The sequence below is a fragment of the Dasypus novemcinctus genome, chromosome 15 (assembly GCF_030445035.2).
Source record: "Dasypus novemcinctus isolate mDasNov1 chromosome 15, mDasNov1.1.hap2, whole genome shotgun sequence".
NCBI classification, from domain to species: Eukaryota; Metazoa; Chordata; class Mammalia; order Cingulata; family Dasypodidae; genus Dasypus; species Dasypus novemcinctus.
The window spans coordinates 57,388,644-57,532,822 of record NC_080687.1 but is presented as its reverse complement, the minus strand read 5'-3'; the positions used below and the strand labels follow the sequence as shown (position 1 = coordinate 57,532,822).

Sequence of the window (144,179 nt, the reverse complement as noted above, 5' to 3'; positions counted from 1 at the left end):
ACATCTGTATGACTTTATATGTCAGAATTTTCCAAAACCAGGCATTTTGAATTTTTAAAAGCTATGTATAGATGGGTGTGTCTGTGTCAAGTCAGGGCTCAGGGAGGAGAGAGAACAATTCAGATGAATGGTTGAGTGGACCCAACCAGGAGAAGGAGTGTGGAAACTATAATCTTCCTCAATATTAATTCTCCTCTTCCTTCCCCTCACCCCTGACAAGTTTCTCCATCTGTCCAGCTGAGCATTGGTCCCATCTTGGGGTCCCAACATCTGCTGCCACCTCAGGGCAAACTCCAACCCCTCCACTGCCTATGGAGAACCAAGTCTTATTCCTACTGTCACTTGCCTACAATTCTTGAATCATAGCCATGTGGACCTTTGGGCAGAAGAGAAACAACCAATATAGCTCTTTTTAGAAACACAGTTTTTGAGAGCTGAAGATGCAATTCATTGTGGAAATGCACACTATTACTGCCTGTTTGAGTCACTGATGTTTAAAATGTTTCCTTCCAGCAATTGCCAAGCTATGGGAAAAATGTGTTTCCATACAGTAGTGTGTGAAGGATGAGCAGTCACAGATTAAAACTCAAACAATCTCAGAGTGTAGTCATGGATTAAAACCGAAAGTCAGAGATACAATCTCATTATGACAAATATATGCTTATAAGTTATATCTGTTCATTTTTTTTCCCCAATGGTTAGTTGTCCCATATGTATTTTTTCCATATTCAGTTTTAACCACATGTTTTCTAGAGAGCAAAGTTCAAGTTATTCATTGTAGAAAGTCTTCTGTGTGGACAGAATCTTGCCATTTAAGAAATTATTTCTGGTGATTGTGATTATATTCAAACTTTTAGCTTATAGAAATACAGAAGCAAAATGCTTTAGGTCGTATTGACATAATGTCTTTTAAAATAATATATGACTATTTTAAATAATATTGATAAAAATTATGTACTGCAGGCATGGAACATGGATTTAAGTGTAATAAAAGTGTTTTTTACACACAGTAACTTAAAACTCTTAAGCTACACTCATTTACAAATCCCCATTACCTTATATACGAAAACTTACACTGAGTGGCCTGAAATAAGGTCATTATACCCTGATGCTTTCAAAACCTTCTCCTTTTCTCTATAACAAGTGCTCACTATTATGGGAAGAATGCCTGCCTTTTCTTTGCAGCTTTGCAGAGCTTTAAGGAAACAGGGTTTTTAATCACACCCTTCTTTTCTTACTTGCACTTTTAACTTCTCTAAGTTGGCAACAGAATTTTGAGTTCATCTCAGAGATAGCATTGCTCTTTAACCTTGGACAGTTTAAAAGTCTCTACCAGGGTGTTTCTGGCATTTTATTGCTTCATTCCTTTATTCTCGTGTCAAGGACAAGTGGACATGAGCCAAAAAAACTAAATTAGAGCAGGGTCCTTACTCTATTTCCAGATCAGCTAAACCAATTAATACAATTTAATTAAAACTTATTTTCTTTCCTTTCTGCATTCAGTGCTTGGAGTGCAGCTGTTGTCCCAGTACGTGGTTCCAGCTTCATACTGGGACATTTTCAAGTGAGATATGAGGCATGTGGCGCTACTAATTGACCTCACCTTATATTTTCCATGTGATACTCTGGCAAATTGCCTCTTTAAATTTTCTTCATCTGGAAATGGGGAAAGTTGATTTCATTCATACTTGTTTTTCTTGGGATTTACTGCTTCAGTAGTACCTGTGCCTACAATGAACTATTCATATTTGGCAGGTCTCAACCAATTCATTTGAACAAATGGAAAGTACACCTGCTACAGTGAGAAATGTCTTCAAATCATATCACAGCATGTATTTTTACCTTGAACTGGACTAGAAATTCATAATGTTAATGGTCCCCATTTTCCCCCTGTTATGTTTAGATTGAGCATTTCTGTAGATTATGCACATGGTATTGGCAAAGTAATCTCTGACTCATTTGGGTGGAAGAGAAATCCAGCATAAGCATCCCTCTTCTCTTGGATCTTCACATATATCTTGGGTTTCTTGAGTTCCTTCCTGGAATTCAGCCTCTTGTGGGGATAAAATTCAGTTTCCTTTTTCAAATGTATACAGTTGTAACTTACTTTATTGCTTTCCTTTTCATCTCCTCTTCCCCTAGCCTAATTCATCAAATTGTTACTGAATTAGAGCACTAATAGTTACTCTTTGTATCAGTTAGAACTGAGTTTGGCTATAAGTAACAGAAACTGGCAAATAATCCTTTAAACCAGTAAGTGGTTTATTTTGCTCTTGTTGAAATCAGAGGTGGGTAGACTAGTGTGGCAGTTTGAAATTATTTTATGAATCCCCAAAAGAGAAAGATCATGTTTGTGTGTTAATCCATTCCTATGGGTGTGAGATCCTTTCAATTGGACTATGTCATTGAGGTGTGACTCTGGCTGAGTCTCTGCCCTTTTGGCGGAGACTGGTAAAAATGGAGACACAGAGAAAGAAACACAACACAGTCAGACGCAGAAAAAGGAAGCCACCATATTTGATCCTGCCATGTGAGAGGGAAAAAAAAAAAAAATCCAGCTTTGCCCACAAATGAGCTACAAGGATAGATGCCCTCGAGGAGTTGAGACCCAGGCAGCTATCAGACATGTGTCCAATAGCTTGCAGCTGAACTTGGGAAGAAAGTGGAGCAGCCAAGACTCACAGTGGAGGCCCAGGAAAAGACAACCCCTATGCCTGGTTGCCCTCAACTGAGCTCAAAACTTGGCAGAGATCAGCGGCCATCTTGCTACATGTGGCAGCTGGCTTTGGTGAGAAAGCACCTCTGATGGTGCTTTAATTTGGGTATTTGTGGCCTCAGAACTGTGTTTACTCCAAAATAAATCCCATTTATAAAAGCCAACCCATTTCTGTTACATTGCATCAGCAACCCTTTGGCAAACTAAAACAACAAAGCTGCCACAGCAGCCAAGAACTCCATAGGGACCCAGACACTCCTTTTTTCTGTTCTGCCAAGCTTTCCAGATATCCTTCAACCTCATGGACACAGTGTAGCTCTAGGAACTCACCACACTGCATCCATATCTAGGCTGGATGAAGGGGGAAAGGAAAAGGAAAAGGACAAAAGCATTTTGCCAGCAGTCTTTTCCATTGTTTAAAGCTTTCCTGGAAATTCCATTTAATGAATTCTGCGTAGTTTTTTCAGGATTCAGGTAGGTGCAGGAAAATTTGAGAAAGTGAGTATTTTATCTTGACAGTGGTTTACCAAACAAATGTGGAGTTCTATAGTAAGAAAGAAGAGAGAATTGTAATTGGGTAGAAAAATAGTTCTATCTGCCACAGTCCACTCCTTAGGTCCCCCAACATTTATTTGCACAATTCATTCCTATATTCTACTCCTTAGCAGACATTGTAAAATGTGTGGAAATATTTTTAGTTGTCACAATGACTACCAGCATTCAGTGTCTAGGGGCCAGTGGTGTTAATGATTCTGAAACATGTAGAACAAAAAAATTACCCCACCTAAAATCCCAATGCAGTGGTACCTTGACATTCATTGTTAGTTGGTTCTGGGAAGTGTGACAAGTACAAAAAGACAAGTACCAGACATTCCACAAAGAATAATGTAAGTAAATTTAATATATTCCCAAACCAAAAAATGCACATTTTTAAGGTAATACATAAAAAGATAGGGTTATATGCCATTACTTTACATGAGAAATAAATCTAAAAATTAATAAATACCTAGAATAAATAAAACAAAAACTTCCCTTTACCTGTACTAAGAAGAGTCCATGGCCTAATGGGATGGTGGGAAGAGAGTGGTGAGGAGGGAGGTTACATGGAGTATTGCTTGGAAGGAGAGATCCTCTCCAATAGAACATTGGGCACTTGTACTTGAGGCGTTCTTTCTCTTTACAACCTTTTTCAACTGGTACCACAAGCTCTGACACACTCTTTGTCCCCTTCACTTATCCAATGAGGGCTGCTTCTGTCTTCTTTTCAGAATTCCTCAAAAGTGTGAAATTGTTCAGTCATTCAATAAATTCACATTTCTGCTTGTCAGAGCTTTGTCTGGATGGTACTTCTCCACAAAGCTTTTAACTTCTGCCCAGTTTGCCACATTTTTTTCTTTTATGTTCTCCTCACCTGAAGAAATTTTTTCAGTCACATCTTGATGCTACTTTTTCTATAGTTCCTGCAGCTCCTCAGTGCTGAGCTCTTCATGATGTTCTTCCACTAACTCCTTAACATCAGCAGCATCAACCTCCAGACCCAAGGATTGATCCAAAAAACAACATGCTGCTCAACTGTACCCTCCATACCTGCAGGCTTGGGATCAGCTTCAAACCATTCCAAGTCTCTCTGAATCACAGCTTCTGGCCACAAATTCTTCCATGCTGAATTCATTGTCCTAAAAGAGACTTCATTTTCAGGTCTTATCAATAAGGTTAAGGCAGTGCAGGATATTGAAATGTGCCTTCCAGAATTATGTGAGGGTCAGCTGGGTATCAGAGATGATCTCAAAGCAGCTCTGGAAAAGTGCCTTGGTGTATAACTTTTTGAAGTTTGAAATGACCTGCTGGTTCATGGGCTGGATGAGAGGAATTGTCTTGGGGGGCAGGAAACTTACAGTGATGAAGCCGAACACCTCTGTTAAGTCATCCTCCAAGTCTGGAGGGTAGACAGGTGCAATGTCCAAAAGTAGGAGAGCTTCTAGAGGCAAATCTTCCTCCAGCAAATATTTTTTCACTGAAGAACCAAAGAATTCATTTATCTACTCAATGAAAAATTGCTTCATGACCCAAGCTTTGCTGCTTTCCCTCCACATCACATGGAGTTTGTTTTTTATGACATTCTACTTTTTGAAAACTCATGGGTTTTCACTATGATAGACTAGTAGAAGTTTGTGTTTAAGTCCCTGTTAGCATTCCCACACAATAGAGTGAGCTGTTCTTCGTTGCTTTGTGGCCTGGTAATGCCTTCTCCTCCTTCGTGATGTAGGTTCTACTCAGCATTTTTTCCCAAAAACTACGGCCTCATCACAGTTAAAAACTTGGTGAAGAATAAAACCCTCATCCTCTACGTAGTCTTGAAATTCACTGACAAATTTATCAGCCTATTTTATTAGCACTCGCTGCCTTGCCATGCCTCAGGACACTATGGATGCTGGTCTTCTTTTTAAAATGATCAAAACAGCTGTGGCTGGCCTTAAAAATGTCAAAACTTCCATCACTGAGTTCTGGTTTGTTTTTCAAAAGATCATCTTTTTCACATATCATGGCTTCTCATGCAGTTTGCCTACTCACTGCTTCTTCTTTACCCAAATTAATAACAGCTTTTCAACTTCCTCGAGTATCTGGGAATGCTGCTTTGTTATTGCTTTAACTCCTTTTGCAACATCAGCCTTTTTTTATCCCTTCTTTCTTCTTAATGATGGTGGAGACCGTTGGGATACCATATTCCTTAGCAATATCAGTAATGCTCTCATATTTACTGATTATTTCTTTCTTTTTTTCCTCAGTGGTGGTGTGAAGTAATTTTCTTTGCTGCATAGCACTATTACTGCTCATTTTCTTAGGACCCATGATGAGAAAAAAACACAAAAATACATAAAATGACCACAGAAGCTAAGACTGCAATGGGATGTGCACAGGGCAAGAAGTACCGAGTGACTGTGTGACCATTTGTTTCAGCTGGAAAGTGTAGTGAGTCACAAAGAAACTGGTATCAACAAGTTCTGGCTTGTACATCGAGCATCAATGTACAAGGATAAAATTTTTGCATCTACCACTTCTTAGGTGAGCACTGGGATAAGAGCATATCTTCAGAGCTGTATTTGCTAGTGGTACCAGTTCAGAGCCCAAGGATTGCTTTTGCCTTGGGGGTTGAATAGTCATAACTTGATGATGTTCCTGTCGTGGGATTGTGTGTGTGTATATGACAGTATAGGCGCCTCAAAATTTAGACATTTTCCAGGCTGTTTTCCTCAGTCAATACCCCGAGTAACCAGAGCCAAAGATCCTCTGTAGACATAGTTTTATGCCTAAAGTCTTTTTATCTACTGCCTTCTGTGAGCTGCCAATTTTTCTAAACTCATAATGGTCAGTGTACTGGGGCAATCAGAAGCAACTCTGGATGGAGATATTTTTTTCCTGTTATTGATCCCTGTTTGGGGCAGATAATTTTATAGAAGCAGTTTGGGAAAGGTCCAATGTACCAATCTAAAGATGTTCCTTCCGGGCCGTCCTCTGTTCGGGATATTAAAGAACATTGCTTGTTCAACCCTCCAAAGCTCAAACCATGAGAATTTGAGTCAATTTGCTTTCCTAGGTCATATACAGGGAATGTGCCTCTCGACTAAGTTATTTTCCTAATCCATCTCTACTTGCAGACAGTTTAATTCTAGTCTAAGCTAATTTGTTTTTTGTAGGACTTAAAGAAGAAAGAAGAAGGAGCAGATCCCATTATTTTGAGTTAGTCACCCCATTTTTCCTAAGACAACAGTTGGTAGCCCATGTGGTGACAGTTTAACCAAATGTTTGTCATTGAAAAATAAGTATCACCAGCTGCATGTAACTGAAACCCTGCTATTACAGTTTTACAGTTTAACCAGAGTTTCTTTTTCTCATAGAAAAATTGTGGAGGCTGGTAGCCCAGTGGCTCCATAAAAATGGATCCAGCTTCCTTCTTTCTTTTGCTCCACTAAAATTTGAATGTAGTGTTTGTCCTCAAGTTTGTTGCCTAGTGGATACGAAATGGCTGTTCTACCAACTCCATTACTTATTGTATGAACTAGAGTATGCTATCAATTTCCTCAGGTTTACTTTCTTTAAATTTTAAATGGGAATAATAATATACATACTAAGTGCCACCCTTCTGGATGTCCTTAACAAACTCCATCCTGCAATGGTTCCAGCCCTTTAAGATTCAAATAAAGCTGACTTGACCTCTTCTCATAGATGATTGGAAATCTAGTCTACCTTAAAACTTACCTAATGTATCTGTGGATTCTTGAATGCTTTATGCTTCTGCAAGATACTCTAAATCTGGGTTCTTTCTTCCTATGAATTCTCAATCCCCATCTGCATCTGAAATTTCCATGGTCTTGATTGGGGCTCAACCAAAAAAACACTTTTTGATTTAATGTTCAATATTTCTCTTTCCTAAAGCCCTTCTATACCAGAAACTCACCCTGAGTTACCCATTCTTGCTGGGCCTCAGGTTACAATTTCATTGTTTGTATCTTTTCTCTCTCTGCCTTTTTTTTCTTTTTTCTTTTTCTTTTTCACAAATTCTCTATTTCTACTTATCTGTGAATATTCACCCTCATTTTTGAAAGACAATCTTGCTATAAGATTCTTGGCTGGAAGCTTTTCTCTTGCAGTATATTAAATATATCACACCACTGTCTTCTTGCCTCCATAGTTTCTGATGAGAAATCAGCCCTTAATTTTACTGGGTATCCCTTACATGTTATGCATTGCTTTTCTCTTGTCTCAGAATTCTCATTGTCTTTGGCATTTGACATTCTGATTAGTATGTGCCTTGGAGTTGGCCTATGTGGAATTATTCAGATGGGAGTACTTAGTGCTTCTTGGACATGGATATCTATGCCCTTCAATAGGGTTGGGAAATTTTCTACCATTATTTCTTCAAACATTCCCTCTGTGACATCCATGAATGTATGTTTGCATGTCTCTTGGCTGTCATTTAGTTCCCTGAGACCTTGTTCAATTTTTTTCATTCTTTTCTTCATCTGTTTTTTTGTATGTTCACTTTCAGAGTCCATTTCTTCAAGCTCACCAATCTTTTCTTCTGCCTCCTCATATCTGCTATTTTATGATTCCAATGGTTTTTAATTTCACTGTTGCACCTTTCATTCCCATAAGTTCTGCTATTTTTCTATGTGTGCTTTCAAATTCTTCTTTTACTCATCCAATTCCTTCTTAATATCCTTAATTTCTTCACCCATCTCATTGTATTTATTAAGGAGATTTATTTGAACATCTATGATTAGTTATCTCAACTCCTTTATGTCATCTGGAGGCTTATCTTTTTCCTCTAACTGGGCTATATCTTCCTTTTTCTTGATGTGGATTGTAATTTTTTGTTGGTGTCTTGGCATCTGGTTTATTAAAGTATTTATTCTGGGTGCAGTTTTTCTCATTAGTTCATAGGGCTTCCTGCCTTTTCTCTCTTGCTGGTCATATAATAGGAGCCAAGGATAGTTGGTGCTACAAGCTGTGGAGGGTCAAGCTGCCCTCATTTCCCTAGAGACCAGCGAAGCTTCCCCCAATTTTCTCCTTTGCCAGGGGTAGGGTCAGAGCCACAGCTGTGTATAATAATCCAAGTGGTACAGGCCTAGACCATAGTTGCCCAGAAAGACTGAAGAAGCTTCATGACACTTTCTCCCCTACCTGGGGCAGGAATGGAGCTGCAGGTGTGGGCAGCAATCTGTGTTGTGCTGGTCCAAAATGACCACAGTTGCGCCAGTAGATTTCTGACTACTCAGTCTGTGCCAGCCAAATTTTCCTGTAATTATGCAGATGGCTGGTGCAGGGCTTACCAGCTTCCTCCCTGCTAGAGGTGGGACTAAGCCTAGGCTAGGGCTGCAGTCTCATCTGGGTGAAAGACTCTGGTCTCTATCATTACTGTGGTTTTCAGTCAGCCTGGTTTCCTCTCATGCTGATGTGGAGTCAAAATGGCATCTACCAGCCTCTTTCAGATTTGGACAGGTTAAAATTTTATCTGTTCTTACGGTTATACTTTAACTAGCCAAATTTACTAATCAGTAGCTGAAGTTGGTACTCAGCCATTTCTTCCTCCCCTGGTTTTGGGAAGTGGTGCTTCCAATTCCAGCTGCAGAATAGCTCCTGAGGCAACTTGTGCCACCAGTGGAGGATGGGTACTGGCCTCCAGGGCGTGGAGTGCTCTACTTACAAACCTTCTCTGCAGATAAGCAGTCTCCTCCTTCCATTCTTTCAAGGATGTTGCAGGATGTTCTTCTGGTCTCCTGGAGCGCCCTAACAGGTGCTTTAGATAGCTCTGGGTGATTACTAACTGCCCTGTAGGATGAGCTGACTCTAGGAGCTCCATACTCTGCAGCCATCTTGCTGGTTGTTCCCTCTTTCTGCCTTTTACATCTATTACTTTTGAGCTGCCAGTGCCCAAACCCCAATTACTGTTTTGTTTTTATTTTCTTATGCAGAGGGATTTGGATTTTCATTCATTTTACTTCAAATCACCCTGATCATGTGCGGAGGCCTTCACCTTTTATAACCATGGAGGTTATAAATATAATTTTCTAAGCAAGAGTGTTCCTTCCCTGAATAATTCCACTTAGAGTTTTTAAACTGCCCCTACCCTTTGTAAATCCTCCCATACAAATACTTATTTCACAAAATTATGGTAAGGATTACTTGATACAACAGATTTTAAAGTATTGTAGGCATTTAATGAATGTTCAACTCCTCATCTTGTAAATTAAGCATATTTTAAGCTGCATCAATATTTTTGGAGTTCTCTGTGAAAGACTAAAATATTATCTAATAACTACAGTAACATTTTTAAGTAATCAGCTTGAAACTGATGGTTTAGAAAATACATATTTAAACTTCAGAACTGAAAATGCTTTCTAAAATTTGTTATTCTATTTTCTGCTTTCTTGTGTAGAGCAATCTAAAGATAAACAAGTCTTTAAAATATTTTTAAATGAGTTATTAAACTGAACTTCATTCATGTGTATGTACATGAATTTGGTTGATCCCAGAAATGAATACTCTACCTTCCAACTAGGTCAAATTCATTTGCCATAAGCTTCTCATAGAATTGTTCTTTGTTTTCAGAGCACTTATTTCAATTTGCAATTGTATATTCATTAATGTGATTTATTTGTTTTTTGCTAATGATGTCTCTCCCACTAGACTAGACTTTAAGCCTGATGGAAACAAGGCTTTTCCTATTTTTACCTACCTTTGTGTCCCCAGCACCTAGCACAGTGTAGGGCACATGCTGGAGTCTAACTATTGGTTCAGTGAATCACAAGTGCAGACTACCCTCCTGAGAATCATACTTCCCAATGAATAGGGGCAAGTCTGACCATGTTCCTCAACAGCTGAATTATTCAACAGTGCACCATTAAAGGTTAAACCTATTCAGAATCCCAGCAAAGCACTTAAGGCCCACATAGTTTGGCTTGTGCTCATACTTCAAACCTAGCCTCTCACTACTCCTCGACATTAATCCTAGGCTCCCAAATTATCCAACAGGCAGCTAAACAGCCAGTCTCTTTCCAAAATGGTATCCCTGACAAGACTCAGTAAAACTCTCTTCTCTCTTTTATTAAGCCTCTTTTTGACCTACCCCTAGGAAGAGTTGGAGGTTTCTCTGCACACATCTCTATTAAAACACTTCTCACATAGCTAAAAAGAGGGATCTCTGTTCTCTTAAATTTTATAGAACAATGACTGTTACATAGTAGGTTTTCAATAAATATTTGTGGAATGAATGAATGAGTAAGTGAATGATGAAAACAATTGGAATGAATTGATACTGCTATATATATTTGATTCCAACCTACAGATTTCACAATAAAGAAAAGGCTTTTTAGGGGAGGGTATTATTTATTTTGTTTGTTTGTTTATTTTTCCTTAGGATGGTCAAGCCTCAACTTTTACTTAACTCTTGTGCTCCATTAGCTGTACAGGAAGTTCTTTCTCATTACTTATTATCACAGTAGTTTATAAATCAGTTAATAATCAGTAAGTAAAACTGATCTGAAAGCTATACCCCATGATTTCTCTACAATCATTCTGCTTGTGGCAGTATAAATAAAGTATGAGTAAATGACTTGCACCTTTCTGTCTCTTACAAAATAACCTTTATTTGATCATAACCAAATTTTATTTTGTAATTTTTGCAAATTATCTTTCAAATTTTTATTTTCTTTATTGTAGACATAAGAAATAAGAAAGAACAAACTGTTAAAAAAAAACACAACAACTTCTGTCTTAGTAATACACAGAAGCAATCAGGAAAACGCAAAGCTTATCGAACTAATTGAATCTCAAGGCAAAGAAAGCTCTGTTACACCTAGTGAAGGCTAAGCTTTGGGGGAAGTTAATACTTCTTCAGCAGTTGTACTAAGAACATTAAAAATACTTTTTCCAAGGAAAGGTATCAACATTTTAATCTCCCTTACATTGATAAAAAGAAAAACACATAGCAGGGAGGAGGCAGGGGAAGGTTTTCAAGGAGCCACAGAAGGTAGAAACAAAATGTCCTTTGTTTGGAGAATGTTGCACCTGCATTAAATTTACTGCTGACATCTCTTCGCAGAAATTGGTTTTTCTCTCATTCCCCTACCTTTTATTGTTTTCGACACTAAGGAATGTGAGGCATGCCAGTTGTCCTCCTTGTCACTGCACAGTTTCTGTCTTCGTCTGTGAAAAAGAATAGGGCTTGCTCGCCTTCTTTGCCATCAGCATGTCACTTGGGCAATGCACCTGCACTGTAACACTACACTGTACCTCGCAGAGCCTCATACTTCTGTGACAGACGCCACAGATCAATTTCCTGCTGATCGGGGCCTCAGAGGCAGGGCCCTGTTCTGACAAGGAAGGTCTCTTTCAAATACCCCTAACTTTGGAGGAACTGTGATATCAATATCAGAAAGGGAGAAACTATAGCCATAGGCGCAATGGCCATGGACTGTTTTTTTTTCTTTGCAGAGGGGTATCCAAAATCTCAATATCAACATAACATCTGACATTTTATGTATGTCCTCTGAATATTCCAAGTAGTTGCCAAAAAAAAAAGAGTGGATGAATAGCACATAAAATTAATTTTGTTAAGAAATTATTTTACCCATGAAAATGTTAGTTATTAAGTTATTATAATAGATTAGTTTAGTCTTGTTATTTATAGTTAGGCCCTTGATGCTTTCTCTGAGCCGTTGTAAAGGCAGAGTTTATACCACCACTGCATCTTGTGCCCACCTCTACTACTGCATCAGTAATTCGGATGGGCAATTATTTATTTAGCTACCATCTCCTCTAATAGGCTGTGCATTCCCTAAAACAGAGCTGGGCTATATTCCCTGTATTTCCAGGGCTCCCAGTGCCAAATACCACATCTCAACAAATCCCTTACTAAATGCTGGGTTTTTAATGAATTAATGGATTGTCTATTAAATTAGTCACGTCCCAGGGACTCCTTGAGGTACAATAACTCTTCTTGCTGAAACTGTGCCAGTGTGACCCCGACCTAGAGCTAAAATAATTTATCTTCAGTGACTTGGAAAAGAAAAAAAGAAAAAAAAAAAAGGAGAAAGAAGAGAGGAAGGTACAGACCAAGATTGAGTGTTTTAAGCAGAAGACCTGGGTTCCAAACAGGGCTCTAATACAAACAAGTTGTGTGACTTTCAGCATCTTATTTAATATGTGAACATCATAAAATGGGGTAACAATACAATGTAGGAGATTAAATAAGAAAATGTATATAAAATGCTTATAGTGCTTGCTCTAGAGAACAAAGTCAAGAAATAATAACAGTTAATACAAGGAGAGTAAGACAAAATTTTGCCTTCAGTTTATCAAAGTTATTATCTTCGCATCATATTTTAAAAGAAAGTTCCAGAAAGGCAGAGGCACAGTTTGGAGGCCTTTAATTAAAAGTTGTGCCTTAGGCCATTGGCTTTTCTCCTCCATTCAGGAATCATTAGGAAATGCCTGGCTTCTCCACTGTAATTTGCTTTATGAATCCCATAAACCTCTCTCTGTAACTGCAAATGTGCATATATTGATTTACTTTAGGCAGAAGGCAGAATTAGAGTGGAAGTCTTTTAGATGTACTTTCTCAGATTAAGACTATACCACTCAGTTTTTCTGAGATTTGTCCACTGGGAAGGCAACTTTTCATGTGAAGCAGAACTATATACTTTTGGATCCACATTGTCATAAATCTAATCATTCCAGAATAAAGTTATAACATTACATTTGCAGAAACAAAAGACCCATGCAAATTTTTTTTTCTAAAATAAAGTAGAAATTTGCACCCCAAAGTAAATGTAATAATCCACCTCTATAGAAACAAACAAAACAAAAACACTTCAACTTTAAAATTACTTTTCCCTATTTCTAGCCACATATATATTTTCCAGCATTTTGGGGGGCTAGACTAAGCCAAAATACTTGTACAACCATATAACCAGATATTGTATGAAGATGATTTTATAATTCTAGAATAGAGCTATTAAATTGGTGGTGTGTTTTTTTGTTGCTGTTGTTTTGTTTTGTTTTGTTTATTTTGTCTCTATACGCCCAAGATAGCAAGGCCCTTTCCATTCTTTGCCTCAGGGATATTTAAAGAGTGGAAGCGAAAATCTTTGGTAAAAGCCTAACCTCAGTGATTATTTCAAGTGTCTGAACGTACAAAGAGAGAGACAAACATTTCCCTTGGCTGGGAAAAACAGAAAAGGGAGAGAGAGGTTCCCTAGGGATATTGGTGGGTCCCCAGATCTTGGGAATCTTCACATCACCTCCAAAGCAGCCCCAGAGAAATGAAAGTCCTCAGAGAGGATAACCGCTCCCAGACATAGAAGCTCCCCACCTTCCTAGAGATGCCCAAAGCTGAAAGGAAATATTAGGTTGAGAGAGCAATAACTTTAGAGGCAATCAGTATAGACCAGTGATAGGGATAACTGTCCCCTTGCTTGGGAGCTTTTGGCACCCTGGGATCTTCGCAGATTTACATAGATTTAAAGGAAAAAAAGAATTGGGAATTTTTTTCCTACATCTGAGATTATGAGCTAAGGGTATTTGTAGAATTGCCGTTTCACAGTTAAAGAAACCAAGGCCCAGAATAAGACTCACTCCCATGAATTATAATTTATCACAGACAGGAAGGAGATGACAGAGCAGGGATTGGCATGCGGGGCAGCTTAACCTGAAACTCGCTCCCTTTTAGCCAAACCTCTCTGGCTTTCAGGTTGATCAAAAGGTGAAGAAGGTAGGCACTTTACAGTGCAGAAATCTGGTAGACACCAACTTTACCAAGTGATCAAGGTAAACGTCACTGCATATCAGCATTATGAACCTATTGATATGAAGCTCTGAAAAGGACACAACATAATTTTTAAAATATTGTTGCCAAAAATGCATAGGCTCTGTCCAGACATGAGAAAACATTAAACAAATCCAACTCTAGGAACATTCTACAAAATAAATCCTTCCAAAAGAGTGACATTCACGTAAGATAAGGAAAGATGGAGGAAATACCGCAGGCAGGAGGAGGCTAAGAAAAAATAAAGGCAATGTGGGATTCTGGGTTGAATCCTCAAACAGAAAAAGGACATTAGTGAAAATTGGTGAAATTCAAATAAGATGTGTAGTTTAGTTAATAATATTGTACTGATATTGATATCTTGTTCTAGGCAATTAAACTATAATCATGCAAGGATGTAAATGAGGGATAGAAGGGAACTCTTGTGCTACATTTGCAATTCTTGTACTATGTCTAAAATTAGTTCAAAAGAAAAAGTTAAGAAACAAACTAAGAAACAATCTGCATCAAATCATCAAGGCAGTTTCAGCAGACACTTTATAAATGGTTCTTAAATCACTTCCTACAAAAATCTGGGGACATCTGGGCTTATTCTAAGAACTCATGAGGACAGTATCTTGTGTGCATGTAAAATTGTAGGACATTTACCAAATCCTCAAGATATACTTTTTTCCTTGTGAGAAAGGTGATTATGATGCCAGAAATTAGGAGTGAAACAATGCTATTCGTCATGAAGAGCAAAACAAATGAACAAACAGCACTCAAACACTTTTGATAGAAGACCTCTGCTATAAATTGTGGAAGACAATTTGAAATGGATATTTAATTGTAAGGATATGGTTAAGATTCTCACACAAATAGATCAGGGTAAATTTTTCCTCAAATATGTACTATTTAACAAATGGAGTGCTTCACACTTTATAATTTTCAGTGAGTAAGCCTACAAGGCAAAGGAGCAGTTATTTGTGATGTTAAACAATTCAAAGATATAATTTATATCTGATAAATATTTATTCATGAAGAAATTATACACTGAGCATGAATGTGGGACTGTGAATCTCTAATTCTAGAATATGAAGAGATCAACCCTGTGGAAACATTGCTTATGTGACAATAGAGTTATGGGATTAGAATAGGAGGGGAGACAGAAGACAGAATTATGAGTTTACTACAGAGTGTGAATAAGATGCGATAAGAGCCTCACCTAAATCAGTTTAAGGACTGATAAAGAAGATGACAAATGACATTAGTGATAAGATCACTAGCAAGAGAACAAAGATATATGAGGGCTTGCCTCAAATATTTTGTGAAATAGGGTAACAAAGAAAGGAGGAAAGGGGAGCAGGCTAAGCTGAGGAGTTGAGTGTCTGCTCCTCACATACAAGGTCCTGGGTTCAATCCCTAGTGCCTCACCCCTACCTCCCCCCAAAAAGGAGGCACAATAGAATGGGAAAGGAGAAGAGTGAATGTAGTGCAGAGGTAGAGAAAGGAATGAGGTAGGAAGAAAGGACAAGCTGATGGGAGAGAAAGGTGATTAACTTTTAAGGAAAAATTTAAACAAAGGCTTACCAAGAATCTTGTTCATAGCTTTTGTCTTAACTTCTCTGAAAGACCACTGCAGTACCCAGAGAGGCACCACCATGATTTGGGCAATACCAGTCTCAGGTATTAACATACTATCTAATACTCTTCAGTCTGTACAGAACTGTATTGCTCTTACTCTGAGAAAGTTATCAGAAGCAGTAAGGTATCAGGAAACTGTGCCTTTCCTTAAAGGATATTTTTAGGACCTCAGATATTCCCAGGCACCAATAAATAAACAAAAGGGGCTGAGTTACACTGATATGGGTTAAACTAACCTTACATCGTCTTTGTGACCCTGGTGAGTGGTCACGAAGCCAGTTACTGACAATGATGAATCTGGGTGGATTCCATCTGTGCCCCCACTAAGGATGCAGGAAACAGAAAGATGCATTTATTACCCTATTTAGGAAATAATATAAAGCCCTACTATGCATCATGCAGTATTCTAGATTCTAATGATATAGTGGTGAATTTTAAAAAAAGACAAAATCTCTTCTCAGAAAAACAGAAAAGATCATTTGCATCATGGTAAATATTGCACAGAAAACAAAACAGGTGACCTAGAACTTGACCTGTCAGGGTGAGAATGGAGGTGTAGGGGAAGAAGTGTTACTTGACTTAGATGATCAGTATCAGTGAATAATTCTCCAAGGAACTAACATTTGAGCAGAGATCTGACTGAGGAGAAAAGGCAGCTGTGAGAAACTCTGCAGGGGGTAGGGTGAGAGGGTGTGCTGGGTAGAGGCAGTCCTGGTGGTTACAGGTACAAAATCTGAAGTCAGACCCTCTGAGTTTGAATGATGTCTCTTCTACTACCATATATACAGCATAATATTTCCCATTTTAACCACTTTCAAGTATACAATTCAGTGGTGTTTATTATATTCACGATGTTGTGCACATCAACACCATCCATTACCAAAATTTTCCCATTAAACAGAAACTCAATACCCATTAAGCATTAACTCTTCATTCCCAACTCCTGGTACACTGTAATCTACTTTCTGTCTCTATGAATTTGCATATTTTACTTATTTCATGTGAGAGAACATACACTATTTGCCCTTTTGCATCTGGCTTATTTCATTCAGTTTGATGTCTTCAAGTTTCATCCATGTTGTTACATGTATCAAAACTTCATTGCTTTATATGGCTGAAGAATATTCCATTGTATGTATATACTACATTTTGTTCATTCATTCATTGATGGACACTTGGGTTGCTTCCATCTTTTGTCTGTTGTGGATAATGCTGCTCTGAATACTAGTATACAAATTTGTTTGAGTCCATGTTTGCAATTCTATTGGGTATATATCTAGATGTGGGAGTGCCAGATAATATGGTAATTCTATACTTCATTTTCTGAGGAACAGCCAAACTTTTCCATAGTGGCTATTTTATATTCCTACCAACAATGCAAGAGTGTTCCTGTTTCTCCACATCCTCGTCAACAGTTGCTTTTTAAAAATTGCCTTCCTAGTGGGTATAAAGTTATTTCTCACTGTCATTTTGATTTGCATTTCTCTAATGGCTAATGATGTTGAACATCTTCTCATGTGCTTATTGGCTATTAGTATGTCTTCTTTGAAGAAAAGTCTATTAAAGTCCTTTTCCCATTTGTTAATTGAGTTGTTTGTCTTAAGAAAGTAAAAATACAACATACAAAATGGGATGAAATATTAACATATACCTGATAAGGGTTTAATATCCAGAATATATATAGCTGTTTGGTCCTGGCCATGTTACTTAACCTTTCTGTGCCTCAGTTTCTTCATCTGTAAAATTGACATAGTAAGAGGACTAAATGTGTAGAATACTTAGAATAAAGTGCTATCTGCATTTGTTTAGCTGATTAATTAATTAATGCAGCCTGGAGTTGCACTAAGAAATAATTGTGGGGAAGCAGACATTGGCTCTACTGATTAGAGCATCTGCCTACCATACAAGGGTTCGATACCCAGGACCTCCTGACCCATGTGGTGAGCTGGCCCACGTGTAGAGCTGCCGTGCACAGGAAGTGTCATGTCATGCAGGGGTGCCCCCGTGTGGGGGTGCCCCATGCACAAGGAGTGCACCCTGCAAGGAGAGCCGCCCCACGTGAGAAAAGCGCAGCCCACCCAGGAATGGTATAGCACACATGGAGAGCTGACACAGCAAGATGACACAACAAAAAGAAACACAGTTTCCCAGTGCCATCAAGGGTGCAAGTGGACACAGAACACACAGTGAGTGGACACAGAAAGCAGACAACCGAGTTGGGGGGAGTGGGGAAGGGGAGTGAAATAAATAAAATAAATCTTTTTTTTAAAAAAAGAAGTAATTGTAAAGGAAAATCTTTTGGGTGTAATGGTTATACCATGACCTGAAGTTGGGAGCAGGCATTCTCTAAGCAAAGGGAGGAGTAGATGTGAAAGCTGTTTACAGTTTCAAGGAATTTGGAAAAGATGCAGAGCACAGGAATGTTCAGGGGAATTTGGTTATTTATTGCTCTGTGAAAAACTACCCCCAAAATAAGTGGCTTAAAACAATAATTTATTGTTACAGATCACAATTCTGGTTATTAATGGGCTCAGCTGAGTCATTCGTCCTTGGAGTCTCTTGAAATTGCAGTGACATGGTAGCTGGGTTTGGATTCATCTAAAGAGTTCTTTACTCACTCTGGTTCCTGGGCTAAGATGCAGAAACAGCTGGAGGCTTTCCAAGCAACTTTCTCCATGGCCTCTCCACTTGGCCTCTCTATATGGCTAGCTCACACAATGCTGGTCTCAGGGTATTCAGACTTTTTACATGGCAGCTGGTTTCTCCTAGAGTGAGAGTTCTAAGAGAAAGGAGGTGAAAATTGCTGGTCTCGTAAAACTTGGACTTGAAAACTGGCAACAGGGAGACTTCCACTGTACCCTGTGGCTTGAGGGACCCACAAACCAGCCCGGTTTCAGGGGAGGGGACATAGACTAGCTTTAATCTGAGAATAGCCAAAGAATTTGTGGTCCTTTTTGATCTATTTCAAAGGGTAATAGTAGGTCATGCTCTAAAGGCGGGGGAACCATTTACATTCTCTGAGAGCCTTGTATGATATTCAGTCATGTTTGAACTTTATTGGGTAGGTCATGATGGACCATTTTATGTTTTAAGCAATGGAAATACCAAATTTCCATGTTATAACTGAATGCAAAATTAAATGGTTTCCTTTCTTCTAAAGTTATGATAATAAAACCATGAGAACTGTATGGGAAGTAGATGCAGGGGAATTACATATTACTCATCAGTTCTGAAAGATCATAATTTTCTTCCAGTCCTGCTTCTCTGGAGAAAAATTCTCTAACAGCCACAGAAAGAACCTAAGGAACTGAGAGAGACAATTGTGACTAGGACATATTATGGAGAAGAGGTAGGTTTGGAGTAGGCCCTTTGCCTAGTCCTCAGAATTTCTCATTTAGTTTTATTGCTTTGATGAACACAGATACCATTTGGAAGTGAGAGAGTTAACCAGTCTTGGGGTGGGGTGACGGGTTGCCTTTTTACACAGCTGCAAAAGTAGCTCACTATAGAAGAGCTAATCTGATTCTGTGGTGATTTCTTAGTAGCTAGTTATATGTAGCTAGTCCATTTTCCACACACATTTACATAAGCATTAGCATTTTCTTCCCCTCAGTCTCTGTTCTTTAAAATTAGGGCCTAAGTTGCTTACAGAAGGAGCATTTATACAGTTATGAAATTTAAAACAATCTGACTTTCATCAGTGAAATCTCATCTGGGAATACCGCATGTGGGATTCCTGGGTTAAATGGAAGAATTCTTATTTTTTGTGTAGGTTTCCGGCAATAATGGAATGAATACCTATTATGGATAACATTACTTTTTCCACCATCAAAATGAACCATGTACCTCAAACTAGTTCTCTAATCATTTTCCCAAGCCAGCAGACTTATTTGTTTAACAAACACTTGTTTCCTGCTTATAATATGCTAGGCACTATTTTAAGTTGTTTATAAATAATAACTTATTTCCTCACCACAGCTGCCCTGGGAAGTGAGTGCTGATATGATAATCCCGGGTTTGTGGATGAGGCAAGAGAGCTAATCCTAGCACAGCAAGTACGTGACAGAGCTGAGATTTTTACCCAGAGTCAACATTTTTAAATACTGTGCTTGGCTGCCTTTCTTTTGCCTTTAATATTTCTTTTACCATCTATGTAACTGTTACAGCACTTATAAACCCCATGAGAGCAGAATTGCTGACTTACTCATCTGTGTACCTATGGTGTCTAGCAATGTGCTTAGCAAGTAGTAGGTATTTGATAAATGTTTATGCCTAAATGAATGAAGCTAGGTTAATAATAGGACATATAAATGATTCTTAAACCTTCTGACCTGGCATACCATAAGGCTGTATTATCCAACAATTATGATGCCTACATATGCTTATCACTTTTTATCACATTGGGATTCATATTTTTATCTCTTTTCATGTACACCTAAGCACCCACATTTTATTGCTCTCCAGGAAGATTCATAGTGAAGTCTTATGACTGAAATTTGATCCAAGGCAAAGGTTAATTGGCAAAGATTGCACAAGCACTAAATATTGTACATGAATCAGAAAGTAAAATGGCAATTCTGAACCAGAATAGCTCTTATCATAATGAAATTTTAAGAAAAATGACATCTTATACACTGATTAATTGTTTTTAACCCTATTTAAACATCATTTCTTTAACACTAGTACATTAATTATAATTGATGCCTGTGAACCATAAAATGCTAAGTAATACAATCTAATTAAGCACTTTGTTGACAAAATACCTGTAACATAGAGGGTCGCCAAACATACATCACTTGCCAATGTATCATGGATATTGGGAACTGTCTAGGAATCAGCAAATATTGCCCAATGCATTCATTTTCTTGTTTGCTTTTTATGGTAACTTGATAAGTTTTATCTGATAGAAAAAGCTATACTTAGTCATTGAGCTACATGCACTCAATGTTTTTAAAAGTCTCTTAAAAAAAGGAAAAATTTAATAAAATCTTTAAATAAAAGACCAAGCTTGTGAAAGTCACAATTATAATTCCAGTTTCCTAAATTTATTGATTTGAATTCTTCATTAGAAGAATTGAGCCAATTTTCCCTCTGAACAATACCTACATAAAATACACACACACATCTGTAATGCTTCCAATATTTGAAAAATATTTCCTCTGAAAATTCTTAGTTATAAGTGTTCTGTTTTAAATCTTTGCTGAAAATGAATTTTTAAAAAATGTGAATCATTTTATACCACAGAATTTGTATACATATTTCTTGTTTTATTCTGAAAATCAATACAAAACTATTTTTACTAAAACCAAACAAATTCAGAGACTGAAAAAATAAACATATGAAAAGATAAGAAAGACAATTCCAATATTGTTTTAATAAAAACATGCCTTTTTAAATTAAAGTTTTGGGATGGATTTAAGTTGCATAAAACATAAACCATGGATATTATAACTGGAACAGCACACAATTTGGGGAGCTAGTAAAATTGCAAACCTTGAGCCTTTATCTCCCATTACAGTGTTATCTAAATTCCAAAGTGTAGCTATGAGTCATGCTTGTCAGCTGTCAGCATTGGACCAAAAAAAAAAAAAAAAAAAGACCATCTTTACCTCTCTCATTTTTTAAATCTATGCAGGAGGGTAGGGACAACACAGAATATAATTTGCTGCATGAAATGATATGCTGTAACAAAATAATTATTATTTTTGGCTCTCTTCTTCAATTAGGAAATAATCTTAGCCATTTTGGAGGTTCTCATGGCAACAGAAGCAAATCAGATAGTGCTGAGTGAGGTTGGGTAGTTAGTCACTAAAAGCAGCAATGAGATGCACTTAAAAGGCTAGAGATTTTAGGACATACTGAGACGTTAGCAACAATATTCTTGACAACGAAAATCCTCTACTATAGAGATGACTTCTCACATAGTAATTGATCCATGAAAATCTACTTAAGGAAAAATCAGATATACAATACCTTGTTTTCACAGGATCTGATTCTGAAATTTCCTTTTTTCTAGATTTAAAACTAACTCATGCCATGTCAAAGAGACAGCTTATCTCCTAATCATCTTTTGTTTGCTTTCATTGATTTTTCCAAAGACATCTGACTGGGGATAGGAATCATTTATGGAATAACAGACTGGAAGATATCTTAGAGATCATCAACTCCTTCTCTGCCCCACCCCACCGTTTTTCAGGTGAGAAAAATGGATTCCTGGGGGAGTTGAGTCCACTAATGTCACACAGTTGGATAAGATCTAGTTAGTTTCAAAGTCAGAAGGAAGTCCCAAAATCCCAGTGTAATTTTTTTTTCGAGGTACTGGGACCAGAGATTGAACCCAGAACCTCAAATTTGGGAAGCCTGCACTCCATCACTGAGCCACATCAGCAACCCTGAGTTGTCTTTCTTTTTCTTCTTAGTTTGTTTGCTGTTTTTTGTTTGTTTGTTTTTAGAAGGCATCAAACCAAACCCAGAGCTTCCCATGTGGGAAGCAGGTGCTCAACTGCTTGAACCACAGTCACTCCCCTGTAATCTTTTAATTAACATGTATATGGTAAAATGATTGTTATAAAATTGTCACAAGGGCAAGAAAAGCATTATTCATGTATGAAAAATTGAGGAAATAACTTCAGCTGAAATCCCCTCCTGCATTTTAACATGCTATATTTTTTCAGTTTTAGGCATAGGAATCCAGTCACTGTTTCTGTTTTTAAATCATGAGGTGTCACATAGCAGACACCAGGTAACTAAATCCTCATCCAGGGTTTTAATCTCACAACAACATGCTTTGTTCAGAGAATTCCTCTTATACCTTTTAAACCTAGGATGGTGGACCTGAAGTCATGCAAGAGAAGAAGGATGGAGTGTGAAATTGTAAAGCACAGAACCTGGAAAGTAAGCATCTTCTTCTCTGTTCTACTAGCTGCTAGAGCTTCAGAAGTTTAGGAGAGGACAGACTTATAGTAGTCCTTCCAGAGCTGAGGGTTTACCACTGTTTATAAAGCATTATTTAGGACACTGCCTATTGCCAGGATGCTTTGCCAAAGAGCCAGGTTGTAACACTGCACGAAGCCCGAAGGTCGTTTTGGAAGTCCCTTGTGCTTGTTGAATTTCATGAGATGAGACAATCTATGTTAGGAGAATAAAACAAAATGGGTTTTTATCAAAGATAAAAATTTAAGAGCTTGTTTATTCAAATATCTTTTTTAAGCAGGAATCCATAGACTCATTTTTCTTCCTTTAAAGCAAGTACACCCACAAAAACACATTGTAAGCCTCTTTTAACCTAGTGCCAAAAATTGACATGAGGTGGAAGGCTGAATGCAATCACTGCAGCAGGCTATGGAGGAGCCTCACAGACAAGCACAACTACTCCTTGCACATGCTACCTTTGCTGGTTGTACACACTGGTGAATGCAAATGAATTGGCTGCAGAAAGTCCATGTCGCTGGATCAGATGATTTCAGCCCTCCAAGAGCTGAAATAACACATGACAAGTCACACTAATCCGTTACAGTTTTAGGGTCTTTAGACTGTGGACATGAAGTGAAGAATCATGAACCCCAATTGTTTGCGGCATTCTGACTGAAGCTGGTGCTATAATACATCCTACCACCACTGACACTGGCGTGCTCTGTTCCTGCCTGAGGCATTAGATGTCTAATTTGATCAAATTCAGACCCTATACTTCGAATTCAAGCCAAACCACAATCAAATCATAATATTTCCAAAGCTTCCACCATCTTGGATATGTCAAATTAGCATTTTGTGGGGTGGAGGGGAGCAAGAAATGACTACACAGGGAATACACCAAGCCCATTTTAATGAATTTTGCATCTGGTCCTTATGTGAGGCCATCAATCCATAAGCTGTAAATTAAACATCTTGATTAACATTTCGTTACCATATGTGACTGTTGGAAACAAAATTGCATCTCCAAGCACCAGGCATACCAAAATATCCTAAACGCCTTCGAGTTTTAAGGTGCTAAATATAGTGCTCTCCAGCCACTTAGAGGTCTCTAAAGTCTGCTTGAAATTAAGCATAAAAATAAACCTGAGAAAAAGGGATGTTTTTATATGCTCAGATATTAGAACCTGCTAGAAGCATGGACCGCCTTGGCAGTCACTGTCGGACCTCCCCGGTGTCTGAGGAGTTGTATGCTCATTCCAAATCCTTTCGGAAATTGCCAGTTTGATAGAATAACATTGCAGGAAACCACTCACATTGAACATATTTCTTGTTTTATGTTCTGCCAGGCAAATGTCAGAACAATGCCAGGAGACTGGAGTGGGTCAGAATTGGAAGGAGGAGGAAGGGAAATGAAGGGAAGGAAACTGCAGCAAAAGAGACAATAAAAATGGACTGAAAAGTTATTTTAATGAAGAATTTTTAAAGCACCAACTCTTGCTTTTGGGAATTCAAAGCAAAATCGATTGTGTCTTCTTAATCTTGTAGTCAACAGCATGACGTTCAATCTGACAATTTCGTTATAGAATTTAATTTTTGTGGTTAACAATTTTCTGGTAAATCCTTTTCCACCAGCCAATAACGTTGCCAGCAATAAAGACTAGACAGCTCACTTAGAATACTCACTAATGGAGCTGTATTTTTAAACTTTCATTCCATTATTCTTGAATGTGAATCCATTTTACTACCAGAACATTTTCTTCACTTCCCATTTTTCAGTAACACTGCATGCCATATAACTTATTTTAATTAATTAGGAATGACAATGCACCCTAATCATTTCTTCAGTCTCATGTTTGAAATCCCAGCGATAGATTTTTTTTTTCTAGGTGTGACAGTATAATGAAACTTACTGGTAGTCATTACAAATAGTCCTGGAGTAATTTATCTTTCCAGAAAGATCGGCATGGGGAAATGCTGCTGGTGAATGACTGTGTTAGCACTGCCTTTTTTTTTCCTCCAGTGGCTGACTCATAAATTAGTAACTTGATTCTCTCTCCCTGGCTTTGGATGGTTTCCTAATTAGTAGAAGGGACACTTTATTTATTTACTGACGTTGCAGATTCAAAGCCTTGATAACACTTAACACTTTAGTGACTGCAGTTATACATGTATTACAAGCACACAGTGTTGAATTCATTACCAGGAAAAAATTTTGCCCCATCTCCACTGAAGTATTGAACTCAGGGCCAAACACATGCTGCTCTCTGTTTTTGCTAGATTATCACCACATTTCAGCAGATTGAACAAATTTGATACTGGTTAAAATTGAATGCAATTGATCTATTTTATTTCCCACATCAGTTAAAAAACAAAACAAAACTGTAGCTTCTTTTCTAAAATATCTAAATTACATGTGTTTTGGCAGCAGCCGATCATGAAAACTATATCTTATTTTCAAACGTGCAACAATATACCTAGTAATGTTTTTAAAATCAGAATTTGGATTCATCAGTCATTTCTTTGGGAAATACTAATGTTTGCTCTTTGATATGTATTCACCTTCTAGTTGCTCTAAAATTGAGCATTTCCTTTTGATGTCCATGCCAAAGTATTTTGTGTGCTATTGGAATAACTATGATATTATTTTCACTTAGCAGATACAAATGGAGATGCAAAGGAAATGAAGTGCCTTTTCCAATGTCACAAAAAATTACACCAATGTAGCTTAAGAACAACTAGAACTTGTGGTCAAAGCATTGCTGAATAAGCACATACTTGTGATCTCATTTTTCCTGCACTGATATGGACTGCTTTGCCAAAGGAGAAAGAGAATAAGGGAATGCTTTACTGCTTTCACAGGCCTTCGGGCTAGTGGAGTAAACTTTTGCAGAGCCTATATAAAGAGCTGGCCATTCCTCCTGGTAAGCAAGAGTAGGTGGTCACATATGCTGTGTGATTTGAGAAATACAGAGCATTCTCCCCATTATTTATATCCTGAGCTGCTTTTGTTAAGGCTAGATGGCTTCAACAAAGTGTGAACTATCCTCATGCAAATTTTTCTATTCCTCCTCCGTGAACATCAATCAAGAGCATGCTCCAATGCCTACTAAAGTGTCTGGCAAATAACAGGTGCCCAATAAATACCCTTTAAATGAATGCATGAACTAAAGGGTTTATCAGGTAACTCAGCAGTCAGCAGATCCTTGGGAGGGTGAGAATGGGAAAGAAGTTTGTCTGGGAAGAACAGAATGTGGAACAAGGCATGCTTGGATGGCCCATAAGTGACAAGGGCCTGGGAAGCCAGGGAGCTCACAAGGGGGCCATGGGCAACAGGCAGTGCATAAAGGCTAGAAGAAAGAAAGCAAAGGAAGGGTGATATGAGAAGGAAGTAGAAAACTGAATTCCTCATTCACAGCTTTTACCCAAGATTTATTAATTGTAACTGCCAACTCCCCTTGGCTCCTTCTTTTTGCTGTCCCATTCCACTAGAGTATATATATATGGCACATGTTAGACATATAGACACATGAAGTCTAACTGACTTGGGGGATGGCAGTCCAAAGCATTGCTCCTGCAGGACCTTTAGCCTTGCTGTTTCTGTGACCCAGAGTTCTCTTTCCCTTCCTTATCCTTATGGGAAACCCTCCATTTCAAGATTCTACTCTGTGTCCATTCTCTGTGAAATCGTGTTTGAATTCCTCAAGGAAAATCAGTTCCTCTCTCCCCTAGTTACTATGCCATGCTATAAAATTATTTGTTTGTTCCCCTTTTTACCTGCCTTTTGCTATCTTTGTTGGACGATATCACATAAATGTAAGCTATTCCAGGGGTGAGCTAAGAGAGGAACTCAAACCAGAGACAGTCTGGTAGCAGATAATGAGCAAAGCATAGGGTCAGGGGTCTCAGGGACTCAAGGATGCAATAAGTCATTTACCCTTTTGTAATGATTGAGTGGGCCAAAGTTATATCCAATGGGGGACTCATTCATCATCAACATATGGTTAATATTAAAATTTGACAAGGATTTCAATGTGTAAACTTCCATTCAGTTCTCTACATTGGGTTTGACTTAATTGATCAAGTTAAAACAGAGGGTCATGATAATTGAAAGCACTGGCTTGAGTCAGAGAAATGTTCTGAGACTCAGATTTTCCTACTAGAGGGATGATAATACTTTCATAGGGTATTATTGTGAGTTCACAAGTTTGCTTTAGGCAGAGAAAAGATGTCCATCCTTTCACCTAATATTGAGCACTTTGTGTGTGTGTGCACACATGCATGTGTACCTTTTGTCTGTGTGTGTATATATGTCTGCATAGACATACATCTGTGCAAACAGATATACTCTGAGGACATCTGGCTTCAATAGGACAGTGTGAAGAGTAGGAAAAACCAGGATGGACTCTGCCAGTTAATACGTAAAAAACTTTGCTTCATTGCTATGAAACGATTGCTTCTGGTCCCATTAGCCTCCACTTTGGAATATAAATAAAATGTATCAGGAAACGGACATGGCTCAACTGATAGAGCATCTGCCTAACATATGGAGGTTCCAGGGTTCGATACCCAGGGCCTCCTGACCCATGTGTTGAACTGGCCCGTGCACAGTGCTGCCACAAACAAGGAGCGCTGTGCCACGCAGGGGCGCCTCTGCATAAGGGTGCCCCACATGCAAGGAGTGTGCCCCACAAGGAGAGCTGCCCAGCATGAAAAAAGCACAGCCTGACCAGGAGTGGTGCCACACACCTGAAGAGCTGATGCAGCAAGATGATGCAACAAAAAAGAGACACAGTTTCCCAGTGCCGCCTGAAAATGCAAGCGGACGCAGAAGAACACATAGCAAATGGACACACTTACTACATGTAAACTAGGGAAATCTGACACTGGAAAATTAATCATTCCTTCAACAAAACCTTTCCCCTTTTCTAATATGTGTAGTAAGATCATTGGAAAAGCAACTTTCAATTTAATGAAATAGTAATCATTCAATCAAACACCTGTAATGTGTCAGATGCTTTGCTAGCTTCTGGGATTACAAAGATGAATGAGATATATTCTTTGTCTTCAGGACCTCATTTTGATCTATCTTTACATAATGACCTTTGACTTTTCCTAGTGATGCTCACATGGGAAATTTATTTGTGATTCCACTGAGATTTCTTTTTTAAAATGTTCCTGATCAGTAATGATAAAAAATCAATTTATAAGCATATATATACACAATATTGGGAATATTTGACTGTATGGGACTGATTTGTATTTAAACTTGTTGTTATGGATTGAAGTAAAACTTCATTATGAAATGTATTCATGAAGTCATTGATGTTTTCCATCTACTTTTGCTTGTAACTATAAACTGAGTTATTGAGTCCACCTGTGCCAAGCTCAATCCTGACCTGCCTTTGCTTGTTGAGTCAAAGTAAAGGCAGGAAGCTTTACACTGAAAAAGGCATCCTCATCAATAGAGTTATAGGACTGAGTTTTCTAAATTGCTTTATCCAACACCAGGATCTATAGAAGATTTTTCAGTGTGCTAACATCAAGGAATTCTAAATGAATGATCATCCAGTTCCTTATTCTTGAATCTTCTGAATTTAGTTATTGTGGAAAACATTTTAAACTGGGCATCCTCTTTGAAATCCATGATTAATTCCAATTCCCCTTTCTTTGCCTTCTTAGCTCAGTGAAAGGAAACAGGTTTATCATTTACCATGTTGCTGCTGCTTCTCACAAGTGCCTCTGAGAGGTTTAGTTACAAATTCCAGCATCTTTGAGTATATGCACACCATCTGGGTACTGCTTCTCTTCCTATCAGCCTGAGAACCTGCTTAGAGAGGGCTAAAAAGGCAGCAGGTGTAAGTTTTTATTCTACCTCTTGTTTGTGGACCCAGATGTCATTCAGGGCTTCTCTTCCCTCAGAGAGACAAGCAAAGTTAGTGAACATCTCACTCTTTCTTCCAAGCTTCAGCTTTTTCCATCTTGCTGTTTCCCTCTTTCTGCTCTTTCACCTCCCACCTCAATCCCCACTCTCTACACACTTTCCTGTGAACGCTAAATTCATTTCCTCAAAACGTTCAGCTCTCCCGTTTCTATTTCCAAATATGCATGATCTAAACATCAAAATACTCAAGAGACAAAAGGGCTTTCCATTTAACATGATATATTCTCTTTCTTAAGTTATAAATAGCAATATTTTTCTGTTATACTTGTACCAATATACAGTATTTCACATTAGCTATTCCCTATGAAAAATGATCACGATCTCTGTAGATGAACATATACATATATAGATATACAAATGAAACGCAGTATAGATTCATATTTCAGAGTCGGGTCCCTAACATACTGTCCAGAAATATTGATTTCATGGTATTTTAATGGCCTAATTATCTAAGTAACTTTCATTATAATGAAAATTCTGTAAGTAATTTGTTTTAGTGAATAACTTTACTATTTTCCCAAAATATATTTCTACAATCTGTATTCAGAGTGGTTTTTTTTTAAAGAAACAGAATATGATCACTGCTATTAAAACATTTCAGTATCTTATGTTGCACTCATACAAAGCTGTGCGCATCCTTAACTTGGCCTTAAGTCTCATTATGCTCTAACTCCTCTCTAACTTCCTCACGATGATCTCGTGATTCTTGCCATAATAAAGTTTCATTGCAACATGCCCTTTGTTTACATATGGCTGCCTTCATGGTACACAACAGAGTTATATCTCTATGAGGCATGTAAAGTCTAAACTATTTACTATCTGGTCCTTTATGATAAACCTTATGGATAAAGTTTGCCAAATCATGTTCTAGACTCTTTAATAAGAGTAAATTCTTATTCAGTTGATATCTCTGGCACCTAAGAGAATATTGGGGAATGCTATAAATGCTCAATAATTTGATGTGAAATATATTAACCCTTCCTAGAATGTCTTTTACAAATGATTTTTTTTACAAATGATTTTTAAATGATAGGATTCATACTGCATTATTACTTTCTTTTTCAACCTGCTAAAAATGATGATATAATTTATTATTTCATATCATTATCATTGATAATATCATATCTTTATTGTTTATCCACATGTTGAAAATTATTTTGTAAGTAAATCTGCTCCTGGTTTAAAAACAGAAAATTAATAAGAAGGCAGGCAGTGATTAAGCAAGAACTATCACCTATGAGTGGATCTATTTCCTATCACTAATGAAGTAAAACAGGGTTAATATAAGGTCTAGGACCTTTTTTTTTTTTTCCATTTATTCCAAGTCCTCTAATTTGAGGACTGAAAGCTGAACTCAAATTTAGGCTTATAGTTTATTTCTAGCTATCTAGGGAAGTCTTCTAATAAATAGTATATATTTTAAGAAATTGGTTCCTGCAATTTTGGGGCTGGCAAGTCTGAAAGTTTGTAGGGCAGGCCAGCATGCTGGAAACTCAGGCAGAATTTTTATGCTGCAGTCTTGAAACAGAATTAATAGTCATGGACTATTTTCTAGACTCATGACATTGTTACTAAAACACACATGAAAAAATATGTATATTGTCTGTAACTAATTTGTAGAGATGGTTAAGTGGTCAGAGATTGAGAAACCTAAAGGTAGCCTAGATAATAACCAAAATGTTCAAGAAAATCTCTATAAACAGATTTTTCATGGCCCAAAGAAGAACACTAAATAAACCATGTCCAGCTTCTACCACTTGGTATAGCAACCTTTACAATGATGAGGAAATAAATCTTAGTCCATGACATGAAATGCAAATCACTCTGTTTACTACCTTGAGTTTACAGTTTTTGTTCATGTTTATCCTTCTTACTCAAGGCATTGATTTTCTGTTAAGGGGCATCCTAAGTGAATGTAATGGTAATTTAACACATGAATAATCTCATGTCACTTCTAAAAACTGTGTCTAACCAACTTTAGTCCCTGAATGAGCTGTCAGTTCAGTTCATTTGTTATTTATTCACCATAACATATTTTGATGAGATAGACATCTGAGGTCTCTTAAGGCAGTCATAGAGAAGGATTTCCTGAATAACTACCTACCTTTTACACCTGCTGACATTGGCCTTTTGCAGCATAGATATTTTACCTAGAAGGTGGCTTCTGTCCTTTTTCCTCTGTTCTTTACTCCACTACTGTTCAAATAGACCAGTGACCCTGGGACTTGGGCCTGGATTGGACTGAATAATACTGTAGTATAAACTCAGAACGTTCTGAACAACTTGGACTTACTAATATTGCCTTTTGTGGTGCCATAGGGTTTTCATCAATATCTAAAAATGAACCTTCCAGTTTGCATAGTTTACAATTATTTTAAGGAATAGAATAGCTTAACTAAGTATCAAACCAGTATCTAAATATTTTGGCCTTTGAAAGCATGGACAGTTTAAAAATTTCTTCTGTCCATCTCCTTCCTCGAAAATAAAAACTAAAAATCAATATTTCTTCTCTCTCTCTCTCTTAATTTGGAGGTCCTTAAAGAGTTCATAAAGAGATAAAATCTAAAGTGTAGACATTTTAGCCGACATCCAAGATGGAAAGATTTTTAATCAGATCCAGAAACCACTCATCAGTATTGTGGTATTACAACTTAGTTTTCTTTCTACCTCATTCCTGTTTCTTGTGTTTCATTCTTCTTTTAGGCAAGTTAAATAAACAAAAAAAGTATGTTTCTTATTTCAGATCATTGTTATTTCATTTACTGATTTTAATATGCAATTAAAATATATAAAGGGAAAAATAAAAACTCTTACATGAAGTTAGGATAGAAACCATGTAAGAGTACTGGAAATTAATGGGATGAAGAGTTAGGAGTGGGGCTTGAACTCAGTAATATTTTATATTTTTAAAAAGAGAATAATCTGACTTAAACATGGCAAAATATGGATATCACATTAATCTATGTGCCTGTTATACTCTGTACTTTTCTCTATATTTGAGATCTTCAGAGTAGGAGAGTTAAACTGTCTTCTCCATTCTCTCTCCTTGCCTCTGGACCATCTCCAAATCCTCTCAACCTGTGTTGCTGAGGGGCTGAATGAGTGATCAGTCTGTTTGGGCTTTTCTGTGAGTTGTACTCTTTTTTTTCTTTTGGTCATCAATAATTCTGCCAATGACAACATGTTATCTTTTAAATAGAGCGGGAAGAATTTACTGGGAAGGACAGGGCGGAGACGTTCAGACCAGATGAGGCGATTATTTCTCATAGAGTTGGTCTTGGCCACCAACAGTTATCTTCAGTTCTAAGGGTGAATCATGAAGGTTTTCTAATATTGACTCAAGAATAATCCCACTTTGTTACACAATATTTGAGGTGGAAACTGTGAGCATGAAGTTCGTTCCACAACAAATATTTCTCCCTCCAGTACCTACAGAAGCCCTTCCTTTGTGGCCTTACATGGAAACTTCCTTGCACACTTTGGTTCTTTCCCCCAGTTCTTTGGTGTGCCATGCTCAACAGCCCTCTATGTCCTTCCTCCTTCCCTAACTTCTATGATTGTTCTTACCATAATATATGGCTGCAATTTGTTATTAATTCATGCCCAATAGAACTAAAAGTCTGTGATGTTAATAGCTAAACAAGGAGAAGGTATGGAAACATTTTAAAATTTTTAATTAATCAGGCATCTACTTCTTTGGCAGATGAATTGAAAAATTCTCCAGACTTTACAAATTGGGCTTAGAGGATAGAGCTCTAACTGGCTGATATTCTTAGTTATATTATAAATATTTTATTTTATTTTTTTAAATTCTCACAGATAGCAGGAATTAATTAACTTTCAGTCAACTGATAGATTCAGTTCACCAATATTTCTTTAATTTGCTTACTAAAATGGTATGGAACACAAATGTTATCTCAGTACATTTGTGTGTTTTAGTTACAAAATTTAATTAAAAATTTCTTCTATGTCCAAAATTTCTCATAAGATTAAAACAGTACTATTATAAAAAAAAAATTCTGAAACTAGAATTTAAAATATCACTGATAAATAATTTTAAGTTCACATATGGGAATCCCTTATGTTTTTATGTAACATTTATGTAATCTAAAGCTGCTGTTAAAAAATTAATTTAAAATATTAAAAAATAATAGTTTTAATTTGTACAAATGCCTCGTTAAATGTTAAAATCAATTTATGATCAAAATAGTACAATTTATTTACCTGGAAACTTTCCATTATTATTCATACACTAATTCTAGAAGAAATTTTTATTTCTATTGGCCAGTCAAATGTTGAAGCATGAAGAAAACATGAACTTTTAAAATAGTTCTTTTTGAGAAAGCATAAAATAAAAAACTAACTCAGACAGATTTCATGATTACATTTTAGTATATTGACCCTATAGAGTTAAATCTTATTTTCTCTGAATTAGTCCCCTTAATACTCCGACATTAAAAATTGCAAAGGTTTTAAAATTGTTTCCTTATTATGGATTGGAACATGGAAAAGTGAAATAAAACTTTTCTTCAAAAGCCCTGATGCTTGAAGCTATAATAGAATTCAGTCTTACTTGCTGAATTCTTCCAGTGCTGATTCATAGGAGAGTATACTCATTCAACTTATGATTTTAGTGAGCTTGAGTTTGTTCAAGAACTTTTCAAAATCCCTGTCCATTTTAATAGAAAATTTGTCACATGACTGATCTTTCATTTGCGGGCTTTGTTCGTGTGCTTTATAGTATGAGTAACCAGCATCATGCTCTTCAGTTTAAGAGATTAAGAGATTTGGCTCCTCCAATCACTCTTGAGTTAGTTCAGATCTTCATATATTATGTTTCTAAAATCTACTACTCTGTGAACCAAAGTAAGTTCACCTTTATTTTGCTTTTACTATGGCATTTTAAAATTATGAAATATAAGGTAAGAATTATATTTTTATTTCCTAAATGCTGTACTATAAAGATCAAATTTTTTAAGTGTGTTTGTGCAGCTCAAAAATAAAGATATATTAAGAAAAGAAAAAAAAAACCACCACCAATCTAAACATAACACATTTAAAACAAGTTTTACTTTTTGCTATATTTTCTTTGTATATTATAAACATTTATTTAACTTGTTGCAGTTTGAAGCAAAAACATTCCCAAAATGTATGCGTAACTATAATCATTAAAAGGTTTGTAGCATAAAATAAATTAATTAATTAAAAAAATAAAATGAAATATAAGGAAAGAATTATAGGAATCAATATAACAAATACTTGTAGACCCACCATATAGTGTTATGGACTGAATCATGTCCCCACAAAAACATGTTCAAGTCCTAATCCCAGGTCCTGTGGAACCCATGTGCAAATAGGATCTTTGGAGAGCCTATTAAGATGACGTCAAACTGAATCAGAGTGGACCTTAATTCACTATGACTAGAGCCCTTATAAAATAAAGGAAATTTGGACATGGTAAGAGGAGGAGGAGGAGAAGATAGGTGACAGTTGGCCATGTGACAGCGACAGAAACTGAATCATGGACTGCTGACAAACCACCACCAGATGGCTATGGACTTTGGAGGAAGCCTGGCCTGCCAACACCTTGATTTTGGACAGAAACAGAACAATGAGACAATAAGTACCTACTGTTGAAGCCAACCAGTCTGTAGTCTTTGTTACAGCAGCCCTGGCAAACAAAAACAGCTTAATGTTAACAAATCTTAACATTTTAAAATATTTGCTTCAGACCAATATTCACAATTCTAATGTATGTTTTTGTTTTCTACTATGTACATCTATTACTAAAATCTACATGTGCAATTTTTCAAGTTTTCAAGCTTTATATAAATAGATTCACACTATATATATTCTACTGTGACCTGATTTCTTTTTAAAAATCTGATAAATATAACCTTAATTCATTCATTGCCGCATTGATAATATGGCATTGTATAAATTATTTAAACATTCTACTGACAGTTATTTAGGTAATTTATAATTTTTCTGTGATTAAGGCAGTGTCATTACAAAAATTATTTATGCATGTCTGTTTCGTTCCTGTCAGAGAATTTGGGGAGAGATAGGGGTTCTTTTCCTGGGAGTGGAATTTGAGGATTCTTTGCTAAATATTGTCAACTATTGTAACTGTAATAACAACTTTCATTCCAAGCAGCAACTTTTGAAAACTATCATTTCCAAATGTTCTTGCCAACATTTGAGATGGAGATTTTAAAGTAGCATTATATTATAAAGATCTTAAAGTATCTTTATACTATTTTTATTTGCACTGATCTGATTACTTGAGACTTTGAGAATCATATTGTACATATTTTAGGCATCTGAGTTTTCATTCATATGAATACATGTATTCAAAGCATTGTCCGTTTTATGGTCATTTGCGTGCAGATGTTTTTTTTGTTTGTTTGTTTGTTTCCTTGTTTTTTTTTATTGATTTTGTAAAAATATTACATTAAAAAAAAAATGAGGTCCCATTCAACCCCACCACCCCCATCCCACCACTCCCTCCCCAGCAACCCTCACTCCCATCATCATGACACATCCATTGCATTTGGTATGCATGCAGATGTTTTGTGTGTTCTTTATCTAGTCAACACATGAATCTTTTGTCTTATTAGTCAAGATTCTCCAGAGAAACAAAACCTATAGTACATATGTATGTGTATAAATACATATAAATAGTAAGAGATTTATTATAGGAATTAGCTCATATAACCCTGGGAATTGGAAAATCCAAATTCCACTGGGCAAGCAGGTAACAAGCCAGGAAAAGGTGATTCTGAAAAAGATGATTTGGAAAGCTGGTGTGTCTGACCTCTGTAGTTCAGGCTGCAAGCTGGAAACTCCAGTCAAGTTTAAACTGAACTCCCCAGAAGAAGGTGACTGTTTGAAGAAGAGGCAGGAATTCTTCTTTCTGAATTCTGGAATCCTCAGTTCTCACTTTAAGACCGCCAACAGATTGGATGAGGAGATGCCCCTCATTGCAGAGGGCAAGCTCCTTTTTTAATTGTAGATGTAATCAGCTGTACAGGCAATCAACTAACTAATCATATAACTCCATCTATGAAATACCCTCGCAGTAACAATCAGGCCAGTGCTTGCTTGATCAAACAACTGGATGCCATAGCTACCCAAGTTGATGCATGGGCTTAACCATCACAAAAAGTATGAAAGTTATCAATATTGTCCCTTAATCTTTGTGTTTTTGTGAATTTTCTAAGCAACCTTTCCCTAACTCAATATCCTATTAATACTATCCAAACTTTCTTCTAAAAGATTTAAATTTTAGCTTTTCACAATCATATTTTTAAATCATTTAGAATTGATTTTTTATATTGGTGAAGTAGTGTTTTAATTTATGTTTTTCCATTTATAAAAATCTTGTCCCAGGATCATTTATTTAAAAGTTCCCGGGAAGTGGACTTGGACCAGTGGATAGGGCGTCTGTCTCCCACATGGGAGGTTCGTGGTTCAAACCCCGGGCCTCCTTGACCCGTGTGGAGCTGGCCCATGTGCAGTACTGATGCGCTCAAGGAGTGCCATGCCACGCAAGGGTGTCCCCCATGTAGGGGAGCCCACATGCAAGGAGTGTGCCCCGTAAGGAGAACCACCCAGGGCAAAAGAAAGTGCTGCCTGCCCAGGAATGGCGCCGTCCACACAGAGAGCTGACACAACGAGATGACGCAACAAAAAGAAACACAGATTCCCATGTCGCTGACAACAACAGAAGCAGGCAAAAAGAACAACACACAACAAATGAACACAGAGAACAGACAACTGAGGCAGGGGGAGGGGGGTAAGGGGAGAGAAATAAATGAAAATAAATCTTAAAAAAAAAGGTTCCCAATGATCATTAATGCCAGGTCTGCCATATTTCAAATTACATAGACGTATCTATGTCTGGATCTGTTTCTGAGTGTTTAAAGGGTAGCTACTGTCAACTGAGGTCCTGGGTAGGCCTGAAAGGTCATAATTTATTTTCAGATAGTTGGTTTTGTGGCAGCATTGCTTCGTGTATTTCTGTATCCCTGCTTGCTCTGTCTCTGGCCCATTTTGTCCATCTTATTTGGAACTCTAGTAAGCCTACTTAATATTTTCCTTTTATATTTTTATTCATTAATGTGAGTCAGAAAGCTTGTATTTACTATTAATACCCAAATCAGGATAATTCGAAGTTGATCCCCATGTCATGTATTTACCTGAGGTCCCTTTGCAAGAACATCAAAAAAATGCTCAGGAATGCCACTATGTCTTTCTGTCCATCCTTTCTGTCATACTTCTACACTGCTGCCTTTGTTCTGCATTCCCCTTGTGACATCAGTGCTTTGCTAGACGTTCTTTTCTGCTGTTGACTGCCACAGCCACCACCACTCTCCTCCTGGGGGCAGGGACAAATAATACTGCTTTCTCTTTACCAAGCATACTTAATTTCTCACCAAATAGCAAAGACTAATGTGACATGATTAATGACCCTCTCCTAAAGTTTCTGAGATAAGAAAAGGGACCTTCACAAGCTGGTAACCATGTCTTGGGGTCTCTTGTCAGGCCATTTCCCTGCCTCCTTCTGGAACTGCACTATGAGACAAGAGCTGGTTCATTCTTTACCACGGAGAATACTGTGATTGTCTCCATGCCATTGAGGGCAGGACAAGAGCTCTAACCTGCATGGAGAGGAGAAATCTGCCACCTCAGGCTTGCTCCCTGTGTCCTCTTTTTTTGCCCTACAAATGATTCTTTTCCAGGATGATTGATCTTGGGTACATCCCAGTTGAGACTGTATTCATTTCCTATTGCTGTTGTAACAAGTTACCACAGGCTTAGGGGCTGAAAACAACACGAATTTATTATCTTACAGTTTTGGAGGTCATAAATCCAAAATGGGACTCACTGGGCTAAAATAATCAAGAGGTTGGCAGGTCTGTATTCCCTCTGGAAGCTCTAGCAGAGCACCTTTTTCTTTGCTCGCATTGCTTGGCTCAAGGCACTTTTCATCTTCAAAGTCAGCGACGGCCTGCCGAGTCTTTCCCACATTGCAGCACTGCTTCCCTTGTCACATCTCTTTCTCTGACTCTTCTGCCTCCCTCTTCCAGATTTAAAGGATCCTCGTAATCATATTAGGCCTTCCGAGGTAATACAGAATAATCTTTTTATTTTAGGGTCAGCTGACTAGCAACCTTAATTTCATCTGTAATCGCAACAAATTTACAAGCTCCAGGGATAAGGATGTGGCTGTGTTTGGGGAACCATTATTCTGTCAGCCAGAGAGACAAACCTTGGCCTGCGCCTAGAGTTGTTAATGCTCTCAGAAGGCATCAGAATACAATAGTTAGTGCCAGTATCCTCTTTTGTCTCAAATATCTCTCTCTGTAGACCATCCCTAGCTCTCTCCAGGGCGGCTGCATAAATCTCTCTTCCTTCTATAGCATGTGGCTGTCTGATGAAGGGAACATTAAGTCATTACGTATTTCTTTCAGATTTCAGGGTCCCTTTGCCCATCATCTGTAGGCAGCTGCTTTGGCAAGAGAACATGTCCATCCCTCCTAAGAGCAGGACACAATTTACAGGCAAATAGCCTTTCACTTAAGAGAAGAATGTGGAGCCTCACTAAACAACACGCCAAACTTACAATGCTAAACTGAATCCCCAGAGTCATTCTGTCTGAAATATTTTTGTCTGGTTTAGCTACTTGCATCTAGCTCTTCCCTAAGAATTTGTGTAGTTCCTTATTATCTCTCTTTTTCTCTCTCCTTCTCCCTCTTTCCCTCCTTGCTTCTATTCTTTCTCTCTCCTTCCCTCTGTCTCTGTCTATATATGAAATCTAAAATGTCAACTTCCAAAACAATGGGAAAATATGTTCCAAAGTTAAATTTAAGTCTCCATTTTAGAATGCAGGAAAGTGTCTACTTTTATCCTTAAAAATATTTCTAACAAAAAATTCTTAAAAGAACTTCATCCCCTCCAAACCTCCTCAGTCTAACCTCTTCTGAATATATGTTTCTTATACATCCTAAGTTTTTTCCTGTTTCTTGACACTATCAAGCAAATCCTTTTTATTCATTTAAAGCATTATTTTTGTCCTTTATCATGACAAAACCAATATTGGAGTCCCTCCCTGTTGAGACCAAGTATATTTGATCTACCTGCCTTTTCTTTTTTAACTACTACGTATTTTAACTATTAAAAAGTTTATCTTAATTGCTTAAAAATATAAACCCCATGGGATTTTTGTTTATATTTTGATTGTATCTGTTTCGTATTTCTTAACCTTCAACCTATTGCATATTGAAAATGAAGTGCTCAATTAGGAAATGAATCAAGGCACCACCATTTCTTCCCTAAATGTCGCATATTTTTATCAAGCTAAAAATATTTTTCTGTGGTTTTGGCGTTCGACATGTGACATGGCATCTGCTTTGAAAGTGACAATGGAATTAAAACAGACCTCTCAACTGCTATTTTGAGTAAACTATGTCGTCATCATAAAATCTTTTGTTAAAATGTGAGAGTCTATAATTATTCTTTTCTTAACACCATTGTGAATAAAAAAGCAGTGCACTTACAATAGAAAAATTATCATTGAACTGTCTAATAAAGTTACTGTGGAGTCATTTTAGTAATGTATCAGTCCTCTTGGGACCAAATTATATTGTTCTGCCCCACCTTACTTCTATCTTAATAACTTAAACATTACTATTTTTACCATAGTCTGTCCTTCAGGCTTTTCTTTTTAGGGAGACAAATAGACAATCATTTTCTTCCCCGTTTAAATAGAAACCTGTGAATGCCATTATATCTGAATAATAGATTACCTATGCAGCACACCAAGAAGCTTGGTACAATAAAATCAACCTAAGCAGAGGCAGTGACATTTACCCAGAGAATTTACTAAATTATAACTCAGAGTACCACCAACCCAACCCCGCCCCCAGATATATTTTTAGTTTCTAGGTTGCAGATGATCAAATTAAATAAAAATTAAACAGTTAAATATTATCAACTTCATTTGTCTATGGTGGAAAAAAAAAAAAAGCCTGGATTACTATACCTCCTATATAATTAATTACTTGGTTGATTAATTAGTTGGTTATTTACCAAAACTTTAGAAACAAAATACAAATGATTTCTGATTTCTGATTACAGAGATAAGAAAAGTAAAGAGAAAATGAAGTAATTTACCATGCAGTTATGCACATAAAAAAACCTAACTGAAAAGAAATCAGGCTTGTACCCGAATCTTAATGATGCGTCAGTATCAGTTTAGTTGGCTATACAAGTTCTTAGTTTTTAGTTTATAAAATTTTTTCATACTTTATTTAGTTTTTCTCTTTCTGAGTAGCATGATTAAAAAGTGAGGATTGGGAGTAGATGTAGTTCAAGTGGTTGAGCACTTGCTTCCCACGTACAAGGTCCCAGGTTTGATCTCCAGTATCTCCTAAAAACAAAAAACAAACAAACTAAAAAACTAGCACTCATTGGGGAGTGTCTGCTTCTCATGTCCAAGGTCCTGGGTTCACTCCCTGGTACCTCATAAAGAAAAAAGAAAGAAAAGTAAGGATCAACAATTTGGTACATGTCAAAACATAAAACCTTATCTTTGATTTATGTAGACTTTGTCTCTCCACAGCATCACTTACACAAGAATCTTTATTTGTTTTGTAATCTAGTCTAGGTTTATGCCATCTTTAAAACCCATGCAAATATTTCACTCTACTGCTTAAATGTCTGTATTTGTGTTTCAATGAAAATATGCGTTTTCCCTCAAATTTTGCATGAAATTGACCCCATGCTTAGGCTATGTCTTTGCCCTCCTCTTTCACACAGCCTGGAGCCAAGACAGCTTCAGGAGGCTCTTCCTCAGCAAAGCCCTCTAAAAGGAGTCTATTTTCTCACCCTCTGGGGGCAGAAAACCAGTGGATCAGCCAAAGTTTGACTTCCTTTAGAAAATGGAGTCACCACAGATGAGAAAGATATAATTGGTTTTCTACTTAAAGGTTTGCTGCTTTCTTTTTGGATATTTAACATATGTTTTTAAAGTATCATTTATAAACAAAACTAATTCTTGATTTAGCCATCCTTCTAAAAATAATTTCCTCTCCTAGATTTCTATACCTGATTCAATGGAACTATTATCTATCCATTTACTTAAGCCTTATGGTTTTTTTTCTTTCCTTGATGCACCCCCTGCCCCAACATCCAACCCATCTTCAGATACTATCATCACTATATCCTATACCCATCCCTTTGTCTCCATCTCTACTGTTTTTATTTGTTTGTTTGTTTGTTTAGGAGGTACTGGGGATTGAACCCAGGACCTCGTACTTATGAAGCAGACACTCAACCACTGAACTTCACCAGCTCCACACAATTCTGCACAATCCTAGCGTTCTGAAATTCTTTTCCTCTCTCACTTTACTCAGATCCCTTCATAAATATATCTGTCTCAGAGATGCCTTCATCTACTTGAAATTCTATGAATTTATATTTAAATCTGGTACAGATACAGATGCAACAAAACAGAATTTGGAAATGGAATGATTATGCTGTTGGGTTTTTTGTTTGTTTATTTGTTTTAATGATTTAGCATACGATATATGCCCACAAAGACATTTTGGCCTTGCAAAGGCCATTGGTGTCTTACAACTGCTGTCCTGGCAGAATATTCTGGAGTCAAATGAAAAGTAGTAACCTTGGAAAGCTTCCTGAATGACTTTGAAATACTTCTTGCTTAGGAATGTTTAAAATCCTTTCAGAATGTTTTAAATAAGCTTGATGGACATAATTATACACCATTAAATATACTTGACTCTGCTGATAGCAATGGGGTATGCACCCTAGAATTCCACTTCACTCCCTGGTAAGAGGTGTACACAGGAGCAGGTGTAGCTCAGTGGTTGCATGCCTGCTTCCCAAGGGCAAGGTCCTCGGTTCAATCCCCAGTATCTCCTAAAAAAAAAAAAAAGTGTACAAAAATATACTTGGCCAGCACTAATGAAAGCAATTGGTTAATAATAACTTTAATATAAGTCCTTTAACTATAAATACAAATGACATAATTATAGCCACCATTCCTTGAACACTTAGGTGCCAAATATTTACATATATCATTTCCAACATCCCAATAGCTGTGCAAGATAGATATGATTAGATATTAAATGATTTGCTTGAAACCAAATAAGTAGATAACTAAATTCATAAGATTTTTAACCATCTTCTCTGATTCCAAAGTCCAAGTTGTTCTCTCATTCCACACTACTTCATTCATTCTTTGAGTCATTGAAATAGTATTCATTTAATAGCTATTATGTGACAGGCACTGTTTGAGCTATTGAATAAAACAAAGTCCCTGTTCTTATGAAGCTGTTAGTATGGTTGGAAAGAAAGGAAATAAACCAGTATTTGACAACACAGAACATAAAACATAACCTAATGCAATGCAATGTAACATAGCATAATATAATATTAAGTATATAGTTGCACCCTCTATAAAATGAAAACAAAACAGAGAAAAGTGCCAGGAAAGTGTGTATCATAATCAGATCAGAGAGGTGTCCTGAGGCTGGAGTGCTTAGGACCCTGTAGGTAACAATGAGGACACTGGATTTACATATCAAAGGTTCTCTTTAAAGATGAGGAACTAATAGACCAAAAATTCCAAGCATAGTAATGTGGATATTTCCATTTACATATTCAGCTTTGGACAGAATGAATTCAATCATTAATTTACTCATTCTTTCAGGAAAGGTTTTGGGGAATGTTTTCCCCAAAGACTGCCTTAAAGCACATATGTGAAATGAGTCAGTTTAAACACTGGAAGTTTTTTAGCTTACAGTTGAAGGCCAAGAAAACAACCAAGTCAAGGCATCATCAAGGCAATACTTTCTTCCCCAAGACTGGCTGCTGACAATTCTTGGCTGCTTTGCCACATGGCAAGGCATATAGTGTCTTCTTGTCTCTCTCTTCTCTTCCAGGTGTCATTGAGTTCAGCTTCTTGCTTCCATGGTTCTCTCTCTCTCTCTCTCTCTCTCTCTGTTCATTCTATTTATAAAGGATTCTGGTAAGAGGATTAAGACTTATCCTGATTGAGGTGGGTCACACTTTAACTGAAGTAGCCTCATCAGAAGGTCCTACTTACAATGGGTCCACATCCACAGGAATGGATTAACTTTAAGAATATGTCTTTCTTTCAGCTCCTACACTTTGATTTATTGGACTTACTCCACTCAGCTAACATGGAGTTGAAGGTCAACCACCACAACATGGAGCCTAGAGTGTCTACAACTGGAAGCGGGAGGAGTGCATCCAGTACCCATATGGAATCTAAGCCCTCACTTGACATAGGTGTGCAATGGACACAACCAATCCAATGTCCACAGAGAAAATGTGGAATGGGTGTGGGAACGGTAGCCATGGTGGCTGCTGGGTGTGGGGAACGGGAGGAAGAGATGAGATGTGGAGGCGTTTTTGGGACGTGGAGTTGTCCTGGATAGTGCTTCACGGACAATTACGGGACATTATAGATCCCCCCAGGGCCCACTGGATGGAACGTGAGAGAGTCTGGGCTATGATGTGGACCATTGACTATGGGGTGCAGTGATGCTCAGAGATGAACTTACCAGGTGCAATGGATGTGTCATGATGATGGGAGAGAGTGTTGCTGTGGGGGGAGTGGGGGGCGGGGGCGGTGGGGTTGAATGGGACCTCATATTTTTCATAATGTAATTTAAAAAAATAAATTAAAAAAAAAAAAAAAGAATATGTCTTTCTGAGGTACATACAACTTCCAACCACCACAGCAAATACTCTATGTACCAGGCATGGAGATGGTTTTGGGGCTAAAATGATGAATAAGTTATTATCCCTCCCCTCAAGAGGAAGGCAAAAATGTGAACAAAGATACTCATTCATGAATTCAAAGCATTTCATGAGTTCCCACAGTGCCCCAAATCCAAACAGTGTGCAAGACAATGAACACACAGCAGGAGAAAGTCATTTACTGTGTGGGGACATCACAGAGCTTTCCTCAGAGGAAACACATGAAGTCATTCTTAAAGGAAAAGTGAGAATTGACCCACAAGACTGAAAAGGTCAATTAAGTAGAGGAGATGGAAGTAGGAAAGCTGAGAATCATGCAGGGAATTGATATGTTAAGAGACAGTGAGGCTATGAGGGCTACTGGAATGAAGGGTATGATTGGGGCAGTAGCAGAAGATAAGACCAAAATAGTGGATAGGTGCTTGTCTGTGAAAGATTGAGTATTTGAAGTGTGGATTCAGTCTGTAGACTGTAATGAGAGACTCTTTTAGTCTCCATGTTTCCATGGAAAAGAACTTCCAGTGCACTCACACCCACCTCTTTTTACACTCCTGCCCAGGAGAGGAAGAGAAGTTCACAGGAAGATCATTTGGAGCAGAACATGTACAGCTCAAACACACTTCTCTGCTCCTCTACAAAGTGGGCTTACAAGAACATGCTCTGTACCTACTGGTTAGTGACTGTGTGGGAAAGCCTGTCTAATTCAGGAGCAAAGATTTAGAAAGACCATTTTCCAAGTTATAAAGATAGATTCCTTTATCAGTTTTGAATAATAAAGCTAACATTTCTATGCCCTTCAGTCTGTGTGACTTCTGTGCTCTCTCTCTATGGGGTCCTGAATTGGAAGGAAAAGAGTGAGTTTACTCATTGGCTTCCCTAAAACTCCAACACACCTGTGCCAGATAAAATAATGCCCCTTCCCACAAAACATCCAAGCCCTAATCCCCAGAACCTGTGAATATGGTACCTTACCTGGCAAAAGGGACTTGGCAGATGTGATTAAGGTTAAGGCCCTTGAGATAAGAAGATTATCCTAGGTTACCCAGATGGCCCAGGCTAATCACCTGAATCCTTAAAAGTGAAGAACATTTCCAAGCTGGGTCAGAGAGAGATGTAAAAAAGGAAGAAATGTCAAAGAGAGGCAACATAGGAAGGATTTGACTTGTTGCTGGCTTTGAAAATAGGAGAAGGAACTGTGGTGAATTGAATTATGTGCACCAAATTAGATATGTTCTTAATCTTAATCTGCTTTCCTATGAGTGTAAACCCATTGTCAACAGGACCTCTTGGAAACATTATTTAGAGTTAAGAGGTGGCCCGCCTGAATGATGGTGGGTCTCAATCTAGATTATTGGAGGCTTTATATAGAGAACCAGAAGTCAAAGGAGCTGGAAAAGGAGAGGGCAAGGAGTCCTGAGGATTTCTGGCAGCCAACAACAGAAGCTACAGATTTTGGGAAGAAAGCAAAGCTTGCTGATATCTTGATTTTGGACTTTTTTGGCCTCAAAACCATAGCCAACAAATTCCTGTTATCTTAGCCAATCCATTGTGTGGTATTTGTCAATGAAGCCTGGCAAACTGAGACAGAGGCCATGATTCAAGGAATGTGGGCAATCCCTAGATGCTGAGAACATCATCTGGCCAACATCATCAAAAAAGAAAAAAAAGAATGGGGGCTTTGGTCCTAACAGTCACAAGGAATGGAAGTCTTCCAGCAACCCGAATGATCAGGAAACCAATTCTCCCAAGAGTCTCCAAAAAGGAATGCAACCCTGCTGACCCTTTGATTTTAGCCCAGTGAGACCTGTGTTGGACTGCTGATCTTCAGAGCTGGAAGATAATAATTTGTGTTGTTTTAAGCCATTAAGTTTGTGGTAATCTTTTCTGGCATCAATAGAAAACACACACAAAATCACAAGGAACCAAAAGCGGTTTTAATATAAGAGAAAGGAAATGCTCAGATGGTGATGACAATTAACAGTGGTGAGTAGAGGCTGAGGCAGAGAAAATGTTTGTGGGAGAAAGATGACCTCATCTGATGATAAGATGCAGAGCTGTGTGAAGGAGAAGGGCAGTCCAGCTTGGGAACTGGGTAGATGGTCACACCATAATGAAGATTGAGATGCTGAAAGAGAAGCAAATTTAGAAGAGCAAATAATGAACACAGTATTGACATAGTGAGGATAACCAGGTGAAGATTTCCAACAGGTTATTAGAAATAAAAGCCAAAAGCAAAGCAGAGACATTATATAGATTACATTATAGAGGATGGTTTAGGAATGAATAGAAGACAATGTAAAGGGGGAAATATTTCTCACTGTAGATCTAGTCATGGTGTATTAGTCAGCCAAAGGGGTACTAATGCAAAATACCATAAATCGGTTGGTTTTTATAAAGGGTATTTATTTCAGGTAGGAGCTTACAGTCACCAGGCCATGAAGCCTAAGTTACTTCCCTCACCAAAGTCTATTTTCCCGGGTTGGAGCAAGATGGCTGCTGAGGTCTATGAGGGTTCAGGCTTCCTGGGTTCCTCTGGGCTCAGCTCCTCTGTTTTTTCCACAAGGTCAGCTGTCGACTATCAGGTAAATGGCTCTGTCTCTCTCTCTCTGGAGTTTCTGCCATGTCTAAGGAGCCATTTATATTCCTCTATGTTCTTCTCCTGGCTCAGATCCCCCCTCTTCCTAGGGCTTACTTTTCTTTCCTTTGTGTGCTGACTTCCTGGGGCTCCAGCTTAAGACTTCAGCTTTGGAAACCCTCAACTTTGTCCTTTGCCATGCCTTTTATCTATGAGTCCCCACCCCTTTGTGGGACTCAGTGCCCTAATGACATGGCCCAATCAAAGCCCTAATCATAATTTAATCATGCTCAGGTACAGACCAGATTACAAACATAATCCAATATCTATTTTTGGAATTCATAATCATATCAAACTGCTACACATGGTTTGGATCATGAAAAAAATTATTTTAAGCAATGTATTTTTTTCACTACCCAGTCAATAATCTACAACTCTATATAAATAAAATATGTCCAAAGTCAACTTTGTAAATATACATGTGACTTTCTAAAGGTTACTTAAGAAATCTGTTCCATTTCATGACATATCCTAGACATTACTTGACATCTTTATTGGCATTGGCATTATGTTTTCATACCTTCAAATCATCTGTGAGAAACTGAAGACTTTTCACAGAATTCCACACATAATCCCACCATGCCCCACTCCCAGAATCATACATTTGACATTGCTTTGAATCATGTAAGCACTTTATTCAATCATTTTCCACATTACCTAAATGTCCTCCTGTTTTGGTTTTCCCTTACGCATTCATACCAGAGAAAACATTAGTATGTTATTCTCTCATAGTTTAAAGGAGTGCTGTTTGTGAATCTGCATTCTTCACTTTCTATGTTAAATTTCATTGCTCTGAGTAGTATACTTCAATAACATCTCTTTTCTAATGCTAAAGTTGAAAATGATCTTCATTTGCACTCAGTGAGGTCTACCATACCTCCATATAATCAAAAGTATTCAACATAAAATAAACACCTTAGAGTCCCACAGTAGGGAATTTTATTTAAGGCAAAATAATCGGGAGTGGTCAGGCAGGAACAGCACTTTGCTTGGTCAGATCATTTCCTTTATGTAGTTCAATTTGCATAAATGGCTCAAGAAACATACCTCTGTACAATGGATGATATTTTGAAAATTCCATTTTTATTTTGAAATAATTATAAAATAAGTTGCAAAAACAGTGCAGTGTGTAGCTTAGCTTCTACCAGTGGAAAAATCTTGTGTAACTTTAGTACATTATCAAAACCAGGAACTTGATATTGACAGTATACAACTAAATGGACTACAGCTCTTGGATTTTCCCAGTTTTTGTATGCACTCACATTTTTTTGTATGTATGTATGTATAATTCTGTGATATTTTGTTACATGTAAAGATTTATATAACAAATATCACACTCAAGATAAAGAATTATTCCATCACCACAAGGGAACTGCCTTGTGCCACCTTTGACTCTCACACCATCTTTTCCCAACACCTGGCAACCACTGATCTTGTCTCCATTTCTATAATTTTGTCATTTCGAGAATGTTATATGAATGGAATCATACAGTATATTATTTTTTATATTGGATTTTTAAAAACTCAGCATAACCACCTTAAGAGTCATTCAAGTTGCTGCAGATATCAGCAGATTTTTCCTTTTTATTGCTGAATAGTACTCCATGTTGTGGTTATACAGTCTGTTTATCCTTTACTTGTTGAAGGACATTTGGGTGGTTTCCAGTTTTAGGCTGTTATGATTAAAGCTGCTATAAACATTATGTATAGGTTTTTGCTTAAACATATACTTTCATTTCTCTAGAATAAATCCCCGGGACTGTGATTGTTGGGTTATATAGTAAATGTATGTCTAATTTTACAAGGAACTGCCAGACTTTCAGAGTGCCTGTTCCATTTTATGTTACCACCAGCAATTTATGAGAGATCCAGTTTCTCCACATCTTAGCCAGCATCTGGTATTATCAGTATTTTTTTTAATTAATTCTAATAGATGTGTAGTGAAAAACAGATGGATTGTTAATATTATTTTTGGAACTGTCTGTAGATATTTAAACGAGCTCCCTATAGTGTACACAATTTCCTATTGTCAGATATGAACATAGTGCTTTATTAAGAGGTAAAGGGACAAGAAGTTGGATCAAGACCTCCATATTTGCAAGTGAAAGTCAATACAAAGTCATGGAAATTTAGGATCATCAACAACCATAAAGCCTTGTTTATTTGTAACAGACTTCCTTTTGGAAGCCATGTGGCCAGTTTCTGGGGGCAGTAGAATTGAGGTCCATTTTGCTATTCACCTTGATGATCTGATTCTCACGGGCCAAATGCAAAGGAGTTGTTGGAAGCTTTCCCAAAGAGTTTGGCATGCTTGGAGCGGAAAATGGTAAGATCCAGGGGAGTCTTCTTGGTCAGAAATTGCAGTATTACTTCATTTAAAAATAAAATAAAAAACAGTTACTTGGATGCTATTAGAAACTACAGGGAAATCCTAATCCTTTGTTCTACCAAGGGGAGTTTAACTAGATTAATGATTTAAATGTCAAAAGGATATGAATTTTCAAAACATTTTGCCCTTTTAATCTTTATTCTGTAAATATCCTATTCATTCTCCTTTTGTTGAGCTATTAAATTAACAAGTACTTCGGCTACTTAAAACATTACTTACCACCTGCAAGTATCTTTCCACTTGCAAAGGATTATAACAAAATTCCCTAGTGTCTATTCTAAGCAATACTTCCATAGAATGTGAATAAATGCTAAGCTAAAGAAGAGGTCCATAGACATATTGTGGATCTACTCAAAGCCAATATTAAATTGATATGACAATGTGAAACTCCAAGAGGTCAATAGAGTATCAAGAAATTTCCCAAAACTTATTTCTCAGCAGAATCCTCTTTCACACTGACTATCTCAAGGGACTAAATTAGAAACCCTGCATGAGACTGATTAAAAACATGATAAATACATAAGTTATTTTCACATTTAAATTGTTATAGGGGAGGGGACCATCAGAGATGCTCTTATCTGGAAATGGAAAAAAATAGCAAGGTTCATATCCTTTTACATGGTTTTGGCTGTGGTCAGTATGTAAAGAAGTCTAGGTTAGATTAGACTGTTAACATCTTGTATAATTCAACAGTTGTTCATTTGACTAGCCAAGATGTTGCGAAATAGCACATATGGGAGTCATGATAGCCATAACAAGAAAATAAATAGTGCTAGATGATTTTTAGCTGTTTTATTTCAATTTCCAAGACAGGTCAAAGAACTTCTAATGTTATGGGAAAAGCCAACTTCAGGAGGAGATAAGGCAAAAGAGCAGAAGCCACAAGAGTCCTGCAGAAGGAAGTCTGGATGCTTTATTCTTTCTACATAGTAAATAAGAGAATAAATTTAAGGTCAATGTTGCACCCAAAGGTTCTAACAAGACTGAGATTTAAAAATAATATTGGAGATTTAAATTATTATTAATACATATATTTTTAAAAATCAACAAAATAGAAGCTTGATTTTATTTAAGTAGTATTAAAAAAAAGTTGAATGAAACCCTGCTATTTCTTCCTTTAAGCTCTTGAATGGAACCTCAGAATTTGTGAGCACTTCTAGAGAATTCTTACTGTCCCTAGCAAACTACATGAAATTAAGCAGATTGTTGTAGTTCTCAGAATAGTAGGAACTTCTGTACATTGAGATTTTTAAAAATAAATTAAATTAAAAATTATTGCTTTTAAGAGATCAGAAGCATTAATGAGTGTATATTTCTCAGTCTGGTGGTAATGACACTATACAGTGGAAAGAACATGGGCTTTGGATCCATACAGACCAGTTGGGTAAATAATTTAAATTTATTGTGCTTTAGTTTTCTCATCTGTAAAATATGTATAATAATATTTATCCTAAAAGGGATTACAGAGGATTAAAGGGATTAAAGATTAAGTGAGATAATAAAATAAAAGCTAGTAACACAGTGCCTAGAATATAAAAGTTAGGCACCCTCCCCCACAAAAGTTACCTTTTTTCTTCATGGTCTGCTGACAGTATCCTACTAGCAATGGTCTGAATACTAAAAATACATACTTTCTTGTTATTATGTTATCTTGTGGCCATAAGTTTTGTTATCTATTCTAAATAATTTATTATTTAGAATAGATATGTAATTTAAATGACATTATACTATAGTGGAGCTGAACTAAAATTTGAGTTTAGACAATAATCTATAGATTATCCTGATGGGCTTATTTAAACATGTATGTTTCACCCTTGCCTTCCAAGTCCCATTACTTATTTGGAAATCCTTTTCAACTACTAAGAGTTATAAGGTTAGCAGAACTACAGAGCACATAAAACTTAAAGCCACCAATTAGAGTTTAGTGCTGTGTTTCAAGTTACATCCTTTTCGGGTTGCAGTTCTTGCTGTGTGTGGTGAAGAAGGGAAATAAGATGTGTGATTTATATATATCACAGAGAAATTATACCAAGGGCTCTATATGATTTTGTATCAGTCATTCTCAACATTAATCATAGATAGAGCAACAAAGATGCTTTTATGCTGGACTTTTGGGGAGAAGGGAAATGAATTGACGGTGTTCATATAAAGCTTATTCTCTGCGTATTCCATTATGTGCCATCAATTTATAAATGTAAATACACTGTTTTTAAGCAAGGCTGACTACTTACCCATTGTCAGTCATGAGCTTTGAGTTACCTCTGGTTTTGGTGATTGATTGGAAATGATTGTTAACCCAGATGACCACAGAAGGGATTTCTGCAATTGCACACTAAACACCTTGCCAAGTCTCAGGACGAGTTTAGGGAAAGGAAGGAGAGAAAAGTTAGTACTAACCATTATGTAATTTATATTCAGCATTTAGATTAGAAGGAAGACTTCACGAAATTACTGCTAAGATAATAACAGAAAAGCCAATTTGCAAGATTTAAGGCTCAAGCCCCTTTTCTTCCAAATCAAACTGAATCCTAGATTCAATTTTATTTAGGAATTTTAATTCTTCACATCAATGGTTTATCCTCTTGTTTTTAATTTTCAAGTCCCCTTTTGCTATTTTTACTATTAAGGGGAAAGAAAAGAATAGTGGGAATGTAGTTTGAGTGTGTGTGTGTGTGTGCATATGTGTGGGTATAAGTATATATATAAAATATGAAGATAATGGAGGGGTCAGGAGAGTGGTTCTCTAGTGAGTATAAGTCTCTAGAGACTTAATTGCCTCATCAGATTTATTTGTGTAAACATACCCAAGGATGCCTTTTCTACCTGGAATAAGGGCTGTTTTAAGTAGAGATTTATCTTTTTCTGGACATTCATTACTGTGGACTTTAAAAGTCTTAATTATAGGGGAAACGGACTTGGCCCAGTGGTTAGGGCGTCCGTCTACCACATGGGAGGTCCGCGGGTTCAAACCCCGGGCCTCCTTGACCCGCGTGGAGCTGGCCGTGCCGCAGTGCTGATGCGCGCAAGGAGTGCCGTGCCACGCAGGGGATCCACTCCCGGCCACCCCACCCCCCGCAGGTAGGTAGGGGAGCCCCACGCGCAAGGAGCGCACCTGTAAGGAGAGCCGCCCAGCGGGAAAGAAAGTGCAGCCTGCTGAGGAATGGCGCCGCCCACACTTCCCGTGCTGCTGACAACAATAGAAGCGGACAAAGAAACAACACGCAGCAAATAGACACAGAGAACAGACAACCGGGGAAGGGCGGGAATTAAATAAATAAATAAATCTTTAATAAAAATTAAAAAAATAAAAGTCTTAATTATAGTCAATGTCTTTATCTTTTCTTAACAGGAAATTAAAATAAGAGACATATGAAGCTCTAAGCTCTACTTTCTTAAGAAAGACAGTGTTTGCGTTTCAATTTTTATTGCTTCTTAGCCATTTAGCTATACCTCATCTGTATTTCTCAGTAATAACACTATGACCTAGCTTCAGTAAAAAAGTGATTCTTTCAAGAAAAAATATGTACATGTTTTTCTTTTGTTTTATAAACAGGATTTTGAGAATTAATCAAAGAAGTTTGCATTGGGTTAGTGAGGTACCATTTGCCTCAACCACTGTGAAATCTCCCTTTGGAGGCAGTCCCTGGATCCAAAGGTCCATCTAAATTTTTATACTTTGACATCTGGAAGTCCACAGTGTGACTTTCTCAGTTTTCATATTCAGCATCATCTACAAACTATGTCTTTTAAATAGTAAATTAACTTCCACAAGATTGTCACAACCAGTCAGGAAATAAGAGATACAGATTCTTACTATGACCTACTTTGTTGATCATATCTTTGCTTAGTTGTAAAAGTACATTCTTTCTTCCATAAAATATGATGTAAATATTAACATATAAGTACATTTTGGCTTAATACATTTTTATATGCAATAAAATTAAAATGATCCAAAGTTAGCTAGAGGTAATAACTTGTTTTTCTTCTAAGGAATACATATACATTTCCAAGAATAGGTTGGGAAACATAATTATTGTAGACATGTTGGAAATTTTTAATTTATCAACCTGTTTTAAATTTCTTCAGATCTATAATTCAGGTGAGTTATCAGATGGATCCTGTACGTTTTCTCAAAAGCATTTTTATTAGTGTTAAACTTTATGATTATCAAGTAGATTACTTAACAGCACCTTAGGGAAATCTTTATTTGCTTTCTTTCACAAATAAGTAAATGAAGGCACAGTCCTATACCTAAAAGAGCATTTTATTTAGTGTAAATACTATTATTCATAACCACCTTTACACATCTGGTGCTTATGAAATGCTATACTAACTTTGTCCCCAAATCATCTAACAGGACTTATTTTTTAAGTATTTAATTATTTTTACAGAGGAAAAGGTTTGATCCAGTTTATAGCTCTTTTCCTTTTAATCCTTAGTGCTTTTAATGCTTATAGTACATTTTTCTTCATTTTTAATCTGGGAAAATTTAGCCTTGGAGCACCATCTGTTTCACAGTGAAGTGCTTGTATTCAGCTTCCCAGATGGGTTAAATAATAGAAAAAGGTTAAGTGATTTAACTTGAATTCACACAGTGAGTCTTCTGCCCTCAGCCCAGGCATGACAAAGGGAAAGGTTTTCAAGTTTTTTTTTCTCCTTCTTCATTACACTAACTCAGAGATCATGCATATTTCTGCAGCACTTTCTCCAAAAAAGATAAAGTAGTAAATATATTCAATATTGTTGAACAATAATTTAGATTTCCAATTTATTTCTAACATTAAAACAAAGCTCTTGGAAAAAGTAAAAATTACCTTTTGGCAAGAAATTAAAACTTAACTTTTATGAGACCATTGCATTCTTAACTGGTATTCTAATCTCTCTTTTCCCTCTCTCCCAAAACATCTGTTAAGCTGCTCCTGTATTAACCTTGCAACAACACCCCTTCTTTCCATCTCTTCTGAAGAGTGGGCAGTTTCTACCAACAGTGCACAGACCACCAGCCTTCTGAAGAGTGCCTGAAATCTATATTCTTCAATGCTTTCCATCTCAAGTGAATGCTTACATTCAATTCCAGAGTTGGATAACAACAACAACAAAACAAAACAACAACAAAAAACTGCCATTACAAGAGGGAGCACAGATAGCAAGGAACACCCGTATGGGTAAAGGGGAATGTATTAATTCAGTTTATTACATTTCATTAAGATGAAAAGAAAGTTAAGGTGGTCTTGTCAACTTGACTAAGTTTCCTTGGTGTGGAGTTCTAGTTGAGACACAGTCAGGTGGGCCAAAGAACAGATGTGGTGCTTACCCTTGAGGAATTTGTTCCCTCAAAGAGATGATAACCAATGAATTCCCATTTAGAACAGAAACAGGTTATTTCATGAATGATCCTACTTCTGTGATACATAATTCATCCAAAATCTCAGGCACTGATTTTTCACTGACTTGTTCTTTTTTAACAGTTGACCCAGTTATTTGTGTTGACATGGTCAAAATACAGGAAGTCACCATGCCCTTAATATTTTATGGCAAGCTGTCCCTGTTTCTTAGTTTTCCAGAAAATTATTAATCCTATTTGATTAATCTGAGGACATATTTTAATATCATATTTTGAACCTATAATGACTCAATAAAATTTACTTCCTTCTTAAACACCATGAAAAAAATAAAGCCTACTATTTAGGAGTCGTTTAACATAAGTAAATAGTTTTGTTGTTGTTGTTGTTTTTTAATAAAACAACTTGGACATAGAAAATCTACAAATATATCATTATACACACACACAAACAAACATAGCACTGTGGCTGGAACATAATTCCATCAATGACTTTACCATCACAAGAAATATATAGTATTGACCCCTCCAATGATATTATCAATTTAGATAATTAACCAGAATATTTATGTGTGTAAGACAAAAGGCATTGATAAAAACAGCATTAAAGAAATTTTGAACTTCCAGCTTTGTTTTTGTTTACGTGAGGTTTAAGGTGCAGTTATCCTCTCACTGGGCCTCATCTTTACGCATACTTACTCAGTTTCTTTCTTCCCAGCAAGACTGTAAGCTCTTGTGGGCAATAATTATGTCCACTTGTTCAGGACTGTCTGTCTAGCCCCTAGAGTAGTATCTGGAATAGTGTAATAATATTTTGTTGAATTGAATCCCATTGAAGATCATCTGCCTTCCATTTTAGGAGATCACAGTTTATAGGAAAGAAGACGTTTAGAGGAATACATTTAGTCTAAGAAAATAAGCATTTTAATAGCAGTATGAATAGAGTTATACTACAAATACTGTACTAGGTTTACACAGAAATTCACTGAGGAAGCAACATCCACCTGGGTCTTGATGGATGATTAGGGGCTGTCCATAGGAAGGAGGTATAAGGTATTCATTACAGGATGAAAGGAAGAGATGTGTTTTTTGTAACTGGAAATCAAAAAAAGATCTCCTTTACCGTGTCATCTTCCTCATCTAGCCAAAGAGTTGCAAAATGTTGAATACATTTTTTTTTAATCACATGCCATTCAGAAAGATGCCAGCATGACCAGATGGATGGTTTTCAGATTCACACTTTGGAAACACACAGTGCTTCTCTGAGGCAATTGTGTACAGTTTCTTTTAAAATAGCAGAAAGCATATGGGAACAGGATTGGATTTGCAAGCGATAATCAAAAGAATGGTGAGGCATTTAAGATCAATTAAATCAAAATCCTATAAAGTGATAAAATTTTAATCATATTTTGAAATTCTAAAATTTTATATTTGTAGCTACACATACATTTAAAAAGAAGAAAAAAGAAATTTTTTTTTCATGGAAACTACAATCCTTGCTAGACCTGCCAAATCTAAAGCAAAAAAGAGAGACCAGATCAACATAATGAGGCTGTATGGAAGAATGTAATTGGTTAAATGTTAGGTATTTCCAATATTCTCCAGTATTTCAAATATATTTTCCTAAATAAAGCATATGTAGAAAAAGTTTTATACTTTCCTCCAGTCTCTCTTTTCTTAACACAAACAAAAAAAGTCAAACTTACTTGCATGAAAAGCCTTGTTTTAGTTTAAATACCTTAAGGAATTACAGTTAAATATGATCTGTCCAATGTAGATTTATGACAGCATTATATGAAAGTATCTCTCCCTGTATCCTGCCTTTAAGCAGAGCTGGGTGGCTTCCCAACAATTCTAACCACAGTGAGTCCACAAATGAATTTTATAAGCAGGTCAAATCTTCTTAATGTTAGACTCATAAGTGTTCCATACTCTATGTTTTATATGGCAATTTAACATGCCCCAAATTATTATTATGGGATTTGAGATGATTAAACTTCAGGGAGAGTGATATCATAGGGCCAAACCCAAGGAATTAAAGTAGCTTTAGATAGCAACCCTCTGTTTGAAGAAAACACTTTTTTTTTTTTTTTTACAAGGAGGATGACTTCCTTTGCCTTTTATCCATGTGGGTCCTTGATCCCAAGTAAAGTAAATGATCAGCCCATGGCTTTGAAGTCATCTGCTATCCTTCAGCCTTTCAGGAATTTGCATTATTCTTTTTGACCCCCACATACTATCAAAATCTGTGATGTGCCAATATGAAGTTGAAAATATTATTTCTGAACTCCTGGTATGATGAAATCATAACCTGTTATTCTCATTAATTCATTCATTCATTCCAAAAACATTTATTTACTTCTGGGCCAGGTATTATGAGGGCCTCCCTAGATGAATTAGACAGATATATTTCACCTTCAGAGAGTTTACAGGCTCATAGGGGAACAAAGACACATAAATGGCTTTAATACAAGGAATACAGTGATATGTATCATAATAAAACTACAACTAAAGTGCTATGGAGTTCAGAAGAGCAAGAGGTGGTCTTAGAGGTTTAGCATTCATAGACATTTGGCTGATTTTTTTTTTTTTTGAAGGGAAGGGTATTAAAAAAATCCCTTAACACAGTCAGAATGTTTTAGTCAAAGCCAGTATGTCAAATGAATACAGTGGGCCATGAGGTTTTACATTTCTACATGATTCTAAATCATTATTATTATCGTGAACATGGTTCCAACGTTTTGTCAGATCATTCCTACACTTTGTCATAATGACAGACAAAAGTAGAAAGTGACTAAGAAATGACATGTACTTCATTATTTATGGCTTTAAAAATGGGATTGCTTGTATTTCAAATTCTATTTTTATGTAGCTGAAACTCCAATAAAGGAAATTTTTTTTAAAAATTTGAGATTGGTCTCAATTTGAGGTGTCTCCTGTTCTCAACATAGAATTTATTTGGTTAATGGATAAACTCCATTTATGCTTTCAAATTTACTATTCTAAATTGCATCAGAAGCTGGAAGCTTCAAAACCTGGTATGCTTAAGAAGCTGCCTAGCTCTTGTTTTAATATAACTTAAAAATATTGAAAGCATGTGTATTTGTTAGTCATTTCTTTGTAGTGTGACAAACTGAGAAGTTTCCTAAAGCCAGATTGGATAGGAAAGAAGAAGCAGAATTATTGCCAACCAAGATGATAGCTGGAGGAAGGGGCTTTGAAACAAAGATAACAAAATAAGGAAATGAAAGAAAAAGCCTCAAGTCCCCCGTAGGGGAGCCCCACGCGCAAGGAGTGCGCCCCATAAGGAGAGCGGCCCAGTGGGAAAGAAAGTGCAGCCTGCCCAGGAATGGTGCCACACACACGGAGAGCTGACACAGCAAGATGATACAACAAAAAGAAACACAGATTCCAGTGCCGCTGACAACAACAGAAGCAGACAAAGAAGACGCGGCAAATAGACACAGAACAGACAACTGGGGTGAGGGGGGAGGGGAGAGAAATAAATAAATCTTTTTTTTTAAAAAAAAGAAAAAGCCTCAAGATCACTAATCAAGAGGATGAGAAGAATAAAATTGCATTTAATGAATAGATTAAGAAAAAAAAATTCAGAAATCGAAAAGGATCTTAGAAATTCTCTGTTTACACGGCATCTGGTTCATGTCATTGGGACAAACAGAACAGTGTAAAGGAACTGTGTCCCAAGAGGTTTGGACATAAAATTTATACCTATCTCCATTTAGCTTCTGAATCAATGTACTGCAGACAGACTGGCCACCAAACATTTATGCAATGAATATATGTTATCACCCAGGCTATTTCAATTTGAACCCCTTGGGCATAATTTAAGAAATAATCAATGTTCCTAAGTATTGGGGCCAGACTTAGCCAATCCCTGGTCCCCTATCACGTTTTATAAAGGTATGATCTCCATTTTCCAGCTTGAACATCAAATCATAGTGACTAGTGAATTTGCCACATCATAGGCAATTGCAAAAAAAAAAAAAAAAAATTGTACTAGATCAGTGAAGAAATTACATCTAAATTCCAACCTTAAATAAAACACACTTCACAGAAAACAATAACTTCAGACATACACTCTGTCACTAAAAAAGGGAGTACTTAAACTCCAAATTTCTAGTGACTAAGTAAAAAAAAGTTCAGCCATGCATAATTGATTATAAAATATACAAAACACTACATCATAAAGTAAACACATGCTAATAAATAAGCTTGTTCACCGTAAGTAATGATTCAATTATCAGATAGTTATGGGTAATTTAAACTTCCGGAAGACAGAGGAAATCACATTTAATAAGCTTACAGTAACAACAATTATATCTTTGCTAACCATTCTGGTCTTTGACCAAAGGGACATCACATTCTAAAGACTTAAGGTTTTATCCCAAAATATGACCAGGAAAAAAAGTCTCTTTGTTTCCAAGCATATTAGCCTGCAGGTGGCAAAAATTAGGAAGCTTTTCATTAATAGTAAATTTAACTTATAGGGAGAAGGCAAGGTAGTTAATGCCTTTCTCTCTTCCCCCTACTTGAGCATCCCAAAGTAATTTGTGGATTAAAAGTCCTGTCTCATTTCCCTCCTGGTAGGGTTCTTCTGTTGATGCCCAGACTTAGAAACCTTCACTGGATTTGCTGTGCCTGTCTCTCTCTCTCCTGAACATGTTTGTCCCCTTCTGTGCCCCCATATGTTTTCTCTATCTCCAGTATAATATATCACATTCTGTTGAGTAGAGAAGTCAATTCAGGTTTCCTTTGCTTTATTGTGAATCACTCAATGCTAAGTCTTTTTCACTTTTTCATCCCCTAGATGGCTAGGACAATGCCTCACACAGTATAATTAAAAGGAGGGAAGGTAGCTTGTGAAATTCAACAGAATTCTTATTAGCCCTGTTCTAAAGAGTGGGCAACAGAAGTGTTGGGGTGTCAGGTGGGAGAAAAGCTGGCTTTCTCCCTGAGAACTCATGGGATGGGCTTAGTGAATACCCCATGAACTCTCGCAGGCTCAAGATGCTGTTTCGTCTCTCTTGGGAGCAGAGCTTAATTAACCTAGTCCAAAAAAACATTGAGTAAAATCAAAATGCCAATGTATTACCTTACAGTGAGAAAAGTAGCCCTCATGTGGATCGGACTGTTCAGGTCAGCCTGGCTAACATGCTCCCTTTTGGCAGATCTGCATGGGAAATATATTTTAATCAGAAGATTGCTTGGTGATCATGGCTCAGGACAATAGGAGTTAGCAAGAGGAGAGGAACGTTTGACTTCAGCCTGATACAACTATCTCTTCTGTGATGATTGTTTAGCTAGTGCCACCATTATAACTGAGGTCTGTTGGCTCAGAATTCCTCTTCCCTGGACATTCACTGCAAAAGTTTTTAATTAACACTTATCTGTGCCAGGGAATATTCTTAAGGTTAGAAATATAATAGGAAATAAAAAGGCAATGGCCCTACCCAACTGAGTTTAGAAACATTTGTCTCAATGACTATCTGCTTTCTAACATCCATTACTCACCACCATGCCCTTGTGTAATAATTACTGCTTGTATTTCTTTAGTGGTGTTAGATACATTTAATCAGATTGCTGGTCTCAGAGTCCATTCTGCTTTCTCTATTCATTACTTGGGGATTTAAATTTTAATTAGCTAACATAATTCAAGGTGCAATTCATAGTAGCACCTAAGTATAGACAATAGTTCCAGACTTTCAAGGAAAAGGATTGAGCATCCGTCCCTAAAACAGCAAATCCTAGTAATTATCATTTCCTGGGTGCCCCAATCTTGCATCTGTAGACCAACCCTGAGTTGCTGCAGAAGCTCTCTAACTTGCTCAAGTAGCAGGAAGCTAGAATGCCCAGGGCTCTCAAAGGAACATGAAATATTAATATAAATGCATTTATATTATTTGAACATAAATTGGATTACACTAAATTTTACTAAGTTCAAATGGTAGCAAGGAAAACTTTATGGGAATAAAATTCAAAATTGGAGATATTTTATTTTCATTAAAGAGCAACTCAGCATACCCTGTGATTTGAAAGAGGACAGTATGAGAACAACTAGACCTTGATCTACAAATTAATTCCTTTAATTGTAGGTCAAATGGCCATATGCTATCATACTCCTAAAAGTAAGCCTTTAAAAAAAGTTACATTACTCTCATTAACTTACTTTATACATAATAATATGGGCTCTTCAATTTATATAGAAAGAAGCAATTTAATAAATACTGTGCCTTCTTCTTGTTGAGCACAAAAAGTTCCAGGTTTCTACAGCCCAGGTGAGACTATTCTAAATAATGTTTCTATTTTGTATTTCTGGTTAAAAACTGGCTTTCATTCCTGGCCCTTCTCAGCTCATGGTGCTGAGTTGGAGCATCACTCCAGGGGATTCCACCTACGTGGCATAGAAAGGCATACAAATTTTGTTTACCAGCAAGTCTGGCATTAATAGGAAGAGGCAACATATTACTATTACTATAATTTAACTTTAAACCACATAGTTTCCAGTAACCCAACTACTCTCTTAGGATTATTTCCAAGGAGACAGTATCAATTATGGTCTGAAAAAAAAAAAGTCTCCAAAGAAGAAAGATCATTTATGGGAATTTAGAATTTAATCCTTTGGTTTATGTTAGATTAATTGTCTACCTAAATTAATAACATTTGTTAAGTCCACAGAGGCTCAGATCTGTGGCAGAGACCCAACCCAAGCTGAGGCCAATCACATTCTCTCTCCTGGGAAACTGAGGCTGGGAATCAGAAGTGCTAGTGAATTTCTAGTAAGGCTTGAACTAGGGTGCTATAAAGTAAGGGTTCTGATTATGTATAGAGATGATCCCACATGTCAGAGGTTCCTTGTGTTTTCCTAGTGCCTAGAGAAGTACTGATATACCACAGGAACCCCCTTATTCTCTTCAATGAGAACTTCCTAGGTGGTAGGCGCTGTTATAGGGATTTTATATATATTAACTTATTCAGTCCTCACCATATCCATGAGAGATAGGTACTGCTATTGTCTCCATTTCAAAGATAAAGTCCATTTCAAGGAAGTTAAATACTTTGCCCAGGATTAAACAGATGGTAACTGGTAGCATGAATTTCAGATCAGGCAGCTTGGTGCCAAAGTCCAAGTTCTTAGCCACCATCTACACTGCACGCCCTGTAAGAAGGGAGGGAAAGAAGGAAGAGACAACTCACACAATTTACAATAGAAAATCCTTTACGTTCACAGAGTTAATAATAATGAATTCTACTCTTTGCTGACAACATGGAAATTCCACCGTGTACAGTGACTTAAACTCTGCCGACGCTCATCTGAATCATGTAATGTGGCAAGACCAGCATGCTGCACTGGCTGACATGGTCAGCCTCCACTGCCTCCACCTCAAAGCAGCTCTTTGGTTCCCCAGTGCTCATTACAATAAACCTTTTTGTCATTACAGAACTGACCATTAACTCAGAGATAAAATTTGGTGAATGCTAGAAATGAGACGACATTTGTGATTTGAGGCTAGACGTGGTAAACATACTGTTGTAAATGAAAAGATGAGCCATCAGAAATCCAGGAAGAATCCTGCCCAAACATTTCAGTATTTGGGAATTTGGTAATTGAGACAGTTTCCAGACATATTCCTGGAATGTCAAGTATCGTACTATGGTTTATCTGATTAGTCAATTAGGTTTGAATGCTCAGTATTTAGAGTTACTTCCTCGCATGGGGGACTGACTGCTTTCAACTGAGAGTTTGAAAAACATTCTATGCAGAAAATCCAAACTGCTTTAAGATGTATTCATTTTACCGTACCGAAGTGTTTCACTAAAAAAGAAAAAAGTAAATGATATGAAAAACAGATCTAAACATTCTTCTAAGCTGAAATACACAGAAGAATTTAATTTTAGAGAAATGTAAAAATTTTATTAGGACTGATCTCTTCGCCAAGATATCACTTTATTGTACTAAGTAATTTTACAACTTTCTGGTAAGGTTCTAGGCTAATATTGCAAAGGAATGCTTACAGAATGCCTTTTAGAAGCAACAAGTAGCATATCTATAAGACTATGAAATGTCTAACCATGAAAAATAGTAACTTTCAAACATGTACAAATGTCAACATATTGGATTTAGAAGGTGATAAACATGTTTTCAAGGGCACTTGCCTAAACCTAGGATTCCTGTGGGCCAGGACAAAAGAAGGATGATCATTGAACCCCTTCCCTAAGAGAATCTTGGGCCATTCTTCTTTACCTAGCACATAAAACAGCAATTAAACCAACCCGTGGGTCTCATAATTTATCAAGAGCCCGAATAGATCCCCATCTTCTTTATGGAGCTGGAAAGAGGTGGGCATACATAGAAAAGGGAAGGGTTCTGAAATCATTAGAAGGAAGAAGAAGGAGATTGGCATTACTCAAGAAGTAAATTCACACTCTTCTTTGTCAAGGTAGGATGCTCTAGACTTCTTGTTGGGAATCTTATAAGAAACCTGGGAATTTCTCTATGATGCTGGAAAAGGGCAGTTTTGTGTTTTATAGGGTTTTTTTTGGTGTTATCTTAAAGATTTGGGATATACAAAACCAAATTATATACTATGGTTTCTTCCTTTCACATGTCTATAAAGCTTAGTTGAGTTTTTCAGCCATAGGGGACTATCCCATAAGCACCCCCAAATTAGAGAGTCATTTTGAAATTAACTATGACAATCATGGATCATACAACTGTGGGTATATTTAGATCTTGCCTGACCTAAGTTTGGACCAGTTGGCCTTTTAAAGTACCCCCTAATTCATCTATGCTTCTGTGTAATATTACATTGCAACTACTCTGGAGAATATTTTGTTAAATAATTGCCCATTTTCAATTTGGGCAGGGTATTAGTCAGCCAAAGGGGTGCTGATGCAAAATACCAGAAATAAGTTTGTTTTTAAAGGGTATTTATTTGGGGTAGGAGCTTGCTGATACCAGGCCATAGAGCATAAGTTACTTCCCTCACCAAAGCCTATTTTCGCAGGTTAGAGCAAGATAGCTTCTGACATCTACGAGGGTGCAGGCTTTCTGGGTTCCTCCCTTCCAGGGTCTTGCTTCTCTCTGGGTTCAGGGTTTCTCTCTTCCCAGGGCTTGCTTCTTCCTGGGTTCAGGATTCCTCTCTTTCTGGGGCTTGCTTCTCTTTCCTCTGTGAACTTACTTCCCAGGGCTCCAGAATCAAACTCCAACATCAAAATTCCAACTTCAACATCAAACCTCTTAACTCTGTCCTTTGCCATGCCTTTTATCTGTAAGTCCTCACCCACCAAAGGGTAGGGACACAATGCCCTACTGGCACAAGAGGTTTACATAATTACTTAATCAAGTTAACCTATGAATCCAATATAATCTAGTATGCCCAGAGGAAAAGACCAGTTTACAAACATAATCTAGTATTTCTTTTTGGAATTCATCAATAATATCAAACTGCCACAGGCAGTTATTTTCAATTTGAAATTTTAATATCCTAATTTGTATTATCCCAAAATCTGTATTGGGATATTCACATATAACATACATAAAATTTTTCTCTTGAATTTTCTATCACTTTTCTGGGGCATTTCACATAAATTGAGCTTACCCCACAAATTGAACTTTTGTAGTGTCACGGAATTGACTAGAGACTGGTTGGTTTTAATTATGCACAGGCTTGTCATCTAAAGAGAGAGAAAGATAAAAGGAATCATGTGAAATTATGAGACCCCAAAGCTCCTGTTAATTTCATCACTTCTTACTGTCTTCTTTCTAGACCATACCAGGAGTTCTAAACAGCCCCCAATGTAACATATCACTTTCTTGAGTTACAGGAGTTACTTGAGTTAAGGAACTGCATTCCTTAATACTAGTGGCAGTCACAATGAAAGAAAAAAGATTCATGGGCGGAAATAGCTGTCAAGGATGGCGAGACTGGAAATTTTACTTATCTTCACAGCAGTTTTGACTGTAATGGATTAACTCCCAGGATTAGTGTTTGCCTGCATTGGCCTTGCCCTAGCTCTTCTTCTTTTAAGCAGATAACTGAATCAGTATGGTGTTTTTCTATTATTGTCTGGAGACATTTTCGGTTGTTAACAACTAAGAGGAGGCATCTAGTGAGCTGGGATCAGGGATGCTGTATATCTTACAATGTATAGGGCAGTCCCTATAAAAAAGAATTATCTGACCCAACATGTCAATAGTGTCGAGGGTAAGACAATATACATACTTTTCATATGTGTGAGCCAAGAACAATGTTTATTTTCTGATGCAGTAGAAGGGCTCAGTTTGTGCTCTCATCATAAGTTAACTCCTTTAAACCTGAAATAAATGAATAGTATATTTTTCTGTAGATGAAATATCCTTCTGTGATTAAAATAATATCATCTTCCTCAGTGATAAGAAAATTAAAGGTAGTTGACTCAGGCTTGAGGCCAGTGAGTGAAAATTGCTTACCGCTGTTAGATAACAGCAATTTGCAGCCAGCTAAATTATTCTCAACCATGACTGCATACTATAATTACCTGGGGAGCTTTTTAAAAATATTGGTTCCAGAGCCCAACCCCCTGGGTATTCTGATTTAATTGATCTCAATTTGGGCCTGGGCTCAGGTGGCTTTCAAAGTTTACCAGGTGGTTCTAATGTACAGCTAGGATTGAGAAGTAGTTATTCAGCCTGTATGTAACCCTGCTAGGTCACCAGGTTAAGAAATTCATTTGCGGTACAGATTGGGATTCATTTTGGCAATCACCTGGGTACTTAAAGCTGTGTCAGGAATTCACCTTGAGGTTCTAATCTTAATTTTCTCTGGAAGACTGGGGGTTTAAAATTGAACCCCAGAATATTCCTAAAATCTGCCTATGTAATGGACTACCACAGAGAATCTAAACTCAGAATTTAAAAGCAGCTCTATAAATGGTAGATGAGTAAACTGTTCTAATTTTTCCACTTCTTTCCATGGGTGTTTATCCTTTCATTCCATTCTTATTTTTATGCCATGTGAAATAGGAGGTGGAAAAGTTCATCATTTACCTACTAACCTCTGTCAAATAGTACCTTTTCAATAGTGAGAATGGGATGCTATTTAAAACCAAAATATTAGGTAGGGCAAATAGATTTTCAAGGGCTAAAATTTTCTCTCCTTCTCATCTCATAAACACCTGGGATGGGGAGATGACTTTTTCCCTTTGCAGAGTTCCTGCCTTTGGAATGCCATCCAATGGGCTAAGCCTTAGCAGTGAAACTAGATATTGTCTCTGCAAATTTGGAGGAATCCATTTTGGAAGTGTTCCTGGCATTGTTGTTGATATGTTAAGCCTGGTAGGTGTGCATGCTTCAGGAATTGATGCCATGTTGGGAATCAGATGAAAGAGGGTATGCTCAAGGAATTTAGCAAACTCCAGTGCTGCTCTCCACAGAACCTGCCTTTCAAGCCCACTGTTTTGCTGCAAGGTCAGGCCCCTGTCCAGGCTCATCCTAAAGGGATAGATCATGACTTAGCCTTGAAACAATACAAAAGAAACTTGATTTTAAGGGGGACAATTTAAATTAAATAGTTTCATATTTATAAAAATATTATTCTTGTAACAATAATGTATATATTTACTCAGGTTGAGTCTGTCAAACTCAACAACTGAAGGAAATATAAGTGTTTGGTCAATATTAATTCTGGAAAGAAACAAGGTATTCAATAATTAGGTATTTTATTTGAAGCATGATTTATATCAAGTGTAAGCATGACATGATAAAATTCATTATGAAGCAATACAGAACTATTACTGACTCTTGACAACTCCAGAGTGTATAACTTGTCATTTAGGGTACCATGTTAAGGCCATCAGGCCATCTCAGGTATATGGAGAGCTGAGGCCAATTGAACCAAACCAGTGAGAGTATGCTCTTCTCTATCCTTTGCTAACTTTAAGGCAGCTTTCATCACGAAGCTTAGGAGCAATAGGATTGTATAGAGAATTATATGTTAGCTGTCATCAGGTAGTTCTAGTCCTTTCAGTAACTGTGTATTTATGCTTTATGGAACATTCAGCTAGAAGTAGTCAACACAGAACACAGAACCATGGAAACCAAAGGTATCTGAGAAATTGCTAGTCTACAGTGCCAACTTCTTTCTCATAACTCCAAAAGAGAAAAATGTCTTGTCCCATTCTCAAGACCTATAGAAATAGGAATATATAATCTTTTGATTAATTTTAGTCTCCTTATTAATTTTAAGACATATGCATTTGGGTCCTTTTTATTTGCCACTGAATTATGATAAATGAAAAATCACTGCCACTGAGATTACACGATGATTGGTCATAAAAAGCAGAAGTTTTCAAGTCAGACAGATCTGAGTTTAAATAATGATTCTAGCACTTCCTAGAGGTTATCTCTGGGAAAGAAGAGGTTGATGGGAACCTCAGATTATGGTACTAAAACTCTATCTACATGCATTCCTTGGATTTCTTTGCTCATTCTAATGTACAATATGTCCTCAGTTCTCGAGAACTATGAAAAATTCCAGTTTTGAATTCTCAGGAAAGAGAAACAATATTGTATCTCTATATAGTTTTGCCATGAGAATTTCTTTTAGAATTCCTCCCTGTTATTTTAATTTTGTATTTCAATATTGTGTGATGTATTTCAAGAAGCATCTTTCTCTTTTAAAAGGTAAATAGTTGTCCTCGCTAATCAAATTTGAGGTTATTGACTTCTAGACTCTACTAACTGTACAAGGTGGGTTTAGTAATTGATAAAGTTAGGATAACAATACTGACCCCAAAGGACTGCTGTGAGAATTAAGTTAAATATTAAAGTTTATGTAAAGCCTGGATATAGTATGGGCCTATAAATATTCATTTACTTCATACAATGGTTACTCGACATTCATATTTTAGTAACTGCACATATTTTTTTTAAAGGTAGAGTATATTATTATTTCTTCAAATCCTTAGTCCAGATTGTTTGTTTCTTCATTTTGCAGATTTCCTCATACCATTAACATAAAAGAAAACCTCTAATAAAGACATGAAACTAAAATTTAGTACTTTGCAAGTACAATATGCTTTGCTATTTGACATTTACTTTCTCAAAAAGTCGTAAATACCTTCATGTATGGAAGCCTGTTCACATTTGGATTCCGCAGAAAGGAAGAGCTTTGAAAACTACAAAATCCTTCTAACTTGTATCTATCTGAGGGCAAGAAAAAAAAATCTAGGTAAGCCTGGATTTTATTCTAAAAGGCAACTATTTTCTGTTCTTTAACATGAGCGTCATAGGAATAAAAAATAAAGCCAATTGAGAGGAAATCTGTTTGGAAAACGGCCCAATCCAATGCTTTGTGAGCAGGCTGTACAGTCTTCACAGGCTCCCACCCCCGTGGAGTGGGTCACCAGAGGGCTTAACCCTTAGTGGGCCCTGTTCTCAGAACAGGGAAAGGACCCTGCCGGAAACCTGAAAGCAAGCTAATATTGTAAATCGGTTCAGTGCCATATTTCTATACAAATATTCATAACGTAACTTTTATTCCATATTAAATAAGAGGAAGGCAGAGGCATTGTTAGTGAGACACAGTGGAGTCACTGTTCAGATTGTCTGACAGCTCTGGGGCTGTTTGGGAGAAAATGTGTCCCGTTCCTGAACCCAGAAAGATAACGGTCATTAAAAGTAGTTGCAGATGCCCCACATAAACAAAATGCATCTAAGTGCATGTATTGTAGGTTAAAAAATTTCTAAGTGGGTGAATGTGAACATTATGCCATCACCTTTTATTAATCTTGATATCTAAAGGTAATGCGTCAATAACAGCTCATGCATTTGTAAAGAATATTAGTAGCGTTAAGTACATTATATGGTTAGGGATCAGGACAGAAACTCTCCTAGTTCTGTGGAAAATTCAATTGCCAGGATATTTATTTTAAATATAAAAAAGGTTAATGAGTTAATCATGAGAATAATAGCATCAAATTTCCCTTCAATTTTTATTAATAACAGATTAAGTATAATTTTTTTTATGAATACATCTAAAAAATTCAGTCAGATTTTGCTTTTTGCATGCATATATAACTATTCCAAAAACTGGAATAGGCTAATTAAAATTTAAATCTATGTTAACTAAAATTTCAAAGCAGGGCATTTTGCAGCATTAATATTATATACAAGAAAAGATTAGATAACACAGTCATAACAATGCTAAAATGTTGACTAAAAAAGTAAGAAACCAAATTTTTCATATGGTTAAGGTCTCATCAATCCATTTTTAAAAGACATAGGAAGAAAACTGGAAGAAAATATGCTGAAGCGTTCATAATGGCTGCCTTTGAATGGTGGTATGGCTGGATTTTTTTCAGCTTTATATTTCTGTTTCCATGTTTTGCATAATTTACCTGATTTATTTTTAATAATCCTTGGGGTAAACTTTCTATTGAGTCCCAATATAGAAATACATGCATAGTTCTCTTTCCTTAGGAAAGAATACCAAGAATACTGCAGCTTTCTTTCTGTCCTTTTCTTTTTCACTTGCTAAAGTAATCTAATCATGCCAGGGTATTTTTTATTTCTCCTTAATCTCAATGAGGATTTTACTTTGAAACAAAGAGCTCTACATTGTTTTTCTACCTAACACAGTTTTTATACTTTTTCTGGAATCCAAATTAGATGCCTTCCCCAAACTAATTCCAAAGACTAGAAAAGCAGCCTCAATAGAGCCCCTAGCTAACACAGTCGCTGTTACTTTAAGAATATCATTCCACCTCCCCCTCACGCCCACATACTTGTCCTCTCTTTGCACAGCAAGTGCCAAGCAGTGACATCTACTATAGTTTCTAGGACACGATGGTCTCTGCTCTACAGGGAAAAAAAGGGAGAGCGAGTGAGAGAAAGAAGGCGGGTGGTGAGGGAGAATGAGCACAAATCCAGCTATGTCCCCAGAGGATGAGTCACTTCCTCGCCCTAATCCTGAGATGCTGTTTATGGCTGTTCTGCTGATATGAAGGCCAGCTCCATTTCTCAGCAGAGCCGCAGGACGCAGCCTCCCCCGCCTGGCTGTCCATTAATCATGAGGGGCTGTTACGAAGTGTACACAGAGTGGGAGTTCTGCCTATGAGTGGCCTCTAGCTGTCTCCAGCTCAATGAAATGACCCTGTGTGAAAACTTGTTTTATGAGAGATTGGTTTATTTGTAACTAAACTACTTCCTCCGTTATTTGATAAGCTCAAATATTTGCTACTGATAGTCTGAGAGTGTCACATTTATTATCCTGTTTCAGTGGTTGCCTAACTCTTTTGGAACCGACTCCATTAACTCTTTAAGGGCTAGCAGTTGCTTTTAATGGGCCAACTTCTGTTTTCTTTCAGCAAAGCCAATGCCGTTTTTTTTCAGTCAGGCGACCTTATTTTAGACCACCTATAGACACGGGGAAGCCTAGAGAAACTTTTCTGTTCTAAAAGAGAAAACAGACATCTCGAGAAACAGGGGCCGCTGCAGGCCTGCTGGAAGGTTCTGGAGCCACCATCAAAAGGAAGGAAAGGTATTCTAACTCATTAACAAAACATCTATGTTATGCCCATATTAGTATTTCTGAAAGAGCAATTTTTAAATATGTAGCAATGACTTTCTTGGTCCCCAGGTATCATTTGTGCAGGGCGTGCCGTCTTTTAAATCCTGCAGCATTCTGAGTTTTGAAACGTCGCCTTTTGGAGTCTGAGCTCATTTGCGTTTGGCAAAACTCGATTTCCTGCTTCTACAGAAGGGGAGCAGTGGTGAAAGCCTTTACAGTACTCCCTCAAAGGGCTTTCTGAACATATACAGCTATGTTTCCAAGAGTTAAATGAACCAGAATGAGGCAGATTTCATTTGAAATGAAAAAGAAATACAGGCTTTGTTACATGGAACACATTTGAAAAACCTAAATTGAAATATCTCTCCTGACAAACCCAAATTGGGACTGTGTTTCAGTTCTCTCCCTTCTCTGGTCGGCTACACAGAGCTCTCAGTGAATCTAGAAGAGGCTAAGGAAATAACCACTTATGTGTGGCAAAATGTTCCAGCCTTACAGAGGTTTTCCCAAAATCATTAGCCCCACTGAAACGTTGTCCACTGGCCAGGCCCACATTTTCTGCATCAGATTTTCCGTACTTCCCTAGCCGTCTTTGACTCCAAGTACTGTCCATCTGTATTTCCTAAGAGAGCCAGTCATTTGGAGCTGAAAATGGAACTGAGTTTACTCTCTTAAATCAGAGATCTCCTTGACTGTCAACCAAAAAAGTAAGAGAAAGAAAAATAGTTTACCTCCTAACTTGTTTCAGGAAGCTCAGAATGCAAACATCCATACGGACCGCCCTCCTCACCAGCACCCCTCCTGAGAAGGAGGTGGATTTCGGACAGTCACACTCTGAGAGCATATGGAGATGGGAATGGAGAAGGGAAGAGAGCCAGCCAAATCTGCTCCACCATGATGGTGAATGGGGAGGGGTTAAGGGTTAATTGCATGTATTCCACCTCTGGTCTCTTTTAGGCCCTGTTCTCAGCAGGCGGCCTCCCTGTGTCACTGCCCCCAACTGCCTATCAGTGGAACAAAGGCCGGCCCTGAGTGATGGCCTGAATTGTCATCTGTCGTGGATTTGCATTCAGAAATAGAAAACTAATATGGTGAATAGGTTGTGTTTCTTATTTCTCTCATCCTTTGCTTCATCTTGGTTTTTTGTTTGTTTAAAAGTTGAAGCCAAGCAAACCTTGCATGGTGTCAGGTGAAGTGATGATGAGATAGAAAAGGAATGGAATTGTTCAGAAACATAATTTTAAGTTGCAACTCCAGTCTTTATTGGCAATAAGACCTCCAGTAGTTCTTTTACTTTCCCTGGGTCTTAATTTCCTTTTCTTTAAAGGAACTACGCCTTCATCTACCTCAAGGGTTGCTCAGAGAATGAATGGGTAAAAGAGTCTTATAAACTGTAGGGCACTATACAAATGTTCTTTGTAAATTGGATAAACAAAACACTAATTCTGCTTATCCCTTCCTTCTTCACAAAATGGAAAACATCTCCTCTAGAATTTGAGTTACCTAGTCTTCATCAATTCTGGATTATTAACTGGGTAATAATGGACTTTTCACATCTTTTTTGATGTGTAAATACATAAGCTATTTTTTTTCCTGAAAGAACAATGGACAACAGAGTATATGTATGTGTGCGGTTAATGTATAATATATTAAATGATCTTGGATGAGTTCTTAAAAAACTATGCACCATCCTTAGGTAATAAATTTATTTCATAGTATTTTGAAAATATATGCATATATTTCTATACTAAAAACATACCTGACAATTGCTATCATTTATCTTTGGTAAGTGAGTCACACATTTGAGGATAGAAGACTTCATGGTTGAAATAACAGTGGAAAACAACAAAAAGTGCTCCTAGCCAGGTTCTCTGAGTTAGCTTACCTTTGCTACCACATGGACTGGGGAGGAGCAGGGTAAGGGGATTTACACTCCCAAGATGGTGCCCTTTATTTCACTTCCTACTTTCTTCTGTGCTCCTGTATTACCCCTTCACATTGTTTTCTGTAGCTCAAAATACGAGGTCAGTTCAGTGGCACAACAAATGTTTACTGGAATGTCAGGACCCTTTGGGAGTATAAACTATATAAACAGAAGTTAATTTCCTGCACAAGGTCATATTACTTGGTTAGTTTGGTAGTTTCTTCCAGGCTTCCCAGTTTCCCTTTTTACTTATTTTAGTTCAGTGTCTGATATATATTAGATATTCATATTATAGGGATTGTTTTTGTTGTTGTTGTTACTTTTGTACTTAACCCTATTTTCCATTTTCTTCAGATGAACTGGATACATCTATTAGCATATATTGATTCTGTTGCCGCCAGCTGCCCACCCCTCTCCCCCACTCCATTTTCTTTCTAGTTCATGATATTATAGAGAAGCAGGATAATATAATATTTAAGATTTGTCATTAAACTTGAGCTAGATGTTGTTACTGGCTTTTTATTCTATAACTCTGTGACCTTGATTAAGGAACTTAATCTCACCTAACTTTAGGTTCCTCATCTGTAAAATGGGAATAATATCAATCGCAAAATGTTGTCATAAAATTTGTATATACTGAAGTATATAGAACACTTAGGCTAGTACAGGCCACATGTAAGGTGTTTAATTTTGTTTTGTTTTGTTTTGAAAAACAACAACACAGAGAGATTATGAAGAACAACAAAAAATTCACAGGTTTATTTTATTTTCTTCTGCTATTTCAAGGGAAATTTTTTGAGGAGCACTATTTATAAGTTGGGATTTTACCAATTTCAAGTGATAGAAATTTCAATTTAACAGGCATAAGCAAAAAAATAAGTGGGATTAATGATTCACATTGCTGAAATGTTCACTAGTGGAATTCAGGCATAGCTGAATACAGAGTTCAAACCATATATAATAAGATGTTAATAAGCTCCTATGATCCTTACTTCAAGATTTTCTCATTTTTTTCTCCAGTCTAGATCAACTTATTCTCTCTCTCTATCAGTCTATTTTCTCACTAAGAAAGTCTTCTAAGAGCTTAGGAACTCTGATTCCCAGACATCGTCTTCTCCAAACTTGAGTCAAATCCAAACTTTTCTCTAAATGGTCCTACTTGCATGTTTCTACCATGCTAGCACTAACCTAAAACCATATGAGAATGCTGAAGGAAACCTTTATCTGACAGCATAGTAACTGCAGTGTTTATCTAAGTGGCAGGTAAATAATCTGTACACAAGAAATTAAGAAGGAACCATGACTCCTGCTTTTTAAATTTTCTGCTCTTTTCCTACATTGAGGTAATGAATAAAGGACAGACTTTAATGGAAATGAAAGTTAAAGTGAAAAATTTTTTTAAATGATCACTATCTTAAAATATTTAACCAAATTAAATTTGTATTTATTTACATTTTATCTATATTTTGCAAACATTACCTTCTTGTTTCCCTGAATGAGTTCTCCAAGGGCACAAATAAAGTCTAATTTGTTTTTATTTCTAAAACTTAGCATAGTATCTGGTTTATAATGAGTGGCCATAAAATATTAAAATATTTTATTTTATCCAAAAATCATAACTGATATCCTTGATGAAGTTGAATTACACATTTTAAAAGGTCATTTTCTAAAATAATGCTCTTTTAATTGTGTAAATTTATAAATTACAATTTGAAATGTAAAAACAAACTTTTTCTGTAAAAGACAAGCTAGTGAATATGTTTGGCTTTATAAAAGCCATAAGGTTGGTTGAGACTACTCAGCTTAGTCCTTGTAGTATGAAAGCAGTCAGAGACAATTCATAAATGAATAGAAGTGGTTCTGCTCTGTAGCAGTTTGATATAATTGATGAATTCCAAAAAGAAATGTTAGATATGCTTGTAATCTGATTTGTACCTGGGCATGACTGAGCTATGATTAGAGCGTTGCATCCCCACCCTTTGGTGGGTGGGGACTCACAGATAAAAGAGATGGCGAAGAACAGAGTTGGGGATTTCTCATGTTAGAGTTTGATGCTGAAGACCCGGGAAGTCAGCACCCAGAGGGAGGAGAAGCCAGCACCAGGGAGGAAGGAACCTTGAACCTAGAGAAAAGCAAGCCCCAGAAACATAGGAACCCAAGAAACCTGAGCCCTTGCAAATGTCGTCAGCCATCTTGTTCCAAGTAGACTTTGGTGAGGGAAGTAACATGCTTTATGGCCTGGTATCTGTAAGCTCCTACCCCAAATAAATATCCTTTATAAAGACTAACCAGTTTGTAGTATTTTGCATCAGCACCCCTTTTAGCTGACTAATACATGCTCCAATAGAACTTTATTTACTTGTCCCTAAACAAAGCAAAAGGTAGGCAAGATAAACTAATATTTTTCTAGAGTGATCAACCATCCAGGTTTGGCTGGGACTAAAGGATTTCCCAGAATATTGGCCTTTTCGTTTTAAAAGTGGAACAATCCCAGGTAGACCTGAACAAGTTGGTCACCCTACTTTTCCCAGATTCTAACAAGTCATTCATCTATTCACTCATTCATTCACTCATTTAATATTGAGTACCTACTACATCTCAAACCAAAGCTCACATTTTCAAATAAAAACAAAGTTCTCACAATATTCTACCATTATTTGACAATCATATAACATGGAATTTTGAAAGAAATTGTAAAGGTATTACTTTTACTAACTTTTTAAAAAATTTAGGTGTATGTTTAAATGAAGATGCTATAGTAAACAGAACCAAAAAATAAGGTAAGAAGGATGCCAGTCAAATAAAAAGACAGACTATAACAACATAAACTTTTCTCAACTTACATCATGTAGAAGTTCTTCTCTTAATCTTTTCCATTAATACATATTTTATTCAGGCAATAAATTACTTCATCCTGCAATTAAAAATTCTAAAATTAGACCTCTTTATAGGCAAGAAATTTGAAGAGGCTTCCAAACATATTTAGAAAAATCCTGGTGACTTCATGTGACATCATCTGTATTGAAAATCAGAAGGTGAGAAAATTGATAGGAAAAAGAATCTCACTAATAAAGATTAATACAAATGATTCGCTTTTTAAACTTTTTTCAAAGAAACAGGTAAAATGGCCAAATTATAAGCCTGGCAAACCATAATTAAGACATGAGAAGAATTATGGGGATTGAGAAGTAGAGAAGATCATGTTTTAACTTAAGTATCAATTTCATTTAGTATCATAAAAATTATCTCTTTCCTTCTACAAATTTTTTTACTTAAGTCACTATTAATGAAAAGGGAAATGGAATATTAGAGCCTACATATGCAAATCAAATGAAATTAAACATGGGAACAAACTTACATAAAATTTTAAATAATATTCAGGTACAAAAGTGGATAATATTTATACTTGGAAATTGTAATGGAAGTTTCAAGTCCATGAACATTAAGTTCATGCATATCTCATTTTCTCTCTGTGCATTTTGAGTGTTCCAAGAAGGTTTCTGAAACTATCATTACCCTGAGCAGTTTTTCTCTTTGGATAGTCTTAAGATTTAGGGTAAAAAAAAAAAAAGAGGTATGATTTTAAATCTCAGGATTAATATAGTTAAAAAGTCAACTTACTGGAATGTCTTGAGAATGGAATAACTTTTAAGTGAAAGTTTCTTTAGCTGATTATTAACCAGGTGTATTTTGTTTCAGCACTTTCTGTTTTGTTGCATATTTTACTAAAATAGCATGGGAGAACCATAACTTTCCTTCAATAATTCAATAATAACAAGAGAATCTTTAACCTGAACAGTTTTTATTTTATATTATTGCATATTTTGAATAGATACAAAAATGACAGTGTATGACACTTTAGGTGTGCATTAAGTCAAGGCAAGAGAGTTTGATTTTTTGATTCAGAGTTTTAATTGCACTCATTTGTAATCAGTACAGGAAGTAAATAGCATACAAGTAACATTCATTAATGAGAATGGGGAAAAAGTGATTTCAATGGAGTCTGGCTGCATAAGTCTAATCAAATGAGGCCTGCAGTGTTAATACTCTCTCCCATTCTCTGGGTAATAACAGCTCATTCATGTAAAAGTTTATATTCGTTTTATTAGCCATCCTTGTCAAAGGCCTAATAACTTATTTAAGAGTCTTTGACTGTGAAAAAAAAAAAAAAGAGAAAGTATAAAAAATGTAAAGGGAGCACTTGTGATCTGAACATGGTACATGCAGTTAGCACATCCCCCTTCCTCTGCTGGAGAACACCCAAAAGCAACAAGGAGAATGGGAAGCAAAAATTCAAGCTCCATTTCAGCAAAAGTAGAAGACAGCTAAAATCCCCAGAGCCGGAAATAGGTGTGAGGGCTGCCAAAAGCAGTGGAGACTGAGAAGGGAGAGCAGGGGCCATGTGGGAGGAAGCAGAGAGAAAATGCCACAGAGTAAAGTCTATAGCAACAGCCAGGGGACCAGTTGCTGCAGATATGAGAAAGAGAGTGACATTACAAGTTTTAGAAGTGAAGGGTGCATTCTGCTTGTTAAATCTAAATCTTTGTTTTAAACAACATGGTTGGGGTACTTTGACTGGCAGTAGAAACCACCTCAGATCTGCTTTGATTCTGAGATACAGAGGTGAAAGATCTAAATAAAGATTTACACACAAAATAGCAATGTACAGGAAGCAGTCTGTCTTGTGACAACTGGGTTTGAAATAGTCTTTGAAATGTGAAAACTCACCAAACTGCCTATATCCATTGATACATTGGCTGGAGAGAAGTGGTAGCTGTATGAATTGAGTTGCAAAAATCCCAGCTAGCCTAGTGAGCACAGTTCTGGATCTTCCCCCATATCTGAAATTCTTACAAATAGTTGGTCCAGAAAAACATAAAACCACACTTTTTAAATAATGAGTAAGTAAAGAAAAACAAGAAAATGATTAATAAAGAGATACCATTAGGAAAAAGAGAGGAAATAAGCAATAAATAACAAAGAACACTCACCCATGAAGCAGCATAACATAGTCATTAATGCAATGGCGTGTGGAAGCAGACTGCCTAGTTATTAAGCCCTGGAGAATGTTACTTCACATCTTTATACCTCACTTGCCTCAGTTTATAAAATGGAATCAAGATAGCATCTACTTCATGGGATTGTCATTAGAATTAAGTGAACTAATATTTGTAAAACACCCAGAACATGGTCTCACACACAGTAAATTTTGTGTGTTAAGTTTTTTAAAAGTGATATCATGGGAAACGGACTTGGCCCAGTGGTTAGGGCGTCCGTCTACCACATGGGAGGTCCGCGATTCAAACCCCGGGCCTCCTTGACCCGTGAGGAGCTGGCCCATGCGCAGTGCTGATGCGCACAAGGAGTGCTGTGCCATGCAGGGGTGTCCCCCGCGTAGGGGAGCCCCACGTGCAAGAAGTGTGCCCCATAAATGGAAAGTCACCCAGCACAAAAGAAAGTGCAGCCTGCCTAAGAATGGCGCTGCCAACACGGAGAGCTGACACAACAAGATGATGCAACAAAAAGAAACACAGATTCCCTTGCCGCTGACAACAGAAGCGGACAAAGAAAAAGATGGAACAAATAGACACAGAGAACAGACAACCGGGGTGGGGGGAAGGGGACAGAAATAAACAAACAAATAAATCTTTAGAAAATAAATAAAAGTGATATCATGGGGAGTGAATGTGGCTCAAGGAGTTGAGCCCCTGCCTCCCACATGAGAGCTTCCAGGTTCAGTTCCAGATGCCTCCTAGAGAAAAACAAACAAAAAAAAAAACAAACAACAAGCAACAAGTGAAAAAACCAACTCAAGGTTGCCGATGTTGCTCTGTGACTCAATGGTTGAACAACAGCCTCCCACATACAAGGTCCCAGGTTCTATCCCCAGTACCACTACTTAAAAAAAAAAGTGACTTCATGTAAACTGTGACCAAACATTTATCTTGATTTTCCAAAATAATTTAATAGTGCAATTGTCCCTCTAAAGCAAGACCACAAAGTAGAAATACAATAATTCAGGGAAATAAGTCAGGAGGAAATAAAAGATGAGCCAGCATTGCTCAGAAAAAGGATAGAGAAAAGTCACAAAAATAAAAGCAACATTGCCCAGATCACAAAATGTCAAAATGCGGCAGGCTACACAAAATGTGGAAATGATTAAAATGACAAAATAAAATGAAAATAAGGAAAATGTTAAAAAGAATTAAACAGAAAACGCCACTGTAAAAGAAAAGCCAAAGAGATATTACATAAGCATTTGAGAGCCTGAACCAAAGCTTAAAACTAAAATAATGCAACAGAATAAACATTTTAAAATATTTGAAGAAAAAATCTCTACAATATAAAATGTGTCAGAGAAAATTTACTCAGTATTGTCAACAGGGAGACATATCCTCCCATATAAATAAACCTTCTTTGGATAGACAGGCAAAAGGATTAGATCACTTATGAGATTAAAAAAGAGAGAGATTAAGTACAGACTTCTCCACACTACCATTCAATACCATAAGAGCAAGCCCAAAAAACTCTTTAAGGGGAAGACAAAACAAAATAAAAAAATATATAACCCAAGGATTATATATTAAATATATAACCCAGCTAAACCATTTTTCAAACATAAAGATGACCAACTGTATTTAGCATACAATGTCTCAGGCAATTTCATAGACTTAGTAGAATCTATTAGAAGACCAATGGGGAAACTATGGTGGTGGTAGTGAGAATTGACTATATTTATTACCTGTTCAACTAAGACTAAAACAAATGTAGGATTAGGATAATGAAAAAGAAGTAAATTATATGTGTGTATATTTATATGTACATATATACAGTGTGAATATTAAAAATATGGAGGGGAAGAGGGAAAGACAATGAAAAGTAAAGAATGCTGATTTCTCATCTATGTTAGCCAGGAATCAAAAGGATATTATTAAAGCTAACAAATCAAATAATAGAAGTATAATACTGTTTAATAAACAAGGGCAAACATTAAGAAAATTAATGTAATCTATTGAAATTTGATCATAGAGAAATAAAGGATGGAGGGAAGAAAGATAAAGTACATCTTTATGATCCAAAGTACATTTTCATGATCCAGCGTATGTACTAGATACTGTCTATTGAAATAAAGGTCTAAGGGTATAATATAGAGTAGTACTTTTAAAGGTAACTACTACAAAACACATATTCTTCAAAAAATATAAGAAGAAATATATTCCTCCAAAGGAGCAGAGGAAGGAGAGGAAACCCAAATTCAAAGATTTTTTTAAAAGCTACTAAAAGAGAAAATATGACGTAAAATAATAAGAAACCACATCCGAGCAAATGTTTCCTTGCATTAAATTGACCCATTAAAAGACAAAAGGCTTTCATGTTGGATCATAAAATAAAACTCAAGAGATACACCAAAAACAGAGAGGTTTCAAAATTGGTTAAATCAAACAAAATATGAATGCTGAGTAAAGAATGCAAACTACAGAGGAATATCTATAGCACAATCACTTTTATATGTAATTCAGGGTGGATGATATACTGTGTCAGGTGCCTATGTTGAGGGTAAGTTAAAAAGAAATGAAAGGGAATGATGATCAAAACTCAAGATGACAGTATCTCTGAGAGGGGAGGGGAGGGAAACAACTCTGCAGAGGGTATTCTCAAAAGGACTGACTTCTGAATTATAATGTAAAATGATGTAATCTTGTTGGGAAGAACTTTTGTCTTGGTAGAAAATCTCTTTTCTAAAAACAGACTTAGACTAAAACATACCTGAAAAATTAGTGCTTATGGTGGAAAGATGGATATGCCAGTTGAGGTGTACGTATGTTCTCCATAAACTATTCCCTACAAGAGATTAGGCACAGAGACATAGCAGGGTTAAAGGCAGATATGGAGATGGTGTCTTCAACTCATGCCAATGTCACACGAATTCAGACTCTTGTCCTTACTGAAAACTGAGATTGGATGCTTAACGTCCCAAGTACAACAGCCCTCAACATGGAGCAAGCCAGATGTGGTAGGGGGCAATCCTAGCGTAGCCTGCCGCCTTTCCCTGGGACCCACAGATACATCCTGTGCTCAGGACCAGGTGTCTCAGTTTGACGGCATAAAACACAAACCTCTAGAAGATCAGGGGCCTGACGGGACTTTCCTTCCCCTTTTGTCCCCAGCATGCGTAAACATTCACAGGTGACAGTCTGTCTCTGGTGGGCAGGTTTGAGGGTATCCAGTTCACACGCTGGTGGTATATCTACCCCTGGCGGGGAGGGAGCAGGATTCCTCCCCTACAGCAGCCCGTGCACACAGGAGAGGGGTGCTATCCACAGAACAACTCCCTGCAGAGGCCACAGACAGGCCTGCTGGCAATGGGGAACTGACACCCACTAGTCAAGCTGACCTTGCTCTGTCTCTTCTGTCAGTAAAATGTCTTTCCATCAGAGCTTGTGTGAGTCGTGCTTTGGCCAGTGGCCCTGACACCTGTATTGGAGTGAGTCTGCATCTGTTTAGGTGTATCTCCTTCTAACCAACACAAGAGACTGAAAAACATACTCTTGGGCAAAGTTTTTTCACATTTCATTCTATAAGCCAAAGGTCAGAGCCACATCTGTGAGGGTGAATTTAATGCTATACTTAAGAGACAGGGTTATGGGATATATTATTGGATGTATTTAATATTGTATTTAAGAGACTGGGCTATTAGAGTATCAGTCTCTAAAGGATGCTTAACCATCAATGAAACAAATAGAAAAACGTAAGATCATGCTGTACATTTCCTTTTAGGATAAGAAGTGGGCATTATTCTTGCTCATTGACAAAACAGACATCAACTTGGGGTGAAGAAATATTTATTTCTTAACTATAATAGCAAATATGTAAAAATATTTTCTATGCAATCTGTGTATTAATTTCCCTTTCAAATTTAAAAGCATATTTAGTATTTTTTATTCATAGAAAATGTTTGGTTGTGGAGGGTTTTTTTTGCCCCCACTGAATTAAACCCTGAACACTTAAAAATATCAGTTTGAAGACTAGCCAGAATAATAACTTGCCAAGAATACAGTATGACTTCATTGGATTTAGTAGGAGTAAAAGTTTCCTGCAAAAGAAATTAAAATGTCCTCTGTCAATCACCCTGGGAAGAGTGAATTTCTGAGTGGGAAGGAGACCTTTGATATAGGATGTTATCCTGGAGGGAGAGAAAAACTACCTTCCCTCCCCCACCAGCCTGCAGTGAGTAGGGGTCTTGGCTACAGAACGAGGCACGAGGACTCTTTCACTGGGGAATGGTAAGTTGACCCCTTCAATATAGCAATGGACTTAGAGTTCAGAAGAACGATGCCCAGTGGTGGACTTCTGGGAAATGTCTGAAGACTGTGGACTCTAGTGGCAACCAAAGCTAGTATCCAGTGTGCCTTTAATGGTCTTTTTAATGTTATAAAAATGCTCAGCCAATGCTACAATGAATTATGGAAGGAGTCTCTCTCTAGGTTTGGAGTTCTGTCCAGGGAAGAAGAGTAGAAACATAAGGGAAACTGGGCCTCAAAATGGCAAGAAGTTTGCCTTCCAAAGAACAGAGGTCCTGACCCATGTGGAAAGGAACTGAATTGACATTTGAAGCCAGGTAACTGCATGCCAGAGCCTATACTCTTTTTTTTTTTTTAAGATTTATTTATTTTTTATTTATATTTATTTCTCTCCCATTTCCCCACCTCCCCCTGCCCCAGTTGTCTGCTCTCTGTGTCCATTTGCTGTGTGCTCTTCTGAGTCTGCTTGGATTCTTGTCAGCGGCACTGGAAATCTGTGTCTCTTTTTGTTGCATCATCTTGCTGCATCAGCTCTTGGTGTGTGCAGTGCCACTCCTGGGCAAGCTGCGCTTTTTTCACCCAGGGCGTCTCTTCTTATGGGGCACACTCTTTGCACGTGGATCTCCCTTATGTGGGGGACATCCCTGCATAGCATGACACTCCTTGCACGCATTAGCACTGCAAGTGGGCCAGCTCACCACATGGATCAGGAGGCCCTGGGTTGAACCCTGGACCTCCCATGTGGTAGGCAGACGCTCTATCCGTTGAGCCAAATCTGCTTCCCAAAAGCCTATACTCTTAATCACTCTTCTCTACTGCTCCTGAAATTGGCAGAAGGTGGATTTCCTACAGTCAAATGGGGATGTTAGGTACACTAAGGAGATATGATTTCAGCAAAGTGTGGTATTGCAATCATGTGAACAGCAAAGAGATGAGGAAACTGAGTCTGAGAAGTTAAGTAACTGGCCCAAACATCACAAGAATTTGAGACCTGTTGGACATCAAAGCACATGCTCTTAAAGATTGTGGTAAATCATAATCACAAATCACTATCTTCTCTGCCTCACTGACAGAATTGTAAGGAACAGACATGTATGAATTTTTTAAGACATTTAAGTAAAAACAAAATGTTCTACAAATATATGAATTATTATATCATATAGCATACTTGGGTTCAATGTAGAGAAAGAGAGGATATCAAAATCAGAATAGGTACCAGATGGTCAAAATGGAACTGAACTTTTACTTTTCCTGTCTCCTTGAGGATATGAATAATTTCAGCTGAAAACCATTTACCAAAGGACAGCAAATGTGTTCAAAACCCTGTGACTTTCCTGCTTGCTGGCCTAAACTGTCTATTCCCCAGACCTCTTTGCCTCTCAAAATCATATTCTCATTGTGGACCTTAGTTCAAAGTTGAGCTCCTCTGGGAAACTTTTCTTAACCCTTCTAGAGAATTAATGCTGTGCTACATTAATTTCAAACCTAATGTATTTATTGTAAAGTGTCTTTCCCCTTCCATTAAACTATGTGCTCTATTAAGCACTGAAACCAAACCTTACTCTTCATTGATCAGTCAGGCTAGCACAATGCTTAAGAACCCATTAGGAGTTTAATATGGGTTCACAAGATACCTGGATTTGCCTAAATTATTAAAGTGCATGTTTTACCTGGATGGTTATTGGGATGAAGAAACCATACACTGATCCTTCTAAATTTTAAGTTGCATTAGATATTATTATACGGAGATGCAAAATTTTTTCCATTTCTATTTTACTCAGGTTTATAGTTTTTTTGCTCATGCCAACTATTATAAATCACAGACTGACAAGGATTTTTACTTTTGTTGGGACAAAGAGTTGAATGCGTTGTTTAAAAGTCAGAAGGTAGAATACGGGATAACAAGAAAAGAAAGGTAAGTAGAGGTGGAATGACATTTCAGGTTCTCCCCACCCCACCCCCAGGAAAAAAAAATGCCACTTTATTCAAATATTCCACAGCAAACACAAAGGCGTACAATACAACCGGCGTGCCCCGCACCCACCAGCGCCCCCTCCTCCATCAACTGGACGCCAGCTCGTCCTCAGCAGACGCCCCCTGCGGTGGGAACGTGGCACCCGCTCCAAAGTCCAGGCGTCAGTCTAGAGTGGGAAGCCCCGGTAGGGTGCCCGGAGCCAGGGAGAGTGCCATGAGCAGGTGGCTCCCAGGGGGCTGGGTCACCAAGCCAAGCACCCGCAGGGCCCAAGAGTTCCTAATAGTGATGGTCCCTCCCTTTCCTGCCACTCCTACTGCCCGGCGGTTCTCAGCTCGCGCCTTCCCAGGACCCTGAGCTGACCAGGGGAAGAGGCCAAGGGGCCATGCCCACCCGGTGGATTTCCACCAGGCCTCGGGTGTGAACTTTAAGTCCCCTGGGCAAGGGTGTGTGAATGGGGCCAGACTAAAGGTGAACTGACTGGACTCAGGGCTCAAGAAAGGGATGTGCAGTCGGTACCAGACAACTATGCAATTACTGAAAAGGGGTTTTCTCTCCTGCCTTGCATTCCACTGACCATACTGATAAAATAGCTGATATTAAATACAGGGATGAATCTATTCCAATCATTACTGAATTTTACCAAAAGACAGATACCATTCACAAGACTTTTAAGAGAAAAATATTTCCAGGAATCAAGGAGGCTGAACGAAAGAAGTCATTTAAACCCCAAACTGAAATATGTCATTTATTCAAATTGTTCTTTGATCTTGAAGCCTAAAGTTCTGTATTCACTGAGATTTTCCAGGAATAATGTAACCACAAATTCAAAATGTTTTGTCAATGTTTTCTCACTGTTTTTCATAAAAACTTTTGTGGGAAGGAGCAAGATTTGGAATCATGCCCATTTTACAGTTGTAGAAATACTAAGTGAAATGCCATAGGGAACTGACCTGGATCTCCAGGATACAACAGTTCTGAGTAGCATTTTTTTTTTCTTTTTAACTTTTTTAAATTTTGACATAAGTTTACACTTAGAGAAAAGGTGCAAAAATAGCAGAGTTCCCATATACTTTTCACTCAGCATCCCCTAATAATATTAACATCTTACTTAACCATAGTACAATGATCAAATCCAGGAACTTGACCCTGATACGATGCTAATAACCAATCTGTAGATCTTATTTGATTTTTACCAGTTTCCCCTTAATGTACATTTTTGGGGTATAGGATCCAATCTAGGTTCCCACATTTCATTTAGTTTGTATGTCTTCTTAAGAGTCTGTGGCATTTCCTCAGTGTTTATTTTTTATGACCTTGCTACATTTAAAGAGTACTGCCCAGTTATTTTGTGGACTGTTCCTCAATTTAGATTAGTCTGATGTTTCCTCACAATTAGATTGAGGTCATGCATTTTGGGAAAGTTGCCAAGACGAGCTATGCCCTTCTCAGTGCATGATGTCGATATGTCTTGTTCCAGGGAATTTAGCCTTGATCACTTGATTAAGGTGGAGTCTAACAGTTTTCTCCACTATAAAGTTATAATTTTTCTCTTGGTGATTAATAAGTTTCTTCTTGGAAGATAGTATCCTTTCTTATCAGGTTTTTGTCCATTATCATTGAGGCAGATTAGTGTAGGGAAAGAGGGAAGGTGACTGGGAATGGGCAGAGAACATGGCTGGCAGGAAACATGGTCAAGAGACACTGCCCAGAAACCCCCTGCCGAGACCCTGCCCACGAGGCCCCATTTGGAACTCTTTCTGGGGTGGAGGGGAAGCCCTGGATACTTCCAAACAAAAGGCCTCAACCTTGGTCCCTGAGGGCTAACAGGTGGGGCAACTAATCAGAACAGCAAACAGTTGTGGCCCCTCCCCAACATTAGGAAAGGGGAGGAGGAAGGGTCTTAAAAGGTCCAACTTGGGGCCTCACTTGTGTCACTCATCCTGTACCACACTTGCAACTCACCTCTCAGATTGTGTCCTGTTTTTCTTCTACTATTTCTTAATGAACTCTTTATTCCCTTGCTTCTCCTATGGTGTGTCCTTAAATTCTTTTATGCAACATAGACAAGAACCTAGAGGTCCAAAACCCAGAGCATTCCACTAACATTATTATTACTTTTTATTTTATTAGAGAATTTGTAGGTTTACAGAAAAAATCATGCAAAAAACAGAGAGCTACCATCAATTTCTACTTCACATCTGTCAAAATTTACTTCCTATATGTTGGGGCTATGCTGTCAGGTGGATATTTATAATTGTTATGCCTTCTTGCTGAATTGATCTATCAGTACCTAGTGACCTTTTCCCGCCTAGCAGTTTTTTTTTTTAAGATTTGTTTTATTTTTTTAACCCTCCCCCCCCCCCTTTGTGGCTTGCTTGCTGTCTGCTCTCTGTGTCCATTCTCTGCATGTTCTTCTGTGTCTGCTTGTCTCCCTTCATTGTGTCATCTTGCTGTGCCAGCTCTCCGCAGGCATGGGCCATCAGCTCTCTGCAGGCACAGGCTGTCAGCTCTCCATGGGCATGGACCAGCTTGCCTTCACAAGGAGGACATGAATCCAGGACCTCCCATACAGTAGATGGGAGCTCAGTCGGTTGAACCACATCCACTTTCCCCCTCCTAACAGTTTTTTACTTAGTCTATTTTATCTGATATTGGTATTCCTACCCCACCTCTCTTTTGGTTGTTATTTGCATGGAATATTTTTTCCAACTTTTCACTTTCAACCTACTTGGGTTTTTTAATTTAAGATGAATCTCCTGTAAACAGTGTGTAGTTGGAGTTATGCTTTCTGCCAATCTCTGCCTTTTGACTGGAGAATTCAATCCATTTACATTTAAATAACCACTGATAAAGCAGAAACTTCTGCTATTTTGCTATTTGGTCTTCATCAGTCTTGTATACTTTTCATCCTTCCATTCTTCCATTAATGCCCACAATTGAACCACAGCAATTTAAATCTAACCCCACCTTGGTTTCTAAGAGTACCAGGGTCTAAACTGAGGCAGGCCTGTCCTCCATAACCTAAAGTTAAAATAGTTTTAGTCGCTTGGTTGATAAACAAAAGTGCCCAACCCGTTTTGAAGTAGAAATGAAGTCTGATACTGTAACCTAGAGTTAAGAATTGACAAATAGGGAAGTGGATGTGGCTCAACCAATAGATCATCTGCCTATCATATAGGAGGTCCAGGGTTCAGTACCCAGGGCCTCCTGGGCCACGTGGTGAGCTGGCCCATGTGCAGTGCTGCTGCCCTCAAGGAGTTCCATGTCACACAGGGGTGACCCCATGTAGGGGAGCCCCATGCTCAAGGAGTGCATCCCACAAATAGAGCCACCCCGTGTGAAAAACACAGCCTACCCAGGAGCAGCACCGCACACACAGAGCTGACACGGTAAGATGATGCAACAAAAAGACACAGATTCCCGGTGCCGCCTCACAAGAATGCGAATGAACACAGAGAGCAGACGGGGGGGGGGGGGGGGGGGGGCGGCGGGCGGAGAGAAATAAATAAAATAGATCTTTAAAAAAAAGAATTGACAAATATTTATGATTACTGAAACACTATATAACCAGTATATTAAGAATAAACAAAAGTTAATACCTGAAATTACTAAAACTCTCTAAAGAGAACTTACCTTTGTTGATGGTTATTTCAGGACTAGGCTCAACCTTGTATATACTTACTGTTGTGATAATTCTAGACTGAACCTACCTTTGTTTATGGCTATTTGCTCACCTTTGTGTATACTTGCCATTTGATGGTAACCACTCTACCTTCTCCTTTTTGAAACCTTAAAATCTCTTTCTCCCCTGGTTCAGGGAAGGCAGGTTTGCGACACGCCTGTCTCCTGTCCTTTTGCAGGCATTAGTAAACCTGCTTTCTCTCATGACCATCCAGGTGTGAACTCCAATTCATCTGCTCCAGACAAGAACCCAGAGGGACTCCTGCAGAGTCCTCCTTCATTTTCATATGTGTGTGTGTATTTGTATTTTCATACTTTCTTGTAAAGCCATGAGCTAATAAATTCCCATTGCATAGTATTTGCTTGAACAGCCAGAGACTAAAATAAGTTTATGCAAATTAGCTTTGCTTGGCTGGTCTCTCCTTCATAATCTAGCCTTCCTATCAAGAAGCGGAATCAGCCTGAGGTGAGTGTAAAGAGCATGGTCCTCTGTCTTTTCTGAACCAGCTTCTTGTCTTGGGCTCCTGTGCTTGTTCAGTCTTGGGAATTCCCCCATTTATAGAAATACCAATGCCCTTTTTACTTCCCATGACTTTCTCCCCCTCTGGATGTTCTATAGTATAATGTAAAGCAGGCAATACTTTCCCCTAAGCCGTTTTGAATAATTGTTTCTTATACTACTTTTGCCAGCTGCTAGCTGCTTTTTGCCTGCATGGAAAGTTCTGGGAGGATGAGTCAGAGACAAGTTTCCTGGTTCAATCTCTTAAACTGCCACCCAATAGACTGGCACACTTACAGGCACCCCACTATGCACATAAGGTTTACTCTGCTCACTGTGAAACAGGACCAGGGACCCACAGTAGTAGTGTCCAGGTGGCTCCACACAGACCCAGGGACAGGTGGGAGAAGGGTTGGGGAACTGCATCCTAGAGTGTCTTATACCATCATCTTGGTTGTCCAGCTCAGTTTGTATTTATTTGAATTGTAGCTGACCTGCCTGAGAAGTTTCCATCAAACAAGGGGCACTTTCTTCCCGGGCAGATCACAACCTTTCATAGGATCTGCTGCTTGTAGGTCTGATGAATACAGCATTGTGGATGGACAGTAGAGAACTCTGGATGATAATAGTTCTCTAAATTTTTGGTTGTCTATGATAGATAAGAAAGAGAAGGCAATAGAAACGTATACATATAAAAATATTCTGTCCCTCCTTGAAGGCCATCTCAAACCACCTCTCCATGGAGTCTTGCCTCAGTTCCTCAATCATTTTTAATCTTCACTTCCTTTCACCTCCCAATTTAGTGTTTAATTTGAATAAGATTATGATGACTTACTTAAACATTCACATTTCTAATATTCATTTTAATTCTTACCTAAATATGCTTGCCAATATATTTACTTATCTCAGTGTACCCTAAAGTTCTTAAAATATGTTTTATAGGTATACCAAATATGTTTTAATTATATGGTAGTGTAAGTGTTAAAGAGTTTGATCCCTCAATCATAAAACAATTATCAATTATATTAATTCTCAGTATTTCCCTTTAAAAAGCTGAAAAGTCAAGATATCCATAAATAATTTTGTAATGCACTTATTCATTCAGAAATGTTTCTTATTATTATGTGCCAGGCAGTGGGGATACTCTGGAGAACAAGAAATAGAAGGTATCTTCATTCATAATACATAGTGTATAAAGGGAAGTGAAAATAAACAAGTAAATAAGTAAATGAAGATGATAAATTCATACTGTGATAAATGCTATGAAGACAATAATATAAAAGGATAATACACTTGGAGGTGTTTAAGTAACTACTTCAGACAAAATGATTAGGAAAGGCCTCTGTGAACTGAGATCTGAATGTGAAAAAGAAAGCCTAGCAAACATTAGCAAATGCATAGGGCTTAACAAGTGCAAAGGGGGAAGTGGATATGGCTCAAGTGATAGGGCTTCCACCTACCATACAGGAGGACCTGGGTTCAATTCCTGGGGCCTCCTGGTGAAAAAGAAGAAGAAAAGCAAGCCTGCATGGTGAGCCGGTGCTTACGTGGTGAGCCAAGTGCCCACATGATGAGCTGAGTCCCTGCATGGTGAGCCAAGTGCCTATATGGCAAGACAAGTGCCCACGCGGTGAGCCACTGTCCACCCAAGAGAGTCACACAGCAAGATGATGATGTATCAAAAAGAGAGATGAACGGGAGAGTCAAGGTGTAGTACAGCAGAAACCAGGAACTGAGGTTGCACAGCTGATAAGAAACCTCTCTTCACATCAGAGGTCCCTAGGATCGAATTCCAGTGAATCCTAGAGGAAAAAAATGAGAAAAGAAGACAAAAAAGAGAAACAGATACAGAAGATCACATAGTGAATGGTCACAGACAGCAAAAACAGCAGGACTGGGGAAAGGGTGGAAATAAATCTTTGAAAAAAACAAAAACAAGTGCAAAGTCCTTGAGGTAGAAAATAGCTTAGTGTGTTCAAGGTACAGAAAGAAAGTCACTGAAGACTGAGGTTATTGTATTCAGGGAAGTGTAGCATGAAATGACATTGAAGACAGTAGAATTGAAATCATGTAAAGTTTGTAGGTCATGATTAGATTAGGTTATTTTCTAGTTGCAATGGAGATAACATAGCTTATCTACAAAAGATTTAAGCTCCACCTTCCTTAGTGCCTAGGTGGGCCTGAGTGACAGGTTCTCACCAATAAAATGTGAACAGGAAGTGTGCTGGGAAATTTCCAGGCCAATGCAGTTAAGAAATGTGTTCCTCTTCTACTCACTCTCTTACCTCTCTGTTTGCTAGAGACAGAGAATGCTGATGTTCTAAGGATTTCAGAACTACAAATCAAACTAGCCTGAAGGAAAGCTTCTCACCCACCAGGAATACCAACACTGGATCATTATGTGAATAAAAAATAAACTTCTTTGTCTTTAACAATTGAAATTCTTGAGTTTGTTTGTTATAGCAAATTGCACAAACCAAATAATACAGCTATGATGTGACTTACATTTACAAATGATGACTCTGGTGACTGGGGATTAATTAAGAGACTACTGGGCTCAAATATAGAAACAGGGGGACCAGTGAAGATGTTGTTGCAGGTGTCTTGGTGAGCAATGACACTCAGCTGGTTTGTGGAGTGACGTGAAGATGGAGAGAAGTAGAAATATTCAGAACATGTTTTGGAAGTGTATCTGGCAGAATCTACTGATGGTTGATAAGGAAAGTCAGCAACGTTCTGCCAGCAGCGTTATGTTTACTTTTGCCTTATTTCACAAAAAGGCATCCAAATTAGAAGTTTTCCTCTTCATCTTTTTACTCATGTGACAGGTAAATGTTTTTCTCTTTGAAAAGTCTTATAGAACACTATTTATTTATTTGTCTCACATTTAATAACCTTGGAAGATTTATTGAGTGAGAACATTGAAATTAAGCTGAGAACTCTTTAGTCTGATCTTTTAAATAATGACTTGTGGTTTGGCCTAAAGAAAGTTCAGTAGAATTGTAGTTTTCTTTTGGTTTGGAGAATACACTTCAATTTATGGAGCCTAAATTGACATTTACTTTCTTTAGTAAGCACCTTATATAACAACCTCATTTTGAGCTCATAGTACAATTTCCTAAATCGTTTTATTTTTTCATTGATCCAATTAGAAATTAGTTCATTGGCCCGTAAGAGAAACCCAACTAGAGTGATTTTTGTTTTTCCTTGAATAAGAAATTCTGAGTTAGTCCAGTGATGTTGCAAGGAGCAAATCTTTGCATAATTCATATATATGAATCAGTCTTTTAGTTAACTGTATCATTGGATTGAAAACTTGGAATGACCTAGATATGAAATACAAAATGTAACTGCATTTTAGCTATTGTTAGGTGAAGACTGTGGTTATTCAGTACAGAACGAGTAACTCAATAATAGCACCATAAATACTTCCCAGAAACAAGATGGAAAACACAGGGGGAAAAATGTCATTTGCTGGTCCATTCATTTTTATCAGGAAAATAATAAAATAATAAAAACAATAACTACCATAGAAGCTCCTCCCATAGAACTTCCCCTCATATTTCATGGCCAAAAATGGATTTTATGGTTACCTGTTGCTGCAAAGGGGACTGAGGAGATTATGAGTTTTAATTGAGCACATGCTCTTCCTGAACAAAGCTGGGGTTTTCAGGGGAAAAAGGTGAGTGTATTAGTTACAGTACAGACTAAGGTGTTATAACAAAAAGCACCCCCCCAACACTGCAGTAGTTTACTAGTCCAGGGTAGACCTAAGATGACATTCCAGTGTCAACATTTTCCAGATATCTGGAAAGGGGGCAGAGACTAGAGGAGCAGACTTCCAGGTTTTTTAAGGGCAAACCCACAAAGGGCACCCATTAATTCTATTCTATTAACCAGAATTTAGTTGTCTGGTTATTCCTAACTGTGAAGGAGGCTGGCAAATGTGTTTAACATCCACGTGCCTAGCTGAAAACTATTAATTTGGATGAAGGAGAATATGGAGATTGGGAGATATCCAGAAGTTTCACCAAAGACATATAAATCTCTTCCTTTCAGGTTTGCAGGGACCGTTCACTCAGATCCCCCTGGACATGATTATTCAATAATCTAAAGACACATTAACAGTGTTGACATTTAGCTTAGATTCTCTATCTGATAAAAATATATTACTAATAAGGAAAAGACAAGCTCATTTATTCCTTTATCCAATCATTAAACAAATACTTCCTGAGCACCAAGTTTGCAGCAGGAACTAAGGCCCAAAGGGAAGAACATTGTAGAAAAGGGCAAACAGTGCATGAGGGCAGGAAAGGTCAAATGAGCTCAGAGAAGGATAAGAGTGGTTTGATGGGCTCTCGTAACACAGGAAAACAGAAGGAGAAAAAGGTGAAAGTTGGGTTGAAAGTAGATGACATCTTATGGGTTGTGAATTTACTTATTTAAACACTTTACAGAAAGCTGGGAATGAAAGAATGGCATTTTCAGAAGTGTGTTTTGGGAAGATTACCCTGATAGTGCAGGTGCTTATTGCTCAGTAGAATCAAGGTAGCAGGGATTCATAGCACTGCAGTAGTCCATGTGGGAGGTAATGCAGGAATTCCCTTGGGAAAGAGAGAACAATTGTGGGAGACACAGATGTAGAATCAACAGGATTTAGCAACTCACTGTCACTGAGGAAGTGAGGGAGAGGATGGAGTGAATCAGACTGGTTAATCTGTATGACTAGGAATCTGGTATTGGCATTAGCTGGAAGTAGGAACACAGAAAGAAGAGCATATGGGGAGAGGTGGGGGAGATGGTGAGTTCAGTTTTGAACTTAAGTTTGAGATTTCCCTTGGGAGTGTCATAGTAACTATGGTGTGTGACTTATGAAAATAAGCATTTTGTGCTATGCAGCGGTTTGTACTACGGATATTCTCATACTGTTCTGGGAAGCTCTCCCAACTCAGCATTTGGCTGTAGTCATTGTAAGCCCTTGAGAGTCATTCAGGAAATTCCATGTGCTTATGACTTTACTTTGAACGTGCACACCCAGGAAAAGATACAAACTATGATGCCCTTTGTAGAGTCAGGACTGTGCTATGCTGACAGTGGGCCTAAAGAAGACTGGAGCCCTCTAGGGACTTGCTCTAGGAAACACCGTATGTATGTCAGCCTAGATTTCAAGGGCAAGACAGATAGATCTAAGGGCAGACTTGAAATTTGCACCCAGCAGTTTAGGATACTGTGACAGGCAGTTAAAAAAGGAACATGTACCTAAAATCAAAAAAGCCAGCTGAATGTCTAGGAACCCAATGGATGGTTTTGTAGTAATGTGGTATCAAATTTCATTAAGTTAAAGGTCCACAAATAATCAATACTTTCATCATGAGTTGCTGGACATGTAAGACTCAGCCTTGATAATGGCAGGAACACATAAACGTGTACATTAAGGTCTACCATGGTGGAAAACTAACATTAAAGAAATATGTCCCAAACCAACCCAAACTCTACCTCTGTGCTTGTATCTTCCTACACCAAATCACCAATTCCTTACATTCCCTGATCTATTCTTCTTGCCTCCCTTATTTCCTATCCCTTTCCAGCTGAGGCATTTCTACCATCCCTTATTGCTGGAAGTCCATTTTGGGTTTCCAGTAGCCTGGTTTGCTCACTGAAATTGATTGCTGGCTATGTTCTGAAACTGTTCTCTTAAAACATACTCTCAGGGGCATGCAGGGAGGGCCCTGCCACCCTGGCCTTGCCTCCTTCCCACTTGCACTTCAATGCCAGCCAACTTGGAAAGGAGGCAGCAGTGTGTACTTGGATGCCCGTGCACTTAAATTTTTAAGAGTTGTCCCTCTGAGTTTGGAAATAATTTTGTCAATAGTGTATTAGAATCATATAAGATAATTAGATGTATCACCAATAAGATTGTGGAGCATTCTCAGTTTATCTTAGGCAACAAGTATTTTAATAAGCAGGGATCCAGGAATGATTTTAGGCAATGAGATTATATTGATGAACAGACACACTGACCACACTGACAGCCCTCCAAGAAACCATAATCCAGAGGACTAAGACAATTTTAAAAATCTACTATTATACACTAATACAGGTTATTAATCTTTGAGACCAAAACTCTTGAGAACCTCTGCCCTAGAGCAAATCATAGCACGCGGTGTTCTAGCTAAGGACACTATATGGACCTACTTCTGCTTTCTTGGCATTTATAACATCACACAGACTAAAGAATGTGGACATAAACAGTAACAAAGAAAAGATAGGAATCTGACAATGAAATAGGAAGCAAAATTACGTACTAGAGAAATGCACATAAAGGTGGGAAGCCAGGAAAGCATTGTTTTCACATAAGGAGAAAGAATGAAATTACATTTCTTCTTGTCAACCTGGCAAAGTTTCCAGGAGGACTTTGATGCTTTGGACTTTGAAATGTAAATAACTATGCATTTTGGTTTATATCTACCTCATCGCAACAGTGAAAGATGACCTGAGAGGACTCCAAAATATAAAGTAGGAAGCAAATATATATTCCATGACTTTCAACAGTCAAAGAGCAAATAAGCTGTTAATTCTGACCCACCAGACAAGGACGCAGTGAGATGCTTTATTGATCTGAACAGTAACTCCACTGTAACTATCCCAATTGCTGCTTATATTCTTCTTTCAATTTATGGGCACAAGTCCCATGGATTCAAAGGGACTTCATGTATCTGTCAAGGAAATACCATAGCCTAAACTATGAGCAAATATATTGATCAAAACTTACTTTTTAAAAGGAGCTCTATGAAATTTTGTGTTCGTATCACTTACGATTTTATATTTCAAACTAAAAATTTTATTTTCATATGCTTACATTAAGAAATGTTGCAAATTCTATTGAAATGAGGGTGTATATTGACAGTATTCAGTGATAATAGTATATACACAAACTGTATGTTTGCGCCCAAGAAATCACTTACCAGAGATTGCTTATACCTGAAACAGAAATTAACCAGAATAACCAGAATGATTTTACTATTTGAATAATGAAAACCTATATTTATACTCCCTTTGTACTTCAAATAACGTTTTCAGTCCACACAAAAATTTGTACATGAATATTCATAGAAATTATATTCATAATAGCAAAAAAAGGAAATAATGCAAATGTCTATCAACAGGTGAATGGTGCATCCATACAAGGGAATACTACTCAGCATATTAAAAAATGAATCACTGTTACTAACAAAGTGGATATATCTCAAAGAAGAAGACAAACCCAATGTATCACCTTGTATTAGTCAGCCAAAAGGGTGTTAATGCAAAGTATCAGAACTCTGTTGACTTTTATAAAGGATATTTATTTGGGGTAGAAGCTTACAGTCACACGGCCCTAAAGTCCAACTCAAGGTACCATAAGATATAGTTTCTCACCGGAAGTTGTTGCCACGTGTTGATGTAAGATTGTGGGCTGCAAGGGTTCACCTTCCTTCTCCCTCTTAAGTTTCCATAGGTCCAGCTTCTTCCAATCTCAGCTGCAGGCTGACATAAGGCTGGTCTCTCTTCCCAGGGCTTGTCTCTTTCCAGGCTCCCCTGCTCTGCTCTTCCCACAAGGCCAGCTATAAACTATCAGGCAAATGGCTCAGCTCTCTCCATAGGGCTCCAGCATCAACACTAAACTCTCTGTGTTCTCCTTCTCATATATTTACTTCCATGTAAGAGTCTGTTTTAATCTCACCAAAGGGGTGGTGACTCAACCTTCCATGCCCTAATGACATGGTCAAATAAAAACCCTAATCTTGATTTAATAAAATAAAAGTGAAATGTCTGAATCTAATACAATCTAATACACCCAAAGGAACGGGCCAGTTAACAAACACAATCCGATATCTATTTTTGGAATTTATAAACAATACCAAACTTCCACATACCTGCTATATGATTCCAACTATTATACATTAAATTCTAGAGAATGCAATGTACTCTACAGTGACAGAAAGCAGGTGAGTGGCTGGGGTGAGCAAGGGGGAGGCTGAGGAGTCTTTTGGAGTGATGGAAATATTCTGAAATTTGACTGTGGCAGTAGTTTCACAGGTACATACCCTGTCAAAACTCATCAAATTGTACACTTTAAATGGATTCAGTTTACTGAAGGTAAATTATTCCTCAATAAAGTTGATTTTTAAAAAGCATTTTAATACAAATAACCTCACTTGATCATCTCAACAATCCTGTGTCATAGTAGAGAAAATTGTCATCTTATTTTGTGAAGGAGGAAACTGAGATTCAGGTGACTTGCCCGTGACCAGTAGCCATCAGAGCTTGAGAAGACAATTGCGAAGAGTAATGATTTTAAGCTTTTCCATATGGACTCTTCTTTTTTTAACTTTTGTCAAATACAATATGCGGCAGAACCCCATTGTATAAAATAGTAAAGACTGGTTGCTCTGATTGGAGCAGAGATGGGTGTGAGCGTGAGCTGGAGGGGGAAGGGGATGCAGGACAAAAGAATTTCCATGGTTTCTAGGGCTCAGACACTGTTTAAAACTCCCAAAGCAATGGAATAAACATCGATTCAGAATACAGAAAACTTTCCTTCAGACCACTGCTCTGTCCTCTACTAGCTGGAGAAAATGCATGGAGTTTTTCCAGGACTATACCATTGACTTAGTTTACTTCTTGACATAATGCAAGATATCTAAGTGTCTAATATTTTGGATACTTCCAAGAACACTGAGGATGAAGAATAATGTTGCCTGGGACTAATTACCTGGGAGATGTCATGAAAGTTGGACCAAAGGGTTTTATCAGTGAAAGTAGGGAAATCTCTAGCAAAAACCTGAGTCTTACCTTTTCCTATTTCTCCCCCTGTAAATCAGTCACTGCTGCTGATACCACAACCCATTCTCATTCAAGGAGGTCAATTTCTCTTATCTCCATAATTCAGAACAACCAAAATCTGCCCCCTCTACAACAGCAAAGGTTTAGCCTCAATCCCTATCCAATCACCCACACACCGCAGCCAGAATAAGAATTGCAAATATGCAATCAATTCCTGCCATTGCCTATATAAAATCCTTTTCCTTTCATGGATCCCCATTCCTTTCAGGGAAATGTTCAAACTCCTTACTAGGGTTTACAGTGTCTTAGTAAATCTGGATTCTACTATCTCTCAGCAACTCTTTCACTACTTTCAACTTTCAATTCGACCTGCCAGTCAGATGAAGCTTTTCCAATTGCTTAAGCAGAAGCCCAGTTCTGGGCTTTCAAACATGCTCCATTTCCTCTTCTAAGAATACTGTTCCTCCTTCCTCTCATCTGACCAAAAATTCATCATTTCATGACTCATTTAAATTCTCATTTCTTCTGGAAACCTTCCTTCCTATCCCATATCTTGACCACGTGCTCCTTCTCCATACTCCCTTAGTTCTGAGTTCTCCAATGTTCATGTTTATCATGGTATTATAATTAATGTCTATACGCATGTTATCTTCCTCAGAATTGTACATTTCTAGACAGACAGACATTTTCACCATTTTCTCTTCAGTATCTAGAATGTACCTTACGCAAGCATTCAATAAATATTTCTTGAATGAATTGACTAAGAAAGCCATATTAACAAATGGTTAGAGCAGATGGCCCTGGGAACTTTCGGATGGCACTAGATTGAGGTGACATGTTTGCTACAGATGGGCCACACTGCTTCCTTCCAAAATGAAGGAAATAGAAAATGACTATGTTACTGCATGGCTCTGGGTTCTGGGCTTCAAGGTTCTTGGCTTATGTTGTATAAAAAGATTTAAAGTCATGCCATAGTGTTGGCAAGGGAGTAAAGAGTTTATTAAGAAACAAGAAAATGAGAAAAGTACATGGTCTGAAGCATAGTTCACAGGCGGGCTGCAGAATGAGACATGTTGTGGGGCCCCAGGTCAGGGTTTCTTAAAGTCTTTCCTCCTGCCCTTTCATAATGTTGCAGGAGAGGCTCCAGCTGTTTGCTGTTCTGATTAATGCCCCACCTGTCATATCTCAGGAGGGCCAATGGTGAGGCTTTTTGAGGGTATTTGGGGCTTTCCCTTGGCCCCAAACAGGATTCTCATTCCAAATGAGATTCCCATGGCCAGGAGCTCAGAGGATCCCTCAGGAGGTTTCTGGACGGGGTCTCATGGCCGCGTGCTCAGCTGACCATGTTGTCTGCTGCCCATGTTGTCTACCAGCCATGTTATCTGTTGGCCATGTAGTCTGTCGGCCATGTTGTCTGCCAGCATCAGCTGTGACCCAAATCTTCCCTTTCCCTATACTAACCTGCCTCAACACCCCCTCCCCAGAGAGTTTATACCATTATTCTTAAGGGGGCGATGAAGGGCAATGGACATTTTTCTGTAGTGACTTCCTGCTGGTTAGGGGAAGAAAGTTTTAGTCTCCTGTAAGTGTAAAACCTGGCAAGTGAAAAACCATTTGGCTATTCTATTATGGTTGATGGAAGATGGCTCCAGCACCCTGGTTGGAAATGGATGAAATCCCTACATGACTAATAAGGTGTTGATTCTGTAGGAAATTAACTTAATTACAATTTAAGATATATGGTCCTATTAAAACAGGGGTCCTTAACTAGGCGTGGATTTAAAGGGGTCCTATAAGCTTGAATTGAAAAAATCAACTTACTATCTTTATTTTCTCTGACCTCTAACTGAAATCTAGCATTTCCTTCATTTATGAATATATGCAATAAATTACAGTGGTATTCACTTCATATCACATTACAATTGTTGCATATCTCAAAAAATCACTTACACTCATCCATACTTTAAAATTACTGTAATTATTAGACCTGGCATAAGTTGAGTATCATAAAACTATGTGCCTCTATATTCCAAGAAAGGGTAAGTGGATTTCAACTGACTGACAAAGGGGTCAATGGGAAAAATGATTATGAACCCCTTTATGAAAAGGATAAATAAGATGATGGTAAGTGGGCCCAAAAAGGAGGCCAGCCGTGACACATTTGACCACATGAATGAGAAAGGTTGGGTGCCTTCAGAGGCTGTATCCTTCCAAAGTTCATGGGAAGCAACATTCTTCCTTGAGTTCTTTTATGCTATTGGTTAACCTTAGGGAGAGATTGTGGTAGACCTGCTGGGTTTGGGTATAAACTGCCAACCCCTGTTCCCATGGCAGTGGTTATGCTTAGGACAACTAGGAGAGGTATGAAGAGAGCCACTGTCTTAGACATAAACTCACAAAGACAGTATAAGCAACAACAAGACAGGCATATGGCAAGGAAAATATAGACAATACTTAAGAGAGTCATTCCTCTATCTTATAGGCCCATCATTAACTACTTAGAAAACGAATTAAGTTTACCAAGACTATTAGCACGTTCAATATCCTTCTGCATATGATTTAGAATAGAAGAGATATTATCATATTCATCAGGCATATAGGTACAATACTTAATACTAATCAATGCATTAAACAATGCATACATTCCTCTTTGAGCTGCAATTAATAGATCTAAGCTCCAGGTTTACAATATCATACATGTTATCTCTCCATGGGAGGAGGCAATAATGCCAATTGTGTCTAAGTTCTACTCACATTATTCCGGTGATTATTGCTCCACAATAATGGTATGTTCTCCACGCAGCCAGCATGCTGCAGCGCCATTGATCCTGAAGAGAAAGGCTAGGAAGACAGGGTCCAGTGTTTCACCTTTGGCCCTATGAAACAGAGCCAGTCTGGAGGGAAGGTCCATTTAATCTGGCCATATCAAGCCATGGCCAGCTGCTGCAGGAGTTCAAAACTGCAACATACTCTCCATCCACTTCAGAAACATAACCAGAGATGTGGTTTTTAATAAAGATACCTCTATTAATTTAGGGATCAGTGACCAACCTAGCCAATAATTCAAATAAAGAGGTACCATGCAGGGTATTTAGGCCTGGTTTGAATGCACAAGACAGTTTGGCAATACTAAAGTTTAACTCTTCTGATCTTTATACACTTTCTAAACACTTCCAGTACAATGTGAAATGCATCAAATACTTAACTACTTTAATACTTTACTTTTACTTCTATACTTTCACCATGATGGTGTTAATTAATAGGCATTTTACTTTAGCAGTACAGGAGAAACTACTTTCTCCATTATTTCACGAAAACTGAAGACTCCCAAATGAATCAAGGTTATCTTTCCTTACCACCACTTTAATATGCAGATTGAGGTGGCCTCTGACAGGTTTCCCTGTTATGGAGTTACTTTTTGTTATTAATATCAGTTTAGGTTTCTAATTAATAATGGCTTCTACAAATTAGACATTTAAATGCTTCAGTTTAGAAGTTGCTTTTACAAACTTGCTGTAATTAACCATAACCATATAGTAATTGCTTTACCGTTAAATAAGCTTATCAAATTACAGTTAGCAACCAATGAAATTTACTTTAATTTCATTAAGCACAAACTTACAATTTTCATCTTAAAGATTTAATACCCATAATGTTAATTTATTAAGTTGGTATTCTATAAACCTAGGGAAATAATTCCCAAAATAAATAAAATTGAAACAATTATAGTTTATGTAAGACTAAAACTTTCTTTAATAAAATTCTAAAACTGTGAATCATCTTAAAAGCATACTGACTGCTAGGTTCTGGAATATATTATACTTTTTAATATGTTTTAATTAAAATTAAAAAAAAAGATCTTTCCCTAGCTTTCAAGGACTTTTCCATTACTTATTGAAATTTAGTAGTAAGATTATTTACCATTATTTAAGGCTATTAAAAAGTTTAAATTGTGGAATTACAGAACAAACTGATTCTTAATTCCTAAGCCTAGAATATAGAGTTTTAATATGCCACACCTAGCCGCTCCCTCAGAGCTCCTGCAAAGAGAAGGCCCTGGGGGCTAGGTAGGTCAAAGAGCTCAGGAAAATCTTTTTCCTTTCCCAATAGTTACTACATTCAGCTTTCCATGTGACCTTTCCATCCTGCTTCGCCTAATTTGTGTTCCAGGAATATTCATTCACATATATAAGTGCATATTTAATTTTCAACAATTTGAACAGAGCTCTTTAAATAATTTTCGTTTGTTAATTTGATATTACCATCCTGATGTATGAAGATATACACTGAATAGGCAGATACAAATAGGGAGTTAGACACAAACACAAACTCACTGATGTTATAATTTTCATTCTCTTACAAAGTAAGTTGAACTCTAAAATAGCATTTAAAAGCTTTTTTAAATTAATCTGCACTGTGACCATGCAGATTAGAATAAGAATTTCATTCCTTTTAATTTCTTGCTTATAGCCAAATTGTTCCCAATGCTTTAAAATACAATTTATAACATTTTCCTTTCCTTCAGAGTCTTGTTTATTTCCCATTTTGACTTTGACAGAGTTTGGATGAGCATCATTAATTCCAGTGTGTATTCACTGAGGTCATTGAAGTCTCAGGGAAACCTGGTTTTATTGATGACTTGCTACTTTTGGGAACATCAACACTAGAAGTGGGAGGACCCCCACTCCCCAGTCTTGAGAGACAACAGGACTCTGGTGGCCACTGCACCAAATGAGTGGACATCTAATCCTGAGGGTCAAGAATTCCACTTGGTAGCAATCTAGTCCACACCTAGATAACCATGAGAAAAAGCAGGGTTATTGACACCAATGGAAAGATGGGAGACACGGGTGTCCCAAATTTGCCTTTCCCTGAACCATAGGGAACAAAAGTCGCCATGCAATAAATGGGGGAGAATACTATAGTTACCATCACAATAGTGAGGCCCATCCTGAAATAACCATAAGCATAGCAAGGGTGAGGATAGACCTGAAATAACCATAAATGGGAAGGCAAATTCAATTTAGAATTACCATCACAATAGCAAGCAGACACAAGGGTGAGGTTAGATCTGAAGTAATGATAAACAAAGGTAACTTCAGTTTATAATTACCATTACTATAGCAAGCATAAGCAAGGGTGTGGCTACAACTGAAGTCACCATAAGCAAAGGTAAATAAGTCTAAGATTACCATCACAGCAGTAGGTCTAGGCTAAATCTACTATAGCAATTTCAGACATTATCCTTCTAAGCAATTTCAGATATTATCCTTCTTCTAAGCAACTAAAACAACTTTATTAATAACATTAATGTTGCTAAGTTTGTGTGCTTTTCCAAGAGTTGAATTAATTCCACTTGTGATTTCTTTTACACATCAACTTCAAATGGAAGAGGTACTGGAATTTTAAGACTCATTTTTAGGTTACCTTCCACCTTTATTCAATTTCTAACAGGCAAACCCAAAATCTGATTTACAAGTTCCTAGGCATGAGCAAACTGACAAAGTTAAAGCAAAAACAGATTAGAACAGGAGAATTTTATACTTACTTAGCTAGGGAAACACTTGACTTTAGAGTCAACTAGACGCAAAGCTCCCAGTGTCCTTCCATGGCAGAAACCTTGTGCAGGACCCTCCAACTTCATTCCTCCAGGAAATCCCTGAGCAAATGCTAGGTAAAGAGCTAATGGGTCAGGAGAAGCCCTACCTCCAATGAGATACAAATTGAAACTGCTCTGGGGGGTTGCATCCCATTAGTTATCTCCTGCAGTGTGTAAAGCCATGTGAGGCTTTTTCAATGTCTAGATTGGAATATTACAATGGAATAGGCAAGGAGCTAAGAATAGCCAAGACCTTTTTTTTATTATCTTAATTGATGCATATGAAGAGGTTCATTATTCTACTGGGGAGAGGTTTAGTAAATGGCCTAGATCTTGATTTCCTATTCACTCCCCTCATTAGCACAAGCAAGGTCTGGAGGGCAGGCTAGGACAGAGTAATTGGCTCCTGTATTAGTTAGCCAAAGGGGTGCTGATGCAAAGTACCAGAAATCTGTTGGCTTTTATAAAAAGTATTTATTTAGGGTAGAAATTTATAGTTTCAAGTCCCTAAAGAGCCCAAATCAAGGTTGATTTCTCACCAAAGTCAGTTGCCACATGTTGAAGCAAGATGGTGGGCGATATCTGCCTGGTATCTCCATCCTTTTTTATCTTAAGGCTCCATGGGTCCAGCTTCTTCCAATCTCAGCTGCAAGCTGGAAGGCTCATTTCTTTCCATGCTCTTCTCAGCTGCTCAGGACTTTGGCTTTTTCATCTGCAAAGTATCAGGTGAATGGCTTAACTCTCTCCTGGGCCTGGGATCAAGGTCTTCTCCTCTGCCATGTCTATGGAGCACTCTCTTTCTTCTATGCATCTACTTCTGTATCTTCTCCTGTGTGAGTGCCCAATTTTATAGCCTACCAAGGGGGCGAGGACTCAACCCTGGGCCACCCTAATGATGCTGTCAAACCAAAGCCCTAATCTTGATTTAATCATGTAAAATAAACCCTTTAAATTTAATACAATCACAGGTACTCACACAGAGAAGAACAGACCAGTTTACGAACATAATCTAGATCTCTTTTTGGATTTCATAAATAATATCAAACTGTCACAGCTCCCATGGTAATTAAGAAATTAACAATCTTACTTGCCACTTCAAGGGTCATGTGAGGCCTCCTGGTTTATGGGTGATGCATGGCTTCAGGCCATTTCTGTCCTTCCCTGGGGCAAGGCCCCAGTGATTCAGTGGTGAAGCAGCTTGGGGTCAGGTTCCTGCTAATGTGGAGGCTGGATTTGGGTAATCCTGAGGTGACAGTGCCTTTAGCAGGAGCAGTTAAAAGCAGCCTACTTCTGAGCCGTATGCTCAGTTATTGGGAGTTTGGGGGCCCAGGAACAGTTTCTGCAGCTTTCTATGGCTATCCGAGGGAGACTGGAATTTCTAGGAGGATCTGTCCTTCTCTAGAGTTAGGATCTACCAAGAGGGAATTTTTATTGCCTCTACCAGCTTTCCTTGAAATAAGGCTGGGTTTTTATCCTGCCTCTGAGTAAATTTCCCTGAGCTTATATTTGACCAGTTTGGTAGTATATTGCCTTATTCCTTCAAACAGACATGGCTTTGTGGTCTCTGGCCCTCAGATCTGTTTGTCCTCTCTTCTCTCACACAGGTTTAACTGGAATTCAGGGTGCCATGCAAATGCCACTTTCAGCCATACTGCGGCCATTTGGTGTGGCAGGAAAAGATTAGCCTCTTCCTTTTTAGGCTATCAGTAGGCAGATTGCCCAATTAGAAGCCGCGCATTATTCTAGGGGAGGAAAAATGCATTTGTCAGTTTGGGAGATGTCCCACTGCTAGACCTAGTTGAAATGGATTGCTTGCTGAGCCAGCATCCTGGAGTTTTGGAGCCCTGCTCACTGTCCCCACATTCTCCCCACATTCAGGAGATCTCTAGGTGCCTTATGTCTCTTGATGTCCCTAGAGCCTTAGAGGTCTTGGGATATGTCTGGATCCAGCTCCAGACCTTAGCACTCAAACCTGACTTTCCTGATATGAAAGGGACTGTCTAGGAACCTTTCTTTTACCTACTTTGCGGAGGTCTTAGGAGATAGCCATGAGCAAGCTCATCTCATGGCCACTCCCAGGGACTGAGTTCTGCAGTTAAACGTGGATTAAGAGGTACAGTAAAAGGCAGAAACTGTTCTATGTTTTGCAGGCAAACATCCTGGAGATAATTTGGGGGCCCCACTAATAAAACAAAAAGAGGACACAGAAAGGCTTTAATTATAACTCACCAGTTTCCAGCAGGTGTCAGGGAGTACCACTTGCCTCTCTGTCTCCTGGCTAACTCACCAAACAATGTTACCAGATGGTTCTGGATTCTGGGTTTCTAGGTTCTTGGCTTATGTTTCATAAAAGAACTTAAGGGCATGCCATAGGGTAGGCAAGAGAGTTTAAAAGTTTACTAACAAGAAAAGAACATGATCTAAGGCATGGACCGTGGGCGTGCTACAGTTTGAGACATGTGTGGGACCCCAGGTCAGAGCTTTTTAAGTCTTCCCTCTTCCCCTTCATAATGCTGGGGGAGAAGTGCCAGCTGTTTGCTGTTCTCGTTGGTTGCCCCTGCGTGTCATTTCTCAGGGGACCAATGGCGAGGCCTTCTGGGGATATCCTGGGCTTTCCCTTGACCCCAAACAGTATTCACATTCCAAATGAGATTCTCATGGCTAGATCTTGTGGGATCCCTCAGGAGGTTTCTGGGTGGGGTCTCATGGACATGTGGTCTGCCAGCCATGTTGTCTGTCCAGCCATGTTGACTGCTGGCCATGTTGTCTGCTGGGCCTCAGCTGTGAGCCAAGTCTTTTCCTTCCCTGTATTAATCTGCCCCAACTGTGTGTTCATTACGCAACATCTCTCTGGTTGAATGTTTATGAAGTGGGTGAATTCAGTTCAGCACCAAAGAGTTTAATCCCTGTAAAGGGAATATATGGAACACTGTCATTTTCTAAGATATTATTTTTTCCTGGGCAAGAAAGGTGTTCTAGCAATTCAATCCTTAAATCACATCTATGATTAGGTTTAAGATTTGCTGTGAGTATAAGGGCCCTGTCCAATGAAACTAATCCAGCAAGTTAAAGGGAACAATATTGGTAAGCTTTAAGCATGTTAGGATAATTAGGTTTAACATGCATAAATTGCTTTCAGATGAAAGACTCTAAGAACTTGTTAAATCATAAACACTGAAAAAAAAATTCTCTGCATTTAATCTAGAGAAGAAAAGGTTTCCATTTGTATAGCAAATTAGATTCAGGTATTTGTGTAGATCAGCATTTTTTTTTTTTTTTTTTTTGGTAGGGGAAGCTCTTCTGGCACTTGCTACATCTGATTCAGAGATGGAAGGGATTTGGTAACTGTGCGGAAACCTTTGCCTTGCACTTGTCTCACAGCAATTACATTGGAAGGGGTCCTAGACTTGTGGGGTGTGGGATGTGGGATAAATTTGGAGAAAGACCACAATATGTAAACAAAACCTGCCAGTTTTCCAAAATACCTAACCACAAGACTTCACACTTTGGCAGCTCAGAAAAAGTCAAATGTGCTTTATTCTGGGAACAAATTTTATTCTCAGCAGGGAGAATTATGAATCCTAGCTAAAGCAAACAACTATCAACAACCAAAGTTAAGGGAATCTAAAAATATAGCCTATGTAGTAAAAGTTAGCAACCACATGTTGCAAGACCATTTTAATCACAAATCCAATGAGATCAATGGATTCTCTGAAGTGGGTGTGTTTTTAAACTCCTTCAGATTAAGAAATCCTACAAATGGAAAGTTATTTCTGAAGATGTGTCATTAGCATGAAAACATTTAACGTTATGTTGATGAATTCTTCTAACTTTCAGCATCATCAACTCCATGACAATGCTTGAGTCCGGGATAAGATTTTATTACAATTTTTAAGTTTACAATGACATGAAATGGTTATACTTTATATCATTGTTAGGTGGCTTTTCCTAGCTCTAGGACTCATAAAGGCAATCTAAAAGTCAAAAATAGATAACCCCCCTGAAAATATTGCTGTATTTCCCCAGAACTTCAGTATTGCTGTTAGCCAGAGAAAACAACTGATTCAAATCCCAAATAGCTCTAAACTTGTATGATATCCATGACTGTAGGTCCTATTGCCAACTCACTGTTGAAACGTGGCCAGTAGAGCTGTTCATCTTTTTTGCCTGCTGGAAGGAAATGGCCTTCAGGCCTTACTCCCTCAGCCACAGGCCACCATCTCTGGATCTTATTACATCTGGAGCTTCAAGGATTGATAAAGAGCTCAACTGACAATAGAGACACCTAGGTCACTGCCTTGATCACTTATCTTTAAAAAAAAGGTAATCAGGGACTAAATTCTAAATTTCTAAATTCTGAGGTTCAGAAGATGTCAGTGAAGGATTGGGCTTAATAAATCCCAAGAAACAAGTACATTATGGGAGCAATTCCAGTAACTGTCTCAGAAGGCAGTTGAGAAACTATAGATAAGGAACAAGTAATAGAGATTTATTAAGATAAGAAAGTGATTAGAGGTAAACTCCCTTTTTAAGAAAGGTATATTCTTTTACTTATTCTTCCATTCATTCAAGAAATATTTACTGAGAAATAACTATCTATCCTTGCCTGGAATAATCCTACCAAGCGCTGAGGTTGCAACAGTTCACAAGAGTTGGACTTTCTCTGCTCCTGTGGAACTTCCTGTCTGGAAGAAGCGGTCTATTAAATATATATGTGTAGGTGAGCGTGTAGAAGAGATAAGGGAATAGAAAGATATAAAACTTAGAATTCAAATACTCATTTTGGAGTACAGGAAATCCCAAAGAGTTGGGGTGGGAGAGGGCCTCATTTCCCACTTTCCCATTGTAGAAGTTAATGGAAAATAATTCTTTCCCATCTCCTAGCTGCTAGGACCAGACATGCTCTAGCCCAAGAATTTGAGCTTTGAGGGAGTGATGCAAAGGCTCAGAAACAATTAAAAATTATTCAAGAATGCTAGACCAGGAGAGTTCTGAATTCAATAGTGAAAGGTTCTAAACGGACACTAACTCTGGTGTGATCTGGCCCAACTCTCAGCTGTCCAGACTCTGGGTTCCTGCCAATTTTCGTACCCTGATTTTTCAGCAACCTTATCCATCTCTTTCCCATACCTATTAATGCTTCAGTTGAACAGTCGTGTGGCACTAAGAATAGTGATTAGTAGAAGGAGAGAGATTAAACAAATAGTGCTTACATTGCTTATGGTAAATGCCATAAAGGAAGGATGTATTTGTCTTTTTTGAGTAGCCAACAAAGAAGACAGGTGGCAAGACTGACACTCATTCCACAGATAGGTCCGGAGGAAGAAGCCCCACAAGGGACCATGGGAATGTAAGAAACTACTGAAGGAGAAAAAAACATGCAGAATCCCTGGACTCCAAGGCAAAGGAGAACAGGGCAGCACTGGGATCCAACATGGATCTAAGAAGTTGGACAACAGAAAGGCCCAGGTAGGATTTAGTACTCCTGTTATGATACCCTTTACTGTTCATAAACAGCAATTCCACAAAAAGTCTCAGAAAAGATCAGAACTCCTCTTGTGCATCACATAATCCCTATGCTGATGGCCTCATATCTCCTCCTCTCACACCACAATGGCCCAGTGTAGGCTCCTGTCAGCTCCCCACTGGGCTAGCACCACAGTGATCATTCTAAACTACAGTGTGTTTATGTCAATTCTTTTTCTTCAAGGCCATACCCAAATCCCCTTACCCAAACAATAAAGTGCATACTCCTAAACGAGATATAAATGCCCTTTTAATGGTTCGGACTACCACCATCCATCCCTCTCACCTGGAGCACTGCCTTCTAGCAAGATGGCATTGCTTGTAACTTTCCAAACATTCCAGGTGGTTCCATGCGTCTGTGCCTGTGTTCACCCACTGGGTTCTCTGGGCCTGAAATACCCTTTCCTCCACCCCTTACCCACTCCTAATTCTAATTCATCTTCAGTTAATGAGCTCTTGTGCCATAATTTCCTTGAGAAAGCTTCCCTGGAACCCCTGAGCTGAATTAAGAGCTCCCATGGTAACTTGTATGTATCTCTGGTTACAGCATGTTTATGTCTTGTGGATTACATTAGAAGTTCCTAGAGAAAAGGTTTGTGTCTTACTTATTTGAATATCCCCAACATGTAGCATTGCTTGAGTGAAAAAAAAAAAATGGGCTTTTATAAAATATGTTAAGTTACATTATACACATTATGTTCTCTTTAACAACTGTTCTTAAATTATGAGTCCTGGTTTCACTGAGGTGCTTGACTTATGTAATTCACATTTTTGATGTTTTTTCCAGAACTATCTTTTCCACCTTAATCTTTGAACATTCTAATAATCAATAGGCTCTTCCAAGAAAAGTTAAAAGACAGGTGATGGGGAAAATAGCAAGACAAGAAAAAGAAATCTGAGGGAGTAATGTTGCTGCAAAAAAGATGAGTCACCAATGGAGACATTTACAAAATGAAGAAGGAAAGAGTAGGAAATGAGGAGGCTTAATTATGGTGCATGATTCAACCACAGATCAGACTGCTGTATCTTACTTTCAGTTTTCTTCACTTCTATTTAAACTGTACTAATCTGTCTTCCTGAAGTAACCTATTTCTAGTAACATATATTCATCCCTGACATGTATAACCCCTATCACAGGCCCCATTGACCTGTGAAAGACAAAAGCCAGATTCCTTAAAATGCCTAGCACAGGAGCCCCTGCCTTAATTCCCTGGGCCGCCAAAGAAATAAGCATGGCAAAGCTTGTCCTCAGAGGAACATATTCCCAGCCTGGCACATGTCCTCAAGAGTACCAGCCTTTTTCTTCATTTGCACAAACTCCAATAACTTCATTTGCACAGTCCTCCATCTTAACTGAGGAATAAGTAGGATTGAAAAACTAAGAGCTTAGGGTATTGATGGTGAATGGTCTGAGTTAACTTCCAATTCTATCACTTCCAGTTGTGTGACCTTGGGTGCATTGCTTAACTTCTCGACCCTCACTTTCCTCATTTCTAGAATCAGGAAATAACGGTGCCTAACTCACAGGGTTTTTGGTGACATATAAATGCTGATGTATGCAAATGTATTTGTGATACTCTTAGCACCATGTCAGTAACATAGAGAGTATATTCAATAAATGGTTTACTCTCTTTAATTCTTTCCAGCTGAAAGGAATCCATTTGCACCCATGGTGACCCATTAGGTCATATATCTTGGGACCTGACAACAATTCCTTCTTTCTATGCATCCTCTACTGTGTATTCCAGAGAACCAAGTGTGCAGAAAGCTCCTCCACTGAGCCTTAGTCATTTTCCTCAGATGGTGACTCTCCCACTTTTTGCCCCAGAGCATAAGTGTCTCACTGGAGCAATACAAAGCTCCTGATAACAATCTGGAAGATCCTTCTTGAAATTTCGCTAGGCTCATAGCATTTGCACTTTTAATCTCTGAGAATTTGACTGCATCCATTTGTGTTGTATGGCTCCTGTGTGGCAGCGAGTACTTAGCCAAGTAAGTGAGCCTGGCTGATTACCAGCTTCTGCATCTTAATTAGCATTTGTGAATTTAGGGATTCTGGAAAGACTCAAGATGCTTCCTTTGCAAATGTCAAGGACATACTATATATGTAGAATCCAGACTTCCAAGGGAAGTTCCATGAGTCAACTAGAAACAGATGTATCTTAACAGAATGCAGATTGGGAAGTCCTATATGGGGTTTCCCCAAATGGATTATAGAACCAACCCTTTATGGCACACCTCAAATATCACCTCCTCCGTGAATTCCTCCCTGACCTTCCTCAAATCATGTTTGCTATTTCTCCCTCTTTGCTCCCATATCATGGTATGCATAACCCATTATAACATTCATCACTTTAACTATCAGTCTCTTTAGCCTTAGTTACTTGAGAACAGAGAGTCTATATTTGTCTCCCTAGTACCTATACGTTACAGTTTAATATGTAATTTAGTTCTTTCTCAATATTTTTTCCCCATAGGAATTAGTCAGGGAAGGCAGTACTCATACTATACTGGTAGCTTTCCAAGTCATACAGTTATGGAATTTGGTAATATCTTTTAATTCCATGAAACTGAAGGTGGATAGATTGTTCTCTCTTATTTTAGCTATAGAATGTTCTCTTGGGTTCTTCTGCCATTATATAAGGGAATTCAACCTAGCCTATCCTAATGCCCCATAGATTGCCATCTCTGAAGCTCTTGGCTCCTCTAGCAAAGTTTGCCCCCGAGACATAGTCTTCCTATTCCTCTTGTTGTTGGTAGATGTCATGGAAACCTAGCAAACAGCCAAACAGCACAATACCCAGCCTGCCAGAGCAGGATTTATTAAGGAGAAATTCTCAAAGATAGGAGCAATAGCAGATGTATGATTCTTCTACTTTCTTTTGCGTCCTGGGGCAGTACACAGAGACTCCAGAAGGTCTGGGTGTCAGTCTCTGGAAGAAGAGGCTGAGTGATTGGGAAATATTAGTTCCTGCCCTGACAGGATCAGGGGCTGAGATCCAAGAGTAACATGATGGGGAACCTTAGCTCCATTCCTCTCCTGTCAGCAAAGCACTCTAGGGAAGAAAATATGTTGGAGTACAGGTCAAGTGGTTGCAGCTTGATAGTGCAGCCGGTTGGTGGTATGGCTTGTACCTCAGTATTTATAGTTGGAGGAGCAATAGTACCTCCCCTGGAATAATTAGGGGAGTGGGCCCAAGCTGCTTACTGGTGTTATTAGGTGGGTGACCTGATTCAACAATTCAGCTTTCTTGCAAGAGTCATTCCTCAAACCACTCAGCTGTAGCTGGTTCCATGTAGCTTTGCAGGAGGTCAGCATATAGGAAATTCATAATGGACAAGTTAACCCTTATCTTGCAATGAACTTTATTAACCTTTTTATAGTTCTACCTAATTAGCATCTGCTGAGTCTAAGCAAAATTGATGGCTCAAACTCAGTTAGATTGCATTACTTCTTTTTTTTTTTTTGTTACTTTTTTTGTCCCCATATACCCCCCACCCCTTCACCCCACTCCTCCCCCCATAACAACCTCCTCAATCATCCTGAGACTTTCACTGCATTTGGTAAATACATCTCTGAGCACCACTGCACCTCATGGTCAGTGGTCCACATCATACCCCACACTCTCCCACAGTCCACCCAGTGGGCCATGGGTAGACATACAATGTCCGGTAACTGTCCCTGCAGCACCACCCAGGACAACTGCAAGTCCCGAAATCTTATATACAGTCATTAAAACCTCTAAGCAGGGATTCTTAACAAGGGGTCTGTGAGCTTGAATTGAAATTCAAAAAAACATTATTCTTGTGGGGATGTGTTGGTATAGGTATGATATATTTATTAAATAATACACAGTATAGTGTGGACTTAGTAAGGTGTCCATGGTTTTCACCTGGCTGGCAAAGAATATCCATGGAACAAAAAAGGTAAAGAACCCCTGCTCTAAAGTTAAGAGAAATCAAGTCCATCCAGTCAGGAGCTCATCTAACACCCTAAAACATCCCTACTACCTATCTTACTGCCTTTGTTGAGTGATGAGTCTTCAATTATGGTAATTAGACCTCATCCCAGATCGACTTTGGTATCAAAGGGGATTCAATGTTTCTTATTTCCTGGAAGCATGATCCCAGCATAATTGTAATAAGGGCTAGTATTTAAGACAGTCATTGTTCTTATAGCCTACCTCTCTATTTACCCCTGCTTTCACATAGCAACATAATATCTTCTTTCTGCCATATAAATTCTTTGGAATAAAAAGACATGGATTTAGTGAGAATTGAATAAAGGGCAGGAGCAAGAAAACCCTGCTTCACCAAAGAAATCCATCAACAAACACCACTGAAGTTACCAGTGAAGGGCTTATTTTAGGGCAGGAATCTGCAAGGGGCACATCCCAGATAATCTACCATAACATCAGCATGTATTTATGAGGCTGCACATTGAAATCACCTGGAAAGCTTGTTTAAAGGGGGAAAAAATGGAGATTTAGATGTCACTTCCAAAGATTCTGATTTAATTCATCTTGGGGGGTAGGTGCTGAGAATGACTATTATCTGAAGGCACAGCTAGGAACCACTGCTGCCAGCAACACTGCACAAAGCATGGTCTACATAGTGGTGCCAATTATGAACTAATTTTTATTGCTGTTATACAGAAATCAAGTCCAAGTATTTAGAAGCTTTTATAGCAAATTCACACAACAATTTTATGTCTGTTGAATCTAATAATAAAATATTGTGGCATTTATTTTGTAAGTCTCTTATTTTTCATTATCTCACTCTTCTAGTAATTCATTTTTATTATATTTAAAACAATATCAGTCCAGGATGGATTAACACTAAAAAAAAACAGTCAAAAACTGGTCTTTTACTTCACCGTGCATGCTGTCTTCTCCCTCTCTCTCTCTCTCTTTCTCCTTCTTCTTCTTTCACATACAAACACACCCAGCAGTAAGGGCAGATAATGATTGGCATTAGAGCACAAGGCTGAACTTTCAAAAGTGGTTGGAAATTGCTGCTCTATCCATGATGCCCAGTAAAAAGAAGAAGGAATGATTATTCTGTCTGTCACCAGGCAAATAGCTGATTATTTTCTGAGGTCATTTGTCTCTAGTAATGGAAAATGCTAAGCAGTTTAGAAATCTCTCTGTAAGGAACTTCTCCCGATAGGATTCCGTATTGTTATTGTTTTTTTAACAAATCAGTTTTATTAATACACACAATTAAAGCATAAATTCATCCAAAGTGTACAATCAGTGTTGTTTGGTATTTTCGCATAGTTGTGCAATCATCACTTCAATCATTATTAGAGCATTTTCATTCTACTACTACTAATAATAAAAAAAACAAAAAAACTCTTCACCTCTCAATCTGTGTACCTGCTGTACATAGCTGCTATTATTATTCTGTCTCTCTAGTTTATTTGTATTTATATTTTGTAAAAACAGTCTTATTCCAAATTGCTTTTTAATAGTCAATTAAATCTAGCACATCCTTGGCCACAGGGCAGTCCAGGAGACACTTTTCCCAATCTTATTCCAACTTTAAAGCCCTGAAGATTTCTATTTCTAGTGTCTCTGGTGTTACAGGACATCCAGAAATAAGTAGATCAAAAGGAGGAAAATGAGAAAAAGGAAAAGAAGCAAGTAGGTGAGAAGAAAAGAGAGAAAAAAATAGAGGAAAGAAAACAAAAAGGAAGGGAGGAGGGAGGAAGGGAGCGAGGGAGAGAGGAAGGAAGGAAGGAAGGAAGGAAATACTTGATCTCATACTGTCCTAATGCTGTGTAAGTTGATGTTATAGGCCTTTCCTCTCATTGCCAGGGCCACGGGCTTAGAAGTTTGCAGCATGTATAAATAGCATTTTGGGGTGCACACCTTCCCTTGGCTTACCTTTGCTTTCTAGGTATGTTCCCAGTTTGCCTCCAGTATCTTGTTAACCTCAATAGTTGACTCAGAGGGGAGCAGATGTAGCTCAAGTGGTTGAGCACCTGCTTCCCAAGTACAAGGCCCTAGTTTCAATCTTCAGTACCTCCTAAAAAAAACCAATTGACTCAGAGAACAGGATCAGAGGAAAGTACACCAGTACTGCTTCTACCATAAACCAGGAGGGTAAATGCTTTCAGGAGTGGTCAACTGCAGTGCTTTTTTTCACCAGAAGAAGGAATAGGGCTTGAGTCTTTCTATGATCCATGGTAAATTGCATTTGTTCCAAGCTTTCACCTAACTTATACTATCTCATTTGCCTACTTATACAAAAAGTTAAATATTTGCCTAAACTTTTCATTATATAGAATGAAGCCATGTGAGCTTATTGTTATTACTGTTTGTTTCTTTGAGCTTGGTTGTTTTTTTGGATCAATAATATACTCCATCACAGTGGCAGACTTGGCCCAGTGGTTAGGGCATCTGTCTACCACATCTGAGGTCCACGGTTCAAACCCCGGGCCTCCTTGACCCATGCAGAGCTGGCCCATGCACAGTGCTGATGCACGCAAGGAGTGCCATGCCACGCAGGGGTGTCCCCTGAGTAGGGTAGCCCCACGCGCAAGGAGTGCACCCCGTAAGGAGAGCTGCCCAACATGAAACAAAGTGCAGACTGCCCAGGAATGGTGCCGCTGACACGACAAGATGACCCAACAAAAAGAAACACAGATTCCCATGCCGCTGACAACAACAGAAGCAGACAAAGAAGAAGATGCAGCAAATACACACAGAGAACAGACAACCGGGGGGGAGGGGGAGAGAAATAAATAAATAAATCTTTAAAAAAAAAATATATATATATATATATATACTCCATCACAAATTCTACTTTTATTGCATTATTAACTATGAGAAAAAGCAGAATGACTACAATAAATGGAAGCTGTATTTGTTACTTGAATAGTTAAAATAGTTATTAATCTGATAAAGAAGGATTTATAATAAGAACCATATAGTAGATTTGTGTTCCACTATTCTTTTCTTCATTCAGGAATCGGAGGCTAAATGATATGTGAGATGGTAATAATTTGGAAGATTCAGCCCTAGCTTGGATCAAAGGTTGCTGCAAACAGAACATTAGGAAAATTTTCTCCTTGTTAAAATGTTCTAATTGTTCTCTATTAATCTCTGTCATTAATACGGAATGATTTCTCTATTAGTCTTTCTAATTTGGCCAAATAATAAATATTATTCCCAATGACTGTCTAACAAAACTCTCATTAATTTTCTGCCCATTGTTCAAAAAGAGTCTAATCCTTTAACAGTCTTAAAAACATCCAGCATACAAAAGGCTATTCTTCCCTGTGTAAGACAATTTTGGCCCTTGAGAAAAGTCTTCTAAAAGCAAAATCAGAATCTTTACAATGTTAACATGAATGCTACTTTTCCCAGCACCCAGATGTTGGTTCTAGCCTGGAGCATCTTGTTGTGCTAGGTAGTAAGGAAATGCTCAGAAAAGGGAAAAATGCAGGAGCCAAACAAGAGAGCTTCCAGTGGCCAGAACTGAAACAATTTGAGCAAAAAAATAAGTTGCATAGTATTGGAGTGTAGTTCAAAGTCTAAAATAAATATGCATGTATCTGTATCATCTAACTATCTAGAGAGAGAAGGAGGAGAAAGGATAAATCTTCCTATAGAAGAATCCCAAATAATATATGTAGATATTTCTCACTTGTCAAAGGAAAAAACAACCATACCAGACAATATTAAATAGTCAAAAAGGATAATTTATTTCAAAGCTATATGTGGTATGGAAAAGAGAGAAACCAGAAGGCTATCGTGGTAGGTGTAAAAGACCTGAACCAAATGTAAACTCAGGACTGGAGGGTTTTTAAGGACTAAGTTGAGTTGTGATTGAATCATGTTCCCACAAAGTCGTGCTCAAGCCTAACCCCTGGTCCTGTGGATGTGAATCCATTAGTAAATAGGATCTTCAAAGATCATATTGGATAAGATAAGCCAAACTGAATCAGGGTGGACCTTAACCCTAGTGTGACTAGATTCCTTATAAGCAGAGGAAATTTGGACCTATAGGAGGAGGAGGAGACAGAAGGAAACAGATGGTCATGTGACAAAGGCAGAGATTGAGTTATGGATTGCTGGCCATCCACAACCTTACAGACTTCAGAGAAATCATAGAAATCATGATCCTGCTGGCACGTTGAGTTTGCACTTCTAGCTTGCAAACTGTGAGACAATAAATTTCTGTTGTTTATGCCAACTAGTCTGTGGTACTTTGTTACAAAAGCCCTGGAAACTAAGACAGGTGAGGTAGTGGAAAACTACCAGATAGCATTAGCCGGAGGTCAAGCAATCGGGTGAGTTGATCACATGGAGTTATCACTTCTATCTGGATATTGAAAGGGCCAGGGTGAGGCAAGTCAGGGATCTAGAGGCCAGAAGAAGGTCATCTGAAATTTAGTCAAGCTAAGAGTAAGTTAAGTCCTTCTTGGTGAGTAACACAAAGGGTAGGGTTTTCTTAATCTACACTATTTTCCATGATCACAGGTTTCAGGTAAAATTCAACATCCTCTAGGAGATGGAATTTAGCTTACTCCCTCCTCACCCACTCTTGAGTGTGGGCAGGACTTAGTGATTCACTTCGTGAGTAGACTATGGAAGGGAAAAATAATAACATTATGGTGGAGAAACCTGGCAAACACTACCTTAATCAAGTGATCAAGGTTAACGTCACCTGTGATAAGTCAGGTTAATATCATGTTCCCTCTAATATGATGTTCTATGAAAGGCACTTAACCTCTTTGACATTCTTTCCCCTAACCCTGCTATATGAGAAAAACAGATATATGCACATTGAAGGGCATTCTATAAAATATCTGACCGGACCACTGAACATTGTCAGGGTCATCAAGAACAAGGAGTCAAGCTGACAGTCTAGAAGGGCCTAAGGAGACATGACTGCTACATATAATGTGGGATCCTGGATGGGATCCTGGAACAGAAAGAGGGTATTAGGGGAAAAATCAAGTGTGGAGTTTAATTAATGGTAATGTATCAATACTGGTTCTTGTCACAGTTTGCCAGATTTGCTATGACAAATACCATACAGTGGGTTGACAGCAAATATTTGGCAATCAAGTAGAAAATCAAGGTGCAGCATGGCCACACTTTCTTGTGGCCTTGTGTGCCTTGCCACAATCCTTGGGTTTCTGAGACTTGCACCTCTTCTTCCCATCACATGGTGACCCCTCTCTTCTGTCTGCTCTCCTGGTTTCTTCTGACTTCAGTTTCTTTTCATACGGCTTCCAGAATACAGATTAAGACCAACCCAATTCAGCTGGCCACACCTAAATAGGACCCTTGAAGATGTTATTCATAAATGAGTGCACACACTAACTCACCTCTACAAATTCAAAGATATTATTTACAAATCAGTTCACACCTACAGGAACTCCATACATAATTCGATCGACCACAGTTCCTTAGTTCTGCCCAATATATTATAGTAACAGAAGCTGTTAACAATGAAGAGAAATTGGGCGAAAGGTATATATGGATGCTCTTTGAACTATCTTTTCAACTTTTCTGTAGATCTAGAACTATTCTAAAATAAAGCTTCATTTAAATTTTTTTTAAAGTGAACGTTATTTGATAGTTTTGTAAAGGTGTTTATAGCCACTTGACTGGAAGTGGGCAGAGACACCTAAAACAGCTTGGCACATAGTAAAGAGTCAACAGTCTCTGTTGAATAAATTTAATGACTATAAAATATTTATATATCATATAAGCAATTTATTTGCAATTAAAAGTTTTAAAAATAGTTCATTTTTAAGGTTATAAGAGAAATTACTCAAAAGGAGGAAAGAAGCAATGCTTTCATTTACTAAAAGTTTCCAAAAGATATTCAAACCAGGGCTAATTTAAGGAAAGTTATAGGGGAGATGGCATATGCAATCAGTTAGCAAGCTGCCCAGCCAAATGGAACATTGCTGTAAGGGAAAATGGAGAGGATCTGATTAAAAGTAGATATGTTTTCTTTTGTGAACTTTAAAAATTGATACCATTTCCTCTTCTGCCTCTTGTTTGTTGTGGTGAGCTTTAGTCGTCTTGCTTTCTCTTATTTTGTTTTCTTTTGTAATTTTTTTCCTGTTTGGCTTTTCTCACATTTCACTTTCCTTTTTTCTTACTCTTCTGATTATCTCCCATCTTTCCTTTTCATTTCTTATGACCTGGCACGCCCCAGGCTGAATGTTGATTCACTGTCTTCTGTATTACTCAGTACCCTTCTTTTTTCTCTGGCATTGGATCTTTCCATCGCTTATAAGAATTCTCTTTAGGGACATTTGCATGCATTTATCAAGTTCTTTGTGATTCACTCTTCTTATGTTGTCTATATCTGAAAACAGATGCATCTCATCAGGCCTGCTAATTTACAAATATGGAAAACATTGTAGACTCTGGTGACAAAACTAATTTTCCTATGAAAAAAGTGACACAATAACTGTATTGTGCTTATTTAAAATATACTCAAAGCAGAAATGGCTGGAAAAATTTAATGCCATGGCAAATATATTCATCCTTTTCTTTGAAATATATTTTTTAAGCTCTTATCAGCTTTGACATCATTTTACTGCCTGAGGAATCAGGAAACTTTGTTTCTGGTCTCCTCTCTGAGGGACCCTGGACAAGTCATTTAAGGCTCCTTCAAGGCTCTATTGTAAAATAGAAATAATCTATAATACTTTACCTAACCAGGGAGACACTCAATTCAGATTAAGGCTAGTGGTTCCTCCCACAATGCCTGTGTATACTTCACTTTGCAAGGTAATGAAGAAAAATTAAAATGTAAGATATAATATTTGTCTTTCAGGAATTTCCCATCTAATTTGGTATATAAGGCACTCACTTAAAATAGCAGAAAACATTGTAATGAAGTACATGCTTAGACACATAGTACATATATATATATAGTAAATATGAAATTTGGAGAACTTAGAGATCATCAAGGGTTAAAGTAGTTCCTGAGGGTCTTCTCAAAGTTAGAGAAACCAGTATAGCAAAAGTAATGAGCTTTTCTTTCAGGTAGAACTGGATTCAGATACTTGCTGGATCATATAGTAACTGTGTGACTTTGAACCAATAACACTTCCCTTACTTTCATGGAGATATGATAACAATGTCTTATTGTATAGGGTTGTTATATTAAATGAGAAATCCTGGGATAGGCTTAAGAGATGTTATATCAGCAGAACTGATATACTATCTAACTGGAAGTTTGGGTGAAAAGCAGGAATCAGATAAAGCTGAGCTTTTGAGCTAGGTGTTTGGAGTAGTGTAAATGCTTCTAGTGAAAAGAGGAATCTTAGAAAGGCATTAATAGTAAAAAATTAATAGTACAAAAATTAATAGTACAAAAAAAAAGATGAATTTCGTTTTGAACATATTGAGCTTTAGGTGACAGTATTCATCCCAGTATGAGCTTGTCCTAAGAGGAGCCAGAGAAAGTATCCTGGACCTAAGAAAAAGAGGTCAAATTTTCACTTAATTTGATATAAACAAATATATGCAGAAATATTCACATTTATCTACTTAAAGTATGAATCCATCATATACTTCTGAACTCTGAGCATTTAGAAATTTATTTGTTTTCCTAGCATTTTCCCTCCCATTTTCCCCCTCTCCCTCTCTCTCTCCCTTCCTTCCTCCCTTCTTTCCTCCTTTCCTTCTTTCCTTCCTTCCTTTTTGAAAAAAGAACGTAAAATTCATGAGGGTAAAGATTTTCTTTGCTCATTTTATTCCACTGAACCCCCAGCAAATAGCACATTACCATGCACACAGCAAGTATTCAATAAATTTTGAATTGAATAAATAAATAAAAGAATAGATTTATTTTTCATTTATTGATTATTTTTTGACAGGCAGTTTTACTAAGTGTTGGAAATTTCAGCAGACAGGGAATGTGAGGGATAAAGTCCCTGCCCTCCTGGCATATGCTCAAATGCTCAATATGAGCATGACCAGCACAGTGCAGCTAATTGTCAGCTGACAAATGGTGAGAAAGAGAAGCACAGGTCTGATAAAGAAATAGTGAGCCCTAGTCTGGGACATAAGGTGTGAGACTAAGGATGTTCCAGGAAGAGAAGTTGCATGGGTAAAATCTTTGCAATCTGAGAAAGAATATAATGCTCTGAAAACTGAAAGAAGTTCAGTAAATCCAGAAACTAGAAAGTGGAAAGAAGGACACTTGAGAAGGCTGAACAACTAACTGAGATTGAGTGCCTGAGGGAACATGTTGGTAAATTTGGATCTTCTCTTAAGGACAAAGTGAAGACATTGAATTGTTTTTAGAGGAGGTGTAAACTCTATAGTCAGACTTCTTCGCCGCACCATACACTGTGGAACGTAGAACAACTCACTTAGCTAGTCTATGTCTCAGTTTCTTCATATGTAAAAGGTAGATAATAGTACTTACTACATAAAGATTATAAGAATTAAATTAGTTAGAACATGTAAGGAGCTTAGAAGAATGCCTGGCACATCATGAGCCCTACAAAAAAAGTTGCTATTGATATGGGTGTGCTTGTGTATTTTAAACAGGGGATGGATATGATCATATTTTTATTTTTAAAGATGACTCTGACTTGCTGTAGGGAGAACTAGATTGGAGGCGGACATGAGAGGATGCATATAGCTAACCAAGTACTTAATAGAGTGGTGCAGGAGAGAGAGGCTGATGACCTAGAAGTGGGGATGGAGAAAAATAGACTGATTCAAGAGTCACTTAGTAGTAGAACAAACAGGAGTATGTGATTGAATGGGTGTGTTGCAGGGGAAGGAGAGCTATAGGGAAACCTCAAGACAAAGATGACTTTCAAGTTTCTCTTCCATAATCTGTGTGGATGATGATGCCATTCAACTGCATAAGCAAGCGGAAAAGCAGATTTAGTGGGGAAAGTCAGGAGTTCTGTGGGCTCATGTAGAAATATATATATGTATGGAACTTAGAAGAAATGCTTAGGGTTAAGATATATATTTGGAGGTCATTAAGTATATTAAATATTCCAATAACTGGAGACCCAAAGTAGATAAGATCATGTAAGTGAAAAGTACAGAATGAGAAAAGAAGAGTGCCTTCTGTCTGTGGGACCCCAGTTACATGTAGCCCAAGAGAGGAAGAAGGGTCAGACCTTGTAACTGATATCAGTACATGGGTTTTGACCCCATTCATTCAGGATTATCTAAAAACCATGAAAGAAGCCAGTGCTTGCCCTTCATGCCCCAAAATTATGGCACTTCCTCTTTGCTATCACACTAAAAAATAGTACAGCATGTAGTTCCTTGATAACAGGTATTTGCTTCTCCTCATCCTTCTGTTTCTAGTTCCTTGTAGAATACAGCATGCAAGTTGATCAACCTACAGTTGATCATTGCAACTTGGTCAACTCTTGACCCCAATCATATAAATTTCACTTAATTCTTGTATTTTTTCTCCCTATAGGGACAATCTTCAATTTCATAATTTATGTCAATAGAAAAACATGATTTGAAATGTGAAAACATTTTCTCTAACAGCATCTGTCTTCTCACTAGTAGTCAGAAATAGTTGTAAAATATAAAGATTCACAATTATAAAAACAATTTTATCTCATATATGTTGATAATGTCGTCATTTTCAACACTTTGAATACCAAATGATAACCAAATTTTTTACTCATTCTTTTCTTCATTCAACCAACCTTCACAATGTTGAATGGAGGCTAAGAAGTTAAATAGCACAAAGGTCCTGGCCTCCAGGACTTTACTAAGTGTAGCTGGAGAGGTAGGCCACAATGAATAATATAAAATGCTAACAGAGATTGGATCAGGTAGCCCTGAAGAGCACAAGAAGGACCAGTTCTGCCCGAGGCCATCTGAGAAGACTTCCTAGAGCTGGATTTTTTTATTTGAGTAGGTTATTGTGCAAAGAAGAGCATTCCAGAGAGAAGGAACAGTAATGCAAAGGCACAAAGTAAAATAAAGGATATGACATATTTAAGAATAGAAGTTAGAATTCAAGGAGAGAGGAAAAAAACAACAAATGAGTCTGGAAACATGAGCCAATTTGCAAAAGGCTTCATAGACTAAGTTAAAGAGACTAGGGGCTTTCTGCTTTAGTATGTTAAGCAGCCAGAGTGATGTGATCCAATTTGTTTTCCAGGATTATTATATCTGTTTGAAAGGGGGAGAGACTTTTGAGAGAGAAAGTAGTCAGGAAACTTGTAATAATCCAGGTAAGAGGTAATTCCTTTTCTACAGTGACAGTATTGGTATGAAGAAGAAGTATTTTCAAGGAAACTTAGTCAGAATTTTATACTCAATTCAATGGGAGGCAGGTGACTGAGATAAGGTGGAGTTATAAATAATTCAAAGATTCAGGAAACTTCCCACTGCACAAAGCTGCTGTACTTGGAGTGGTAATGTAGACATTGTGATATCTGACAACATTATCCTTGGCCCATCCATCGTTCCCTTCAGGTTTCGATCTTGGTGAATGTCTTGAACCTTGAATGTGATTATACAACTCACTGCTAATCCAACACATCTGGTAACACTGCCTAACGTCTCTGCACCAGACTAGTTACTACTGTCTTTGGAGATGAAGATGCCATTAAGAATAATTGATCAGTGGGTAGAGACCCACATAATGAGCAGGAAGGTGTTGTACTTCCATTCTGGGGAGTCCTACTATGGTCTCAAATTGAGGGGCAGGAGTCTCTTGAGTGCATAGGTAATGCCAAGTGGGGGAGAACACACCAGTATGTTAAGTCCCCAATGTTGTTGCAAGTAACTATGAATCTTGTTTTTCGAGGAGTGAAGCTTGGTGGTTGCCATGGGTCCTGAGGGAAGGGTGATGGAGGAATAAATAGATGGAACATAGGACATTTTGGGGGCAATGGAAATTTTCTTCATGATCTTGCAATGATGGATACAGGTCATGTTAAATTTCATAAAAATTTATAAAATGTATGGTCCAAAATGTAAACCATAGTATAAATCATTGACCATGGTTAGTAGCAATGTTTTAATATTTATACATCTATTATAATAAATGTACCATCCACTTATAAAATGTTATTAATAAGGGAAAGCGGAAAAGGCAGAGGATGTTGGGTATATGAGAATCCCCTATATTCTCTATGTGACTTTTCTATAACCTAAAGCGTCTTTGAAGACAAAATGAAGAAAAATTAAAACATTGGGGGAATAAACAGAATAAAGTGTCACTATAAATACAAGATAATAGATTATATACTAATGAAAGACACAAAGTCAAAAATATTTTTATTTTATGTTTTTAATTATTTTTATTATTCCAATATTTTAAAATGTTTTATATTTTTTATTTTCTAAACTATCACTATTTCATTATCTTATTATAAAATTTAATTATTTCCTTAGATTCATTTTTTAAGAAGTTTTGGATCGCGGAAGGGTTACAACTGTAGCAGGAGAGGATCATTGGTGTGGGGTATCAGTGATGGAGGATGCATGGGAGGAGGTTCAGATGGGGCATACCTATAAGGCATATAAATCTGTTTAAGTGTTCATGGGGCATTGTCACGGTGGGTGGCAATTCACACTACAACCGAAAGAATATCGAATTCCCATTCTGGGGAACTCTGCCACATTCTCTAATGGGACAGCAATAATCCCCTAAGTACAGGGGCAGTAACTAGTGAAGGAGGAAGGATTATTGATGAGCCCTTGATATTGATGAATATACATATGAATCTTTACTTTGGAAATTAAAACTTAGCCTAGTATTATAGGATGCCTAAGAGTTACCTTCTGAGAGGCTCCTTGTTGCTCAAATATGACTTTTCTCTAAGCCAAACTCAACATATAAATTCATTACCTTCCCCCCAGCATGGGACATGACTCCCAGGGATGAGCTTCCCTGGCACCAAGGGGTTACTACCAAGCACCAACTAGCATCTGGAAAAAGATGTTGACCCAAAGGGGGAAAGGGTAAAGATAAATGAGTTTATATGGCTAAGAGACTTCAAAGTGAGTAAGGGATTATGCTTGTGCATGTCTCAGCAGGATCTCATTGACTGCCAGAGTAAATACTGCTGCAAACAGTAGAGACATCCACACACTCTAGGCAGGGCAGGCAGCTCAGGAGTTTGGTGCCCTCCCAATGAGCCCTACATGGAAACGTATTTTTCCCAGTGTGACAGAGTTGGACTCAGGTGTGATTTCCCTACACATGACTCTTCTGCCCCTTCTATTGAACTTATAGTTAGTGCTAGAGTTGACTGGTATATGTCAAAGAGACTTAAATCTTTGTGCTGTCCATGTGCCAGCCAGACCCTGAATCTAAACTAAGTAGTAACACCTACTCTACAGCTCTTGGACTCACACAGGACAACTAACTAGGATATGATGATGGACAACGACCATCCCAAAGAACAGAAAGAGTCTGTGACTACAAGCAAGGTAGTTCATTCCATCTGTAACATGGGATCTAAACCCCCTCTCAATTAGAGGTGGAATGGATATCACTCTTTCAGATTCCTCAGGAGTGGGGAATGAATGATGGGCTAGAGTAGACTTATTGGTATTCTAGTATAGACTTTTTGTGATTCTAGAAATGGAAGAACCTTTTTCATTGGTGTGGAGGCAGTGCCACTGGAGGCTCTGAGAGGAGGCAGAGGGAAAAACAGGTATAATATGGGGACATTTTTGGGACTTGGGAGTTGTCTTAAATGACATTGCAATGGCAGATACAAGCCATTATATATCTGGTCATAACTTACAAAATTATGCAGAAGAGAGTGTAAACTACAATGTAAACTATAATCCACAGTGGCAATGTTCCAAAATGTGTTCACTACTTGTAATAAATGTACAACACTAATGAAGGATGTTGTTAATGCGGGAAAATGTGTGAGGAGTAGGGAGCAGGGCATATGGGAAACCCCTGTTTTTTATGTAGCATTTATATAAACTAAGAAACTTTAGAAAAATAAAAAAAACTATGTTTAAAAAAGAAAAGAATAACTGAAGGTACAAGAAAAGGGTTTGAGAAACAAGATGTGGTATAGAGAAGGGAGAGGAGAGGCTCTAAGTTAGTTATGTCTACTCTCTAAGATCAAACACATCAATATACCAATTCAAGTGGAAATGGGGTTGTCCAACCAGTCATTCTGTGACTGTTAAGCATTTGAGCCTACTAATAAGAATCCCCAATCCTACTCTATGTTAATTTATACATTTGAGGCTCAGATTTTTAAAGAAAACCAAAGTATGTATTTAGATGACAGGCGCAAGTTCAGTTCTGGACATGCAATTTATATTATTACTCAGACATATTTCTAAGCAAAATGTTCATGGAACCATTTTATAATACATTGGTATTTGAGCAAGAAAGTGATAAGTTTTCCCTCTTAGTCTCATTCTCCCTGCAGGCAGCTCTGAGACCCCATGGACAGAAGTTACAATTTCACATGTGATTGGGGGAGGCACTGGGGCTATATGATCAGTGTTTTTGGCAATATACTTACTAATTTTTAAACAAAATTATATTACTTACACATCTTTATTTTGGATAGAAAATAGACCTCACAGTTATGGAGTAGAACTGAAGAGTTCTTTCTCAGTGTCATTAATTCATTTGTCTGAACAAAAAAGGGACCATTTTAGTAATCTACTGATGAGGCACATCTCTTTATACAGGAAAGGAAATAATAATAATACATTGCCTCCTCTTATTGGACTTCTTCTTAAGTAGATAGAACAAAGTGATTATTCCCACCTGACATTAGAAGAAGTAGGAATTTTATATAGAAGTAAATCATAGGTGAAAACTTGGAACCAACCTGAATATTTATCTTAAGATGTTTCACGAATCATGATGATCCATTCATTGGAACTCTGTGCAGCCACTAAAAAATAGTCCATAGAAATATATTTGTGATAAATGTATATACTGATGTGGAATGATATATTTTCAGTATATAATTGAATACAAGGGCAGGTTAAAAAATTGTGCGTCCAGTATACTCTATTTTTAAATATGTATTTATATATAAATATTTATGTATAGAAATACCTGGAAAGATATACTAAGAAATGAGGCAATATATATAGCAAACTCATGAATAGTGATTGAATTATAATTTCCAGTTCTACCACATACTCATTGGCTATATAATTTTGAATCAATTGCTTGTTTTCCCTATGTCTGTGTCCTACTCTTTAAAAAATCCTCTCAGGATAGGTTATTACAGTGAGGATCAAACAAGATAATGCATATAAAACTCTAGGTCTAATGTTTGCATGTGGCAGTCATTCAATAAATTTAACAATATGCTAAAATTTATCCCTGAGTAACTGGTTAGATAGGCATTTGATATTATTTTCCTTCTCTATATATTCTGATTTGTTAAGATGACTTAATTAAAAAATTTTTTTTTAACTTTGAAAAGGCATAAATAGAATGAAAACTGTGTCTATTTACTGACTGCAGTCTTATTTCTATATCATTCTGTATTCTGGAGATAGGATAGCTCCATCATTCTGTCTGTGTGAGGTTGGACATATTATTAAACCTTATAAGCCTCAGTTTACTCATCTTTAAAATGGGGATAATAGTAGCTACATCATACAATAATTGTGAAGATTGAATGAAATAAGGCATTTAAAGTGCTCACCTGAGTACTTGGCATATAGTACATATCCAGTGAATGCTACTATTATTATATTATTTATCTGGGCCTGTGAATGGACCATGGGAGACTGTGAACCTTGTGAAATATGCAGAATTTTGTGTGTATATGATCACATTTTTATATATTGCATACTTAGAGGTCAAAGATCAGTATTCAGTCCTATCTTAGAATTTTCCAGGTACCCAAAGAAGGCTAAGAAACATGGCTCTCACTGGGGCTAACCCCAAAGTAGTGGAGATGATTTTTCCCATTAGATACTGCTCAAAACATAAACTCCAATGGAAATTTAATCAAAATAAAACAGAAACAAAAACAAGAACTTGTTTAATCTTTGGGTCTCCATAGTTACCTGTAGGTCCTGGGCAGATATGTCTGTGCAAGCTTGCACGCCTCCTTCCAGAACTCTTCTACTTCCTGTTCCTCATGGCCTGACTCCTGTATTCAGGGAGTTTCCTTTGGCAGCAATTGCTGCAGCATGCTCAGAGGTCTTAAGGGTTTCCAGAATCCCTGCTGGGGAAGTTTTATGTAATTTCAAATATTATATAATGCAAGGTTAAACTACCTTACATTACAATTCCAAAATATTTCCAAAGTCTGGTGAGTCTGTATTTAAGTGTTGTAACATTATTTTAGCTTGAAAAAAAAAAAAAAAAAAAAAAACCCACTATGGCTTCTATAGCTCTTTGTCTATGAACTAGAGGCTTGCTCATGCCTCTGTTGCTAAGCTAGTCTCAGTATTCATAGTAATGCACTGAAAAACAGAGATTAGGAGGCATCCAGGTATTTTGTTAGCCTGGACATGATTAAATATATGTACTTACAAGCTTCTTGTAAATGTGACTCTCACGTTTTCCTGCAGTGCACGATGTCCTCTGGCCTCATCACACTGTATTGAAATGTCCTCTCACTTGTCTGTATCCCACTAGGCTATGAACAGTGAGGCAGGGTCTGTGTCTAGGTAACAGCTGAATCACAACACCTATGACAGGACCTTGCATCAGATCAGATAGCCGAGAAATAGCTTATGAATGGGTCCTTTTGAGCAACCCATTCTCCATTGATTTTATGCTGGATAATAACATTTCTGGCAGGGAAGGAAGGGAAGGAAGGGAAGGAAGGGAAGGAAGGGAAGGAAGGAAGGAAGGAAGGAAGGAAGGAAGGAAGGAAGGAAGGAAGGAAGGAAGGAAGGAAGGAAGGAAGGAAGGAAAAAAAAAAAAAAAAGGGAGAGAAGAAGGGAGAGAGGCCAGGTAGGAAGGGAGTAAAGGAAACCTTGTGTATGGGACTGACTTGCCAGTGGGACAATTCCCTTTTATAATAATTAAGTATGAATTCCATTAGATTGCACCTAGTTCTTTCAATGGAAGAATTAAAAACGTTATTCATCTTTTTTTTTCATATATGGAATCATATTTATACAACTGCCTATAATGTTATATTGAATATAATAGACTCTCAAAATACAAATGATCAGATAAATTATGAGGATGCATCATAATAATTACTCAAATACATATCTATATGTGACAGGTCTATTGAATAATACCTTTGAAGAACAGATTGATACTTCTTTGAGAACCCCTTTGAAAAGTCTTACCGTACATAAATATGTATATATATATAATTATTTAAAACTATCTCATACTTGAAAGTGAAACCATTTCCTTTCACAAGTAGACATCTATTCAAGACAGACAACTATTTTTAACAGTAATGGATTTTGGAGTTCTTCTAAAGTGCTATTAATGCATTATTGATGCATGACTTGTGAGAAACTATACAAGATTGTTTAAAACTTCAAATATCCATATCTGAGTACAGGCTTTCATAGACCATCCATGGCAACGCTTTTATTACTGATGAAACTCACATTCATTTCTGAGACATTTAAGGTGTCTTTTGAAAAGCTCTGTGGGGCTTAGGAATGTACTCCTTTATTAGAGATTAAAAATGGAGGGCTTAGAATGTCAGCTAATAGTTCTAGAACTAGAAATACCCCTTTGGCAAAATTGTGAAGAAGCAGAATTACCTTAGCTTTCTTGCTTCTGCTAGTCTGTAACCCTGAGCCTGGGACCACCTCCCCTCGGGTTGTTCTAATGTATCTCTCTACTCTCAGCTCTCCATGGCCCATCCCTCAGTATCAAGGCTGGTGCCAGAAGAAGCTGCTACTCCAACCTCCCTGGGAGGTGACCTCTACAGCAGAGTATTCCAGAGACACCAATAGCAAGTGGCCATTTCATATCCTTATGACTTCCTGCCATAGCAGGAAGCAATGATAGATGATGGTAATGAGACAGAAAGGGGCCTTCAGCTATTGGGATCTCTCCTAGTTCTGGCACCTCAGATTTGTTCTCTGAAGTGCTTCTTCTGTCCTGTATTTTACTTTCTATTTTTTTAAAATGATGGTTTATTTATTTATTTCTCCCTCCTGCCTCTATTGTCTGCTCTCTGTGTCCATTTGCTGTGTGTTCTTCTGTGTCTGCTTATATTCTCATTAGGTCACTCTGGGAACTGATCCTGAGACTTTATGAGTGGGAGAGAGGTGATCATTTGTTTGTTCCACCTCAGCTCCCTGGTTTGCTAAGTCTTTAATTGTCTCTCCTCTGGGTCTCTTTGTTGCATCATCTTGCTGTGTCAGCTCTCCACATTGGCCAGCACTCCTGGGGGGGGGGTGGCACCTAGTGTGGGCCGGCACTCCGCATGGGCCAGCTCACCGCAGGGGCCAGTTTGCCTTCACCAGGAGGCCCTGGATATCAAACCCTGGACCTCCGATATGGTAGGCAGAAGCCTAATTGCTTGAGCCACATCTTTTTCCCCTATATTTTTCTTTAGATTCCTTACTTTTCCCTAAGATTTCAGACTACTGGTATTGTGTCCTCTGTTTCTTATCTGTCTGCTTCCTTTGTCTGTGACATTACTAGATATCTCCAATTGTTCCTTCTGTGTTTGTCTTTCTGTTTCTGGCCTTAGTCAAACATCTGGACTTTACATCTCAACCCTTGAGTGACACTTCGACAGTTAGTTTCTGGGCCTTGCCTTAGACTTTGCAACTTACATTTCTATATATACTGTTTTTCCTACTGCTAACATTCTTAGGGTTGATTCCATGCCCACACAGCTCACATTAGGTCAGCTAATTCAATGACCTGGCTTTTCAAATATTTTCTAATATTTTCATGTTATGGTGTTTCAACATTAACTTCCAACACATCACTTATATTTTCATGAAATCAGTTGTATTTTGCAAAAAGAAGTGATTAGAATGAAAGAAAGTGTGGGTTTCCGTTGTGTATATAAGGATGAAGAACCATCAACCATCACTAAAAAGGCAATAGTTTATGGCGGAGGAAACCACAGGTAAGAGTCAGGAAAAACTTGATCCCTCGTCCTTCTGCCCTAGAGTAGGATCTCAGTTTATGAAAATATGTGCTATATTGCTCCACTTCCCCCGCATCCCAGTGAGAGTATTCAAGTGACTATTTACATACAGTTGGTGATGATCAGAGTTGTAGTAATTTTGCCCTCCTCTGTAGCTTGTTTTATATTCATGAAAAATTATAAGTTGAACGATGATAAGTAGATGTATTTAAACCATATTTTGATTAACACGGCAGTGAGGAAACTCAAGTTCTATTTATACTAACAAGTTTGGTTGTCTGAATCCTCTGCTTATACTAGGTAAGAAGTAACAAATAAGAAGAGGACATAATATAAGAAATAACCATGTTGCAATTTGGAAGCAAAAAGTTAAAACAGCCTGGAGGAAGGGATACAGAAAAAAAATTTAATTTGAGGTCATTTTATATAGAGACAAAAGTATCTATTACATCTCTCAAAAGATGATGAAGGCATCAAAGCTTTGCAGGACAATGAGATTAAATTAGGTTTGTGCACTCTTTGAGGAGGCAGAGAAGTTCCCAATATATCTGAGACTATCTCCAGTCCCTTCCTCCCAAGTCCTTCCTCCCCTCTGCAAACCAGAGTCATGCTTCCCAAAACAAAAACATCATCCTGTCATTCCCCTGATTAAAACCCTGCGCCGGTTCCCTCTTTGTTGCCTACAGGACAACAATCTAAACTTCTTGGCATGATATATAAAGCTCTTCATAGTCAGATGGTCATTTCTATTTCTGAGCTCAACTCTTACCTCCCTGGGGTATAACCTACACTGGGCCAGGTTTAAGACCTTTACAAGTTCCTGGAACTAACATTGCCTGTTAGCTATGTTTCAAGTACAATGAACTTTTTTTTTAAACACTTTTGCATTTAATAAAATATAGGAATTAAATATGGTTTTGTTTCTTTGTTTTTAGGAGGTACCAGGGATTGAACCTTGAACCTTGTACGTGGGAAGCAGGTGCTCAACCACTGAGTTACATATGTTTTAAAATTATTTTATGGGTGGGGAAACTGAAACCCACATGCAACTTGACTATCACATGTGAGATCGTACATCTAGTAAGCAGTTGAGGTCAATGTTAAGCCCACGCAGTCTGATTCCTAGTGGGTAGAGGTCTCAGGCTGGACACATGGAGGAACCCTCTCACTAGGATGGCCCCCACCTTACCATCCATATATGCCAGGGTTTCCAAAAAATCCCCAGATATCTCATTAGGCAGGAATAAGACGAGTTCTGTACATTATTCAGTAAAATTTTAGACTCAGAGAGACATCAGGGAAATGTGTGACAAAGTGTGTTGTCTTTTTGATGGGACAGACAGAAAATAGAGGTCCTGACCCACTTTGGGTAATTAAAGGGTCTGTGACACATCTTGAAAGTGAAGAGGTATGAATTCCAGTGCCCTGGCCAAATTCCAAACCACATAATTATATCTTCCACTTTCTACCTAAAAATTTTCCTCAGCATTTCAGCTGAAAAAGAAATTCTGTGACTTCCCCTACTAAATGTTGCCACTGTGGCTTATAAGACATCCTTATGCTTCTTTAAACAGGACTTTCCTCTATTTCATGACGCATCAAGTTTCCCATGCCAGGAGATCCAGAATAAAAGATAATGTTTTACATATATTACCATACTTTGTTGAATAAATATGGTTAACTCACTGCTAGGAAGGATATAATTTTTTTTTAAATCAAAACCATTTTAAAGTCAGGATAATAGTAAATAATAAATATTGGAGTTCTTTGAACTATATATGAATGCTTCTTTTACAGTTCAATTCTCTTCTTGCACAACTGATGGTTTTGATTCCTAGGAATATTTGTCTACATGATGAGATCAAAGGAATTATTTTAACTTTGAACGAAATAGAGATCAAGGGTCACTTGCATGGGTCTTTCTGAACTGTGTTATGCTTTTAGGTGCCCTGGAAATTTGCCTCAATTAATTATGCAGGAAGTGTTGGAACAAACAATAATTAAGATGATTTCAATTTATTAAAACTGATAGCATTCTTTTTACTACTTTGTAAACATAAGTAGAAATCCTTGCTAAATACTCTCTGAGATAAAGTGCAAAAATAGAAAGAAATCAGTTTGATTTTACTTTTAGTTGAAGTAAAGCATTAATCAAATGTATCAACATAACATACTTTATTCAATTGGTGAATCACTAACATTTATTGAATAATGACCGCAGTACTATGCCAAGTACTTTAAAGCATCATTCTGAGAAAGGACTGTGGGCTTCTGTGAACTGCCAAAGCAGGGAAATGGGCCTCGAGCATCAACTCATTCTATGTTGTGGAAGAGGAAGCAAGTGATTCCAGCATCATTTTTTATACTAAAATCAATTTTTTACGAATTTTTTTGTAAAACACAGCACTTCAAAGAAATTTTGCCCTTGTAATGAGGCTGTTTAAAACTATCTTTTCTGATACTTATTAACACTTCTCTCTTCTTAGGAGTATGCAGAATATTTGCTCTATGTTGTTTCTTGGTAGATTGAAAAGGGAACTCGATGGTTAGAATAGCCACAATTTGAAAAAGTGGTCTGCTTTATTGCTATAAATCCATATTTTATTCTGGGGCAAGAAATTTCTAGATTTTCTAAAAATTTTTTAATAAAAAAATTGTTTATATTTAACAAAGTCATTCTCTCAACCAAAGGAAGATTCTGCGTTGGTAATAATAATTTAGTCTGTGTAAAGTAGAATAAGTTGGCATACCAGCATTTAGTCTCCTAGTATACCCGTCATTGTGACTGTGCTTGAACCAACAGAGCTAACCATGCAAAGCAATCTATAGGGCTATGGGTACAGAAGGTATGTTGTGCGTATTGATCTGGCTTTGAGCATATGCATGCCCATATATAAATAAGCACCCTTCTTTTTTCCAAAGAAACAAAGACAGAATGAATCAATTTCTATTTGTAAGCTGAAACTTTGATTTAAAAAAAAAATCAGTCCTTTAGGATTTCATAGTTTTGTTTCATTTCTTTAAGTTCATAATTGTCTTTAGATTATACATTTTGTTAATTGCTGTTTTCTCCCTTAGGTAAATTACAGCTTTGTGAAATGGTCGATATATAATTCAAACTACTGGCAAAATGCTGTCAAACTGTGAATTGCAGAAGACTTTGATGGAGATAATGAAGATCAAATAACATTGCCTTTCCTTTCCCAGGCTACATTTCTCTCCAAGATTTAGTTTCAATCAATACCATTATTGTTACCCTTGCATTTGTCATGCCAACAAAAATTAAAATTTTCCCTCCAACATGCTTTAGCCATAAGAAGTGCTATTTAATTTATACTTTTTAGTAGGAAGATATTTATTTATGGATTTATACCTTTGCCCAACAGTGTCCTTCTTCTTGGGTGTAAGGATGGTGGGATGTACAAATGTTTTGCCGCACTGCTGAGTCCAAACACCAAAACACCTTTGCTGAGGACCAAAACACCAAAACTTTGAGGAAGAATAGTTGTTCCATTTCCTAAGCACGTTCCTCTTCCTGCCGTGCCCCAGAGAAACAAGAACCATTTTAGAAAGAGCCTTGTGATTAACCGTGCACTAAGTCATGGCAATCCTGGGGAGACCTAGAGGCTCTGCTTACATCTCTTCAAGAATCTTGAATTTCTGGACTGTCCATCTACCACCTGGGCCCTGAGCCTCAGCAGAGTTGCAACCTACTCTCTGGTTCATTGGACTTACGCAAGTCAGCTAACAGGGAGGTGAAGATGGTCAATCACCACACCAGGGAACTGTGAGTGCCTGCAACTGCAAGCAGGAGAATTGCATCCAATCATCCATGTGGAATCGAAGCCCCCTCTCAGTATAGAGGTGGAGTGGACATCACCATCCCAGGGCCCACAGAATGGAGGAATAAAATATGGATTAGAGTGGACTTACTGATATTCTACTACAAAACTTTTGTGAATACTAATAGAAGAAATTCTAGCATTGAGGTGGAGAAAGTGAGCATAGTAGTCGTTGAGGGCAGGGAGTGGGAAGAAGAGATGTGATGAGGGGGCATTCTTGGGACTTTGGAGCTGTTCTAAACAACATTGCAGGGTCAGATGCTGGACATTTTATATCCTGCCATAGCCCACTGAATGTACTGGGGGAAAGTGTGAAATAACTATTATGCACATGGTGCAGTAGTGCTCCAAAATGTGTTCGCTGAGTACGATGAGTGTGCCACAATGATGGGGGAGGTTGTTGGTGTGGGAGGAGTGGGTGGGGGGATGGGGGGATGTAAGGGTACCTCTTATGTTTATTTTAATGTAACCTTTTTTGTGATGTATGTATCTTCAAAAAAATACAATTTACAAAAATAATGGGGGTGGGGGAGTGGGATGTGGGTTATAATGGAGCCTCTTATGTTTTTTAATGTAACATTTTATTTGATCTATTAACTTTTAATTAAAAAAGTGTTATTAAAAAATAAAAAAAAATTTAAAAATATCTTCTGTGATCCCCCCCCCCACTCCAACAGGCTGGACCATCACCTTCACACTGCCAAGTACTCAGCCTTTCTCCTGCATGATACTAACCACGCTTACACAATGTCTGTGCTTCCCTTTAGGTAGTAAACTTCCTGAGAGCAGAAACTGCACTCATTCAAATCACTCTAGGACCTAGGAAAGTACATACCTGGTGCATAATACACATTTGTTGAGTGGATATGTGATCAGAGGCACAGTTTGCCTCCACAGTTTAGGTCACTATTTTTATTTCTAACATTCTAGTCTAGAGCAAGCATACATGGCTACAAACAACTGCCAAGGTGGGAAGGGAGTGGCATGTAACAAACTCAAATCTGTACAAGGGTGAGGTCGGGCTGGCACAGGTTTTTGTCGTGAGTCCTGCCAAGAGAGTACTACTCAGTTCCAGTTCGTTGTAGCCAGATCTGACTTTTTTTTAAAAAAAGAGAAGTCAGATTTATATATTAATGTAAAAATTGGCAAGGTTTTAAGATATATTTTTTAAAATGTACTTCAGGCCATCAGAATGCATCTGCTAGCTGTATTTATCATACATATGGTCAATTGGTGGTCTCTGATGTATTTTTGCTGTTCTTCCTTAGACTATATATTTACAAAGAAATGTTTCTTGGTAGTACCTGCTTCCAGATTCTAAGGTATCACGTGTCCATTTTAAAGACAATTATAGTCAATTTTTTGCTTTCTTCCTTTGTTTACTGCTCTTCTGTTTTTTATTTTTTAATTTTTTAAAAATTAACTTTATAGAGATAAAATTTACATATAGTGAAAGTCACACATTTTAAGCATATAGTGCAATGAGTTTTGACAAATAATAGTTGTGTAATCACCACAGTAAAGATAAAGAATGTTTCTATTACCTCGAAAGCTCCTTCATGCTTCTACAAAACAGCTTTGTTGAGATACAATTCACTTACCATACAATTCACCCATTTAAAGTGTACAATTCAATGGTTTTTAAAATATGCACAACCATTGTCACAGTCAATTTCAAACATTTTCATAACCACAAAGAGAAACCCCACACTATTTTGCTATCACTCCTATCTCTAAGCAACCACTAATATAATTCTGTCTCTATGGGTTTGCCTATTCTAGATATTTCATATACATGGAATCCTATAATATGCGGTGTTTTGTGACTAGCTTCTTTCATCTAGCATAATGTTTTCAAGGTTCATCCATGTTGTAGCATGTATCAGAACTTCATTTCTTTTTATTGTGGAATAATATTCTATAGTATGGAGATACCATATTTTGTTTATCCATTCATTCATTAATGAGCATTTGGGTTGTTTCCATCTTTAGCTATTGTGAATTGTTCAGCTATGAACATTCTTTCACAAGTTTTTGTTTCCAATTCTTTTGGGTGTATACCTAGAAGTGGAGATGCTAGGTGATAGCATAACATTAGGTTTAACTTTCAAGGGAACAACAAGATTATTTTCCGTTTTCCATTCCCACCAACAGTATATGAGGGTCTTTAGCTCATTTTTAACTTAGGTGTCCATTCATCCCTCCTTTACCAGTAGGGTCATTTTTTTTTTAAAGATTTATTGTTCTATTTATTTCTCTCCCCTACCCTATTGTCTGCTCTCTGTGTCCACTGGCTGTGTGTTCTTTGTGTCCACTTGCATTCTTGTCCGCAGCACTGGGAATCTGTGTCTCTTCTGTTGCATCATCTTGCTGAGTCAGCTCTTCATGTGTGCAGTGCCACTCCTGGGCAGGCTGTGCTTTATTTTCTGTGCGGGATGGCTCTCCTTAGGGGGCGTACTCCTTGCACATGCAGATCCCCTACACATCAGCACTGCACCTGGGGCAGCTCACCACATAGGTCAGGAGGCCCTGGGTTTGAACACTGGACCTCCCATGCAGTAGGCGGACGCTCTATCAGTTGAGCCAAATACACTTCCCCAGTAAGGTCATTATAATAGTAGAAGGTTGCTCAAGTTCAGCTGCAAATATAGGTATAATTTGAAGGTCTTCCCTACCTTGAGGTCAGCTTGAAACAGCTTCCTGTTACTTTGGTTCACACTGAAGGTGGTTTTAAAAGTTTAAAAATATAAATAAATAAATAAGCAAATTAGCAAACCAAAGAGCAGCATAGAAAGGAAGACAGCCAAAAAGTTGATTATAACTTTGATTTTAAAATGGACGCTAGATACCTAAGCAAATGGAGCAGTAATGATCTCACATAAAGCCTAACAACAATGACTGCCCTTGAAACTGGTTAAAACTGCAGAATCTCAGGCCCCACTCCAGACCCAAACACTTGTGTGTGTGTATGTGTGTGTGATTTTACAAAAGGAAAGGCAACTTAAAAACGTCATATTAGTTTAAATAAAATAAAAATAATTTAATTTCTAAAGTAAATAATTTTCTTCTTAAAAACTATAAATTACACAAACATGGGGGGAAAAATCTAAAAAGTAGCAACAACAAATATCAAATGCAGTACAAAGAAATAAAATTGCAGAGTAGCAGATGTGATAAATCCTGATTTCTAGTCTAGCTTTATGGCAGCTTGAGAAGCCAACTCTTTCAGGCCTCATTTCTTCATCTGTTAAATTAAATAAGTTTAGGTGACCCAGAAAATCTTCTATTCCTCTAACATCTATAACCTTTATGACTAATTATTCTCCGTTAGTGGGATTTTTCTACTCAGTATTCCTTATAGGGATAGAAACCCTGGAACGGTGAACACTGTCCTGGTTTGTCCAGGACTGAAATATTTCCTGGGACACAGGACTTTTAGTGCAAAAACTGGGATAGTCCCAGGCACACTGGGATGCTTGGTCACTCTTCTCTATTGAGGTCACACTGGAAAAGGGAATTTGTTGAGAGAACATGCTAGCACAGAATACTGGGAAAGCTTAAAGGGACTACCACCCATCAGTTTTATGGCCCAGTCACCAGGTCCTCTCTGGGTCCCTCTTTCATCTTCTTTTCTCCCTTCCCCTCTGTTCACCAATTTGCTTGCCTTTCTTAATCTTTATTTCTGATTCTGCACAACTCAGTTTATATTCGAATGTAAACTTCATGTCTACATTATGTCCTTACAACCAGACAGAGTCTCGTCACACGCGAGCCCGACACAGTCTGTTCTGGTAGCTGAATTGGCCACTGGCAGAGAAATGAGTTAAAATGTGACCAAACACTGGGAATTTGGAGAGCAGAGGCTGTGAGGTGGGATTGACCTATCCCTTAGATCAGGACTTGAGCAGGGCAAGCTTCACAATCACTAACTACTCCTCTATTCTTACTACTAGTCGCTCTTTCCTTCATCTGTCCAAGTCTATTTTAAGTTGTAAGCTCATAGACAAGTGTGAAATACAAGCATAGGACTTCTCACTTGGGTACCAAATGCCCTTAAATGATCTTTATATTTCACAACATAGCCTCTTCTCCCAGTAGACCCATTTTAAGCGTCTGCAGCCTCATCAGATGTCCCATCTGGTTCCAAGTTTCAAGATCATCTCTTCACTTTCTCTTCAGGTGCTCTAAACTGCCCTTTTAGAGGAGAAACATAACATCATAGTCTGTCCAAGTTCTCCTAACTCATTCATAAGACTTACTTTTTCGCCAATAGAGTAATATAATCTGACTGTTTGTATATTTTAGCATTCTGATTTTAAAAACTACAGGATCTTTTATTTTCCAGAGTACTGTGGGGGGTTGGGGGCAGGCGGGGGAGCAACATGATTTTCAACAACTAAGATAAAAGCTTCACATTCCTCAAATATAGCCATAATTACTTTGTAAAATATAATTCAGCATATAAATATCTACAGGTAAATGGCTAAAATAAAATTTAAAAATCCACTTCATTTCTGATTTAGTAGCCTCCTTCTATTTGAGAACTGTGTGATGAAACCAGATAATTTCTCTTTCTGTTGGAGAACTCTGTCTTTTGCTCTATCTTTACATAATGTGATTATTGATCCATTTCTGCCTCTCATTTTGATGGTTTTAATTTGCTTTAACTTATTTAGATTAATACAGCAGAATCAAATTTTAGGGAATACTATTTCAATGGCAATATATTTCCATTATATAAAGGATATTATCTAGAAAAAAGAAAAGCATTTTCTGTAATTACAATGGCATATTTTATCTTTCTTAATTATAAAAGTCAATAACATCTGTCTTCCAGAGAAATCTTTCAGGTAAATATTCAATTTTCATTTATCACAAAAAATCACTTCTATAAAATAAACTGGCTCCTCATGCATTAGGTATAAACAATAATTTACTGGATTTTTACTGCTATTCTAAAATATACATCAAAACCTTAATAAAATATAACTTATACTCTAGCATTCAATTTGAATTTATTAAACAAAAAGAGCTGAGGTGATTGATTGAGTCAGAGAAAAGATCCTCAGCTGTACTAATTTTATAATCAGCTCAGTGTGTTCAGTCTTCAGGTATATTCACCATCAATCACTTGGAAGATAATATAAATAAAAAAGAACTTTCCATTTATTGACTGAATATGAACATTCATCTACAAGTAGATGATGCAGTTTTGTAAGAACAAGTGTACACTTCATGAGCAGTTAAAACATTTTCCTGGGCTGTGAAATGAAAATCCCCTTCAAGTCATTTTTTTTTTTTTTTGAGGTACCAGAAGCCAGAGATTGAACCCAGGAACCTCGTATGTGGGAAGCTGTTGCTCAACCACTGAGCACATGGGCTTCCCTGAGTTTTTTTTTTTTTTTTGCTTTGCTTGCTGTTTGTTTTTGTTCTTTCAGGAAGCATCAGAAATCAAACTCAGAAGCCTCCATGTGGGAAGCAGGGACCTCAACCAGTTGAGCCACATCTGCTCCCCATTCCAGTCATATTGACATAACTATACAACCATTTTATTCAGTTGAAAATCGGTTTGCTTTAAAATCAAGATGTGTAGGTTTCTCGAAAACTCCTCCTCTTCATTCTTACTACAATTCCTCTAGTATAGACCTTCACTCTCAGATTAGTTTCTTCTGAGCAAGTACAAATTCTCTGCAGTGTCTTTCCTCCACAATCCACATGGCATGGTCTGCTATATTGATTGTCTTAGTTTCCCAGGGCTGCTGTAACAATGTACCACAAACTTGATGTCTTGAAACAAGAGAAATTTATTGTCGCACAGTTCTGGAGTCCAGACATTCAAACTCAAAGTGTTGGCAGGGCCATGTTTCCTCTTAAATCAGTAGGCAAGAATCCTTCCTTGCCTCTTCTAGCTTCAGGTGGTTTGCTGGCAATCCATGGTCTTCTCTGTCTAAGTCACCACATGGTGTTTTCTCCTTAACTGTGTCTGTGACCCTTCTTGAGTCTGTGTCAAAATTTCCTCTTCATAACAGGACACCAGTCATACTGGATTTGGGCCCATCCTACCCCAATTTTTCTCATCTTAATTAATAACATCTTCAAAGACTTATTTCAAAATAAGGTCATGTTCATAAGACCAGGGATTAGGACTTGCACATGTGGGGCTTTTTTGCTTTAGGGTTTTTTTTTTTTTGGGGGGGGGGGGGGGGGCAGGGAGACACATTTCAACCCTATAGCATTGACTTTCTCAGAACCCTGATCTTAATATGTCACTCATCTGGCAATAGCAAACTGGTGTCCATCTAACTTTATGTCAAATAAATAAACTTGAAATATCAAAATTATGAAATCACAAACACCTTGGATTGCAAGGATCTTAGCTATATCTAGTCCATCCTCCCAAAACACCCCCATACATGATTTGTTCTTCTATTCTACAAATATTGTATACCTACTATGTTGCAGTCATGGCTATAGTCCTTGACAACGTGGTAGTGAGCAGAACAGATTTTAGTTGCTCTCTTAGAATTTACTTTCTAAGTGAGACGGAAAACAATGTACAGAAAAACTGGAAAAATAGTAGTTGATAACTTCTGTGAAGAAAACGAAACAGTGTGGAGAACCCACAGCTATTTTAGATTGGGTGGTCACAGAAGATGTATTCATTTTTTAGGACTGCTGTAACAAATTACCACAATCTTAGTTTAAAACAACAAAAAGTTATTCTCTTATGGTTCTGGAGACCTAAATTTCAAACTTAATGTTTTGGCAGGGCTGTGCTCCCACCTTCAGCTCTAGGGGAGACTCCTTCTTTGCTTCTTCAAGCTTCTGGGGGCTCCAGGCATTCCTTGGCCTGTAGTGGCATAACTTCAATCTCTCTCTGTGTTCACATGCCTTTCTTCTCTTCTCTCCAGGTCTCTCCTGTGTGTCTCTTACATGGCTGTTTGTTATTTGATTTAGGACTCACCCAGATAATCCATGATGATCTCACATCATATCTTCAAAGGTCCATTTTATAAATAAGCTTAACATTCCCAGGTTCTGGGAATAAGGACATGATCATAACTTTTGGGAAGCCACAATAGAAGGCTTCTCTGAAGAGATGATATTTAAATTGAAACGTAAATTACAAGAATAATCCAGACATTTTAAGATCAGGGAAAGAGATTCTAGAAAGAGAGAGCACCCAGTACAAAGGCCCCAAAACAGGACCAAGTTTGTCATGTTTGAGGAAGCAAAAGAATATCAATATGGCTGAAGTTTCATGGTGGAGAGGAGGAGTCATACAAAATGGACCCAGAGAGTTATGCTGCCAGTGGTCATGGATGACATGATAGATATTTGAAGGGTTCTCCTAACTTATTGCCAAAGTTAGGTACATGGATCTTATGTTTTTAGCAAAAAGGAAGTAGTAAGACAATGGCATGATGCAATCTAAGTTTCAAAAATATCACTCTGGTTCCTGTATAAAGAACAGATTCTAAGGGACTTAGGAGAGAAACAAGGAGACAAGTTAGGAAGATACTCAAATAAAAGTAGTTCAGGCAAGAGGTGAACATGGCCTAGGCATTTAGTTGAGAAAAGTGTGTAGATAGATTTAGGGTACATTTTGCAGATAGAGTTGATTGGACTTGCTGGTTGATTGCTAATAGGAAGATGAGGAAAGAGAAGAATCAAAGTAGGTCCAAGGTTTCTGATGGAAAATGATATTATTTCCTGAGATAAGGACGGCTGTGAAAGGTCCAAGTTTGGGGGAGGGGGCGGTGATCAAGTGTTTGGTTTTAGCTATCACCCATTTAGAAATGTCAAATATTTGGATAAAGGAATGCAGCATTAGGGCAAAATGTAAGGGCTGAAGACATAACTCTGGTAATTATATTACCTCTGCTTGGACAGTGTTGGATATCACATATTTTTTCGGAAGTCATTGTATTGCTAGACTTGTAAGTATGGACAGTTGATAACTCATCTAAATTCCCTGCTCTCCTTTATAACTGCATGAGCTCTGTGCCCATATTGCCCTCAATCAACAACCACAATAAAGAGTACTAAGCTCATTTACCTCATTTGTTCACTTTGTTTCTGAAACTCAAAGTTTTCTCTGAAATTTCGAAAGTTCTGAAAGAAATTCCCAAAGTTGAAATTCTAACAATATTATCTTGATGAGTTATATGTCTTCCCAAGGTATCATACAACTCTGTAGGAAGCAACACACATTTGGATTTGTAAGTTCTGTAGTGTTTTTAAAGACACATTATAGTCATATCTTACATAGATGCATACGTATGTACATAAATAAGCAAATACATACATAAATATATATGTAAGATATGACCTATATTTCTCTATATTGTTTATGTGTATGTGAAAGAGAAAAAGAGAGAGAATAGAGAATAGATTCAAGTGGAAGAAGAAATACATCACTGTTTTAAATAAAAATGCCATAGTATACATTTGAAGAGCATACAGCCTTACCGCAGGAGTAACACATGACTTTAAGGTGTCCTAATGACTAAAAAGCATTCACATCAACAAACCTAGTGTAAATTATGATGTGTTTTGTTACATGCTTCCTCAACTGCCACTCATTTCTGCCCAATTTAACCATCCAGAAAACAGTTGAGAACTCCAGTAAGATGATTACATTTCTGATTAGCAATGAGCTAGCTTCTACAGAGCCAGAGAGCTAAAACGCTTTTGTTTTACTCTCCCAAGTAGGAAGCAGTCAGCCTCAGGCCAGTAAACACTGATTTAAATGTTGAGGACAAAATTAAGTTTAATAATTACCTCATTTGATACCTTAATTTCCCTTATTATCAGCAACCATGTCAAAGGATTGTTTCTAGGATGATCAAACTGACAACAGAAATATGTCCTGCAAAGCTATGAAGTTTCAGAGTGGAGAAAACTTTGATACATAAACAACTAGCACTGTGCACTTCAGCTGTCTCCAGAGTCGTCATCACTGTAGCATGGTGATTGAAATCTTCGGATCTGCTGTTTCTCTGTGGTTACATGATATTCGGGGTTTTAGGGTTTTAATCTAAAAATGTCTGCCTTTGAATCTGGCTCTACCAGTTAGTAATGCATGATTTTAACTTCTCTGAATCTTAATTTTTTTCATCTGTAAAATGTTAACAAAGTCACTTACTCATAGGGATATGGTTAAGTGATTTGTAATATGTTTGTTTTTCTCAATTATCATTAGAAATAAAAGCCCAGTTTTTTAAGTTCTCAGATAATTTGAGTCCACTGATATCAGTTTTAAGAACATTTCTTAAAAATAAAATCAGTGGAAAATGATGTGATAATGTTGGATCACAAGAGAGACTGAAAGTCCCACACAAGGACTGCTGTCAATGGAGAGATGGGAATATAAGAATGGAAGCTTCAGAAGAGGGGTAATGAAGAGAGAGAAGGAAAAGTTCCTGGTTGAGAATGGTTGATCCAATATGAATTGAACCACAAGTAAGGCAGAATATCAAGAAATGATGAAAATACAACTCTGAAAGTCTGAAGAAAGGCTGTCTGCTTAGGATTTAAAGACTATCTGTCAACAACGTTAGCTTAACATTGGTCTGGGTATGGAAATGAATAGTAAAAAATAGCAATAAAAAATGTAATGTCAGGAAGCGGACTTGGCCCAGTGGGTAGGGCATCCGTCTACCACATGGGAGGTCCGCAGTTCAAACCCCAGGCCTCCTTGACCCGAGTGGAGCTGGCCCATGTGCAGTGCTGATGTGCGCAAGGAGTGCCGTGCCATGCAGGGGTGTCCCCCACGTAGGGGAGCCCCACGCTCAAGGAGTGTGCCCTGGAAGGAGAGCCACCCAGCGCGAAAGAAAGTGCAGCCTGCCCAGGAATGGTGCCGCACACACGGAGAGCTGACACAATAAGATGATGCAACAAAAAGAAACACAGATTCTCGTGCCACTGACAACAAAAGAAGCGGACAAAGAAGACGCAGCAAATGGACACAGAGAACAGACAACTGGGGCGGCGGGGAGGGGAAATAAATAAATAAATAAATAAATAAATAAATAAATAAATGTAATGTCAAGAGTCAGCTTGAAGGGAAGCAGATGTGGCTCAAATGATTGGGTTTCCATCTACCATATGGGAAGACACAGGTTTGATCCCTGGGGCCTCCTGGTAAAGGCGTGCCCATGTGGCAAGCCAGTGCCCATGCAGCAACCTGCATGGCAAGCCAGTGCCCACACAGCGAGCCAAGTGCCCATGCAGTGAACCATGCAGCAAGGTGATGACACAACAAAGAGAGAGACAAAGAGGAGAATCAAGGTGAGACACAACAGAAACCAGGAACTGTGGTGGTGCAGTGACAGGGAACCTCTTTCCACATTGGATGTCCCCACAATCAAATCTCAGTGAATCCTAGAGGAGAAAATGAGAAGAGAAAGACAAAAAGAGAAATAGACACAGAAGATCACACAGAGAATGGACACAGCAGTGTGGAGGGGATGGGGGTGGGAAAAAAAAGGGCTTGAAAAATGGCAAAAGGCAGAGTTCTATGACTTGATGAATGTTTTTGGCATCAAGAAGTACTACTTACTTCTAAGTAAGTAGACATGTGCACTTCAAACTTACCTCAGGTATCTCTGATGTGTAGTCCAAGATTTTCTCCACTATTATAAAATACCCTAAGTGTGAGTTTTGGGCCAACTATACCTCAGAATAAATAAACAGGGAAATGGTATGAATTAAAGATGTTGATCCTCCATAGGCAAGGATCCAGCCAAGCAACAACAGAACGTAACTTGGCGATCTTCTTTTTGGAGACTCCATAAAGAAGATTGAGGAAGACATTTATTCACAGGAAGGAAAATAAAGAAGGTGGTTGGCTAGAGCATCAAATTTTGTGGTTCCCAGATCTTTTATTGGACCATTACCATGCTATCTAGCACAGCTTAATTAGTGTAGATTCAGAGCTCAAGGGCAAAGCAATATTGAGCATAAATAAATCCATTTAAAAAAATATATGTCTATTAAATGAAGTGGGCCTAGTACTATCTCAGAGACAGTTGAATAATTTATGAAAGGCCAGATGAAGTTCCAAGTGAAGTAGTCATGACAGAGAAAAGAGAATCAAACAGATCACAATCTGCATGTGGCCCACAACATGCAGATATATATATTTTTAACATCATGAATGAATTTGGGTTGCATATATATCTGAATCATGAATCAGGTGACTCCTTCCTAGCTAATATTCCCCAAACTTTTAAAGATGTAATAAAAATAATGAAATTATTAATTCATTGACTCAAGATCAAATAAAATGTTAAAAAAAATATGGCCATTGAATATCAGCCTAATTGCGCCAGTACTGGGCTATGTCTTTGGTACTGGCTGCCATTGTGATACTTTCAAGGCCACAGCTGCTTAAAATGTCTTTGCCTTTGTCCGTTCAATGTAAGTTTGCATGCTTTCACAGGAACTGATTCTGAGAACCTTTCTTTTCTCCTTCCTTACATGAGTCTCTCTCCTCTTGAGTAAAACACAGAATATAGGCTGCATTGAAGGCCACCATCTCCTCCTAGGGTGGATGTTCAGTATCCCGATTTATTCCCCTCCTAAGCTCTCACTGTGGTCCCACATCCCAAAGCAACCTAAAAATATCTGTTGCTCTCATCTTTATTATCATTTAACTTTGATTATGTGTCAATAACTTGGATTGTAGAATAATTTCTAACTGGA

The 144,179-nt window shown here is 37.8% G+C and overlaps 1 long non-coding RNA gene across 2 annotated transcripts; it reads left to right on the top strand.

Annotated features, from left to right (window-relative positions):
* Positions 1-127,956: 127,956 nt before the first annotated feature.
* On the top strand, positions 127,957-131,937 carry LOC131273426 (uncharacterized). 2 transcript variants are annotated; one of them, XR_009180632.1, is made up of 3 exons: positions 127,957-128,026; positions 129,564-129,607; positions 131,707-131,937. It is a non-coding gene; the product is annotated as an uncharacterized lncRNA (long non-coding RNA). The 2 variants fall into 2 exon arrangements; XR_009180633.1 differs by lacking the exon at positions 127,957-128,026 and adding an exon at positions 128,494-128,607.
* The last annotated feature ends 12,242 nt before the right edge of the window (positions 131,938-144,179 follow it).